General features: G+C 43.4%; 1 protein-coding gene and 1 long non-coding RNA gene across 2 annotated transcripts; both read right to left on the reverse strand.

Annotated features, from left to right (window-relative positions):
• Positions 1 to 34572: 34572 nt before the first annotated feature.
• Positions 34573 to 56057, reverse strand: LOC115474070. Its single transcript, XR_003942804.1, has 3 exons — positions 56046 to 56057; positions 51911 to 51915; positions 34573 to 34653 (listed from the first exon to the last, which is right to left on the reverse strand). It is a non-coding gene; the product is annotated as an uncharacterized LOC115474070 (long non-coding RNA).
• On the reverse strand, positions 34649 to 89937 carry ACKR3 (atypical chemokine receptor 3). The gene is made up of 2 exons (XM_030209379.1): positions 89853 to 89937; positions 34649 to 36830 (listed from the first exon to the last, which is right to left on the reverse strand). The coding sequence occupies exon 2, from the start codon at positions 36798 to 36800 to the stop codon at positions 35703 to 35705; it is 1098 nt and encodes a 365-aa protein (XP_030065239.1). The 5' UTR covers positions 36801 to 36830; positions 89853 to 89937; the 3' UTR covers positions 34649 to 35702.
• Between the last annotated feature and the right edge of the window lie 54242 nt (positions 89938 to 144179).

Below are 144179 nucleotides of genomic sequence, written 5' to 3' on the forward strand. Positions count from 1 at the left end.
AAAAGAGGAGGAGGAGGGACGCAGCGCGCCGGTGAGAGACCGAGTAGCCCCGGGCGGGTGGAACTGGGCATGGGCATGGCGCTCAGGTGATGGTGAGCCGGCAGCACTGCAAAGAAGAGAGAGGACTGGAGTCAGTCGACTGGTCTACTCTCAGACAGTGGCATAGCCAGACCTGACATTTTGGGTGGGCCTGGAGCTAATATGGGTGGGCAATATGTATATGTGTAGCACTTAATGATGGATTTCTAAGTAGTCTGCCCAACAGCTGCCCTGCATCAATATAAACCACATATATACTTAATAGAAAAACAGATATTTGTAATACAGTTACATTATCCCATATCTTAAACTTGACCAGACATAAGTCTGCAATAATGGCAAACATCTCAATACACATGACAGGATCCTGCAATACAATTACAGCAATAGCATAGATCCTTCAAACTTTGCTTTATAACAAATGCCTGATTAAGTAAACTTTGAATTCTTTTTCACTTCCTCTAGCTCTACTCTATCTCCCTTCTGATGCTGACAAAATAAAATGACCACGGTTTGGTACATATCCTTCAACTTTAAATTATAATAAATATGCATGCCTTATTAAGCTGTATTAATCAAACATTTAAAATTTGGTAAATATACCTTTGAAGACTTCTTCCATTTCTACCTACTATGGAATTTGTCGCATATAGAGGACATAGCTAGAATGTTTCCTCTTATAGCTTTCCATAGGAAAAATGTATTTAAATTCGGGTAGCACCTCAATAATAACAACACAAAATCCCTTCACCTCCAGGCAGGGGCGTATCTGCGTGGGGCCACAGGGGCCTGGGCCCCCGCAGATTTTGCCCTGGCCCCCCTCCCGCCTCCAGCCCTCCCCCGCTGCCGTTTCTTACTTTTGCGCCGAGGTCCGCTTCCTCCTGCGCCTTTAAAAATATTTCTTCAGCTGGCGAGGGACCCCAACTCCCGCCAGCCAACCCGAGGTGACGTCTTTCAAGTTCTTCATCCGCCATGGCCGACGTGCTGGAGTTGAGTGGCGTGCTGGAGTTGAGCGGCTGAATCCAGTTCGGAGTCTGACGTCGCGACGTCAGACTCCGAACTGGATTCAGCCGCTCAACTCCAGCACGTCGGCCACTGCGGACGAAGAACTTGAAAGATGTCACCTCGGGTTGGCTGGCGGGGGTTGGGGTCCCCCGCCAGCTGAAGAAATATTTTTAAAGGCGCAGGAGGAAGAGGACCTCGGCGCAAAAGTAAGAAACGGTAGCGGGGGAGGGCTGGCGGCGGGAGGGGGGTGGAGAGAGTCGTTGGTGGCGGTGGGGGGGTCCAGTAATGGCGGCCGGGGGGAGGGGGTCGGTGGCGGGGGGGGGGGCTAAAATGTGCCCCTTCCCTCTGGCTCTGGCCCCCCCTACCGCCGGAGGCCAGATATGCCTCTGCCTCAAGGTACTTTGTGAAGTAACAGAAAATCCTGCAAATAAGCTTCTTGAGTCTATGTTGCAAACCTTCAGTGGCGTAGCAGGGGGGGCTGCCACCCGGGGCGGGGCGGTTCGCCGTTGCACCCCCCCCGGGTGCAGCACGATGACACCCCTCCCCCCGACCAGCTCCCGCACCCTACCTTTAAAAAGAATATCAGGAGGCGAGGCGCAGCGCCTCGCGCCTGCCCTGCACGTAAAAGAAATGTGGACCGTCGGGCCTTCTCTCGCTCTATCTGTCCCGCCCTTGCGGAAATAGGAAGTTGCGTCAGTGGAGGGCGGGTCAGATAGAGCGAGAGAAGGCCCGATGGTCCACATTTCTTTTACGTGCAGGGCAGGCGCGAGGCGCTGCGCCTCGCCTCCCGATATTCTTTTTAAAGGTAGGGTGCGGGAGCTGGTCGGGGGGGGGGGTGTCGATTCACCGAGGGGGGGGGGGGAGCTGGCAGGGAGCACCCCCCCTGAGCTGACACCCGGGGCGGACCGCCCCTCCCGCCCCCCCCTTGCTACGCCACTGCAAACCTTAACCAATTCTGAATACAAATGCCAATAACAGTACCTTTAAAAAGGCAGCAGTGAATACACACAACAGCAATACACATCTCATTGGAAAGGCCAGACAAGTCAGACTCCTAGATCCCCCACATAAACTACATGCCAGCAAAATCTCTCACCTGCTGGTTCACATGCAAAACACAGACCAACCCTCATCAATTATAGAATTAAGGACCAAAAATCAGAAATTATCTTGTGGCCTGGCATCAGTCCTTCCCTTCCTTACCCCCCTATCCATCCTTGTAGCTTGGCATCGGCCTTTCCCTTCCCTTTCCCACCATCCAGCCCTTCCCTTCTCTACTCTACCCCCACTATCCATTCCCATAGCCCAGCATCAGTCCTTCCCTTCCCCACCATCCATCTGATTGGTAGGCATCTGCCCCAGCCCTCCCTGCACGCAGCCTAGCATTAGCCCTATCCTACCCCCTTACCCATAACTCCCTAGTACGGCATCCCCTCACCCCACCCAGAAACCTGCCCACATTAAATATAAAGCTTTTAAATAATAATATTATTATTATTTTAACCTGGGCACTGCAGAGGACGCACTGAGAGGGAAACGACGCAAGAGGAGACGAACCTGCCTGCGTGAGCACTGCTGCGCTGCCTTCACTTCCAGTTCACCGTGACTTGGAGAGGAGAGAGGAGGGAGGGGGAGGGAGGGAGGCGACATGCTGGACATGGAGGGGAGAGAGAATTGCTGGACATGGAGGGGAGAGCAGGAGAGAGAGGAGAATTGTGACTTCGGGTAAAAGATTTTGGAGCGCGGGAGCAGGAACGGAAGGGAGCGGGCAAGTGAGCCGGACCTCAGGAAAAAGGTGCCGGTACGCTGTACAGGCACAAAGAAAAGCACTGTATGTATCCCTCATTGATAAGTCTCTGACTCTAAAGTTTAGCAATTTCATTAAAGCAAAATGTATTTTCACATATCACAAACTCTTCCTATCCGAGAATGTTTTATATAAAAACAAACACAAAAAAAGCAATCAGATTTTCACTTACCAGCTCTGTCAACACCACGTCAGCTAAACTTCCTCTTTGAACCTACTGTTAGAACCATCAGCCAATGAAATGGCTTTTAGCTGTAGCTATCCCAGGTTACCTGATAATTATGCACACATCATTGCAGTCATGCCCTCCTCTCGGTGTACATGCTCAGAAAAAAAACAAAAACTTTGAACCATTTAAAGATTTTAACAATTACACTATTTATTTTTTATTTCTCCCCAGTCTCACTTGCATACCTCCCTCCAAACCTGTTCTCTTTAATTTGAATGTTGTTCACTTCAAGCTCACCCCGAATGAGAAGTTCTTCCCATACCAAAGACATATATAGCACTGGTTGTATTTTTTTAAGCGGTTTCAGCAGAGCATGCCTGCCTGAGTGAGCATTGCTGCACTGCCTTCACTTCCAGTTCGCCAGGACGACTTGGGTAGGGGAGAGAGGAAAATCACAACTTCAGGTAAAAGATTTTACATAGTAACATAGTAGATGATGGCAGAAAAAGACCTGCATGGTCCATCCAGTCTGCCCAACAAGACAACTCATGTGTGCTACTTTTGTGTATACCCTACTTTGATTTGTACCTGTGCTCTTCAGGGCACAGACCGTATAAGTCTGCCCAGCACTAGCCCCGCCTCCCAACCACCGGCTCTGGCATAGACCGTATAAGTCTGCCCAGCACTATCCCCGCCTCCCACCACCGGCTCTGGCACAGACCGTATAAGTCTGCCCAGCGCTATCCCTGCCTCCCAACCTCCAGTCCCGCCTCCCACCACTGGCTCTGGCACAGACCGTATAAGTCTGCCCCGCACTATCCCCGCCTCCCAACCTCCAGCCCCGCCTCCCACTACCGGCTCTGCTATCCAATCTTGGTTAAGCTCCTGAGGATCCTTTCCTTCTGAACAGGATTCCTTTATGTTTATCCCACGCATGTTTGAATTCCGTTACCGTTTTCCTCTCCACCACCTCCCGCGGGAGGGCATTCCAAGCATCCACCACTCTCTCCGTGAAGAAATACTTCCTGACATTTTTTTTGAGTCTGCCCCCCTTCAATCTCATTTCATGTCCTCTCGTTCTACCGCCTTCGTATCTCCGGAAAAGGTTCGTTTGCGGATTAATACCTTTCAAATATTTGAACGTCTGTATCATATCACCCCTGTTTCTCCTTTCCTCCAGGGTATACATGTTCAGGTCAGCAAGTCTCTCCTCATACGTCTTGTTACGCAAATCCCATACCATTCTCGTAGCTTTTTTTTGCACCGCTTCGATTCTTTTTACATCCTTAGCAAGATACGGCCTCCAAAACTGAACACAATACTCTAGATGGGGCCTCACCAACGACTTATACAGAGGCATCAACACCCCCTTTCTTCTGCTGGTCACACCTCTCTCTATACAGCCCAACAACCTTCTAGATACAGCCACCGCCTTGTCACACTGTTTCGTCACCTTCAAATCCTCAGATACTATCACCCCAAGGTCCCTCTCCCCGTCTGAACCTATCAGACTCTCGCCACCTAACACATACGTCTCCCGTGGATTTCTATTCCCTAAGTGCATCACTTTGCATTTCTTCGCATTGAATTTCAATTGCCAGACCTTAGACCATTGTTCTAGCTTAAATTTGCAAGTGAGCGGACCTCAGCCTCCCCGAGCCTCTTATACCGGGCGCCTATGATTGTAGTTCAGTTTTGACTGATGAGGCTGGTTCTGTTGTGAAGGTTGCTAAACAAGTGCCTGGTTGAATTGGTAGCCTGTTCAATACATTGAGAGAAATATTGTTTTCTGGCTGCTGTTAAGGCTTGGCAGTAATCCGTCATGTGTTTCCTACAATTTAACCAGTCCTCATAGAGACATGTGGGTTTCTAAAATGGCATACATACATGTCTATGAGATGGTATTTACATGTGTATGCTCTGAAATACTGATAAACACATGTAAGTGCCAGTATTTAGATGTATATATTGCTTCTTGGTCCTTTTGATATTTTAGATATTGATACTTATAAAATATATGCTACTTCCACATGTAGCCAGTGTATGTACATCCATTCCTACATGTATTTTAGAAAAGACTCTACATCTGCAGATCCTTTTCTAAAATACTAGCAGAACTTAACATGTCCAGACCTAGTCATCTCAATTCTTGTTTCTACATTCTGTCTAAAATGGGGCTTCACATTTATACATCTCCCACCAAATTCTATATAATCACGCCTTAATTTTCATGTGGACATTGGAGTATATTCTATAACAATGCATGTAACTTAATAGTTAACTAGCTAATCAGCGCTGTCATTTTGATGTTAACAATCAATTATCAGCACTAAATGACATTAAGAATTACATGCACAACTTGCTAAGTGTATTCTGTAACGTGGTGTTTATATATTCTAAATTGCATAGTTGAAAATGGGGCATGGTTATGAGTGTGGAATGGGCAAGATGTGGGTGCTCCTAAAATCTATGTGCATTATTATAAAATACACCCATCTCTCTGTGCCTAATTTAGGTGTCGGGATTTACACCAAATAAAACATGGTCTAAATGTAGGGGACTAAATTTGGTCGCACAGAGAGGCACTTGGCATATTCTATATACCAAGTGGAAATTTAAGCCTATTCTATAAAATTTAGGCAAACTTTAGAGAATATGCCTAGGCATTTTTGTTTTTACTGTGCAGATTTTTCAGGCACCATGTATAGAATCTAACCCTTCAGGTACGTCACTATAAAGAAATAAATATAAAGTGAGGAATTAACTTTATTTTTTAGACATATGCATGTTATAGATTTTTACTTTATAGAATATTTTTGAAGAAATCTTCAAGCAATATATGTAGATATAGATATAAGTATTTAGTGTGAGATTGAATTTATGGACTCCTGATGCAGGCAGAAACTGAAGCATTACCATTTTAATGTTAATCTAATAAAAAAGGAATTTTTAAAAACCTGTATAAATTTTTCCTGTTTCCTTTATGTTCTTTGTTTCTATGTGGGACTTTCCTCTCTTTGTAATTGTGTGGATTGATGTCCAAGCATGCCATTGATTTGGAAAGAAATAATAAAAATGAAACCAGTATTGTTTGAGAGATTAGGTTTACCCTACTGATATCAAACCATTAGATGCTACTATCAACAGATTTCAAAAGAAGGGATTTTACAAGGTTCTACTATCCTTAAGTAAAAGGTATTTCTGTGCTTCTCTACCATTAGTTGATAGTACCCGTAATAGCCAGTAACTAACTGCATGATTCAGTCACAGGTAGGGCAATTCTGTAACTGGGAGCTTGTAGTTATAGGCACTTTACATGCATAAATGGCACAGTTGTAAGTTCTAATTAATGTAAGTGCACTAAGTGCTATTCTATACGGAATTGTATACGTGCTAAGGCACATAACTGCAAGAAGACATATACATGGGTGGAGCATGGGCAGGACACGGGCATGTCTCCTACTTACTCACCTCACACAGCTTATAGAATACTATAAATTGTGTACACACTGCATGGTATACTTAGGCATGCCAACGTACAACAACCATAGACATGGCATAAATGGGCACACCTAAATATAGGTGCATTGATTAAAATTTACACTAGTATTCTGTAACAGAATCTTTGCACAAAGATAATGCTATAGAATTGGCACTCAGCATGTGGCATCAAGGTGCCTAACTGGAGGCACCAAATTATAAAATTGCTCACTATTGGGGGGGGGGGAGGGGGGTCTATATATGGCACCTAAAAAATCAGCAAAGAAAACATTTCTGCCTAAGTGTATTCTATAAGTAGTGCCTAGATTTAGGCACGGTATATAGAATATGTTTAATTGATAATCCCAGTGCCTAAAAATACATGCAACCATTTCTACCAATGAAAACATGGCATAAATCCCGCCACGTAGATTTAGCTGCACTGGACCGTAATCTATAAGTACACATGTACATTTCAGAATGCCCATGAAATGCCAATTTCCCCACCCATAACCATACCCCTTTTTGCCTGCATGCATTAGAAGTTAGGCGCGCTGCACTACAGAATACATTTAGTGAGTTGTGTGTGTAAATTCTAATTATTGCCAATTAGTGCTCATTATTACTTATTAAATGCTGTTATCAATGCTAATTAGCTTGTTAAGCCAATTAAATTACATGCATTATTATAGAATACACCTGGATTTTGGTGCGGATCTCTAGGCATGCTACATTGAATCTGGGGGTACGTGTCACCATGCATAGCAATCATTAAGAAAGCTATACAGTTCCTGCACTGGATTTCACAGTAGAATTTACAAACAAGAAAATGAATTATACATCTTATCCACTAAGAGCCAACCCAGCAGGGATAGAGCTGTGGCAGCACTTGGTGGGAAGTACATGGTAGGAAAAGCAAGTGAAGCATGCTCCATGGAATTATTTCCAATCCCTCTGGAAAAGAGAGTGTCTCTGTGCATGTGTGTGTGTGTATTTTGTTTGTATGTTTTGAATTTCTCTGTCTCTGTGCTTATGTCAGCATTTTGTTTTTGTATGTGTGTTGTGTGTGGCTGTCTCTGTTTTGTTCATGTGATTTAATATGTGTCTCTATGTTTATGCATGTGTGTTTATATCTATCTATACATCTATATCTAGCTATGTTCTGTATGCTACAGATTCCACAGTAGGTACAAACAAATCTTGATGTTGACAGCGATTTTTCTTATTTCATTAGTTAGAAATCTGGGGCTTTGTTTCATACAGTTTTTGATGTGTTGAAGAGTAGACAAAGGTTAACCATTCTGAAAAATGTAAGTTTATTAACTGGGGTAAATTAATTGATGTTGAAATAAAAGTAAATTCTGTTAAGAGGACTTTATATTTCCCTCATGTCTTATTTTTAACAACATAAATAATATTTGGGCTCTTTTTTTTGTTGTGTCACAGACTGCAGCGTTCAGTGTTTTACCTACCAGAACATTATAGTTGAGAATAGCTGATGTAGATTTTGAAGGTGGGGGTGCTAAGCTTTAGTAAAAGGGCCACTTTATTATGCTTCTGCTACTTACCTATATACCTATATACACAATGCCCACCCATATTAGCTCTGGGCCCACCCAAAATGTCAGGTCTGGCTACGCCACTGGTTCCACGTCTCAGGAGAAGGCATAGATCGTTTTCCCCAGGGGGCTGGAGGCAGGATAAAATCTACAATTCCCAGCAGCCCGTGAGGAGGTCTTACAACAGAATCAAAGACTTCCTATCCCAGAAGCCCCAAGTGGAGCCCAAGGGAAAGGCAGGTAAAGGTGAAACCCAAGACATGGTCGGGAGGCCAGGAATGGAGGGGGAGCCTCTAAGCAGAACTAATCAGGGGGAGGAGGATCAGCTGGAGAATGGATGGGGCGAGGAGCCCATGGAATGGAAGGAGGAAGAAAAGGAGGAAGAAGTGAGGCAAGAGGAGTCAATGGATATTGTAGCTCTGGCAAGATCCAAAGGTGGAAAGTTCAATCAGCAGACAACCTCAATGCAAAGGAGGAAGGGATGTGACCCACACTGAGGCAGGCTTGGAAAGCTCCCAGAAACAGACTAGAAAGAAGAGAGCGGAGGTGCTCCTTGTATTATGCCTGTAGAGTGGGAAGGGTTCCCCAGGGGTAATGAAGCCTGGAGAGGGGGAAGGAATCCTCAGGGCCAGTGTAGCCTGGAAAGGGGGAAGGGTTCCTCAGGGGCAGTGAAGCCTAGAAGATGAGAGAAAATGGGTCACTTCACCTGGAGTATTGAGGACCCCAACGAATATGCCAAGCCTAGCCTGAGTGCCATACTGAGATAGAGAGAGAGCGCCAAGGCTTGGAATGGAGATGTTATGCTATCATTGCAGCAAGGTACTATGAGTTGTTTCACTGGCAAGGTTTAATTTGGAACATTGTGTAAAGGAAAAAGGGAACTGGAAGCGCTGGTTTGGGTCCCTGCATAAGGATGGAGGAGGGTTCCCAAATGTCAGAAGGAATAGGGTGAAGCCTTCCTCTCCTGCTCTTGTAAAAGCCCTGCAGGAGAAGAGGTTTGCATGGGGCATGGCAGCCATTCAAAGAAGAAAAACCTGGAGATGAGAAAATGTGTGCTAGTTTGTTGAATGTGATGCCCCCATGGAAAAGGACTTGCCTGTTGTGTAGAAGGCGGCTATACCAGCCCTGATAGCATGAGGGTGCCAGGGAAAAGACCTACAGGGACCTATTAATACAGCCCTGACTAGGATACTGCAGTCAACTCAGCTGACCAAGATAACACTGTGTTCTGTTTGCAAAATTATAATAAACTAGTAAAAAAAGGCCCGTTTCTGACACAAATGAAACAGGTGCTAGTAAGGTTTTCCTCGGAGTGTGTATGTTTGAGAGAGTGTGTGTGAGAGTGACTGTGTGAGAGAGTGAATGTGTGAGTGTGTGTGTGTGACAGAGAGAGAGAGAGAGTGAGTGTGGGTGCGAGTGTGTCTGTGAGTGAGTGTGTGTGAGACAGATAGAGTGTGAGAGTATGTGTGCGATACACAGACTCTCTGGGAGACCGAGAGAGTGTATGAGATTGAGAGAGTGTTTGAGAGTGACTGTGTGACACATAGAGTGAATGTGATACAGTGTGAGAAAGACACTGACTGTGAGAGACAGAGAGAGAGAGAGTGTGTGTGACAGAGATACCTCACCCCTCCCCCTCTGGTCTCAGGACCCCCTCCCCCCTCCCTCTCCCCCTCCTCCCCCTCCACTCTGGTCTCAGGACCACCCCTCCCCTCTGGTCTCTGGACCCCCCTCCCTCCCCCTCTCTGGTCTCAGGACCCCCTCCACCCCCCTTTCTCTGGTCTCAGGACCCCCTCCCCCTCTCTGGTCTCAGGACCCCCTCCCAATGTCTCCCTTCTTTCTTTCTGCATCCTTCCATCCAGTGTCTCCTTTTTTTCCATACCCTTCCACCCAGCATCTTCCCTCTTTCTCTCCCCATCCTTCCACCCATCTACCCTCTCTCCTGATCCTTCCATCTAATGTCTCTCCCCCTCCTTCTATCCAGTGTCTATCTCTCTACCCTTTTCTGTTCAGTGTCCCTTCTCTCTCCACATCCTTCCAGTCTCTCCCCTTTCTCTCTCCACATCCATTCATCTATCTCCCCATCCTTCCATCGTGTCTTTCTCTCCCCATCCTTCCATCTGTTTTCCCTCTTTCTCTCCCCATCCTTCCGTCTACCCCCCTCTCCCGATTCTTCCATCCAGACTTGTCTCTCTCTCTATCCCCTTCTTTCCATCCAGGCCCGCCATGCCTCCCCTCCCGAGGTCGCCACCGCTCACCCCCCCCCCCCCCCCCCCCCGAGGTCGCCACCACTCCCCCTCCACCCCCCCAAGGTCACCGCAGCCACTGCTCCCCCTCCACCCCCACGTTGCCATCTCTTCCCCCTCTCCGTCCGCCCAGCCACAGGCCCGCCCACCCAACAGACCTGCCAAGTCTCCCGTGAAACACGCTGCGCCAGCTCCCATTTCCGGCCACTGCTGCTTCTCCTGTTGAGCAGCAGCGGCCGCTACAAAAACAAAAACAGCTGTTTTTAGGAAGCAAGCGCAGCACCACCGGCAGCCATCAGGCATTGGCTGTCAGCTCTGCAGCCGCTCCTCTCGCCTCTCACCTCTCACGTCGCTGCGCTCCTCTGGGGTCTGCTCCAGGGGCAGTGACGTGAGAGGCGAGAGGAGCGGCTGCAGAGCCGACAGCCAATGCCTGATGTCTGCCTGCGGTGACATGCTTGCTTCCTAAAAATAGCTGTTTTTGTTTTTATAGCGGCCGCTGCTGCTCAACGGGAGAAGCAGCAGTGGCCGGAAATGGGAGGTAGCGCCGCATGTTTCATGGGAGACTTGGCAGGTCTGTGTTGGGTGGGGGGGCCTGGGCGGCGACCTCGAGGGGGTGGAGGGGGGCAGCGGTGGCGACCTTGGGGGGGGTGGAGGGGTGAGCGGCGGAGGTGGCAACCTTTGGGGAGGGGCGTGGCAGCGAGGGCGGAGCCTCATGCTGCTGTCGTGTGGTTGGTCAGTGCTGCGTGTGACATCAGCCTGGGCTTCAAAGCCTAGCAGACCAACTGTGAAGAAAGCCACAGACACAAGCAGCCAGACGCGTAGAACGTTGGAGGTGAGAATTATTATATAGGATGTTGTCTGGCACATGAGAAAGGATCGTTTCATTGAACACATGTTGGGGGACGTCGGGAGCACCAGCAACCGAGTCATCTACCCCCACCCCCCCCACCCCCCCCCCCCCCCCCCCCCCCCCCCCCCCCCCCCCCCCCCCCCCCCCCCCCCCCCCACCGGCTAGTATCATTATTCTTTATACTATGAGCTGATCTTGTTTGGCAGACTGGATGGACCATACAGGTTTATGTTTATTAGCATGGTCGGTCTTAGCAATTGAGGGGCCCTGTGCAAACCACTTCAGTGGGTCCCTCCTCCCCTGCCCACTACCGCCCTGCTCTGCCCCCCCCCCCCCCCCACATAGCCTCTCCCTTATTTAGTACCGCTCCTGTTAACAAGGTTTTTTAAAATTTATTTTAAAATCTAAAATCCACTCACTCCATACCTAAACATGCATCCACTACGTTTCAGTAGAGAGCGGCAGGCAGCTTCAACGATTTTCATATCCCATCAGCCGCTGAGCCCAGAGCCTCCTCGCTGCTGTGTCAGAGCAGCTTTCATACACGCAAAGAAGCTACATGTATGAAAGCCATGTAAAACCTTTTTTTTCTTTGAAAACTGCAGGGCCAAAGCAGCATACATAGCATCAGAGCATGAGAATTGTTGTGCACAAGGCAGGAAATCACTGAAAACTTCCTTCTCTGAACACAGGCTCAGTTGCTATCAGAAGTGTCTGCTTACCTACAAATCACAGCACATTTAGCTGGAATGGCTTAAGCAGGGAACTCCAGGGGTGGGGAGGGGGATTTGTATGAGAGCCACGCAAACCTTTTTTTTTTTTTTTACTGCTGTGCTTCCACCAGGGCTGAAGCAGCCGGGCATGAGAACTGTTCCATTAAAGAGAAATGCTGTGATGTAGACAGATGGAATGCAGGAAATCACTCTCTACCAGGCATTTTTATCTCTCCAGGTCACACACTTCACTGCCTTCCCTGCACTGTCGTGTCTCCTCTCTCCCCTAGGATCCTTCTCCTCCTGCAGGAGTGGCAAAGGTAGGTGTGGAGTACTTCCAACATGAAGAACTGTCAGGACAGACAGCTCCAGACCTCCCATTAAAATTTCAGCGTGGAAGGTAGGGGTTGGGTTGGAAAATGGCTGTGCATCACTTTGCATGCACATTTGTATAGTAATTAGTACATTACAATAGCTTTAAATTCCATTTTAGTTAGCTGCTACTGTGATTGGAAAATAGCTCAGAGAGCCCTTTTATGCATGTCTCGTTTTACTCCTTGCTCGCTAAACCGGCTAAAACTGGCTTGTTAGGTTTAGTGGATCTGGGCCTTAATTCACCACTGAGAATAATGAACCTTGTGTTTTCTAAAGTGTATTAAGTTGCATTAGCATGCTTTAACATATTAACAAATATTAGTATATGAAAACCTTAGTATTCTAAGATTATAGATTAGATATGTGTGGTCCTGAGAATGATTAAAGCACTTCATGTGAGCTTGGGTTTCTGTGGCCACTGCCTGCCTGCTATACATATTCGAAGAGGACCTAAATTAATTTTTTGACTTACTTGGTTCTAAAAACTTGGATACACCATATAGCTCTTTATCCATGGGTTATGTGATAGTATTAGACTTCTCTGGCACATACTCCTGCAAATTTTCATGAATACATGTATATACAGATAAGTAACTAATTTTAAAACTCTATGTTACAAAGTAGTTTATGGTTTAGTTTTGTTTACAGCATAAAAACATTTCCACTGGAGGCTTATAAGTTCAAATTTCTGAGCACGGGCAAGTCACTTTTGACCTGATATTCAAAGTGATTTAACTAAGCAGAAGAGGCTCCTGTTCAGTTAATTCAGTTGTTGCCACCTAACTAGTGATATTCAGTGACAGTTAACCAGACAGTGCTGCTGAATATCACCACTAACCACCCCTGCGTTATCCAGTTAATGCTGGGAGGAGTCAGTAACCAGTAAGTGGCAATATTCAGATCGCTAACCAGTTAAGTAAGTGGCTACAGTTATGATAGCAAAAAGGCTGACCTAGCTTTAGCCATGGAGCTAACCGGTACCAGTCTGAATATTGGCTGGTGCCCAGTTAATTTCCAGGTAGCGGCAAAGGGAGAATCAGGTATCCCCATCCTGATCCCCCTCCCAACCCCAGAAGTAAATGATCAGCTAAGCCTTAGTCCTCACCCCCTCATCCCTGTAGGCTCCCTCAGGCCTACCTTGAATTCCCTGGTGGTCTAGGGTCTAGGTTGGTGTCAATAGTAATTCCAAGGATCTTCAGTTTGTCCGATATTGGGAGAGTATGTTCCGGAGTTTTTATGGATGATGGGAGGTTTGTTTTGTGGTGAGAAGAGAGAATAAGGCAGTGAGTTTTTTTCCTTGTTGAGTTTGAATGCCGATGCCCAGGCATCCATTAAGCTTAAACTAGTCTTTATTGCAATAGTGATTTCTGTTGGATTAGAGTTGAACGATATATAAATGGTGACATCATCCACATACAGAAAAGGATTAAGATTATGCTTGTATAGGGCATGAGCAAGGGGGATCATCATCAGATTAAATAATGTGGGTGAGAGAGGTGAACCCTGGGGTACTCCGCAATCGGTACTCCATGTTGGTGATATCTTTGAGTTTGCTTTTACTTAAGATCTCGTGGTTAGGAAACCCTTGATCCATTTGAGTATATTCCCTCCTATGCCTATCTTGTCGAGTATTCTTAATAGTATATAGTGGTCAACCATATCGAATGCACTTGACAAGTCGAATTGCAAGAGAAGTATGTTTTTACCTAATGCGATTTCCTTTTTGAATTTGGCTAGCAGAATTACCAGGATGGTTTCCGTACTGTGGAGTGATCTGTGTTGGAATGTAATTGTATTTTACATGCATTGCCTGTCACCTATTATTTCTCTGTGATTACTCTGTGACCTCTGATGTGAATTACTTAGAGAGGTCACACAGCTATGTAACTTCCTGTGGGGGTTAGATGCAGCAGACACAGCACATGCAGCACATGGAGCACATGGAGCTCATGATCTCTCCTAACCTGAGAGGATCTATGGTGGTGTGAGCATCCATTACCATCTAAGCACATGGAAGGAGCTGATAATACAAATGTATAGTAATATGTATATATAAGCCTGTCTGATTATAATCTAACTACAAACTGTGAGTAAACAGATGTTTTGTTACTTCAACTTTAAAGTGACTCAGCAGTGAATTATTCAGGGGTGAATGAGAGAGAGATGAAGAAAGAAATTAACATTTCTAAAGCTGAAGCTGTGTATACTAAAATCTGCTAATTATTTACTACAAATAATCCAACAAAAGGGTTATGGGCCCAGGGCCCAGGAATTGAAAAAGAAGAGAAATATTACCAGGCAGAAAAAAGGGCCACATTTTTCTCTTAAGTTTTAAAGGAAAGATTCAGTCTGTCTCTCTCTCCCCCCACACAGCAGACAGAAGGCTAAGAAAATGGCTGAGGGAAGAAATTCACCATTTTTCTATTCTCTCAAGGTGCCTAAATTAACTGAGTTTAATTATCAGCAGTGGGAACTAAGATTCATATGTCTCCTTCGAGCAAAAGGATTATATATATGCTTAGATCAAGACAGAACAGCTGAAAATATGGCTGAATGGGACAATGCAAACTATTATGTGAAGTGCATGCTTTTGGAAGCTCTCTCAGAGAAACAAGCCATATTAGTGGAGGGAAAAGATACACCAAAGGACATTTTATATAAACTGAGAACTATGTATGCAACTACATATGCAAAGCAGCAACCAATTTGGTTGGCAGAGTTGAATGAAACCAAATTAAGGGATAAAAGTAAATGTAATGATCACATTATGTATCTTATGTCTTCATTTCAAAAGCTAGAACTTTCTGGAATTCCCATGAGTGATGCATTGAAAAGAGCATTTCTTTTTACCTCACTATCAAAGAAGTTTGATGTTTTTAGGTCTGTAAATGAGGCCATTGAAGGGCAATCTTTTGAACAGACAACATCAAAACTAAGGCAGGAATGCATAATAAATGATTCTGAGGAGATGTGTTCTCAAAGCAAGTCAGAGAGAAATGAAACAAATTTCTTGGCAAAGAACAGAGGAAGGCGGAGCTATGGGAAAACTCCACCCAAGGGCAAGCTGATTTGCTACTCATGTGGAAAGGAGGGACATGTATCTAAATGGTGTAAGGAAACACAAAACACTCCCTCTAGCTCACCTAAGCCAATGGAACTAAAGAATTTTCAAACCAGGAAATGTATGAAGGACAAAGATAAACACAAGGGCTTTCTAATGGCAGAAAAATCTTTGACTATGGTAAATAATAATTCAAATGAAAGTACTTGGATTTTGGATTCAGGGAGCACATGCCATTTAACCAATTGTAAGAATTTCTTTCAGGAAATGTGTCCAGAAGAAGGTATTCTTAAAACTGCAAACGCAGGGACTGCTAAGATCCAAGCAAAAGGTATTGGATTCTTAAAATGCAAAGTGTCTAATGAAGTTAAAGAAATTCCTGTAAGTGATGTCTTGTATATTCCCCAAGCAGTTTGCAATATGCTTAGTGTATCTACATTAGATAAGAAGGGATTTGCGATTCATTTTGAAAACAGTAAGTGCACAATCTCTAAAAATGATGAAGTGTATGCTGAAGCTTTTATGCATAATGATGTTTATAAACTGAGCATTTCAGGTGAAGCCTCACATATGGCGCAAGTAAGGAAGAATGATGGTAAATGTAGTCTGGAAATCTGGCACCGCCGCCTGGGACATCGTGATTCTAAGGTGATCCAGGATCTTTACAGTAAGCAACTGGCCACTGGCATTCAGATAAGTGCAGATGCTGGTAAAATGGAGAAATGCATAGACTGTGTTACTCAAAAAGGTGTGAGACCCTCATTTCCTGCATACACAGGAAATAGGAGTAATAAAGTACTGGACTTAATACACAGTGACTTATGTGGACCGTTTAATATCCCATCATTGGGAAATAACAGATTTGTGCTAATATTCTTGGATGATTTCTCTAGATATTGTGTGGCCTATTTGCTGAAAGAAAAAAGTCAAGTCACAGACATGCTGAAGAAATACGTAGCCATGGTGAGCAACAAATTTGAAAGAAAACCAAAGGTTCTTCAGACCGACAATGGTGGTGAGTTCACTTCACAAAGCATGCGCACATTTCTAGAACAAGAAGGCATTCAGCATATCACAACAGTAGCTTATACACCAGAACAAAATTCTGTTGCAGAGAGAAAATTTAGGTCACTTGTGGAAATGACCAGATGTATGCTGTCAGATAGCAATCTCCCTAAAAGACTATGGGGGGAAGCCATTCTCACAGCAGTGTACCTACAAAACAGAATGCCAACTAAAGGCGCTGAGCGCACACCACATGAGACATGGCATGGTAGGAAGCCAAACCTGTCACACATAAGAACATTTGGAAGTACAGCATATGCTCATGTACCAAAGCAAAGAAGGCATAAGCTGGATTCCACAACAGAAAGGGGCATTTTAGTTGGCTATGCTCCAGGACACAAAGGATATAGAATTTTGAATCTGAAAACTGGCATTGTTGGCATAAGACATGTTACATATTTTGATGAAAACAAAAGGGTTGATAAAGGCTGGATTATCCCAGATGAGCCTTATCATCCAGAATATGAAACTAGAACCATAATAGACATGCCAGTGTATATAAATGCCATACCAAGGCAGATGTCTGAAAGCAACTCACCTGTATCTAACGAGGAACAGGCAGAGGAAGCAGACACAGAAAGGATCATTGAAGAAGACAGTACAGTTGGAGAAGGGGAATCAATTGGAGAAGGACTCTCAGATATAGAGGATGCAGAAAGGTCGGACCAACCTGTAGTCAGACGCTCATCCAGGGAAAACAAAGGTGTTCCAACCCCAAGACTGTCTTACCTAACAAAGTCAGCAGAAGCTCAAGAGCCCTTAACATGGGATGAGATTGAGAAAATGCCAGCAGAAGAAGCTGCTGAATGGCATAAAGCTGCACAAGAAGAAATTGATGCATTGGATAAAAATAATACTTGGATTCTTACAAAATTACCTCCTGGCAAGAAAGCTATAGGATGCAAATGGGTATTCAAGTTAAAAAGGAATGCACAAGGAAAAGTGGAAAGGTATAAAGCCAGATTAGTGGCAAAGGGATATCTTCAAAAATATGGAGAAGATTTTGATGAAGTGTTTGCACCTGTAGTGAAAAACACGACAATTAGAACACTTCTGAGCATTGCAGTCTCAAAAGGCATGCAAGTCAACCACGTTGATGTGAAAACAGCGTTTCTTCACGGAGATATAACTGAAGACTTGTACATGGAACAGCCAACAGGTTTCATAAATACAAAACAAAGACAGCTAGTGTGTAAATTAAACAAAGGTCTTTATGGATTAAAGCAAAGTGCAAAATGTTGGAATGAAAAATTGCATGAAATATTGACAAATTTAGGATTTAAGCAAGGTGAAGCAGATAAATGCTTGTACACTAGGTGCACAAATGGACAATATGCATACATTTTAGCTTTTGTTGATGATCTGCTCATTGCAAGCAAAAGTGAGCAAGAGTACAAGGACATTGTAAAGTGTTTAAACCTCAATGTTGAGATAAAAGAACTTGGAAATGTGTCATACTATCTTGGTATAGAAATTGAGAAACAAAATGATGGTTCTTATCTTCTAAGCCAGAAGCAGAAAATAAATGAGCTTATTGAAAGTTTAGGTATGCAAGATGCCCAAGTTGTAAGCACTCCCATGATCACTGATTTTTCTGAAGGATGAAACAGTAAGAGAACCTTTACCAGATAACATCCAATATAGATCAGCCATAGGTAAGCTTTTATATCTAGCTACCACATACAGGGCTGATATAGCAAATGCAGTAGGAATTTTGAGCAGAAGGGTCAGCTCACCTACCAAATCAGATTGGACTGCAGTTAAAAGGATGGTAAGGTATTTAAAGGGTACCATTGATTGTAAATTAAAGATTTCAGCCAATAGTAATCCAAAACTAATATGTTACTGTGATTCAGATTGGGCAGGGGATCATTCTGATTATAAATCCACAAGTGGATATGTGTTTATGTATGGAAATGTACAAATTTCATGGGCCAGTCATAAACAAAGTATTGTGAGTTTGTCTTCTACAGAAGCTGAATACGTGGCCGTATCGGAAGCGTGCAGAGAACTGATGTGGATTGAAAAACTTTTGCTGGATTTTGGAATAGCTGAAAAGAGACCAATCCAGATAATGGAAGATAATCAGAGCTGCATCCGACTGTCACAGAATGACAAGGTTCAGTCACGCACCAAGCACATCGCAACGAAATACCACAACGTGCGAGAGTTGGCAAAAGAAGGGGTCATCAGTCTACACTATTGTCACACCAGTGAGATGACAGCTGACATCATGACCAAACCGTTACCCAGAGAACATTTTGTGAATCTGCGTATAAAGCTTGGACTTTGTATGAATAAATAATTGCATGACAGTTATGCATGAGAAGGGGTTTGTTGGAATGTAATTGTATTTTACATGCATTGCCTGTCACCTATTATTTCTCTGTGATTACTCTGTGACCTCTGATGTGAATTACTTAGAGAGGTCACACAGCTATGTAACTTCCTGTGGGGGTTAGATGCAGCAGACACAGCACATGCAGCACATGGAGCACATGGAGCTCATGATCTCTCCTAACCTGAGAGGATCTATGGTGGTGTGAGCATCCATTACCATCTAAGCACATGGAAGGAGCTGATAATACAAATGTATAGTAATATGTATATATAAGCCTGTCTGATTATAATCTAACTACAAACTGTGAGTAAACAGATGTTTTGTTACTTCAACTTTAAAGTGACTCAGCAGTGAATTATTCAGGGGTGAATGAGAGAGAGATGAAGAAAGAAATTAACATTTCTAAAGCTGAAGCTGTGTATACTAAAATCTGCTAATTATTTACTACAAATAATCCAACAATCTGAAGCCTAACTGTGATTGTTGATGTATTCAGTAAGTTGTTTAGATACCATGCATTCCATCAGTTTGGTTGTAAGTGGGATGGATGCCACAGGTTGGTAGTTGGTGATATTGTTAGTTTTCTTTTTGGTGTCTTTTAGTAATGGTGTGAGTAGTATATTACCTTTGTCTTTGGGGAATATGCCATGCTGGAACAAGAAGTAGAGGTGGGAGGTAAGTTCAGTGATGAATCGAGCGGGGGGGGGGGGGGGGGTCATTAGACAATTAGGGCAGGTGTCCAATTGAGAGTAGGCTGTAGAGATAGATCTTATTGGTTGCTAGTGCTATTGTTTCTTGTATGATCTGGGCGAAATTTGTCCAAGTTCGGTTGGCTGGGTATTCTTCTGAGCGTGGGTCTAGCTCATTAAGGAAGGTATCAAGGTTGGGATAGTCCTGTGACATATTTTTGCATAGATCGACAATTTTGCCTTTGAAGTAGTTAGCAAGATCGTCTGCTGTTGGAATTCCTGATTTTGTTGAGGACACTGGTTTTGTGTCTAGTAATTTATTCAGTAGCTTGTATATATTTATTTATTTGTTACATTTGTACCCCACATTTTCCCACCTTTTTGCAGGCTCAATGTGGCTTACATATTACTGTTACTGACGTTAGCCGATTTCAGTCTGAACAAATGCATGGTTTGAATGAATACAAAGTGATATTGTGATAGAATGAGGTTACATGTATGGTATGTACAATTGGGGGAACTTAGAGAGGGAGAGGGGAGGAAGAGTCAGGTAATATGTGGATTCCGTTTGTGCTGTCCAATCGTTGTTGTATATCTGTTGCCAGAAAATATCCGGGTTTATTTGGCCTCTCGTGGTGTGAGTTGTGTGTTCTCTTATGTGGACAGAACCCCTTTTTCACCATTTTAGGGATTTAGTTTGTAATGGTCGGTCCATGGTGTTTCTGTCCATCTAGTTTGTGTTATGGTTAGGTTCTGATCAGTGGACAGTTTGTATGAGATGAGGTCGAGTGTATGACCCTTCGCGTGGGTTGTTTGCATGTGTGGCCATGTAAGATCACATAGATGAAGGAAGTCCTTGCCTTCTCGTACATTGGTTGAGTTTGGGTCTTCAAGGTGAAGGTTAATGTCTCCTAATACTAGTGTATTGGAGTTGGATACACATATATTTGACACGAAGTCCATAAAGTCCGCCTGGCTTTCATTCCAGTTACATGGTGGTCTGTAGAATAGGACGCAATTTAGGTGGTCGAACAGGGTATTATGGTGAATTCTGATTGAGGCTATTTCGAGGTGGGTTGTTATAGATTCCACGGTGGTTTCGATCGTGAGATGAGATTGGTATATAACTGTCACTCTGGTGAGGATAAGTGAGCCCTTGGGCCACTGCCGAGGAGCGGCAGCGGCAAGCAAATCACCCAAACAGGAGGCAAGGCAGACCACAGACAGACGGGCACAGGCCGGATTGGAGCAGCTGGACTGGAACAGAAGCACTAAGCAGAAGCAGGAGAATAGTCCATGAATCAAGCAGAGTCCTACCGGCAGGCAGCAATCAGTAGAATAAACCAGGAAACAAGCAGAGTCTTGGGCAGGCAGCAGACAGTAGAATAAACCAGGAAACCAGCAGGACCAAAGGCAGGCAAAGCAAGCTTTCAAGGCAGGAACCGCAACAGACCAACATGGACAAGAACACAACTGAAGACCTCTGTTGCCAAGGTCAAGTCTGAAAGTTCCCAGGTGCTTAATAAAGGCCACATACAAGGGAGTTTATCAGGTAAGGGTGCTGTTCCAAAAATCCCAAGCCAGTCTGGAAGATCCGGACCGGACCGGCATGACTTCTGGAACATGGGAAACAGCAAACAGACAGTCCATCGCAGCCACTAGATCTGACCACCAGGTGGCGAGATGAATGAGAGCATGAAACAGGGGCACAACCATGACAATAAGCGCTATGCCCCCTCCTCTTTTTTTTTTCTGGTCCAGTGGGTGATTTTATATCCTGGAGGATATAGGTTTAAGATGATAGGGTCCTTCTGATCATGGATCCAGGTTTTAGTGATGAAGAGTAGATCAAGTTTCTCTGACATGATCCAGTCTGTTATTATTGTTGTTTTGTTTACTACGGATCTGGTACTGACGTAACCTAATTGAATTTTTTGGTATGGGTCTTCTGCATTCGGTGTTATGTACACTTTTGTTAGTTGTCGTTTTTTGGTTTGTGTGGATTTTTTATGACCTTTCTTTTCATTTTGTTGAGGTTGTACGCTTGTTGGTTCTCTTCGTTTTGTGTAATGTTGGTTTGGTATGATGTGGTGTGTCTGGTCAGTATTCGGTTATTGAATAGTATGGGTATGTTGTTGATTTCTGCGAATGGGGTGGTCATTGTTAGGTGGATCAGGGATATGGTATGATGCGAATTTATGGGTTAGCAGGTAAAGTGTGTGGCCTTTTCTGTAGGTGGTATTCGGATGTGGCCATTCGAAATCCCATAGTTGGAAGAATTCCTTACAATCTTGGACACCAGTTGAGTTTGGGTCTTCTAAATGAAGGTTTGTGTCCCCAGTGACTAGTATCTTTGAGTTAGTTGTACAAGTGGCCGATATGAAATCCATTAGGGTTATATATGCTTCACTCCAAGTGCCTGGTGATCTGTAGAATAGGACACAATTTAGATTGCCGGCTACACTTTTATGTTGCAATCTGATTGAGGCAATTTCTAGTTGAGGTGTGATGATTCAGCAGTGGTTTCTAAAGTGAGATGGGATCTGTAGATTATGGTAATGCCTCCGCCTCTTTTACCTATTCTGGTCCAGTGTGTAATGTTGTATCCCGGAGGGCAAAGGTCCAGTATTATGGGATCTTTTTGGTCATGGATCCAGGGTTCGCTGATGAAGAGTAAATCTAAGCTTTCCAATGTGATTCAATCTTATAATTTCTGTTTTGTTTACTGTTGATCTGGCATTGATGTAACCTATTTGAATTGTAAGGTATGGATCTTCCGTAACGGTGAAAGTGGGAACCTTTAATAGTTGTCATTTGTATGTTGATTTGGATTTATTAGAGCTTTTTTGTGTTGGTTGTGCAGTTTGTTTGTGGCATAATGATTTGCTATTGTAAGTTCTGTTGCTAGTTTGGTTGAGGTTGATGTGTCTGGTAATCCTGAATCGGCTGTGTAGTATTGGTATGGTGTTATAATCATCAAGAGGTGTGGCTAACAGTATTTGGACCAATGTTAAGGAGTAGATTCCTAGGAGTAATTTCATTATGTTCATTCTAGCTCCTTTGTGTAATAGCGAGTGCTTTCAGTTTTGCACTTTCTCAGGGGATCTGAGTAAACAAGCAATTCACATCTACCCGTTCCACTCCACTCAGTATTTTATAGACCTTTATTTATTTATTACATTTGTACCCCGCGCTTTCCCACTCAAAGCAGGTTCACTGCGGCTTACATAGTAATTGGGATTACAAAGTATTGGTGGAGAGAAATAAGTTGAGTATTATTGAAGTAATAAAAGAAATAAGAATGTAGAAATTTAGGGATGAGGGGAGTAGGAGAAGCAAGAAGCCGACAAAAGAATAGGTTGGACCACTAGATGACTGACGGGTAAAAGGGGCACTCAGGGAAGACAAGGCCATAGCAGAGAGATTAAATTAATTCTTTGCTTCTGTCTTCACCGAGGAAGATTTGGGAGAGATACCAGTGCCAGAAATGGTATTCAATGCTGACGAGTCTGAGAAACTGAATTAAATCTCTGTAAACTTGGAAGATATAATGGGGTAATCTGACAAATTGAAAAGTACCAAATCACCAGGACCAGATGGCATACATCCCAGAGTATTGATAGAATTGAAAATTGAACTTGCATAACTATTAGTAATATGTAATTTATCTTTAAAATCAAGCATGGTACTGGAAGATTGGAGGGTGGCCAATGTAACGCTTATTTTTAAAAAGGGTTCCAGAGGAGATCTGGAAAATTACAGTGAGCCTGACGTAGGTGCCGGGTAAAATGGTAGAGACTATTGTAAAAAACAAAGTTAGAGAATATTCAAAAGCATGGATTTAGTGAAGGGAAATCTTGCCTTACCAGTCCATTACATTTCTTTGAAGGGGTGAATGAACACGTGGATAAAGGGGGCCCCCACCCCACCACACCATCAGTCAGGAAACTGTCACAGGGGCGTAGCCAGCAGCCCATGAGTGGGGAGACTGGGGCCAACCATTCCTTTCTGCTCTCTCCCTGACTCCATTCCACCCTTCCACCTATTAAAAATGTTATCTTTGCTGGCAGGAATGTCCATGCCCCACCACCCAAATAGCTCCGTGGCCTGAACTTCCCCTGGTGTGAGGAAGTAACATAATAAATGATGGCAGATAAAGACCTGTATGGTCGATCCAGTCTGCCCAACAAGATAAACTCATTTTACATGGTATGCGATACTTTAAATGTATACCTGAGTTTGATTTGTCCTTTCTCAGGGCACAGACCGTAGAAGTCTGCCCAGCACTGTTCTTGTACTAAAAGGTCTGAAGCTAACGTCGAAGCCCCTTAAAATTTACACTCTAGCCCACTCACATGTATTCAGTCACAATCAGGGCATAGACCATAAAAGTCAGCAGCATGCTTGTAACCACCGCCAGCACTCCTCGCATATGCTGTTCATACACGCGAAATGAGCATTTGCGGAGTGCCAGCGTTGGCGGGGTTTGGGCATTCCCACCAGCCATTCAAGATACTGCAGTTGGGTGGGCCTGAGCGCAAAGTCGAGGGTCCCAAGCCCGCCATGCTACTGCATCAGCCAGGTCCCCCTTTGAGGCCAGGCCTGGGGAATCTTGCCCCCCCCCCCCTCTCAGTGGGCTTAATAGTCGCTTTAGCCTTTCCTCATAGGGAAGTTGTCCCTGTTGGAATGTAATTGTATTTTACATGCATTGCCTGTCACCTATTATTTCTCTGTGATTACTCTGTGACCTCTGATGTGAATTACTTAGAGAGGTCACACAGCTATGCAACTTCCTGTGGGGGTTAGATGCAGCACATGGAGCACATGGAGCTCATGATCTCTCCTAACCTGAGAGGATCTATGGTGGTGTGAGCATCCATTACCATCTAAGCACATGGAAGGAGCTGATAAGACAAATGTATAGTAATATGTAAATATAAGCCTGTCTGATTATAATCTAACTACAAACTGTGAGTAAACAGATGTTTTGTTACTTCAACTTTAAAGTGACTCAGCAGTGAATTATTCAGGGGTGAATGAGAGAGAGATGAAGAAAGAAATTAACATTTCTAAAGCTGAAGCTGTGTGTACTAAAATCTGCTAATTATTTACTACAAATAATCCAACAAAAGGGTTATGGGCCCAGGGCCAGGAATTGAAAAAGAAGAGAAATATTACCAGGCAGAAAAAAAGGCCACATTTTTCTCTTAAGTTTTAAAGGAAAGATTCAGTCTGTCTCTCTCTCCCCCCACACAGCAGACAGAAGGCTAAGAAAATGGCTGAGGGAGGAAATTCACCATTTTCTATTCTCTCAAGGTGCCTAGATTAACTGAGTTTAATTATCAGCAGTGGGAATTAAGATTCATATGTCTCCTTCGAGCAAAAAGATTAAATATATGCTTAGACCAAGACAGAACAGCTGAAAATATGGCTGAATGGGACAATGCAAACTATTATGTGAAGTGCATGCTTTTGGAAGCTCTCTCAGAGAAACAAGCCATATTAGTGGAGGGAAAAGATACACCAAAGGACATTTTATATAAACTGAGAACTATGTATGCAACTACATATGCAAAGCAGCAACCAATTTGGCTGGCAGAGTTGAATGAAACCAAATTAAGGGATAAAAGTAAATGTAATGATCACATTATGCATCTTATGTCTTCATTTCAAAAGCTAGAACTTTCTGGAATTCCCATGTGTGATGCATTGAAAAGAGCATTTCTTTTTACCTCACTATCAAAGAAGTTTGATGTTTTTAGGTCTGTAAATGAGGCCATTGAAGGGCAATCTTTTGAACAGGCAACATCAAAACTAAGGCAGGAATGCATAATAAATGATTCTGAGGAGATGTGTTCTCAAAGCAAGTCAGAGAGAAATGAAACAAATTTCTTGGCAAAGAACAGAGGAAGGCGGAGCTATGGGAAAACTCCACCCAAGGGCAAGCTGATTTGCTACTCATGTGGAAAGGAGGGACATGTATCTAAATGGTGTAAGGAAACACAAAACACTCCCTCTAGCTCACCTAAGCCAATGGAACTAAAGAATTTTCAAACCAGGAAATGTATGAAGGACAAAGATAAACACAAGGGCTTTCTAATGGCAGAAAAATCTTTGACTATGGTAAATAATAATTCAAATGAAAGTACTTGGATTTTGGATTCGGGGAGCACATGCCATTTAACCAATTGTAAGGATTTCTTTCAGGAAATGTGTCCAGAAGAAGGTATTCTTAAAACTGCAAACGCAGGGACTGCTAAGATCCAAGCAAAAGGTATTGGATTCTTAAAATGCAAAGTGTCTAATGAAGTTAAAGAAATTCCTGTAAGTGATGTCTTGTATATTCCCCAAGCAGTTTGCAATATGCTTAGTGTATCTACATTAGATAAGAAGGGATTTGCGATTCATTTTGAAAACAGTAAGTGCACAATCTCTAAAAATGATGAAGTGTATGCTGAAGCTTTTATGCATAATGATGTTTATAAACTGAGCATTTCAGGTGAAGCCTCACATATGGCGCAAGTAAGGAAGAATGATGGTAAATGTAGTCTGGAAATCTGGCACCGCCGCCTGGGACATCGTGATTCTAAGGTGATCCAGGATCTTTACAGTAAGCAACTGGCCACCGGCATTCAGATAAGTGCAGATGCTGGTAAAATGGAGAAATGCATAGACTGTGTTACTCAAAAAGGTGTGAGACCCTCATTTCCTGCATACACAGGAAATAGGAGTAATAAAGTGCTGGACTTAATACACAGTGACTTATGTGGACCGTTTAATATCCCATCATTGGGAAATAACAGATTTGTGCTAATATTCTTGGATGATTTCTCTAGATATTGTGTGGCCTATTTGCTGAAAGAAAAAAGTCAAGTCACAGACATGCTGAAGAAATACGTAGCCATGGTGAGCAATAAATTTGAAAGAAAACCAAAGGTTCTTCAGACCGACAATGGTGGTGAGTTCACTTCACAAAGCATGCGCACATTTCTAGAACAAGAAGGCATTCAGCATATCACAACAGTAGCTTATACACCAGAGCAAAATTCTGTTGCAGAGAGAAAATTTAGGTCACTTGTGGAAATGACCAGATGTATGCTGTCAGATAGCAATCTCCCTAAAAGACTATGGGGGGAAGCCATTCTCACAGCAGTGTACCTACAAAACAGAATGCCAACTAAAGGCGCTGAGCGCACACCACATGAGACATGGCATGGTAGGAAGCCAAACCTGTCACACATAAGAACATTTGGAAGTACAGCATATGCTCATGTACCAAAACAAAGAAGGCATAAGCTGGATTCCACAACAGAAAGGGGCATTTTAGTTGGCTATGCTCCAGGACACAAAGGATATAGAATTTTGAATCTGAAAACTGGCATTGTTGGCATAAGACATGTTACATATTTTGATGAAAACAAAAGGGTTGATAAAGGCTGGATTATCCCAGATGAGCCTTATCATCCAGAATATGAAACTAGAACAATAATAGACATGCCAGTGTATATAAATGCCATACCAAGGCAGATGTCTGAAAGCAACTCACCTGTATCTAACGAGGAACAGGCAGAGGAAGCAGACACAGAAAGGATCATTGAAGAAGACAGTACAGTTGGAGAAGGGGAATCAATTGGAGAAGGACTCTCAGATTTAGAGGATGCGGAAAGGTCGGACCAACCTGTTGTCAGACGCTCATCCAGGGAAAACAAAGGTGTTCCACCCCCAAGACTGTCTTACCTAACAAAGTCAGCAGAAGCTCAAGAGCCCTTAACATGGGATGAGATTGAGAAAATGCCAGCAGAAGAAGCTGCTGAATGGCGTAAAGCTGCACAAGAAGAAATTGATGCATTGGATAAAAATAATACTTGGATTCTTACAAAATTACCTCCTGGCAAGAAAGCTATAGGATGCAAATGGGTATTCAAGTTAAAAAGGAATGCACAAGGAAAAGTGGAAAGGTATAAAGCAAGATTAGTCGCAAAGGGATATCTTCAAAAATATGGAGAAGATTTTGATGAAGTGTTTGCACCTGTAGTGAAACACACGACAATAAGAACACTTCTGAGCATTGCAGTCTCAAAAGGCATGCAAGTCAACCACATTGATGTGAAAACAGCGTTTCTTCACGGAGATATAACTGAAGACTTGTACATGGAACAACCAACAGGTTTCATAAATACAAAACAAAGACAGCTAGTGTGTAAATTAAACAAAGGTCTTTATGGATTAAAGCAAAGTGCAAAATGTTGGAATGAAAAATTGCATGAAATATTGACAAATTTAGGTTTTAAGCAAGGTGAAGCAGATAAATGCTTGTACACTAGGTGCACAAATGGACAATATGCATACATTTTAGCTTTTGTTGATGATCTGCTCATTGCAAGCGAAAGTGAGCAAGAGTACAAGGACATTGTAAAGTGTTTAAACCAGAATGTTGAGATAAAAGAACTGGGTAATGTGTCATACTATCTTGGTATAGAAATTGAGAAACAAAATGATGGTTCTTATCTTCTAAGCCAGAAGCAGAAAATAAATGAGCTTATTGAAAGTTTAGGTATGCAAGATGCCCAAGTTGTAAGCACTCCCATGATCACTGATTTTCTGAAGGATGAAACAGTAAGAGAACCTTTACCAGATAACATCCAATATAGATCAGCCATAGGTAAGCTTTTATATCTAGCTACCACATACAGGGCTGATATAGCAAATGCAGTAGGAATTTTGAGCAGAAGGGTCAGCTCACCTACCAAATCAGATTGGACTGCAGTTAAAAGGATGGTAAGGTATTTAAAGGGTACCATTGATTGTAAATTAAAGATTTCAGCCAATAGTAATCCAAAACTAATATGTTACTGTGATTCAGATTGGGCAGGGGATCATTCTAATTATAAATCCACAAGTGGATATGTGTTTATGTATGGAAATGTACAAATTTCATGGGCCAGTCATAAACAAAGTATTGTGAGTTTGTCTTCTACAGAAGCTGAATATGTGGCTGTATCGGAAGCGTGCAGAGAACTGATGTGGATTGAAAAACTTTTGCTGGATTTTGGAATAGCTGAAAAGAGACCAATCCAGATAATGGAAGATAATCAGAGCTGCATCCGACTGTCACAGAATGACAAGGTTCAGTCACGCACCAAGCACATCGCAACGAAATACCACAACATGCGAGAGTTGGCGAAAGAAGGGGTCATCAGTCTACACTATTGTCACACCAGTGAGATGACAGCTGACATCATGACCAAACCGTTACCCAGAGAACATTTTGTGAATCTGCGTATAAAGCTTGGACTTTGTATGAATAAATAATTGCATGACAGTTATGCATGAGAAGGGGTTTGTTGGAATGTAATTGTATTTTACATGCATTGCCTGTCACCTATTATTTCTCTGTGATTACTCTGTGACCTCTGATGTGAATTACTTAGAGAGGTCACACAGCTATGCAACTTCCTGTGGGGGTTAGATGCAGCACATGCAGCACATGGAGCACATGGAGCTCATGATCTCTCCTAACCTGAGAGGATCTATGGTGGTGTGAGCATCCATTACCATCTAAGCACATGGAAGGAGCTGATAAGACAAATGTATAGTAATATGTAAATATAAGCCTGTCTGATTATAATCTAACTACAAACTGTGAGTAAACAGATGTTTTGTTACTTCAACTTTAAAGTGACTCAGCAGTGAATTATTCAGGGGTGAATGAGAGAGAGATGAAGAAAGAAATTAACATTTCTAAAGCTGAAGCTGTGTGTACTAAAATCTGCTAATTATTTACTACAAATAATCCAACAGTCCCATCCCCTTTATCATTTTCATCGCCCTTCTCTGTACCTTTCCTAATTCCACTATATCTTTTTAAAGATGTTTTGACCAGAATTGCACACAGTATTCGAGATGCAGTTGCACCATGGAGTGATACAAAGGCATAATAACATTCTCATTTTTGTTTTCCACGTCGATATCACTGGAAAGTCCTCCACTGAGAACTGCTACACCATGGGCAGGAAATGCAAGTTTTACTCACACAGTACCCCACTACACAATAAATAGTTACTATACCAGTTTAATTCACTAATAGAGTGGAGGGGCTAAACTTATTTCAGTGTTGGGCCAGGCTGGAAAAATTAGACTTGGGGCCAACTAGAGATGAGGGTCCACATGAAAAAATTCTGCTTCTTCCACATCTCCTCCTGCCACTTTCTCTAGGTTCCTCACTGTTGTCCCCAAAATAGCCTCACTGTTTCCAAAAGTTATCTGTCACAATAAGGGATGATGGTATCTGTCTTTATGTAAAGCACAGACCTATAGATAACCATGCTCCAGGGCATTTTGGGTGTGCATTTCACTTGCTTGGCATCTCTATTTCAGTCTTGTCTGATTATTTCTCTGCAATTCCTCCCTCTTCCATCCTTTTCTCATCAACCCTGCTTGGCCAGCCCAAGGATATATGACACCCTAAATGAATCTTTAGCCATATGTTCCTCCCACCAATGTCCAGCATCTCCCCTTCTCTTTCCTACCTTTCTATAATCCAACATATCTCACCTTCTCAACCCCCTGATATCCAGCATCTTTCCCCTTCCCTATCCTAACCCCCCCATGCTACTATCTTCTGATCACTCCCCTTCTGTGGTGTCCAGCATCTCTACTTCCTTTTGCCCACCCTCACCTCACCCCATCTCTCCCCCCCCCCCCGGTATCCAGCATATCTCCCCTCCCCACAGAGTTCAGCTTCTTTCATACCCTTCATTCCCTACTCGGGGTGTTCAGCATCTCACTCCTGTCCTCTTCCCCTGCAAGGTATTTAGCAGTTTCCATCCTTTCCCTACTCTCTTTGGGCAGCACCAACACAGCAGTCAACATGTATGTAGAAGACTAACTGCAGCTGGTTCAGGACCAGGTCCTGCCCCCATGAACTTCAGGTTTCAGAGGGGTTGGAAACTGACAGGCCTTGAACATGACCCCTAAATTTAGTGGTTGGGCATGCCCTGTATCTTGATACTTTCTTATCTGAAACCAGAGGCACTAACTCCTGCACTGCACCACCATAATACACTGGGGATGTCCCCACCACAACTTCAAATTGTAGAACCTCCAGCCATTGCCCAGCCTACTGCATACCCCTCTATCCAATTGGGAAGAAAGGAGGGTGGGGCTCAAGTTTAACCTGCCGCCCAGGAATTCCCGACGGTCAGCCCGCTCATACCTCAATCTCCACTACCCGGCTCCTTGTGGTCTCAAATATAAGACCGTCTATGGTTCCTCTTTCCCTTATCTCAGCACTCAATTGTGGAACGGGCTGCCTCGAGAGGTTAAATTCACTCCTGATCACCCGACCTTTAAGAAGCAGCTCAAGACCTTCCTTTTTGGCAGAGCATATGCTGTGGGCCCTTCTGGTGCCATGTCCTTTTAACCCACGGCTCTCTCTGTGATAATTTATCACCTCCCCTCTCTTCCTTTCCTCCTCAGTTATTTCTTTCTCCCTCTTGTGACCTTGTGTTTTGTACTATTGTCTGCATATTAACTATTGTACGCCACATTGAGCCTGCCCTTGGGTGGGAATATTGTGGGATATAAATGTCATAAATAAATAAATAGTGTAAATAAAATGATGGCTGTAGTTTTCAAGCTCCATTAAAAGAGCCAGTCTGGCTGACTGGTTTCAGCTGGGGTTCTTCAAAGTGGGAAGCAGCAGCAGAAGTTTGAAGAGCTCTGTCCCATAGCATATTCTGTCTTCCAGGACAGTGCTCAATAGTCTGGATATAGAAACTTGATAAGCGTTGTCCAAGTCCTGGGCCATGTGCTCGAAACCCTTGTACCAATATGTCACTTGTGACGAATGACTGGAGTGAATGAACTGAATCCACTTAGTTTCTTTGATATTAATAACTCTGGTCAAACATTTTTGTTTGAGTTATTTTACACAAAAACAAGGGTAGTACCACAGATTTAGTATTGTGATATATGTCTATATTTAGAATATTTTAAAGTTTATGTTCTAAACACAGTACAAAAAAGAAATAAACAGCAGGAAGTGATTGAAGATATAGTATTTCCAGCATAGGAGATTATACATACTCTCACACACAAATATACATACGCACAGTTTCCTACTAATTTTTACTATGACTGGTCTTCTGTTTTCTTGTGGAACAATCTAAAACTCAAAATCAATATCAAAATGCTTTTTTCTAAGATTTAGGCTTAAGGGTATACATAACAACAAAATATATAGTACTTCAACTTGTAATAAAATATATATTTAACTTTCAAATATGAAGTATAGGAACATCAACAACATGTAAATTAAGCCTTAACCTTTAAATAAAATATACTATATAAAATATACAGTTAAGTCAAAACAAGTATATTTACAAACTCACATTAGCACCACAATGCAAGTTGAATGAAAAAAATGTAATGGAATATTTTGAAACATATCACACTGTGGTCAAGGGTTATTGTTTAAGGAGTTGTGGGTATGCTTGATATATCACAATATCAGACTAATTCATCGCCACTGAACTGGGATAGCATCTTCCTAACACTAATGCTGTATCTAAGCAACTTTTGAACTTAAAGCATAGAGGTCTACAGCCTGGGTCCCCAAACTGGTCTTAAGGTTTTCAGGATTTCCACGAGTATACATTAGATTTGTGTGCATAGCCTTCACTGTATGCAAATAGATCTCATGTACATGAACAGAACAATCACCCTCAGAACAATCACCCAGCTAGTTCCCAAATGGGTATGGTTTTGGTTTTTTTTTTAGTTTTGGTGGTTATTTTTATTTAAAATATTTCCCTTGAAGAACTGTGCCCCAAATCACTACTAATACCGGAATGCAAAAAAAAAAAAAAAGCTGTGAAAAGGAGTGTGGATTGAGGGCATATTGCTCCTATTAAAAGGATACATTTTGAAAAGTATTAAACTATTCCTTGCCCCCTCCTAATGGAAATGGGTTCTACTTTGGAAATAGATGCCTTTTATTGCAGTTCACTTTTACACTTTTAGGGACATATTTACTAAAGGCCCCTTTTACATAGATGCAGTAAAAGGGGCTTTGTGGTACGTCTTTGCATGATTTACCACGCGCTGAGGACCTCTTTTACCACAGCAACTTCCTGGGGGAGCCCTTACTGACACCTATTTAGGAGACGGAAAGGGCTCCTGTGCTAACTTGGCAGTAACTGGGAAGCATGGTGCTGCCCAATTACCGCCGGATAAGCCCCTGGCACTAAAAAAATAAAAATATTTTTTAAGCGCTGGAAATGGGGTGTGGTGGGGGTGGGAACTACTGCCAGGCTCCTATCATAGCCCAATTGTAGTGCCAAAGCCTGCGGTAGGCATGCTGCATCTTTGTAAAATGGCCCCAAAGAGAGGCAGTTACAAGGTGCAGTAAATTATTGCAACAAAATGTACCATGGGTAACTCATTACCACAGGTTAGTGATTGCTGTGGTAAGTTGCAATAAATTTCAGTTTGCACTGCTGCAGGCAGACCCAAGCTGGGCTCACAATCTGCTGTTAAACAGCAAAAGTCCAATGTTATTGCCTTCACACACTTTAGTAAGTACTCCCCTAAACTGTGCTATCAATATGCATACACCTTAAACCCGTGCTATTCACTAAACATTTCTGGAAGATGAAAGCTTATGGTATATTACCTGATTGTGGCTGTATATTTTTAAATTATGCAAACAAGGGCATAATAAACTCATTATCACCTTATTTACTAAACCCAGTACCGCTCTCTTTTTTTTACTAAAATCTCTTCTTCCTCCCCTTGTACAATCCATCAATGACAAAATTCTTCTGAGTCTGCTGCCAGCAGAAGAGTCCCCTACCTGCTGCCAGCTCCCCATCCTGCAATGGAATGGTATTGCTAAGTGCTGTATCAGCTCTGACACACATGTAACCAGTTAGGGAGCAATTATACAACTAGGTATTTCCAATTAGACAGCTAGAGAGCTCACTGTGGGAGCCTATTCTATAACGGAACCTAAATGCCTAGGTTCCACTACAGAATACTAGCTTTACCAGCTATCAATACACCTAAAATTTAGGCACTTGCACTTACTCCAGACATTGTGTGCCTAAGTGTATGTGCCCAAGTGCGCAGGGGTGTGGCCCAAAACAGTTTCAGCTCTGCCCCCCCACCCCCAGTCTGACATCTTCCCCCTTCCTTCCTGGAATTTACCTTCTTTCCTAGCTTTCCAAAAGTCAGGGCAGCAGCGGTTCCCATACACTGCCCTGCTGCCACCAGCCTCGGCCCCTTCTCTTTACTGCAACTTGCCGCAACTCAGAGGAAACAGGAAGTTCCTCAGGTGAACTGTAAGAGAAAAGGGGTCAGTGGCAGGACAGCGTATGGGAGTCGCTGCTGCCCTGTTGTCTGGAAAGAAAGAAAATAAGGTAAATTTGGGGAAGGAAAGGTGGGGGTGATGCCAGAGAGTGGCAGGCATGGGGATGGTTGCCGCTCCCAAAGAGTGCTGCCTGAGGCCCCCACCACAGGTGGCCTGATAAGACCGGCCGCCACTGTTTAAGTGCGGCAAGAATGCAAGTAACTTACAGTATTCTGTAAGTTATGCGCTTAAATGGGAGCTTGCCTATGTCCCTTATGTATGCCCCCCTTGGAAATACACACTATCAGGCATATTTTCAAAGCACTTAGCCTTCCAAAGTTCCATAGAAACCTATGGAACTTTGGAAGGCTAAGTGCTTTGAAAATATGCCTCCATGTAAGTTAGAGACATGGTTTTCAAAGTGACATTGAGTTGTGTTATTTTACTGTTAACCCCAATTCTTAATAAGTAGGTCTCATTCCATAAAATAGGACCCGAGCTAAAAAAGCACAAGTTTGTGGTAACATATCTTAACAGTAGCCCACACTGATAACTATGCCTCTAAGCTTCTTAATGACCAAAACAGTGCTATGGCAGTCATACCTGCCAATTCCAAGGGAATTTATTTTGAAGAAAACGTTAAGATAGTAGAAAGAAATTAAATTATACATTTTACAAATGAAATAAATGGAACAAATTAGTAAATTTTACCTAAATTAAACAAAATTCCTGATTGTTTTCTTGTCTGGAGTTTTGACTAGTGGGGCTCAAGGTTTTTGAGTTGTTTTACTGTTGGACAATAGATTGTAAACTACTTTGGTGTGGGTTTTTGAATAGCAGTATATCAAATTTAAAATAAATAAATACAATTTAAAATTCTGCATAAATGACCAAATATTTGAAGCTCCAAGGATAGAATCTGATGTCATGAATCTTCATTTGCAGGAATCTGGGAATCATTCCTTTAATTTTGTCCCCTTTCAACTTACTTTGGTCCAGTCATTGCAGAAACTGTCCTTAGACAGGGGCTATGCCTCAGCATCTCAAATGTTATAATCCCAGGCCCTAAATCTGGTCACCAGGTGTCAAGACTGCATGATGACTGTGAATTCTCCCACCCCCTCTCTCCCACTCATCTCAGGGGCTGTGAACACTGCCTCTGCAGAATCTCCATTCCCAGCCTCATTCACTAAAGGAAGAGCAAGACTTGATCCGGTAAACAGAACCCAAGTCCCTCCACCTGACAGTGCACAACACTACAACCAAGCAACTAGGCCTGCCTTGTTACATTTTTCTCTCATGCTATACTCAGAAGGCAGTGAACTAGTGTTGCCAACAGGATCCAGATTCAGTCAACAGGGTTGATCCAATCCTGGGCTTACATGATGCATTCAGGGACCTGTAGCCTTGCTTTTCTTAGGAAATCCAATGTGGTTCTGATTTCCCTGCAAGCAATGGGGAAAGCCAAGGACTGGATCAACCATGTTGGGCGAACCTGGATCCTGTTGGCAATCCTACATTGAACACTGTCCCATGGAAGCTTACTCAGATGTATAATTCTTTGAACATCTCTGAAAAATGCAGAATAGAGAGACCATTGTAAAAGTGCATTGTTAAAAGACATATAGAGAGGGCACTAAACTTTTCTTTCAAAAAAAAAAAGCCTGCTTTCTATGAGGGAAATAGCATCAGTGACAACCAATGATTTTGTTGTTACAGTTTTACATTATTGCACAATGCTTGTTTCTTTAGCTTCTTGAGACTCAAAAATATTTGGATATATAGCCAGTAGTAAAACAAAAACACAAAAACTCAGTGAAAGCTAATTAGTTTGGTGCTACATTTATCCTGTGCTGCTTACAGGATATGGCCTCTTTGTTAGTGGCTGTTTAGTGTCCTGATGAGGACAAGCATTAGAAAGTCTGAGAAACGTCCATGGCAAGGAGCAGTATATCATTTAGTATTTTGGTCCACCACAGTGTATTCTGTCTCTGACACTTTGGAGGCATCAATGAGTTTTGTGAGACCAGTCTTGGCAGAGTATTTGAAAATGAAGGCCTTCATGAGCTCATATCTGTAATTTCTGTTAATGAAACTGTAGAGTAATGGATTTATGCAGCAGTGGATCAGGGAGAAACACTGAGTGATGTGAAGAGCTGCGTACAAGAATGATTCCATATGACAACTGAAAGACATGAACAGGGCTGAGAAGATGTCCAGTAGTACCACTCCATGGTACGGCAGCCAACAGACAAGGAAGACAATAACATAGGAGAAAATAATCTTACTGCTAACATTTCTTTCTTGGTCATTTGTAGCAGATAAGGTCTTTGCCAGGAGACAATAGAAGACTGCAATGATTGGAAAAGGGATGATAAATCCTAAGGCAACAGAGACCAATTCCATACCAATCATCCATTCTTTAAAAGTGTCTTCTGGGTACATAGGGCGACAGATGGTTTCATTGGTTGCTGGCAAGAAGACTGTCTTCAGGAAATAGGTGTCAGGAAGGGAGACACAGAAAGCAAGAAGCCATACAAAGAAGCAGATGAGCTGACGTATGATCTTTCTTTTACAAGTACTGGAGGCAGGAAACAAAATGACAGAAAGGTAGCGGTCCACACTCATACAGGTGAGAAAAAAAATGCTACCAAAAAGGTTAATGGAGAAGATAAAATGTGTGATCTTACATATAAACTCTCCCATAGTCCACTGATCGTGCTGGATCATGGAAACAACCCAGAATGGAAGGGTGAGGACCACACACAAGTCAGCAATAGCCAAATTGAAGATATAGAGGTGAGTTTCATAACCTGTAATTTTGGCCTGAAGACTCAACCAGATAACCACAGAGTTGGCCAGAAGACCAATCACAAAGATGAAGATGTAAAATATAGCTAATATATATGTTAAAATGGTTTTGTTTAGCATGTTAGGACAGGAAATTGACTCCAAAATAATACAGTCTTCATTGGTGCATGTCACATTGAAATCAGTGGCATTGGGTCCTTCCATGAAATCGGAACTGAAATTCACATCAATCACATTCATGATGACCAGTTAACTTGGGAGTCAAAGGACCTACAAGAAAAGAGAGAAAATTAAAACATTGTAGTTAGATCATACCAAACGGTTTGCATTATTGAAATCAAATGCTCACTTGATCACATCTGTGAACCATTTTGTGAATAGGATGCTTTATCTAAACTAGTATCATTATAAATTACACTGAATGAAAACATAGAAAGCAAATTGGGACTGCTATGAAAACACATTAAATCTTCATTTGTGCTAAGGAAAGGGAGAGAACATTGGCTTTTTGTGTTACTTCTATTACCATATATGCATGACATCATCTACTTGGCTCTAGTTGCTAGGTATGGGAGAGATCAACAAAGTGTATGGAGGCCAAATAAATGTCAGATTATAGTAAAACCATCTGTCATATAAATAATGATGCTAGTGCTCTCTCATAGTGGAATCCTTTAGCTATATTAAATGCCTATTTTCAAACACTGGGAAATTATTTTGCTGTAATCTACTTTGGTCTTTTTCTTTTCTTTTAGCAAAAGTGGAATGAGCTGTTAAAGAAATAACCATTTTATATATCTGGTCAAGTACTAGGTTTATGTGCACATATTAGCTACTCTGAAAACTGAACCTGCAAGTCTTATGTTTAAGAAACACTAAACTAAGATAAACATTTAGGAAATTAGCCATCATATTTCAATGGAACGATTCTCCATACCCCAGTTCAAGCATATTTACATAGAAAGATTCCAGCACATAAAGGAATCACTCTCTCTATCTCTAGTATAAATCTTTAGCTAGAATGGGACTTGCTATAGGTATAGGAATGAAATGTGGTGGTCAATACTTAATAAAGGCTACAGGTATGCCTCTAACCACATCATCTCTTGCTTTCATTTCCATTTGTTCTCACCTCTTTGACACACACCCTTCATCTCTCACTCCCCCTTCAGCTCTTGCTCTCACCTCCCTCAACAGCAAAATTATATCAGCAACAGTGGGAGGAAGTACTGCTGAGAATGCTGCTGCTTCTCCTGCAGTCAACTACCCTTTTGTTTAGAATGACCTAATCAACCACAGAAGGAGGGGAACAGTGGCTTAGCTAGGAATGTGAATGGGTCCTTGGCAAAAAAATTAACATGGGCCCCTTATAATCAAGTTATAGGGGCCCGTGTTATATAGATGTAAGAGATCTGCCTGTACCGGAAACGGATTTCAAGGGTGATGATGCGGAGGAACTTAAAGAAATCTCGGTGAACCTGGAAGATGTACTGAGCCAAACTGACAAATTAAAGAGTAGTAAATCACCTGGACCGGATGGCAAACATCCAGGGGTACTCAAGCATGAAATTGCTGAACTGCTGCTAGTAATATGTAACCTGTCGTTAAAATCGTCTGTAGTACCTGAAGATTGGAGGGTGGCCAACGTGACTCTGATTTTTAAAAAGGGTTCTAGGGGTGATCCGGGAAATTATAGACCGGTAAGCCTGACATCAGTGCTGGGCAAAATTGTAGAAACTACTATAAAGAATAAAATTATAGAACACGTAGACAAACATGGTTTAATGGGACAGAGTCAGCACGGGTTCAGCCAAGGGTAGTCTTGCCTCACCAATTTGCTTCATTTCTTTGAAGGCGTGAATAAACATGTGGATAAAGGTGAGCCGGTTGATGTAGTGTATCTAGATTTTCAGAAAGCTTTTGATAAAGCTCCTCATGAGAGACTCCTGAGAAAATTAAAGAGTCATGAGATAGAAAACAAGGTTCTGGTGTGGATTAGGAATTGGTTATTGGACAGAAAAAAGAGAGTAGGGTTAAATGGTCATGTCTCTCAATGGAGGAAAGTGAACAGTGGAGTGCCGTAGGGATCTGTACTGGGACAGGTACTATTTAACATATTTATAAATGATATGGAAATCGGAACGATGAGTGAGGTGATCAAATTTGCAGATGATACAAACTATTCAAGGTTCTTAAAACATGTGCAGGCTGTGAAATATTAGGAAATTAGAAGACTGGGCGTCCAAATGGTAGATTAAATTTAATGTGGACAAATGCAAGATGATGCACATTGGAAAGAATAATCTGAATCACAGTTACATGATGCTAGGGTCCACCTTGGGGATCAGCGCTCAAGAAAAAGATCTGGGTGTTGTTGTAGATAATGCGCTGAAATCTTCTGCTCAGTGGGCGGTGGTGGCCAAAAAAGCAAACAAGATGCTGGGACTTATTAGGAAAGGGATGGTGAGTAAGACCGAAAATACTATAATACTATAATGAACTCCTCTCATATGAGGAAAGGCTAAAGAGGTTAGGATCAGCTTGGAAAAGAGACGGCTGAGGGAAGATATGGTTGAGGTCTACAAAATTCAGAGTGGTGTAGAACGAGTAAAAGTAAATCGATTTTTTACTTGTTCCAAAATACAAAGACTAGGGGACACTTGAGGAAGTTACATAGAAATACTTTAAAAACAAATAAGAGGAAATATTTTTTCACTCAACAAATAGTTAAGCTCTGGAACTCTTTGCTGGAGGAGGTGGTACCAGCAGTTTGCATATCTGGGTTTAAAAAAGGTTTGGACAAATTCCTGGAGGAAAAATCCATAATCTGCTATTGAGAGACAGACATGGGAAGCAACTGCTTGCCCTGGGATTTGTAGTATGGAGTGTTGCCACTATTTGGGTTTCTGCCAGGTACTTGTAACCTGGCTTCACCACTGTTTGGAAAACAGAATACTGAGCTAGATGGACCATTGGTCTGATCCAGTATGGCTACTCTTATGTTCTATGTAAGTTTCAAGGTTACTAAAGATTTTCCATCCCATCTATCAAAAGTATGTCTAGATGGCTTACAATCTAATAGGAAAAGAAAACCTCCCCACAAAAAGTATACATAATACCAGAGCGGACATATTAACAGAAAAGGGGCAGGGGAGGAACTACAATATCTTATAGGAAAGAAAGAGAGAGAGAGAGAGAGAGAGAGAGAGAGAGAGAGAGAGAGAGAGAGAGAGAGAGAGAGAGACTCTCTTCCAAAGTAGAGAGACCATGGTGGGGGAGGAGGGAGAGAGAAGGAATTCCTTCAGATCTCCAGTGTACAAACAAAAAAGTAAACATATTTGAGCCCTATATAAGAAACCTGTCATAGTAATAGAAATAGAAACTGAAATGCAAGACATAAGAGATGCACATTTCCCAAAGCTGACATATTACAATTAATACATTAAAAAAAGAATACTTTTTTCTACCTTTGAGGGCCTTCTGTCCTTTTGAAATTTGTTCTCTTTTCATTCCCACTATCCATCTTTCCTCTGTATCCCTTCTATTCCAGCATCTACCCTCTGTGTCCCTGTCCTCCCATGTTCAACACCTGCCCTCTCAGTGTCCCTATCCTTCCCTGTATCCGTCTCTTCTATGTGTCCCTGTCTCTACAATCCCACCATACCGAGCATTTTTCTGTGTCCTTTTCTCTCCATTTATCCAGCTTGTCGCCTCTTCTTCCCCTCTTTTCACAACCCCCCACCCCAGGCCCAGCACCTCTCCCTCTTCTCCCCCCTATCACACAGTCCAGCTTCACTCTCTCTCTCCATTGGTCCGGTGTATAGGATTCAGTCTCTATTTTCCTTCCACTTACCCCAGGATCCAGCATCTCCCCCTCTCCCCCTTTCCACTCAGCCCCTTGGGTCCAGCATTCTCTCACCTTTTTTCCCAGGTTTCTCTCTCCTCCTTCTGCCTCGATTCCCTCTCCCTCCACACAGGTCCTGGTATCCATCCTCTTCTCTCCCCCCAACCCCCATGAGGTCCTGATATTCCTCTGCACCCATTCCCCTGTGGTCTGATATATCTCTAACCCCTTATCTCTCTGCCCCCCACCACAGTCCCAGAATGTCCCCTCTTCTACCCCCCCCCCCCCCGCGAGTAGGTCCCAGCATTTCTCCTCCTCTTTCCCCCTCCCATCACAGATCCAATATCGCCTCTCCTCATGGGAACCTACATCTCTCTAACCCCCTTCTCTCCTCCCCCCATGGCCACTGAAACCTATGTGTGAGTGGCAAGCAGAGGCAGTAGCAGCAAGGTAGACAGACTGCCTTCAGCAGAGAGGCAGGATGTGGCATTGGAAAGGCCCTAGCAGCGCCAGCCAGAGGTAGTCTGTTCACCTTGCTGCCTATGTTAGCTGCCCACCATGGATTCTGAGGGTCACAGGGGGGGGGGGGGAGAAATGCTATTGGTTTTCTAGTGGAAATTTTTTTCTACCTTTTTCATACTAGATATCAATGCATTTAACCTCACCTCTTCCTCCATTCAAGCATAGCTCTATGTATAAACCAGCAAGATTTCTCCACATCCTTCAATTCTAAAGTTATGAATAGGGTTTCTGAGAAATACTGGTTTCGAAATGGGGTGGGGGTGCTCCAATCAGGCCATGGCCATGGCTCCACCAAAATATTCCTCATGCATTGGCTCCCCACCCCTTGAGGTCTGGCATCTCTCTCCCTCCCTCCCTCCCTCCCTTCCCTTTCCTCCCTCTCTCTATCAGACCATCATCTCTCCCGCTGGTAGTGGCAATGCTAAAGACATAGGACTTTCCCTCTGTTGTGTACTTACTAACCCAGAGCTTTCTTCCGCTGTGTACTGCCTCCACTGATGCATTTTCCTGTTTCTTGAGGGGTGGGACACAGCAGAAGGAAGACTCCTGGCCAGCTGGGGACAGTGTGTCCTGAGCACTGCTGCCAGCATCAAAAACAAGTTTCTGTTTTTTTAATTTTATTTATTCAGTTTAATCAAATTTACAAGAACTTTCTTGATTGGAAAAGCTTCATAAAATTAAAATATATCATAACATGGAAAATGAATAATCCATAAGGCAAACTTTAGCACTCAAGTCCATAAATTGGAAATCTAAGAATTAGGAATATTAGGAGACAAATAATAATACAGAAAATTATTTAGGCTTTCAACAAAAACTATTGAGATGAGTTACTTATTTCATTAGCGCTTATCCTTTTTTGCCGAGGTTATAAGAGCTGACACATGTGAAGGTTCTGTAAATACATATTTCTTCTCGTCAAGTCTAATTATGCACTTGCAGGGGTATCTTAAGAAAAAGGTGCCCCCCAAGTGCAACACTTCAGGCTTAAGGACCAAGAATGTTTCATCCGCCTCCTTGTCTCCTTGGAGACATCAGGAATAATAATATTTTATAACCCAAAAGGGTTTTTCCTTATTTCGGGAAAATAGGCGGAAAATCCAACTCTTGTCAGGTAATAGTGCAACGGTCGCAACCAAAGTCGCAGCCGTTGCAAGTTCAGAATCAGAGGTTTTCAAGCAAAGAGATACATCTAATGGAGTTTCTGATATTTGATTCAGTTCCTTCCTGGGACATAATAAGCAAGAGGTAAATGGTGGTAAATTCTGATCTGGTATGTTCAAAATATCCCGCAAATAACGCTTTAGCATTTCAAGAGGAGGAACAATCTTTATCCTAGGAAAATTAACAAATCTTAGGCTATAAGTTTTTGTATAGTTACGAATATCTCCATTTTTTCCTAAGATTGTCAAATCATTGTCATCAAAGGTTGAAATGTTTCCAATTTAATAATTCTTTGGTCCATCTTTTCAGTCTTATCCTCCGTTACTTTAATCTTTTCCTCTCTTCTTTTTAAGTCATTCTCTAGTAAATTTACTCTAGGAACAAGTTCATTAGTCTGTTTCAAGAAAGTTGACCCAAAGTGGAAACTAAATCCCATAATGGGTCCAAAGTAACCTCCTTTGGTTTAACCACAAGTTCCTTTGGAATTTCAAACCTCTCAGAAGTCTTCACAGGGATCCCACTCTGGCCCTCGGCACCTCTCCCCGCATTCCACGGCGGGCAGCGTCTCTCCCTTCTCTGATGGAAGCGAGTCCTCCACTCGACGCTCTTCCGGGTCCATACCGCCTTCACTGGGGGACCCCGTCGAGTCAACGTAAAAGGAGCTTGCGCCTACCGGCTGGGGAGGCAGAGTTCGCATATCGGGACTCAAGGTGGTATCAAAGCCAGGGGAGACCGATTCTCCTATATCGCCGGAACTCCCTACTGGCAGCATTCCGATATCCGAAGAAGCTCCCTGCGGTCTCAGAAAACGGTCAATAGGGCCAGGTAAGGAGGGAGTTGGTAGCGAGGCTCTGGCTGCCAATCTCCCTCGACGTTTAGGCATTGCATCAACTAAAGGACAAGACTCGCAGCGTCTCAATAGGATGCGGCCATCTTGGATCCCCCAAAAACAAGTTTCAAGGACAACATGGGGGAAAGTAGGAAGGAGAAAAGCTGAACCTGCAGGCTGGGGGTGTGTGTGTGGGGGGGGGGGGAGGGTATAGGAGAGAGGGAAGCATGAAGACATTTGTTGTTTCCCCAGCAAGGAGGGTAGTAAGAAAGGAGGCAGAGATGTTGGTCTGAGGGAGGAACAAAAAGAAAAAAGGATTCACACACCTTCCACAAAGGAAATCAAAGGAAACCAGAAAGGGTGGAAGTGGGATTCAGAATGACCAAAGCAAACAGCTGAGTAAAAGCATTCAAAAGTCTTTGCCAAAGGTAGACTGAACCAAGGAGACCTAACACGTGTTTCGACTAAAAAGCCTTCCTCAGGGGTCATGTAAGTTTGCAGAGTTCTCTTAAAATAGTAGTAAACCTGCACTAACAGGGCTTAGTTGTAAAAAGTGACGTGATGCAAAACAATCCTGGTGGTAAAATATATGCTTTCAATGCTTCATTCCTGGATAAAGAATCTGTACATTCCAGTCTTTTATCTGGCATTGCAGCCGAGACCAACATGGGGAAAAATCACACAGCAATGTCCTCCTGAATAAGCTGATCACATCGTTTGCTGTCTTCTTTCAAAACAGTAACTCCGTAGTGACAAGAGACCAGCATGAAGAACTCCAGAATGTTTCAGTACTAAACCCTATCCCGTTCTTCAGCTCCAGCTTTCGAATTGTGTTCCAATCCTAATTCAACTGGTTAAACTTCATTATGCCTATAAAATTCAGTTAAGGAAAAAAAACATCTCAGCACTCAGCTACCTCCTGCCTCGGCTGAGATGTTTTATTTCTTTAACTGAATTTTATAGGCATAATGGAGTTTAACCAGTTCATGATTCAAAAGAAAAGAGATTCGAACTAACCCGATTAGAAAAATAAAATGCAAAACAAAGGTAAAAAAAACAGAAAACATATTTAAAATTTTTAGGGTCTGGAATGTGTCAGCTTTGGGAAATGTATATTTTTTCTAATTTTGTATTTTGCAGAATACACAAAAAAAATGCAACTATTTTCTGTTTCTCATTCCAGTAGTTCACTGCTTACAGAGTCTAGTTTTCTTGGGGATTTTCATTTCAGTTTTTGTTTGCATGCTTCTGCTTCTAATTGTGGTCCCCTATTTTGTATTAGGTGAGAGTCTGTCAATGTTCTTCATTTGTGACAAAACATGGATTCTGCTAGTAAAGTGTTCTTCACTGCAAGGCCTAGGGGGCCAGTGGAGACCCCCACTGATCCTTGGTGTGGTTCTCTAACTCTCTTTTCTCTCTTTTATTGATTTATTGAATACTTTCAACTTGTCCAGAGGCTTATTGCTGGCACTGTCTCCAGAACAACTGTTCTGTTTTCCTTCAGGTCTGTATGGTTTTGAGGGGCCGATGCACAAACGTTCCCAGCACAAACGTTCCCAGAGGAAACCTCTTGCTATTTCCACCTTGGTAAAAGTTACTGAGATGGAAATAGTGAGCAATTCCCAATGAAAATCACATGCAAATAAGCTGCTCACAAAAAAAGTGAGCAGCACGGTAGAGGGAAGCGCATGCATATGCATACAACATCCACTCCCCCAGAGCAGCTACACATGGCTTTCATATATTTATTTATTTTAATATATTTAACCATCTCTCTGACCTCATATGCAACTTTCTTTAAACCAATCACCTTACTTTCTAACTCTTCCTACTTTCTTACCTACTTATATGTTACTTCTTTGCTTTATCCTTCACTATCAATTATAATGCACTATTACTTATTGTGTTGACATTGTAAGTAGTATACCATGCCATACTTTGTATTGTTTTTGAATATTTTTACTGCTGTAATTGCCTAATGCTCACGTTTGATCTATTCTTACTGTAGACCGTCTTGAGTGAATTCCTTCAAAAAGGCGATAAATAAATCCTAATAAATAAATATATGCATGCAAGCAGCATGTATGAAAGCCGAGTGTAGCATTTTTTTTTCCTTTTGCAAAAGGTACTCTGAGAATCTTTCTCTCCCCTACTCTGACCAGGTTTGATTTCCTCATGCCAGCAGCCCTCCCTCTCATCTCTCCAATCCTGATGTTCAGCTCCATGAATATAGGGGGCTGCTGCCAGCTGCCACTGTTGTGTGCCAAGGATGTAGAGGGACAGGGGCAGGGGCTGCTGCTGCTGTGGAGGGCAGGAGGCAGGAGAGCAGCAAGGGCAGGAAGAGGAGCGGATCAAAGGGTCGCACAAGTGCCAGGACAAGAGTTTTGTCGGCCTTTACTTGATGTCCCCGCTTGCACTCACGGCTTGTACCCCTGGGTCAGGAGCAGGCATAATCTCTCTCTCTCTCTCTCTCTTCTGCACAGCTTTTACAGCCCGATGCTCTTACATCCTCTGCCTCTACTTCAGCTTACCATTGTGGACAGGCACGGCTGGAACAGGATAGACAGTACCAGTCCTGGCTCCACTTTTCCAGCTGCGCCAGACCTTCTGTTAAAACGTCTCTGGAAAAGGAAGGCAGGCCTTTCTGTGCATCACTCGTAAATGTCTATGCATCCCTTGGAATGCACATTTGAATGATTATCAGCTTAGTTACACAGATTAGCATAGGATTTCCATTGTCTGCTGCCTCACACAGTAAACAGCCATTCTCCACCCATGATGTGCCTACAGGGGTGGCCCAAGGCAATCTGCTGCCCGAGGCAGGGATGAGATGCCGCAAACCCCCACACTCGATCTAGCATCTCCTCCCTTCCCTCCTCTACCCACTTCCCCACGTTTACCTTATTTTGTTTTCCAAAAGGTGGCAGCATTCCCATAGGCTGCCCTTCTGCCGGCACCTTCGCTACTGTGTCCAGCCTCTGAGGAAACAGGAAGTTAAGTCAAGAGGTGGGCCGCAGTGGGAGAAGAGGCCGGTGCCAGCGACAGAGCAGCCTGTGGGAATCATTGCCACTGCCGCCTTTTGGAAAAGAAACAAAATAAGGTAAAAGGGCCACAGATATCCCATCCACAAACGGACTTGCTAAATACTTTAAAGACAAAATTGTAAATTTACGCAACACGCTACCACAGAACACCACCGACATAAAGAAATTCATCGACTGCCTGGACCCAACTCTCGATGAATACCCAGTGGATCGAACTTTCGCTCTCCTCACCCCCGAAACAGTCACCCAGGCGTTTAATAATTCGCCAAGACTCTCTGCAAATTGGACACCTGTCCCAGATACCTAATAAAATCCGCTCCTCAATGCTTCATATTAGCTCTTACATCCCATCTTAATTACTTACTTCAACAAGGACTCTTCCCCAAGGAAAATGGCAACATCCTACTCACCCCTATACCAAAAGATACAAAGAAAAAAAAACAAATGAAATCACCAACTACCGGCCGGTAGCATCTATCCCACTGGTAGTCAAACTGATGGAAAGCATGGTACCAACACAACTCACCAACTACCTAAACAAATTCTCAATACTACACAAATCACAATTGGGATTTCGTTCCAACCACTGCACAGAAACAGTACTAATTACTCTCCTAACCAAATTCAAACAAGAAATTGCAGCAGGCAAAAGCTTACTTCTCCTACAATTTGACATGTCTAGCGCGCTTGACATGGTTAACCATAAAATATTACTAACATCCTCGAATACTTCGGGATTGGCGGCAATGTACTTAGTTGGAATAAGGGCTTCCTAAACACTAGAACCTATCAAGTTAAATCAAATTCAAATATATCATCACCATGGGTTACAAACTGCGGGTTACCCCAAGGATCACCACTATCACCGATCCTCTTCAACCTACCCCACTAGCCACATCCTTATCCAACCAAGGACTTAACCCTACATATATGAAGATGATGTCATGATATACATCCCCTTCAAACACGACCCAACAGAAAATCTCCAACGAAACCAAACTCAGCCTGCAAATCATGAACTCATGGGCGGATGCATTCCAACTAAAACTAAACACAGAAAAAACACACTACACTGTCTCATCCTCGCATCGCAATATAACACGAATAAAAACAATAATATAAATCACCCCAGACTACACCATCCCTGTTTCTGAAAGCCTAAAAATTTTCGGAGTTACCATCGATCAAAACCTCACACTTGAAACCCAAGCGAAAATCACAACAAGGAAAATGTTACAATCAATGTGGAAACTCAAACGAATAAAACCTTTCTTCCTGAGAGCAACATTCCGCAACCTGTTACAATCAATGGTACTAAGTCACCTGGACTATTGTAATGCAATCTACGTGGGATGCAAGGAACAAATCATAAAGAAACTCCAAAATGCTCAAAACACCACTGCCAGACTTACTTTTGGAAAAACAAGATACGAAAGCGCCAAACCCCTACGCGAAAAACTACACTGCCTCCCGATCAAAGAACTTATTGCCTTCAAAATCTGCACTCTAGTTCATAAAATCATCTACGGCGAGGTCCTGGGATACATGATAGACCTCATCAACTACCAGCCAGAAACACTACAAGATCAACACGTACATACTTAAACCTCCATCACCCAAACTGCAAAAGACTCAAATATAAATCAATCTATGCATCCAGCTTCTCCTTCATAAGCACGCAATTATGGAACCCATGAAAACAACACATGATCTACTAAAATTTCGGAAATCACTAAAAACTAATCTATTCAAAAAGGCATACCCCAATGACCCAACCTAAATGCCTTGATCCTGCAACACAAGGAAACTACTACCTGACCTGGACAAAATTAACCCTTCCTCCCTATTCCCTAATGTGTCTATCACACATGAACCTTCTCACTTTGTATCTGTTATACCAGAACTGGCGATAGCCACCACAGTACTATGTAAGCCACATTGAGCCTGCAAATAGGTGGGAAAATGTGGGATACAAATGCAAGTAAAAATAAATAAAGAGGGACGCAAGAATGCCACTCCTGGAGCGTGTCACCTGATGTCCCTGCCTCAGGTGGTCTAATGGTAGGGCTGTCACTGTGTGCCTAGTTCTCACCCCCTAACATTACATGCAGCTAATGCATGAATTAGCATGTGCTGTCATGTCATTGTGGTGGCAGTTACAGTGCTTGTGCAGGAACAGATAACGTGCTAATTTGTGCAAAAAGGGCCACATTCAGTAGATGTGCCCATAGTTAGGTGCTGTTAAAATCCACATTAAGTGCCAATTCTATAATTCTTAGTGCTAAGCAACCTTTATACAATAGCACTTAGCACTTAGCACATGCTCAACTTTGGGCACAGGGACTTATGCCTGCCAAAAGCTGGTGTAAATCCTGGTACCCAACTCCTAAAATAAGGAGCATAAAAAGTGGGTTGGCAACAGGGACAGATTAAGGCACAGAGAGAAATCTTAGGAGCTAACCACTGATTTTCTGCACTAGCCCCTGGATTCTATATAGCGTGCCTAGAGAATCTAAGCGTATTCCATAACACGCATGTAACATAATTGGCTTAACAAGCCAATCAGCATTAACAGCACTTAACAAGCAATAAGGAGCACTAATTGGCTACAATTACAATTTACACGCATAACTCGCTAAGTGTATTCTGTAATGAACTGCGCCTAAATTCATGGTCGGTCATATAAACAGGCCATCCTTTTGGCAAAAAAAAAAAAAAACTATATCATTAAAATCTCCTAAGCTTCCAACACAGAGATTCTTTACAAAATCCTTAAGACTTTAACCACATACCATAAAACTTCTTGCCACACTGAGGATTCTTTACCCCAAGCCCAACTACTCACCAGAGTCTAAAATTACTACCCTTCTTGAACATTTTAATGCCGATATTGACTCTGCTTCACTGCTACTCCCTACTGTCTCATTACCCAACTCTCCCCTTAGTCTTTCTATTAGCACTTTATCTAACTTCCAGATTCCTTCTCTTACTGAACTCTCTCAAACTGTGTCCCAAATATGATGTACTTCTACTCCCTTGCACCCTTTTACCTGCCACCATAATTAAAAAACACCATTCTGTTCTTCTCCCATTTCTTCATTCTATGATCTCACTGTCACTCTTCACTGGAGAGATGCCTCATGACTGGAAAAAGGCTATTATTTATCCCAAAATCAAGGACACTAAAAATCTCTTCTAGTGACCCTTCCAATTACAGACCTATAGCTAATCTTCCTTTCCTAGTCAAACTCATGAAAACAAGTTCACTCTCAACTAACTGCTTTCATTGCTACGATTAATGTATTACACCCTAATCAGACAGGATCTCACAAACATCATAGTATTGAAACATCCTTACTAGGTCTTACAAATACTATTCGCTACTTTCTCTCTAGATCTTTCTGCTGCCTTTGACCTTATCAGCCATTCTGTGTTATTATCTCATTTACAGTCTATAGGAATCATTGCTACTGTTCATCATTGGTTTACCTCCTACCTGGACAAAAGGCAATGTACAGTTCATTCTAAAGATACTCAATTCATTCTAAAGATACTCAATCCAACACTTGTCATCTCTCAGTAGGTGTCCCCCAAGGGTCTATCCTTTCTCCTTTGCTTTTCAATATTTTTTTGACACCCCTTCTCACACTGGTTCAGTCTTTTGACCTGACAATATTCGTATGTGCTGATGACATTCAAATTCTCTGTCCTATAGATCTTACCAGTCAACAAGCCATCTTGTCTCTGAATTCCCATTTGGAACAAATTACGTCATGGCTTACAGAAAACAAGTTGGTTCTTAACCTGGAAAAATCTAAGGCTTTACTATTCTCACATACCTCAAATAAGCTACCACTGTCATACCCTATTTTTCTCAGTGGTTTCCCTGTCTCTCAAGTCCACATCCACGTGTATTCTCGGATTCATTCTCCTCATTTACCCTTACTGAACAAATCTCTAAAATTGTCCTTCTATAAACTAGGCCTCATCAGATCAGTCCAACCTTTATTACACACTTCCGCTCTTAACATCCTCATCCACTCTCTGGTTATTACCAGAGTAATTGTAGACTACTGCAATTCCCTCTCTCTTGGGTTGCATGTAAAAGACCATCATCATTTACAGTTGGTTCCAAATACCGCCATCAATAGGCAACCAGTGGGAGGCTTTGAGGTATGGGGTTGTGTGGTCGTATTTCCTAAGATGATAAAGAAGAATCATCTTAGGAAATACGACCACACAACCCCATAACCCCATACCTCAAAGCCTCCACTGGTTGCCTATCCCCCATCGCATCACTTACAAGATCCTATCATTAAAACTCTCATCTCTTCCTAACCACCCTACCTCTCCCGATACCTTATTCCCTATTCTCAAACATGCATACTCTGATCTACACAACTTAATCTTCTTTTGACCCCTAGCCACAGAGAAATTTTCCATGTGCTCTTTCCAAGGTCACAAGCTATGGAATTCTTTGCCCTCTCATCTTAGACAGATTACATCTTTACCTATTTTCAAATCTGAACTTAAACATTTCTCTTTCAGGATGCCTTTTCCTAAAGCTTCTGATGAGGCCATAGACATCTAACAAATTTTATCCCCTCCCTTCTGTTCTTTACATTGTAGTTCTTACCTACCCTTTTGTTGCATGTTTGTCTCTTGTTCTTTCCCCATCTTTTTAGATTGTAAGCTGCCCAGATGGTTGTTCTGTTGGGCGGGATAGTAAATTATCAGTAAACTTGAAAGGAAGGGGAAATGAGCATTCTTAAGTTTGCACACGCTGTTATAGAATATGGCCCAACCCCTGTAAATCTACACGCAGGATTTACACCATGTTTTCATCGGTGTAAATGATTGTGTGTAATTTAGGCACTAGGGTATCAACTAAGCGTATTCTATATACCATGTCTAAATCTTATAGAATATGATTAGGCAAAAATGATTTCCACACAGATTTCTAGGCGCCATATACAGAATCTCCCCCCTAGGCTCGTAAATTAGGCTCATAATTTAGGCATAGGAATGGCAGTGGTGTTTAATAAACCTATCTTCATATCAATAAGGGCTAAAAAAATAACTAGGTCATAAAATTTAGTAAACATGTCTAGATCACTAAAAAATCATAACAGCTATAAAATTAATTTAATAAAGAACATACAGTAGCTATTCTATCCCTCCTTTCTCGCTACATCATGTTGCTGGGAGTAATGAAAATATCCAGGCACTAGGGATGGGCATTCATTTGCAATGATATGGTGTCACGACTGCGGCCGTGCTCCATGCCCCAGTTCACCTTCCACCATTGGTGGGTGTTGGGGCTAGATCCCACGCTTTCCCTGGGGCTCTGAAATGCTTCCTCAGCACAGTGGGACACCAACACTGCCACCTCCAGTGCTCCTGGTCTCCCCGCCAGTCACGTGGTCTGCTCCCTCCTCGGTGCCTCTGGCGCTGGCTCTCCTAGGCACATGCACGCGCTGTGGACCACAATTTAAGGGACCCATGGCGGGAAATCAACAGGACGTCCGATGATGACATCATGAGCAAGGGGTCTTATAGAGATCTTGGGACTCTTCTATACTGCCTTTGCAATGTGTCTCCAAGCTTCTGCTTGGTGTGAGTTGCTACATTTAGTTCATGTTCCTCTCTGTTGTTCCAGCCTTTGCCCTTGTTCCAGCCTGCCTTGTTCTTGCTCCCTTCCTTGGATTGACCCCTTGGCTTTGACCCCGGCATGGCATCTCCGTTCCTCTGGACCTCTGCCTGCCTTGATTCCAGTTTGCCTGACCATGCCTTGATCACAGCCAGCCTGACCTTTGGTATTGCTTAGATTCTTCTAGTCCTCTACCCTGAAAGTGTTACCTGGACTTTCTTGGGCCTTATCAGTACCACCGCTGGCATCCAGTCCAGCTCACCTGCTGTTGACCTCTGTTACAAAACTCTCTACTACCTATCCTGATAACTACGACGTGGGAGCCTCAGCCAACTGCAACCAACTCATCCCTGGACCTCATTCTGCGAAGCATGCACTACTCCTGGGCTGTTTCTAGTCATCCTTACATTCACACATTCTGCATACCCTTCAGGTGAATCTCAAGACTTGGCCAACCTTGATCCTAGCCTGGGTCTGACTCACCTGCCACCAGTCGGGGCCTACCTAGCTTTTGGGTTAGTTAGGCAACGAAACTCGGCTGCAGCCCAAGGACTCACTCTCCCAGCTTTGTGACATATGGGTGATATATGGGAAATGTCAGTGACATATCCCATGTCACTGCATGTCGTTATCAAGTGAAAACAAGCAGAAAAAAACCACAAGAATTTGTGTTTTATCTTTGCCATAATAATGTATACTCTTTCAAGACAGACAACTTTTGCAAAGAGGGTGCCCATTATGCATATGTGAACCACTGTGCATGCACGTATAGAACTAGATTCTATATGTCATGCCTACAAATTTGGCATCCAAAATGAAATTCACAAGCGTATTCTCAATTTAGGTGTACTTTATAGAATAAGCCTAAACTTCTGCACGGTTTATTGACTATGCCGAGAACTGATCCAGGACGCCTAAATTTAGTCATGGTCAATTATGCCACATAACCTGGTGTAAATCCCAATGCGTGTAAATTCTAATTAATGCCAATTAGTGCTGATCATGGTTGTTAACAACTCACAAGGAAACTCCAGACGGCACAAAACACAGCAGCCAGATTGATATTTGGTAAGATACGATTCCAAACGCCCCACCACTCTGTGAGAAACTGCACTGGCTTCCTATCAAGGAACGTATCTCTTTCAAATCAAGGTAAGGTATACACATGAGTCATCTTGTTGGGCAGACTGGATGGACCGTGCAGGTCTTTTTCTGCCGTCATCTACTATGTTACTATGTTACTATGTTTTCAAAATCTGCACCTTAGTCCATAAGATTATCTACGGTGCATCCCCAGGTTACATGATTGACCTAATCAATCTCCCAATCAGAAATAGTACCAGTTCATCACGGTCTTATGTGAATCTCCACTACCCTAATTACAAAGACTAAAATACAAGACAACCCATGCGTCCAACTTCTCTTACATAAGCACGCGCCTGTTGACGCACTGCCACAAGTGGTGAAAACACTTATGATCACCTAAAATTCAGAAATTATTAAAGACTCACCTATTCGGAAAGGCATATCCGAATGACCAACTTAGGTGACTCAAACCTGCAACACTTCACTATCAAAGATCGTACTGAACATTGACAAACCTTTTACCTCAAACCCAACTTGATTGAATCTTATCTTCCTATCCCACTATAACATTTTATACTATTCCCATACCGGACTTGGCAATGCCTTCACGGGTATTATGTAAGCCACATTGAGCCTGCAAATGTGTGGGAAAATGTGGGATACAAATGTAACAAATAAATAAAATAGCAAGATGTAGAGGAGAGACTTGATGACCTGAGCATGTATACTCTGGAGAGAAGGAGAACTGGGGTGATATGATACAGATGTTCAAATATTTGAAAGGTATAAATCCGAAGACAAACATTTTTCAGAGATGGGAAGGGAATGAATAGAGGTTCAAAGGGGGGTCAAAACAGGAATAATGTCAGGAAGTATTTTTTCCCTGAGAGGGTACCTGGAATGCCCTTCCGCGGGAGGTGGTGGAAATGCAAACTGTAAAGGAATTCAAATATGCATGGGATAAAACACAAAGGAATCCTGTTTGGAAGGAATGGATCCAAAGAAGCTTAGTGGAGATAAGGTAGCAACACTGCTAATCAGAAAGCAAAGTCAGTGCTGGGCAAGACTTCTACGGTCTGTGCCCTGATCACAGCTCAATAGAATTGGATGGGCTGCAGTAGAGTTTTCAGGATCTTCGTCAACTTCAGAAATTTAGAACAAGGTCAGTGCCGGGCAGACTTCTATGGTCTGTGCCATGAAAATGGCAAGGACAAATCAAGATCAGGTGTACATATGAAGTATCATATCATACCACATGTAATGAGTTTATCTTGTTGGGCAGACTGGATGAACCGTACAGGTCTTTATCTGTGTCATCTACTATGTTACAATGTATAAGACATACCTGTAATTTGAGCTTCATTCCTTTTATTCCAAAGTATAAAATATTAGAAATAAAGGAGTCAAAATTCAGCCAGCAGAAGTTAGTGTATTTTTAGCCACCGCCAGAAATATCCCCGGATTTTCAATGCTGGGCCATGTCTGGGCACCAGCATTAAATATCTGGTTATACAGGAATTTGCAATGCAAGACGTACGAGGAGAGACTTACCTGAACATGTATACCCTGGAGGAAAGGAGAAACAGGAGTGATATGATACAGACGTTCAAATATTTGAAAGGTATTAATAAACAAAACTTTTCCAGAGACGGAAGGTGGTAGAACTAGGTGGCATGAAATTGAAGTTGCGGGGGGGGGGGGGGGGGGGGGAGGAGTTGTCAGGAAGTACTTTTTCAGGGAGAGGGTGGTAGATACCTGGAATGCACTCCCTCGGGAAGTGCTGGAGATAAAACGGCAATGAAATTCAAAAACGCATGAGATAAACACAAAGTAATCCTGTATAGAGGGTGCGGAACCAAACAAACTTAACAGTGATTAGATGGCAACTCCAGTAATTGGGAAGTGAAGCCAATGTTGGGCAGACTTCTACGTCTATGCCCTGATTGTGGCTGGACAGATTCAGCTTCCATAACTGAAGAACAAGGCCAGTGCGAGGCAGAGGTCTGTGCCCTGAAAATGGCCAGGACAAATCAAAGATCAGTGTATGTATCATACCATATACTATGAGTTTATCTTGTTGGGCAGACTGGATGGGACCATATAGGTCTTATCTGCTATCATTTACTAGGTTATAGATAACACTTATCCAGTTAGTGCAATATTCAGAACTTACCTAGATACATTACACTGGATAAAGATAGGACTATATTTTATGAGGTCCAATTTATCCAGTTAACTTCTGCCTCCAGTCCCAATCACCCACAAAATAGGCACTAACCCCCAATTCATAAAAATTGCACATGCAAATTTGGGCTTGTGCCAATTTGTGAATGCATTTTAATTGCACGAGTCAATTAGTGCCAATAATTGGCTTTTTAACAAATTAGATTAATTAGAACTTACGTGAATAATTTACACGTGGCTCAAAAAGGGGGTGTGAAAATGGAGGGTCATGGGATATGCACAACATCTTTAGGCATAGTTATGCACATAATTTGCATGGCGGTGCCCAACTTTATGCACGACCCCTGTGCTAAGCACAATTCTATAAACCGTGCCTAACTTTAAGAGTGATTTATAGAATAGCACTGATTATTTTGGCGCCTATATAAAATCTAGCCCTAACAGTATATTCGGCAGCCGATTAAGGACTAGATTCTATATATATGCCTAAAAAATCAGCACCCAAAAATACGCCTATGCGTATTCTATAAAGTACACCTAAATTAGGCGTACTTTATAGAATATGCCTAAATTTCCACGGTTTATAGAATACGCCAAGCGCCCATCCACATGACGAAATTTAGTCACGGGCAGTTATGCCAAGTAAAACTTGGTGTAAGGCTGTTGCCTAAATTAGGTGTGGACTGGGTTTATTCTATAACAATGTGCATAGATTTTAGAAACGCCCATGACCCTCGCCCCATTCCACACTTGTGGCCACACCTCTTTTCACTACGCGACTTAGAATTTATGCACATCATGTTACAGAATACGCTTAGACAGTTGTGCGTGTAAATTCTAATTAATGCCAATTAGTGTCAATAATTGCTTAAGTGGCAATTATTGGCACTGATTAGCTTGTTAACTAATTTAGCTGCGCGCGGTAAATCCAGAATACAACCGGATTTGCATGTGCAACTTAAGTCACGCTATATAGAATCCAAGGCAAGTGCCGCTGAATATACCCAGTTAGCCCTGGACAAGCAATTTAAACAGCCAGGAGCCTCTTCTGGACATTAAATCACTTGAATGTCGATCCTAAAATGTCTTCTTAGAAAATAAATGAAACCTATAGTAAGAAAGAGGTCAAGGGAGGAAGAACGGTCAAAGGATCACAAAGAACTCAGCTGCTGCAGGGGAGTGGTACTAACCAAAAAATGTTTTAAATCATTGTGCAGTTCATTCATTTTTCAAGCACCATTTTGGTGAAAAGTAGCAAATGAAAATGAATATTAGATGCCACAAAAAAAGTCCATTTGAAGGTTATTAAGGGCTGACAAATGGATATTTACCATGGCTTCAAAAGCCTAGTGACAGCATAGCCATTACATTAACACCCACAAAAGATTATTCATCAACCATAGTTATGTGAATTTCATTACTTAGAGACCTTACCCTGAATCAAAGGGCATTCCCTCTATGCTCTATAGGAGAAAATCTGCAACAATTATTTTCTCTTCCTCCCATGGAAAATCATGGGAACTGGCCCATGCCACCCTTTATCTTTTTACTCTTTCGTATCCAATTCTCACAGAAATATGAAAGAAGTGTGTCAAAAGGCCTCAAAGGCTCCCATTTCAGCAGCCTTCGTTAATGCTTTATTAAAAGATTGTACTTCTTTGCCTTTCAGAAGGGCCTAAGTGGGGGAAGGGGGAGGGAGCACAGCCAACTTGACCAGAATCAGAGTCATAGGGGGCTCAGCCCAGGCTGCAACTCTCATATATCATTGGAAAAACAAAACTAAGTGCTAAATAGAGGTCTTGATTGAGGATTTCTCAAAAAGGTATGCAGTCTAAGATTTCTAGAGTTGACCAAAAACAGACAAGCAACATTAATTCACTTTTGCTGACTGTTCCAAAATCATTTAGAAATCTAGGGGGTAAATAAAAATCTGAACAGCAAATTGTTGGCCAGCCAAGGGACCTTCTACAGATCACAAAAAGGCCCTTTTTAGATAGATGTAGACATCAGAACTAAGACGTCGAAGATGAGAGGTACACAATTCAGGTGGTATTTTAGAAAAGGATCTGGCAAGGTAAAGTCTTCCAAAAATTCTGCATGAGTACCAGGGGCCCCTGGGCAGTAAAAGTCATTGGGGGGGGCCCCCCCTGGCCACTGCAACATCGCCCCACCCGCTGCACAGCCACCCCCTCCGCACACTACAGCCCCCCCAATCTCCACAGTTGCCGCCCCCCTCCCCACACTACAGACCTCTGAGCCAAAGTGAGCCCTCCCTGGTCCTACCCTGAAGGGCCCAGGGGGTCTAGTGGCTTCTTCAAGGGCAGAAAATACCCTGCCATGATTTCAAAATGGCTGCCAAGACTTCCCATAGCAGTCTTGTGGTCTTGGTAGTCTTAGCAGCCATTTTTAAAACATGGTGGCACTTCCAAGCAGAGTAGCGACAAGCAGGCAGGAAAGAGTGGGATTCTTTCCTGCCCCTGCAGAGGCCACTGGACACCAGAGCCCTTCAAGGTAGGACCGGGGAGGACCCACCGAGGCTGGGGGTGGGGCTGTGTAGCAGCAGGCAACTGGGCAGAGCCTCTGGGAACTGCCTGAATGATGTATTTGCCAGCATGTGCAGCACAAGCAGCCAGTTTACAAAAATTTATGTGTAAGCAGTATGCTGCATCTTACACATGTAAGTTCTGGCATTTACACATATAGGTTCATCCACTTCACAAACCTACATGTGCATGTGTCACCAATTAAATTATGAGGCCACTATTCTAATGATTTCATTTCAGATAGAGGTTGAAAACTACTTGGGATTAGGAAGATTGACTCCCTTAACCCTGTGTAAAGACCTGGCTGACACAATCACTTGTCGTTGGGCAGCTATAAAAGCAATATGCATGTGTAATGCCACTATTTACACACAGAAATTAAGAATAGGATGTTAAAAAAATGAGGATAAAATGTGCATGTATAGTTAAATTTTAGGACTTACATTGTGAGAAATTTATGCTTCTCTATAAGGAATTCTCTCTCATATAGCTAAAACATCTGAGAGTCTCTTGTTAACAGAGCTGGCATTGAGTGGGATGTGGATGACAAAGAAACCAGAGCAATTGCCTAGGCACCGTGTGGCACAGAGAACCCTAATCCTGAGTAAAGTACAATGAGGCCAATATTCAGACCATGGGAGGGAGTCCGGCTAACTCCGGCAGTCAGCCTGGATATTGAATGCCTGGCCATTTCCGGTGACCGGCATTATCTGGTTTATTTTTAGCCAGTTTACAGTTAATCGGCTACATTGATATTCAAAGACAGCCGGTTAACGTTAAACTGTCTAAAGATATATCAGCCATATAAGTGGCCCAATATGGCCACTTACATTAGCTGGATAAGAATTGAATATTCGGGGATAGTCGGCTATATTGCATGATATAGCCAGTTATCTTCTAGGTGCTAACCGGGAATATTCAGCATGGGTTAACCAGCTATCCCCTGCTGAATACTGCTGGATAGCCTGTTAAGTGGCATTTAACCAGGCAGGTGCCGTTCCTGGCAGGTTAAATGGTTTTGAATACCGGGGAGTATATAACCAGGTAGAGACACTGATTCCCAATCCCAAGGGATAGTGAAAACCATTAATGTTATTATTACTACTACTTATCATTCTATAGTGCTACTAGTGTTGCTGGTAGGAATTACAAGCTCCAGTGTGAATGAGTTGGGCCCTAATGGTCTACACATTGAACAGAGAAGAACTGAAACAAGAATTGAAGAGCATGTTTCCAAAACTCAGTCACTCTAAGAGCAGTTTTGAGCTATGCAATTAATTTTGTTCATCAAGGCAAGATTCATTTACTGTAGCTTATTTCTGTGCCAAAAACTCATGGTCTTATTGAGTTCCTGTCAAAGCAATAGACTACAGTAAGTGAATCTTGCCTTGATGAACAAATTAGTTGCATAGCTCAAACTGCTCTTCAATTGGTAATAGATAGTACCTGGAAAGAAAGAACATTCTCTTAACACCACACTCCCACACTCACACACCATACCTGCTATAAATACACAAGTACAGAAATACATAAGCATCACTGTGCTGGGTTAGACCAAAGGTCCCAGCCTAGCAGCCTGTTTCTGTGGCCAATCTGCCTCACAAATACCTGGTAATCTCAACAGAGTAAAATAAATAAACTGGGAATTTTCTCAAGTTTGCCTTAATAATGGTTTATGGACTTTCTTTCAGAAAACTTGTCCAAAGCATTTACTGCGTTTATCGCATTCTCTTGCAATCAGTTCCCGAGCTTAATTACCGTTGATGAAGAAATATTGTTTCTGATTTGTTCTAAATGTGTTCTAGTAGCGCTATAGAAATAAGTAGTAGTAGCAGCAGTACTACTACTTAGTAACTTCCTTGCCTGCCCCCTAATCCTTGTATGTTTTGAAATAGTAAACAAGCAATCTACTCCTTCCATGCCACTCCTGATTTTCAGACCTTTATCAATCTCTTCTCAGTCATCTCTTCTCCAAGCTGAAGAGCCCTAGCCTCTTTAGCCTTTCCTCACAGAGAAGTGTTCCATCCCCTTATCATTTTGGTCGCCCCTTCTCTGTCTGTACCTTTTCTAATTTCACTAGGCTGCTTTGAAAATGAGCCTCTGTGTCCTTCTTTGAGATGTGATGTCCAGAATCTGAACAATATCAAGGTGCAGTTGCACCATGGAGCGAAACAATGGCAAAATATTCTCCACTGAATCTCCATTCCTTTCCTAATAATTCATAAATTTGTATTTGCTTCTTGGCTGCTTTCCTTTTTCTAGGTGGTGACTCCTAATGTGGTACTTGCATCATGTAGCTATAGTTTGGGTTGCTCTTCCCTACATGCATCACTTTGCATTTGCTTAAATTTTATTTTCCATTTGAATGCTCAATCGCCCAGTCGCAAAGGCTCTCTTGTAATTTCTCACAATCCTCTTGTGATTTAACAACTTTGAAAAAACATTGTGTCATTAGCAAATTTGATCACCTCACTCATTATTCCTGTTTCCAGGTCACTTATAAATATGTAACAAAGGAGTGGGCCCAGCACAGATCCCTGGGGAACTCCACTAACCCTACTCTCTACTTTTTTATCTTTTAACCAGTTCTAATCCACAGTAGGATCAGGCAGCAAGAATACAAGGAAGTAAAAAAGAAATAAAAGAAGTAAAGGACACTAATCAATCCTCCAGTTTTTCAAAATATATAAGGCCTTTCTATAGTCTGATTTAGACAATACTATTAGGCATATGCAGAAGCCACACATTTTGGTTTGTTTGGCTTTTGTTTCCGGTTTTCCAATTTTTATCAGTTACTTTCACACATTCATTTGTGGTAGTTGCAAATTTATGCAGCACCTGATGGGGTGGGGAGGACTGTACTTTTCATACATTGTCCTCGTATTTTTTTTTTACTTCACATGTCAGTTCCCACTAACTTATGCAATGAGCTCCACAGTGAGTCTCTGCAAATGGCAGCTCATTCCTCCACATCTCATACTGGCATCTCTGACCACCACTTTACTACGTGCTAACTGGTTAATGTACATTTAATTCGGGACCACTTACCACCTACTACTACTACTTAGCATTTCATAGCGCTGCCAGGGTTACGCAGCGCTGTACAAGTTTGACAAGGGGAAGGACAGTCCCTGCTCAAGACACAACCTCCAAAATAGGAGGCGCTAAGTGCTTCCATGTTACTGCTGGCAGGGTACCACGTGCCAATGAGAACACTAATGCGGGATGTAAATAGGAAAATGCTGGTTGCTCAATGCTAGGTCTGACTCTAGTGGGTTGCTGATCAGAAAGGGGTTCCTAAGGAGAACACATGGTTAAGACAGAAGAGGGTTCACATGGAGCAATGGTAGCTGGATTGCCAAAGTAGACCTCAACAAGCAGCATGAATAGAGGTTGAGGAGAAGCAGCAGCAACTCAGGGTTAGTAAGGGAGAAGCAACTCAGGGTTAATAGGCAGCTAAAGAGCAGAAGGGAGTTGCAGGTGAAAGGTTCTTCAGAAGCGGTATGTAGGGATAGGCAAATCTTTAGGTCTGAGGGCTGCATTGAGAGCCATGACTAGGTTGGGGAGATCCGGCAGGCTCTGCGATCTGTAGTCTGAGAAGGTCCCTGACCCCAGCTTAAGTCTAAGGCTAGATACTGGATTTGTTTTTTGTGGTTGCAAGTCACAACATGTGGGTGAAACGTTTAATAAATCTTGATGGCAGAAAAAGATCGTATAGTTTATCCAGTCTGCTCATCCAAATCAACAGCCTCTATAACCCTCTTTTCTCACTCAGAGATTCTTGGTGATTGAACCATATTTTCTTGAATTCTGATGCTGTCCTCATGTCTACCACATCTACACATTCAAATATTTCTTTACATTTCCTATAAAGAAATATTTCCTTATACTACTCCTGAGTTTTCCCCATTTTACCCTAATGCAATGACCTCTTGTACCAGAGCCTCATTTCAACTGAAAAAAGTCTGGCTCCTGTGTTCCTTGAAGAGATTTTAAAATGTCTTTTCTTCTGCCTCTCCTCCAGCAGGATGCAGAATGGCCTTCCTATTTAGTAACAGAAGGAACATTCTGGATCCCTGCTCCAGCGTATTGTCAGTCAAACTAATGAAGGGATGGTCTACTCTGGGACAAAAGCCCAGTACTTCTATAAGAGGAAGGAAGTACAAAACTTGTAGAACAGAGGAGTAGCCTAGTGTTTAGTGCAGTGGCCTGTAAACCAAGGGACACAGGTTCAAACCCCATTATAACTCTCTAATTAATTGCCAGAGGATGTGGTAAAAGCAGTTAGCATATCTGGGCTTAAAAAAGACTTGACAAGTTCCTGGAGGAAAATTCATAGTCTACTATTGAGATAGACATGGGGAAGCCACTGCCTGCCCTGGGATTGGTAGAATGGAATCTTGAACAATTTCCTGTGACTTGGATTAGCCACTGTTGGAAACAGGATACGGGCTGAATGGACCATTGGTCTGAGCCAGTATGGCTGTTCTTATGTTCTGGTTATACGGCATTGTCCAAGGCTTCTTCCTTTCACCAGAAGAAAGTCACTGAGCCAAAATGTAGTATGAAGAGTGATAGATTTCTCACCCAAGGGCTCATCAGGACCTTGGTCCTCTAGCTAAGAATCTAAGGTTAAAGAAGAGAAAGGCTAGGAGTGGGCCTGGTTCCTATAAAGAGAAAGGTTGAAGTCTGAAAACAAGCTGAAGCCAAAGCCCACCTACAGACTATTCTATAAGCAGAACAATTCTATAACAGAGCACCAAGAGGGCACCTGGTAAGAGCCTATTCTTTAAAAGAATGTAGACACTTACTTTCCTTTACAGAATACTAGCCTAACAGCTGAAATATATGCCCAGAATTTAGACACAAGCACTTAGATGTGGAAATACACACATAACTTACAGCATTCCATAAGTTACGCATATAAGTAGGAGTCCCACCCATGTTCTGCTCAGGCTCTACCCATGTGTATACTCCCTTTACAAATATGTGCTATGTAAGTTAAACATGTATTTACAGAATGGTGCTTTAGCAGAATTTTGACATTTACATGCATATGTGCACACCTACATGTGTAAATGCCATTAGTAACCAATGTTATAGAATTACCCTCAAAGTGCCTGAAGCAGAAAGAAAAGAAGGATCATCGGGGAGATGTCCTATCCTCAATGAGAAATTAAAAAAGGAAAAACTTGGCAACCACTTCCACATCCCCAAGTCCTCAAGAGGAGGGTGGTAAGTGCAGCTACACTATTGGCTATCCAACAGCATGGCCACTGTCTTGTTCTGGGTCACCGGATTCTATAGGATAATTACCAGAATATACTGCCGCAGCAGCACACTCTCTCAAAACATTTCCCCTGAACCCTTGCACATCGGATCTCCCTGACATCTTCCTTATTCCCACTCCCCCGTATTGCTCAATCCCAACATTATGTACTCCCTGACACAACTAAACTCTGCCCCCTTCTTGAAAACCCAGCCCCCCACACATATCCCCCATCTCGAGCTCTACTCTACCCCATCATCCTGATCACACACGACACACCCACCCCAGGAAACTACCCGGGGCCATCAGTAGTGATGAAGTGGGTCCTGGGTGGCAGTGATCCCCCTCTGCTGCTGCCTGGGTTGGCGCCAGTCCCCAAAATGGCACTGGTAACCCCAAGTGATAGTGTCACAGGGATTGCTACACAATGAAGACCATCAAGCATATTAGTATACTCCCTCTGGACTGACTCCATCCAGTTTTTGTCTTTTTGAAGGTGCAGTCTCCAGATGATGGTAGCACAGTAAGCATGGTGGATGTGTTATCAGGATAGAGGTGGTTAAAAAACACTTGGTGATTTGGAACAAGCCAAAAGGAAAAAACAAAAAGAGCAACTACAGACCATATTTGGCTCATGGGCTGTAGTTTGCCAACCCCTACAATAGTGACTAAGGGAAGGATTGCCTTGAGGACCAACTTAACAGCAATGGTTGGAAATATGGTGTATAACAGTATCAGAGAGTATTGTGGGGATGGGGGAATATGCACACAGCAGCTCCGAGGCTATTGGAGAAAACAGCATTTTGATGGCACTAAAAGTACTATATATTGGGACAGATCTTGGCAGTCAGTATTGTGATTCAGAGCCAAGAAAACAAAGGCCCTAATATTCAAAAGCAATTATGTGGTCAGCAGCAGATGTCAACCAAGTAACTGCTTTAAAATAAATCTGTCAACATTTATATGGATAACATTTGGTCATGTGGAGGGGCATAATCGAAAGGGATGCCCAGGTTTTGCTGAGGACGTCCTCGCAAAATGTCCCGGTGGAGGGGTGTGGAAACCCATATTATCAAAACAAAATGGACGTTCATCTTTCGTTTTGATAATACGGTCCGGGACGCCCAAATCTTGACTTGACTCCCTAGACTTGGTCGTTTCTGATTTTTGGCAATAATGGAAACCAAGGATGCCCATCTCAGAAACGACCAAATGCAAGCCCTTTGGTCATGGGAGGAGCCAGCATTCGTAGTGCACTGGTCCCCCTGACATGCTAGGACACCAACCGGGCACCCTAGGGGGCACTGCAGTGGACTTCATAAAAAGCTTCCAGGTACATAGCTCCATTACCTTGTGTGCTGAGCCCCCTAAAACCCACTACCTACAACTGTACACCACTACCATAGCCCTTACGGGTGAAGGGGGGCACCTAGATGTGGGTACAGTAGGTTTCTGGTGGGTTTTGGAGGGCTCACATTTACCACCACAAGTGAGGGATGGGCCTGGGTCCGCCTGCCTGACGTGCACTGCACCCACTAAAACTGCTCCAGGGACCTACATAGTGCTGTGATTGACCTGAGTATGACATTTGAGGCTGGCACAAAATATTTTTAAAGATATTTTTTGAGGGTGGGAGGGGGTTAGTGACCACTGGGGGAGTAAGGGGAGGTGATCCCCGATTCTTTCCGGTGGTCATCTGGTCAGTTCGGGCACTTTTTTGTGGCTTGGTCTTATGAAAAACAGGACCAGGTAAAGTCGTCCAAGTGCTAGTCAGGGATGCCCTTTTTTTTCCATTATGGGTCGAGGACGCCCATGTGTTAGGCACACCCAAGTCCTGCTTTCGCTACACCTCCGGCATGCCCCCTTGAACTTTGGTCGTCCCCACGATGGAAAGCAGTTGGGGACGCCCAAAATCGGAAAATCTGCTTTTGATTATGCCGATTTGTGCGACCCTGTGCGAAGGACGCCCATCTTCCGATTTGTGTTGAAAGATGGGCGTCCTTCTCTTTTGAAAATGAGCCTGATAAGTTACTATACGGCTATAAGTTATGTGGTTAAAGTGGGACAGGATTTTTGGGTGAGTCAGGAACAGAGAGCTTAGTTTTACAGAGTGCTGTGAAGCTAGGCCAGCATTTTCAGTGTTCATGCTTTAACACAAGGCCTAGCTGAAAAACTCTCTCACAGAATATTAGTCTCAAGCTAGCAAATTATTTTGTTGGAAACCCACCCAGTCAAAACACATACACAAAAAAACTTGCAACTTATAAGGAAACTAGCAGTCTTCCCCTTTCAAACAAAATTTAAAAGGACTTTTAAACAATTTCTTCCATAGTCCATTTCCCCAGTTGCACCCTTACGAAGTAGCTCTAGGTAAGAGAGCTCCTTAATATACTTTAGCCAAAAAGAGAGTAAGCGATTCTAGAGACATTAAAAACCTTGGAGTATGTAAATAACTTTTCCCTAAAAGGTATTTTTTCCTGCTTAGTGCTGTAAAGGAGAGCCCTGTAGCAAACTGAAAACACTGTTGTAACACAGAAGGAATACTGTATTACTGTTCTCACCACATGTGGAGCACAGAGAAGCCAGCTCTAGATCTTCCTCTCTCTACAAACTTCTAATTCACTCTTCAGTTCCAAAGCTCCTTTGACAGAATAAAAAGGGGAAAATGCAAACAAAACAGCTACATCTGTTTCTCAATGGAGCCAGAAATTAGCATTGCTAAGGGAAAACTTGTATAGAGCAGGCTCTGAAGAAATGTCACCCAGAACCTTCAAAGGGCTGTAAAGTCTTCAATCAGGCATTCTCTTCCTTTCTCAAACTTAATTGTTCTGCTTTTAACAATTAAATAAAACCAAATTTTACACCTACTTATTAACCCTAAAGGTTACAAACAAATATGTATCCCTTTAGTTAAGAAAGGGGAGGGGGCAGAGGTGAAAGTAGTAACTGAAACATCCAGTGATGTTATACCCTGCCAAACATCAGAAAATTTTGACAAAGTTTAAGTGCAGAGGGTCATGGCAATAGCACCAAACTACTACTACTTATCATTTCTATAGCACTACTAGACGTACGCAGCGCTGTACACTTGAACATGAATAGACAGTCCCTGCTCAACAGAGCTTACAATCTAATTAGGAAGCAGAAAGTACTGTTACACTATAGCAAGACAGGGGGTATTGTAACCTAACCTTTTGCCTTCCTTCCCTCCAACTCCCCCAGAAAATTACCTTTTGCAGTTAATAGTATATATTATATAGATAACAACTCAGCATTTATGAAAATTCACTTTTCCTATAAAGGAATAACATGATTCTGACTGTATCATAGTAACAAAGTAGAAGATAACAAATATACACAGTGCTTCATCCTGTTTGCGCAGTTATTCTGGTCCACCTATCACCAGCCATTAGTCACAGTCACCTGACCACTTGTAGGATATTGCTTTTTATCCATCTCGCTTTTTAGAAATCTTCCTCTTTGTTCCCAAAAAATACACATACAAGTTCCCACATCCAACCCAAGAGTATCAGCTCTCCCTCTCAATCCACTGAGCCCAGCAACAATCAAAGCAATCACCAAACAAGTGAGTCCATTGCCAGAACATTTGTCACCTAGGTCCCCATGGTCTTGCTGGATGGTAACTAGCCCAACTGCTAGCACAGATCTGATGAGTTGTGCTATGTTCATAACCAGCCTGGCTATCCCTTGAACTGTGGCTTCCTTGCCTGCCCTATAAGTATCACTTTTCTTGACAGTACCTTGTGTAGCCGTGGGGGTGGGGGGCTCAGGGGCCCAGCCCCCCCCCCCTAGTGTCCATGCCATATGCTTACCTGGTATTCCACCACCACACAACCTGCAGTCTGGTACCTCGCTCCCTTCCCTCCTCCTTGCAGTCCTCCGAACTTCAGCAACATCAGCTCTCAAAGGCCAGGCTTCGCCTTGTCTCTTGCTGGCCCTGGAAGCTTTCTTTCTGCAGCATCCGCCTACGTGGGAACAGGAAGATGTGCAGAGAGAAAGTTTCCGGAGCCGGCAAGGAGCGAGGCTGCCTTGAGAGCTGACACTTTGGCAGAAGGTCTGAAAACTAAAGCACGAAGGAGGGGGGCAGGGAGGAAGTGAAAAGGTATGGAAAAGATACTTAGCAAAACAGTAAAAGTAGAGGCTGACAATGCGCAACCAATAGGGCGATGATATAAAAAACAGTTATTCAGAATATTCATGTCAAGATACTGTTAATGCAATCATCTGAGCCCTGGCATGCAGGAGCAGAAGAGAAACAGAACCGAAAGCAGGCAGGACAGGATGAAGCTTGCAGGCACCGCCCCTCCCCCCTTAGAGGCCAGACCCGGGGAATTCCCCCCCCCCTAGAAGCCTTGTCGGGGAAAGGGATATTGAGGGGGTAGGTCTGGAGGGGGATCTGCCATTATAGGGCAGTTGGGAGGGAGAATGGACAATTGGACATTGTGGGAGGGGGCGGAAGGACTGGAATTCTTGGTGAGGGGAAGGAATGGGCTTTGGTCTTGCAGGTGGTGAGGGGGTTGGGATCAGTGATATAGGTATGGGGCTGTGGCTGGGGCAGGTAATGCCCTATGCCAGTGATTTCGAACCTTTCAGAGACCGAGTGCTCAAACAGCAACCCAAAATCTAATTACTCATCGCGAAGTGCCGGTACTCATTATGGGCGGGGTCACCACATGACTCCACTCTATGATAGCCACACCCCCTTACACCAGCCATGGCGTATATAACAGACATCATTGAAATATTATACTAGTATAGGAGAAAACAATAACATGATTTTCTTTCATTATAAATCATTTCTCTAAGTATTACAGCTCCAGTATACCCAGGGCAAAATAAGACAGCAGATGTAAATTCTCAAATTGGACATATTCCAAACACTAAAATGAAATAAAATGATTTTTTTTTTCTACCTTTGTTGTCTGGTGATTTTGTTTTTCTATCCATATTGGTCCTAGTCGCTGATTCTGCTGCTATCTGTTCTCTTAACTCTGTTTCCAGGGCTTCCTTTCCATTTATTTCTTTACTTTCCTCCTTTCTTCTTCATTTCTTGCCCTCCACCAATGTCCAGCAGCCCTCCTCTCCCCTCCAGCCACAAATGTCCAGCCACCCTCCTCTCCCCTCCAGCCGCCCATGTCCAGCTACCCTCCTCTCTCCCCTACCCTCCCCTCCAGCCACCCTCCTCTCCCCCCTGCCCTCCCAGCGGCAGGCCTCCCTCCCACCCAGCACCAGGCCACCCAGCACCAAGCCTCCCTCCCTCCCACCCAGCACCAGGCCATGCACCCACCCAGCACTCCCACCCAAGCACCAGGCCTCCCACCCAAGCACCAGGCCACCCAAGCACCCAAGCCTCCCTCCCTCCCACCCACCCAGCACCAGGCCATCCACCCACCCAGCACTCCCACCCAAGCACCAGGCCTCCCACCCACCCAAGCACCAGGCAGGCCTCCCTCCCATCCAAGCACCAGGCCATGCACCCACCCACCCAGCACTCCCACCCAAGCACCAGGCCTCCCACCCAGCACCAGGCTACCCACCCAGCACCAGGCCTGCCACCCAGCACCAGGCCTGCCTCCCTCCCACCCAAGCACCAGGCCATGCACTCACCCAGCACTCCCACCCAAGCACCAGGCCTCCCACCCAAGCACCAGGCCACCCAAGCACCCAAGCCTCCCTCCCTCCCACCCAGCACCAGGCCATCCACCCACCCAGCACTCCCACCAAAGCACAAGGCAGCCCACCCACCCAAGCACCAGGCAGGCCGCGCACCCAAGCACCAGGCAGGCAGGCCACCCACCCAAGCACCAGGCAGGCCGGCCACCCTCCCACCCACCCAGCACTCCCACCCAAGCACCAGGCCTCGCTCCCTCCCTCCCACCCGGCATGCACCAGGGCACCCTCCCACCCACCCGGCGTCAAGCATTCCTCCCTCCCTCCCACCCAGCACCAGCCCGCCATCCCTCCCTTCCTCCGAACCCGAAGAAATTTAAAAGTCTTCCCTTGTCCGAGTAGGCGGCGTCAGCATCAGCAGTAGCAGCGAAAAGCGTGCTGCTGGTTCGTCGGGTCTTCAACCTTCCGCCTCTCAAGCTCTCTGGTCCCGCCCTAACAGGAAATGAAGGCGGGACCAGAGAGCTTGAGAGGCGGAAGGCTGAAGACCCGACGAACCAGCAGCACGCTTTTCGCTGCTACTGCTGATGCTGACGCCGCCTACTCGGACAAGGGAAGACTTTTAAATTTCTTTGGGTTCGGAGGGAGGGATGGAGGCCGGGCGGGCTGGTGCCGGGTGGGAGGAAGGGAGGAATACTTGACACCGGGTGGGTGGGAGGGCTAAGTTTCAGGTGAGGCGACCGGCGGCGCGCGTGCAAACAGAGAAGGCTCCGCGTGCCCTCTCTGGCATGCGTGCCATAGGTTCGCCATCACCACCCTATGCAGTACATGCAGGACAGATGCTGGGCACACTCCCTATATGTATCTCACAGGCTTTACACTTACCGTGTGTTATGTTTTGTTGGCAACACAAGGTGAGTACAAAAAGTTACAGCTCCTGTAAAAAGGGCCCCCTGGGGAAATGCCCTTTTTCTGCTTTATATAAGAACATAAGAAAAGCCATACTGGGGCAAGACCAATAGTCCATTTAGCCAGTATTCTGTTTCCAACAGTGGTTCAGGTCACAAGTACCTAGAAGAATCCCAACCAGTAACAGGATTCCATGCTGCCAACCTCAAGGATAAGTAGTGGCTTTCTCATGTCCACCTTAATAGCAGTTTATGGACTTCTCCAGGAACTTGTCCAAATCTTTTTTAAACCCAGATATGCTAATTGCTGTTACCACATTCTCTGGCAACAAGTTCCAGAACTCAAGTTAACAGCTTGATGGTCCAGTGTGTAATGTTAGCGGTAGGTATTTTTTTATATTAGCTCTCATCCTATTTGTGCATCTTTTTACATCAGCTCTCATCCTATTTGTGCAGGTCACACCGTGATATCTCCAATCTAATTTCTGTTCCTCTCCTCCCCCCTTCTTCACTGCCTTTCTCTTGTGCTCTGAGGAATGCCCGCTCTGTCTGTAACAAACTTTCCTACATCCATGACCTCTTTATCTCTCGTACTCTCCATCTGCTTGCCCCAACTGAAACGTGGCTTTACCCTGAAGACTCTGCTTCAGTCGCGGCCCTATGCCATGGAGGTTATCTTTTTTCCCATACACATCCGGTTGGCCGTGGAGGTAGTGTCGGGCTACTACTTTCACCCTTTTGTAGATTTCAACCTCTTCTTCCAACTCAGTCTCACTGCTTTTCTTCCTTCGAAGTCCACTCCATCCATTTATTCACTCCTCTGCCTCTCCGAGCAGCAGTCATTTATCGACCCCCTGATAAGTCCCTTTCTTCCTTTCTCACTGACTTTGATGCCTGGCTTTCCTTCTTTCTTGAACCTTCATCTCCTTCCCTCATTCTTGGGGATTTTAACATTCATGCTAATGATCCCTCCGACTCATGCTTCTCAGTTTCTTGCTTTAACATCCTTTCAATCTTCAACTGTGTTCCACTGCTCCCACTCACCAGAATGGCCACTGTCTTGATCTTATCCTCTTCTCAAACTGCTCACTCTCCAGTTTCTGTGCCTCAACTCTTCCCCTCTCTGACCATCGTCCGATAACTTTCACACTTAAACACCCTCCTCCCCAGTCCCGTCCAATCTTAACCCTCCTCCCCAATCCCGTCCAATCTTAACATATTTAGAAATATTCAGGCTATTGACCCTTCTACTCTATCCTCCAGTGTTTCAAATCTCTTCTCTACCACTATGTTATCCAAGTCTGTCAATGAGGCTGTCTCTTCCTATAATACTATTCTCTCCTCTGCTCTGGATACTCTCGCTCCTCCCATTCCCCGTTCTGTAAAACGTACCAAACCCCAGCCTTGGCTGACCTCTAGAATCCACTACCTACGTTCCTGTGCCCGCTCTGCCGAACGCCTTTGGCTGAAATCCCATGCCCATGCTGACTTCATACATTTCAAATTCTTGCTGACCTCCTCTCCTCAAAGTGCCTTCACCTCCAACTCCCCCTTCACTTTCTCCCCAGACTCTGGCTGAGTACTTTCATGATAAAGTTCACAAGATTAAACTTGAATTCTCAACCAGGTCATCTCCACCTCTCCTTCCCTTAGTCCATTCTCTTAACCCTCTAACCCCTGCCTCCTTTTCTGAAATCACTGAAGAAGAAACTACACATCTTCTTTCCTACTCAAAACTACTACCTGTTCCTCTGATCCTATTCCCACCCATCTACTTAATGCTATCTCTCCTACTGTCATCCCTTTTATCTGTCATATCCTCAATCTTTCACTTTCCACTGCAACTGTTCCTGATGCCTTCAAACATGCCGTAGTCGCACCACTCCTTAAAAAACCTTCATTGGACCCTACCTGTCCTTCCAACTATCGCCCCATCTCCCTCCTCCCTTTCCTATCCAAGATACTTGAACATGCTGCTCACCGTCGTTGCCTTGACTTTCTTTCATCTCAAGCTATTCTTGATCCACTTCAATCTGGCTTTCGCCTCCTTCATTCAACCGAAATAGCGCTTGCTAAAGTCTCCAATGACCTGTTCCTGGCCAGATCCAAAGGGCTCTATTCTATCCTCATCCTTCTTGATCTATTTGCTGCTTTTGACACTGTTGATCACAGCCTACTCCTGGATACGCTGTCCTCACTTGGATTTCAGGGCTCTGTTCTTTCCTGGTTTTCTTCTTATCTCTCCCAGCGCACTTTTAGTGTATGCTCTGGTGGATCCTCCTCTCTTTTATCCCACTGTCAGTTGGTGTACCTCAGGGATCTGTCCTGGGACCTCTTCTTTTCGCCATCTATACTTCTTCCCTTGGTACTCTGATCTCATCCCATGGTTTTCAGTATCATCTTTATGCTGACGACTCCCAGATCTACCTCTCCACACCAGAAATCTCAGCAGGACTCCAGGCCAAAGTATCAGCCTGTCTGTCTGACATTGCTGCCTGGATGTCTCACCGCCATCTGAAACTAAACATGACCAAGACTGAGTTTCTTATCTTTCCACATAAACCAACCTCTCCTCTTCCCCCATGCTCTATTTCTGTGGATAAGACTCTCATTCTTCCTGTCCCATCAGCTTGTAACCTTGGGGTCATCTTCGACTCCTCCCTCTCCTTCTCTGCACATATTCAGCAGACTGCTAAAACCTGTCGTTTCTTTCTCTATAATATCAGCAAAATTTGCCCTTTCCTTTCTGAGCACACTACCAGAACCCTCATCCACACTCTTATCACCTCTTGCTTAGACTATTGCAACTTGCTTCTCACAGGTCTCCCATTTAGCCATCTCTCTCCTCTTCAATCTGTTCAAAATTCTGCTGCACGACTAATATTCCGCCAATGTCGCTATGCTCATATTAGCCCTCTCCTCAAGTAACGTCACTGGCTCCCAATCCGTTTCTGCATACAGTTCAAACTCCTCTTATTGACTTATAAGTGCATGCACTCTGCAGCTCCTTAGTACCTCTCCACTCTCATCTCTCCCTACACTCCTCCACGGGAACTCCGTTCACTGGGTAAATCTCTCTTATCCGCACCCTTCTCCTCCACTGCTAACTCCAGACTCCGTTTCTTTTATCTTGCTGCACCATATGCCTGGAATAGACTTCCTGAGCCAGTACGTCAAGCTCCATCTCTGGCCGTCTTTAAATCTCAGCTAAAAGCCCACCTTTTTGATGCTGCTTTTAACTCCTAACCCATATTCACTTGTTCAGAACCCTTATTTTATCATCTTCACTTTAATATTCCCTTATCTCATATTTGTCCTATTTGTCTGTCCTAATTAGATTGTAAGCTCTGTCAAGCAGGGACTGTCTCTTCATGTTCAAGTGTACAGCGCTGCGTACGTCTAGTAGCGCTATAGAAATGATAAGTAGTAGTAGTAGTAGTATATTGAGATATTAGATTTACTGGCTACATAATTAAACTGCTCCTTCAAAGGTATTTACCTATTTTATTAATATAGCTTTAAAATAAATCTATATTTGTTATAAAGCAATGAATATGTGCCATTTTGGTAATTATTTTACAGGATACTGCGATATGTGTCGAGATGTTGACCAGAGACAAGTCTACTACAATGGCAAATTTTATTATGGGATAATGCTACTGGCCCCGATATTTAGACCACGGGAAATAGCTGGGCTGTCCCCGCGGTCCGTGCTGAAGCTGGATATTCAATGCCAGGCAGTTTCTGGTAGCCAGTGTTGAATATCCGGGGGGTTTTCGGCCGATTTGAAGATAACCGGCTATGTCGATATTCAGACATAGCCAGTTATCTTTAAACTGGCCAAAGATATGCCAGGGTTTGATGCTGACAAATATAACTGCAAAACCCGGTTTAAAAATCAGTAGATAGTCGGTTATATCGTGTGATATAACTGATTATCCGCCAGCTACTAACTGTGGATATTCAGTAGAGGATAGCCAGTCAAGCGCTATTTAACCAATCATCCATTCTAACCGGTTAAATAGCACTAAATATCGATTGGACTATATGTAAAAATGTCAGTGATTTCCAAAATGTCCGTAAGCATATATGGAGTTTATGTTGATGCAGGACAGACTGTTTACTTAGAAATCCATCATCAAGTGCACTGCATGGCATCAAAAACTACTCTCACATATATGCCTAGTGCCCCCCCCCCCCCCCCCCCCCAAAATAAATAAATAAATAAATAAAATGTCAGGTCTGGCTACACCACTGCTTAGCCCTACCCCTTTTGATTTCTGGGGAGTTGGAGCCTGCTGGCTGCTCCATGGCCTGCTGTATTTACTCATCCTCTCAACCCTGTTCCTTAGATAATTTACCCACATGTACCCAGATTCCATTACACATACTTTGCCCTGCTCAGATTATAAAATCTTTCCAAACCCTTGACAGAACAAAGAAAGTTATTGGCTCAGTTGTGCACCCAAATCAAAGTTGTAACATACCTCACAGATGCATTTTTGATCATTTATTTTGTTTCCTGTATTTGTTATGAGGTTTAATTAAAGTAAACAGAGGTTTGAGATCTACTTTTTCAGTACAGAGAGGGATCTGTCAAAGCTGCTGTCTCTCTTGGGAATGTTATTTTGCTATCTATTGAACCTTTTACTCTGTAAGCTAAGGAAACATCTCTGTGTAATCCAGGAGTCTTTGAAGGTATCATATTCTGATGTTACACTGTTAGAATCTTTATATGCTTTTGTTTTTAACAGAAAGGAGCATTTTTAATATGGCATCTAAATCCGAATTGGGACATTTTGCCGTAAATGTCTCAATCCAACATCTAGCACACAGCCATAACTGAACCAGAAAAATGTCTACACTTCTGGCTTGATTATGGCTTTGAGGTAGACATTTTCAGGCTGAACAAGTCCATTTGTGCCATTTTTGGAAAAAAAAAAAAAAAACAACCCATCTCAGGGGAAGAAAAACAAGCCATAGGGACATCTGTCTGGCAGCACTCCTAGTGAACGGGTCACACAAACATCCCAGCAGTGCAGAGGGGCAGCCTAGTGGTCAGTGAAGTGGACTTCACATAAAGGGCCCCAGGTACAAATCACACATAAATCTCTTCCTATTGAATGGTGAATCCTCCAGAAACCGAGAAAACCTACTGTACCTAAAGGTCCACCACTACAATAAACCTCAGGTTTGTAGGTCACTTATATATTTAGGTGCAGGAGGTATTTTAATAAAAGATTTAAAGTGGGAATTGAACCTGAGTCCCATTGTTCACTGTCCACTGCACTGACCACTGGGCTACTCCATCCACTTGCTTTCTGCAGTGCTACAGCTTTGTATGATTTACTGATGTATGATATATACTTTTTGGTTGAAACTGCTCCGACACGCTAGTATTGATGGTATATCAAATTAATAAATCCAATCTAATCCAATATCTGGAGCTGTTAGAGGCTGGTATTCACTGTTACATCTTGGGAGGAGGGAGGGGGGGAAGTCATGCTTTCATCCCTCCAGTGGTCAGCTTGTTAGTTAGGTCACATTTTTCAGACATAGTCGTGACTGAAACAGGTCTATATAAAAACATACTTCTTTTCTGTTCCAGTATGACAGAAAAAATGTCTAGATTGTAAGCCTGTCCAAGTCCCGCCCAAAACACACCTCCAACATGACCCCTTGCTATTTGGATGAACTCAGTGAAAAACATCCCAATTCTGCCTTTGTGCTGCTTTTGAGATATTTTTCTCTTTTGAAAATGGAGCACCAGATTATGAGGACATCTCTGAAAATATGGGAAGCCCACATAAACCTGCATACCCTGTAGCTTAGACCAGTTCTTCATATCTTGATTTATCCCAATTGATTTTGTACTACTCATTTTGTCTATATATCTGTAATTGGCCAATGGATATATAGTAAGATGTTTCATTGTATCTTAGGAATAGCATCGGCATCATATCTATGTTATTTGAATGTTCTAATGTGTGCTTATTAGGTGTTTCATTGGTATTATGCTGACAACGTATTCTATTTTTCTCTGTCCTCTGCTTTATATTATAGATGAATTTGGCATTGGAGTTTACTGTTATGCCAACAATATGTTACTGGTAAGTCCAGTGTCTTTTTTTACATTGGATATAGGTCCTTTTGAGAGTTGCTTGGATGCTGTTGCGTGTTGGCTGAGGGACAATGGTTTAATTTTAAATATGGAAAAAATGACAGCATGTTGGTTGATCGGCCCTCTTGCTTGTCTGGCAATTTTGCCTAAGTTAGGAGGTCATTTGATTCCTGTATTGGACCAACTTAAATATTTAATTTGATAGAAGACTTGTTTGAAGAACAAATTTCTAGCATGGTGCGAAAGGTTTTGCTGTGTTGTGTCAGCTATGTGCTGTTAGATATGTGCTGGACGACGCGAGACTCCACACACTTGTTCACACTTCATTGATTTCCAGATTTCATTAAAGTAACTTGGTTTATGCCGGTGTGTCAGCCTCTAATGGGAAACAACTACAAATATTGCAAAATGCGGCAATTCCTTTTTAGGGACTAGGAGAAAGTTCAATCATGTGATGCTCCTTTATGTACATTATCATTGGTGAGAGAGGCAGTAACCTTCAGGTGGAAAGGCATAGGATTATTCCTGTGTGTCCTGGGCTGGAGGAGGGGTGTAGCTGATCACAGAAGTGCTGTATGACAGCCCTGTTGAAGTGGAACCTAGTCAGGTGTTCCTGGTCAGTGAGGTCCAGAAAGCAGGTGAAGGGCCTGAAGACTCTCTGATAGGGCTATCTCCTCCAGGGCCTCCCCTTTAAACCCTCATCCACCTCCAGCAAAGCATGAGTCATCAAAGCATTCAGCACATCCATGATTGGCTTGCAGGTGTCCCACCACCACAGGTGCAACCCACTAACTCCAGAAACTCTACTGTGCACACCTCCAACTATGTGAGACCTGGCACCAGCACACAGTTGTGAGACATACACCAGGTACCCAAAATACTCACTCTCCCACCAACAAATAATCCTGACACATATAGCTGCAGCACTAAACAGTCCTCACACACACAGTAGCAGCACAAAGCACTCACTCTCCCAGGAACAGCATACAACTTTCACACAAATAGCAGCAGCACATGCACAGTGACAAACTGGGAGTGGACAAACAGAGCAACAATGATAGATAGAAGACAAGCAGGTAGGGATGTAGAATGGGAGGTGTGGTGTTTTGGGGACTGAGGGTTTGGATGAGAGAAAGTGGTGAGATACAGAGGAAGGAATAGGTGTGGCTGGGAGGCTAGCAGGTGTGGCCAGAGACTTGAGGAGATGAGAAACAGATAAGGCAAGTCAGGAAATCTAAAGGTCAAAAGTTTCAGACTGGGACAAACAGAAAAAAGAAACAAAGCACTCAGCAAATATCCACTCTTTCTCACAAACAACCACTTCCACCTCTCCACTCTCCAACTCAGCAAAATCACAAATGGACTAAAGACAGATTTGGCCTTACCCTAAATACTTTTAAAGTGAGTCTAATTCCGGATGTTTTTCTTCCTGCCCCTAGAAAGTCACTTTGCTATCCATTATGGGCAGAAAACATTCACCACGTTACGACGCCCATGTCACACCCACAGAACGCCCCCTCTGAGAACATTTTCTTTTAAGCGACTAGCAGACTTGAACAATTAAGACGTTTTTCTGTGAGAAAACCGTATATCTGCGTGGTATGCCATTTTTTAAATGTTTTTCTGTTTTGAAAATGTGACCCTTAATGTACACCGCCAAGATTTTTTTGTTTGTTTTTTACTAGGCGGTATAGCAAAGTTGAATAAACTATAAACTATATAGTTATGTTATTCAAATGTTCTTCGATGCTGTATATTATGATATTTTTATCATATTTCTGTTATATGATTGTTCTAAAGTGCTATATATTTCTGATACTGTTTCATGTTAGTCCTATTACTAGGTTTCTTTAATTCACTGTTTCCAAGTTTAGTTCCGGAGACGGGAAGGCCATAGAACTAGAGGACATAAATTGAAGTTGAAGGAAGGCAGACTCAGGAATAATGTCAGAAAGTATTTTTTCACGAAGAGGGTGGTAGATACTTGGAATGTGGTGCTGCTGGTGGTGGTGGAGATGAAAACAGTAATGGAATTCAAAAATGTGTGGGATAAACACAAAGGAATCCTATTTAGAGGGAATGGATCCACAGAAGCTTAGTGGAGATTGGGTGGCAACACCGGTAATTGGGAAGCAAAGTTAGTGCTGGGCAGACTTCTGCGGTCTGTACCCTAAAAATGGCAAGGACAAATCAAGGTGAGGTATACATGTGAAGTATCACATACTATGTGTAATGAGTTTACCTTGTTGGGCAGACTAGATGGACCGTACAGGTCGTTATCTGCCGTCATCTACTATGTTACTATGTTTGTACGTTTGGGAAGCTTGCCAGGTGCCCTTAGCCTGGATTGGCCGCTGTCGTGGACAAGATGCTGGGCTCGATGGACCCTTGGTCTTTTCCCAGTATGGCATTACTTATGTACTTATGTATTTATACTTATATTTGGTCATTTTACTATTGTTATGCTGTTAACAAAATTGTAAATTTTATATTAAACTGTACCTGCTGTACACTGCCTTAGGTGCTGTACACTGCCTTGGGTGAATCTCTTCATAAAGATGGTTAATAAATCGAAATACTGGCTTCCTCCATTTCTGATGGTAGGCTATTCCAGGTTTTGTAATTCTCTTCTTTGATTCTTATAGTTCTATATTTAATTCAACATTCAGCCCTCTTCTAGTTCTTACCACCAAGTTTTGCAACATTCATATGGTCACCAAAAATAGCAAGGACACTATCCAAAAGCATCTTCCCTCTCAATGCTCATAGATGCCTGGATTTGGACTATGGCAGCAGTTCCCAAAATGTGTATTGTGGCAACCACTCTCAGGGGTAATGCGGCATATTTTCACTACCTCTCTCCCACCGACACCAAGCTGCTACTGCTGCTTCTCTAGGTAAGAAGCTGCAGCGCCAAAACAAGCTGAAGCCACCACGGGACTAGACTCTCCATATACACAGCTGATGGTCCTGCCACCTCGGATGTCACTTCCTGTTCCAGGGCACAGCCTGCAGCCATGTAAATGAAAAGTTCTGCCTCGCAGTAGTTGTCAGTTGCTTTGCTACTGGAAGCAGCAGTGGCAGAGATGGGTATGTGTGGGGGAAGGGGAGACAGAGAGGAGGCAGATGCTGGATTTGGGGAGCAATAGAAAGGGGACAGAGGCTGAATGGTAGTGGGAGAGAGAGAAGGCTGAGGCTGGATGAAAGTGTGGAGAGAGAGGGCAGACGCTGGATGGAAAGGGGGAACAGAAGGGCAGACGCTGGATGGAAAGGGGGAAGAGGAGGGCATGCACGGGAAAGCAGGCATCGGAGGCTGAAGCATGCCACCAATTTGCTTGCTGATCAAGCACCATGGAGCTCAGGCTTTGGGCAGTGGACCTCTTCAGCTGACTTCTTCGGCCAGCAAAGGTAGGACTCTTCCATCAAAAGGAGGGGGGGGGGGGGGAACCTAAAAGGAAATGTGTATCCTAGGGGTGCCGTGACCCAAGAAACATTGGGAAACACTGGACTATGGTCTTTCTTTGCAGGTTTCCCCTGCCTGCTCTGGAAGCCTGATACAGCTGTACCACCACTATTGGGGTTGTTGAAACCATTGCTCTGTGGATATACACCAGCCTTCTTGGAAATCTGAAGCAACAGAATCATTACTGTTAGAGCTGTAATCATGGCAGGTTACCCCAGGCAGTAAAGGTTTAATCATTGTAGTCTATTACAGCCACATCACTACTCTTAATATTTAACAAGACTAATGCAGATGTACCCCCATTCTCTCACCACTGGCCTTTGTTTTCCCCTCTTTATGTCTCCACATGTCATAATATGCCTGAGCAAATATTCTAAACCTCTTTCACCTGCATTCCTAATTTCCACCTCTCCTCCTCCCCCTCTCCCCAATCTTTATTATCCATTATTTGCTCATACTCCTACTAAGTACTAAGCATGATTAAATTGTGTCAAGGTTTTGTTTGCTACCACAGAAGCCAATTTTTCAAAATGATAGGAGATGCTATACTCAACATAAATTAGTCCTCCCTAGATACAATGAAAGAGTTTGCTCCATAATAGGGAGGCTCAAGCACCCACAGAGCTGACACCTATAGTTGACACTACCCCTGCTGTTAGGGTATTCCAAGAATTCATCATCCTTTCAGTAAAGAACTTTTTTCTAATGCTTACTTTGATCCTTCTTCCCTGCAAATTCATGTCATGAAACCTTGTCTTTGAGTTACTGTTTTTATGGAAAATTTCAACTTCCCATACTTTATTAAAGCTTGTCAAATATTTGAATATTTCTATTATGACCCCCTATTATAAAAACAGTGTTCTTTACTGTCAAGCCCAGGATTCATTGGTAAATCCCATTAATCCTAACTGTGGCTTCCTGAAACTCTTCTTCCAATACACACTTTCCTCTACATTGTCTGCAAGCCTGCAGCTGTTGATGCCTCCAAACAGTTCTATTTTCTTCTGACACTGTATGACTCTCGGGGATTGAATCATAAACCCATAGAAAACCAGTAGACCCACATTAAGCTCATGGTGGAAGCTGCACACATGTCCATGGCTGTGTGCAGCTTCCACCATGAGCTTAATGAGAAAGTATTCCACAGAGAAGAAGTAAGCTAATGAAATGCAAATTCAAAGTGTGCAGAAGTTGTGCACTAATCAGGAAAAGCGTGCCAGACCACATGGACACAATGGTTCAGTGATAAGAGTGCTTCACTGTGTGCATGTCTGAAAAGAAACTAAAGTGCCAGCACGCATCTTGCGAGACTAATATTTTTGTGCAGAACAAAATTTTGGTTCCTGCGCAGGCATCTGCTGGTACTTTCACTTTCTTCGAATATGCACAAAGAGCTGTTATCTCCCACCATTTAGTTGTTTTTAACTTGTAGGTACTTGATATAGTCACAGGAAACATAAAACTGGCAATAAATCCAAGAAACTGGCATTAAATCGTCTACACTGCCTCAGACCTGGCAGTGAATTTCTCCACTACCTTCCAGGTAAAATCACCTTCTCCACCCCCTACATTTGGAATAATCACCTTCCCTGCCCCTCACAGCCAACCTTAACCATCTATTCCACCCAGGCATAATCACTTTCATCCTCCCTATTCTCCTCCCCCAGTGCAATTAAGTTTAAAATTGTTTATTCCAATTTACATAAACATCAAAGCAGTTTGCAATGATTGAAAAATAAGTTCACAGGAAAATACCCCCCTAAATTAAGGGGTAGATATTCTGCCAGAAGCGCTCAGTATTTTGCTGACTGCCACCAGCTTTATATAACTCAATATTCAATGCTGGGCCATGTCCTGGCTCTGGCACTGAATATTCGGGCAAATACAGTCGGACAAAACATAGCTGATTTCAGTGGCTATGATGAACCACATAAAGATAGGACTTGGTTCTATGTGGTCCTATTGGAGGAATGGGACTTGATATACTGCCTTTCTGTGGTTTTTGAAACTACATTTAAAGCGGTTTACATGGTATATACAAATACTTATTTGTACCTGGGGCAATGGAGGGTTAAAAGTCTTGCCCAGAGTCACAAGGAGCTGTAGTGGAAATTGAACCCAGTTCCCTGGGATCAAGGTCTGCTACACTAACTACTGGGCTACTCCTCCACTCCTGTTAGCTAACCGCTTAAGTCCCTGATAGCGAACCTATGACACGTGTGTCAGCACTGACACGCGTAGCCATTTTGGATGACACGCGGGTTGAAAGCCGGCAGGAAATAGAACCCAGCCTACCTGCTCTTACTGCCAGGGCCGGTCTTAGGCAGGGGCGACAGGGGCGTTGGTGGTCTTATTGCAGCTTCAGAACCCCCCTCCGAGTCAGAACCCCCCTGCTCCGCCCCACCTCGCAGCCTTGGTAACCAGCAGTCCTCTTCATCAGAATCATCCAATTAGGAGTGCCCTTTTAGGCGCCAGACAGGCTCCCTAAAACCAATCACAGCTCACTGCAGTTGTAGCTCAGCCAGGTGAAAAAACTGCCTGAGGCTCGAGGCAATTGTGATTAAATGTCGAACATGAGTGCTGAGTTGCGAGTAACCCAGGCAGCTGCTGCTCTTTTCAGACAAATAAAGTCGGTCAGCGGCCGCTTTCTTCCTCTCTGTGATCCTGTTGCAGCCTTAGCTCAGCTGTGCTTGGGCAATGACTGCTGCTCCTGCTCCACACTTGTTTGGGAAGTTCCTAAAAATTCTGGTCCAGCTAAGAAATCACTTTTCATTGCTTTTATAATGCTCCTTTCACTACTTGTTTGTAGCAATTCGTTATGAGAGAGGGAAAACAAAAAGGGAGAATAAATCATGGGTGCCGTTTCCCGCCATTAGAAATAGCGGCAGGTAAGTTAAATAATTAGTTTTTGGTTTATTAAATACAGTTATATATTACAATTATACATTTTTGTTATTTAAACTATAAATATCGCAAAATTATGTTTTTTTCCTCGAAGTGACACACCACCCGAGTTATGCTCGTTTTTTTGGCGAATTTTGACAAACCAAGCTCAAAAGGTTACCCATCACTGGCCTAAGTGCTGAATATCAGCACATAACCAGCTGCGTGCAGATGCTGCACCAGGAATGCCCACAAAATAGCTGGTTTCGGTTTAGGCACTAACTGGGCGTTTTCAGCAGCAGTGTCTGGTTAAGTGCCGCTGAATATGCCCAGTCAGCCCAGACAATTTAAATGGCCAGAAGCCTTTTCTGGTCGTTTAAATAACTCTGAATATCTAATCCTAAGAATAATGTAAACAACAAAAAGGTTACAATAGATTAATTAAAAGAAAATGAAAGAACAATATAAGAACCAGGGAAGATGAACAAGTCACAGAAAGTTAAGCTTACACAGAGGGGCGTTTTGCTAAAAACATCCAAAATTCAAGTGAGAAATATAGCCATTTTCAAAACAGAAAAATGTCTCTTTTTTTTTTAATGGCTATTTGCTAGATGTTTTGTGCTCTGTGCATTTATCTTTTTGGTTCATTTTTGAAAAAAAAAATGTCCAAGTGAAAAACGCACAAAATCAAGCCATTGGAATGTAGGAGGAGCCAGCATTCTTAGTAGACTGGCCACACAGATATCCCAGCAGAGCAGCGGGGCACCCTAGGGGGGTACTATAGTGAACTTCAAATAAATGCTCCCAGATGCACATCTCACCATTGCACCCTTACCTTGACTGCTGAGCCCCCCAAAACCCACTACCCCAAACCTGACACTACTACAATTGCCCTTATGGGTGAAATAGACACCTATATGTGGATATAGTGGCTTTCCTGTGAGTTTTGTAGGGCTCACAGTTTCCTACCACAAATGTAACAGGGTATGGGGGGGCTTGGGTCCACCTGTCTGCAGTGCACTATACCCATCATTAGACTACTCCAGGGACCTGCATGTTGCTTTCATGCACCTGGAGTACAACATCTGAGGCTGGTAAGTAATGTTTTAAATCACATTTTTGGGGGGTAGGAGGAGGTTAGGGATCACTGGGGGAATAAGGGGAGGTCATCTCTGATTCCCTCCAGTGGTCATCTGGTCATTTAGGGCACTTTATTGTGGCTTATTCATTATAAAAACAGGTCTAGCTCAAAATGTCTTAGTTTTAGTCCTGGACAGTTCTGTTTTGTACCATTATGGCTGAAAAACATCCAAGTGTTAGGAACGCCCTTAACAGCCAGCCCCTTGTGATCTGAGCACACTTCTGACGGACTTCATAGAAAAACGTCTAAAACTGGTTTCGAAAATACCAACTTAGATGTTTTTTGTGAGAAAAAACCCCAAATGCAGATTTATGCATTTTCTCTTTTGAAAATAAGCCCAATAGTACCTGTGAAGGAGAACGGAAAACAACACAAGCAAACATAAAAATAAAACCAACCCCCCTCCAAAAATACATAATCAACACTGGCTGATATTCAAAGTTATTTATCCAGGTAGCATGTGCTGCTACCCAGATAAGTAGTGCTGACCGTAGCCATCCCTGGATTTTCAGCAGTATTATCAGAATAATTCTACTGAAAATTATTACAGATTGCCTCAGTGCTATCCAGATAGCACCAGGGTAGTCTATGGGCAGAGCAAGGGCAGTCTAATATCTTGTTAGTGCCAATATTGAAATCACAGATGCTAAACACCTAGATAAAGCTAGGACATCTAAAAAGCTGTCCAAAATTTAACTGGTTAGTGATATGGATATAGGACCAAATATCAATATGCCGACAGTGCTGGCAGTCAGCGCTGAATACAGATATTCAGCACCAACCAATATCCTGATCATAAAAAAAAGTGGTATGCAAGTGCCAAGCTGCGTACAACTTACAGAGGCTGCTGCTTGGGGGAAGAGGGGGGAGATTGGGGCATGCACTGCCCCAGCACCAGCAACAGCATGCAATGCTATCAGACTGTCAGTAACACAGCTGTACTTATCTCCTCATCAGGTGGTGGTAAGTTCAGCTGCACTATCGGCAATCGATGGACCCATGCGTTATCTGTCATAGCCAGCCACACCTCTGCGCACCCATAACAAGCCCAGATCCCACCCACTCCTCCATTAGGTCTCACGCACTGCCATAACTCTGAAAGCATCAATATCCCAGCCATGACAACATTTTCTACTGCGGGAAGCAGCGCCCCAACTTCGAAACTACCGCAGGGCACCTGTGCTACCCGAGGTAGTGCCAATTTGGAGCACGCTACCCACGCCTTAGCCCCACCACAGCTTAGCAAAAGGACCCCTTAAGAACAATTCTATAATATTCATGCCTAAATTCTATAGGGCATTACTGCGAAAGGGGGTGGACATGAGAGGGGCATGGGTAGGGTAAGGGCATGCCAAGCACTTACATGCTAACCTTTTAGAATACTCCCAGTTATGTGGGAGCATTTACACCAGCTTTTGACATGGTCATGCCTACATTTAAGCACGTAAATGCCAGCTTTGTTTAGTTGTTTTTAATGCTATTATGTTACTCCCATTGTGGTTCAAATGTTAAAGTTCTATCTTCTGTGGGTTTTTGGTTTTTTTTTTACTCAATTAAAAAAAAAAATCAGGCATAATTTCAGAGCATGAAGGACCAGAATAGGAAAACTGAAACTTTCTTTTGTTTTAATAAACTTGGTGTAACAGCAAAGTGCACCGGTGTACAGTCTGATGTCATATTCCCTAGCTATCAGGTTTTTCATGGCTTAATCATTTTAGGAAAATGGTTCTGGGCAGAGTGGGACCCTGGGGAGGCTGTGTATCTGACATACTGCTGCTTTCTCTGTGAGACAAGCTGAGATTTCAGGTGTTCACATTCGTTACACCACACGCAGCTGTTGCCCTAAATGTCGCCTTCGTCAGCTCTACAACAAAGAGACACCATGTATGTGTGTGTGTGTGTGTATAACCATGTTGGCTTTAACCACTGATAAATACTGAAATCCTGGTTGGTTTATTAACATGCGATCTCAAATGCAACCAATATCCCCCAGAAAGTCTTGCAGCACCTGGCCCAGAATTCTTCATGCCCTTTAAAAAAAACAAAAAAACAGGAAACTAACCCAAACAACATCTGAGTGGTCATGATAGTTTTTTTGACTGAATTTCTGGCACATTGTGAGAAAATTTATTAGACAAATCTTAAGAATTATCCAAAAATATTGATGCACAGGAATTTTACAGAACATATATCCAAATAAGGAGTCTGTGGTCTAGAAAGCTACTGTACAACATCTTTGGATGATTTTAAATCAGTTCAAATAAAAGCTATCAAAACATGTACAACTTAGGGGTTTTGTTTTTTTTTACTAAGGTACACTGACGTTTTTAGCTCGATCCAGAAATCAGTTGGCGCTAAATGCTGAGACAACTATTATATTCCTATGGGTCAGTGTTTAGTGCCAGATGATTTCTAGTGCGAGCTGAAAACACAGCACACCTTAGTAAAAGACCCCCTTTAGTTTTCTCTAAGACCAACAGGACTAATTGAGCTCTTCATTTTTAGAAAGAATGAAGACATTTGTCTGTCTATTTCATTCTTTGTCCAAATGTCTCTGTTTAGTTTTCAGCTTGATAATCTGCTTATGAAATCATCTCTAAACAAAAAAACAATATAAGCATATAAAATACCTATAAAACAATATGGGGTAATTTTATAAAGTGAATTTTGTGGCTATATGCCACTTTACTGTGTATAATGCCTCTTATACAACTATTCCAATGCGTAAAAGTAAGCATGACAGCAAGATCACATGTACATTTGGTCTTGTCAGATTCTGAAGCCGAATTTGGACAAGGGCTGAGTCACAATTTACACATATATTTTATAAAGTACACATAATTACAGGTCTAAATATATGAAAGTGCATTTTACTTGCAACTGCTACAGGATTTGTGCTAGTATTTTATAAAGCCACACAGACGTCTATAAATTTTTATAACATAGGTTGCAAATAGGTGCTTTTGCTCTCTCAATCCAGGTGGCCAGTTATACAATCATCTCCTAAAATAATAAAACAATCATCCATTTACAAACAGGGGTTGTTTTCTAAACTTTAACTTGAGTTATCTGCAGCAGGGCCCATTTTATTACTATGGGCCCTGCTGCAGATAACTCGAGCTAAACTTTGGTAAACAACCCCCTAAATAACATCCATTAAACCCCTTACTTAGCTGAATGCTAACTAACACTTCTTTATTTCTTTATCTAATCTCCTAAACATCTTGGGTGAATAGTCTAGGATTCTTCAGCCCAAACCTATTTGGTAGGCCACAAAACTATAAAGGCAAACAGCCTAGCTTTCCGCTCTGTATAGGTTCTAGAATGGGTAAAACGTTTTTGATGCTAACAGTAATGCTTAGTATTAATTTGCCTACCTTTCAATCCCATATTGAAAAATTATTTGATATAGTAAGCAGAGATGAAAACTTCATTGAGAAAAAGTAAACCTTGTTAAGTTTAATTTTCACAATAGTTTATAAACCAAATAACTAAAGGGCCTTTTACTAAGTCGAGCTAAAATGTGGCCGGTGCTTCTGTCAGCACATGGGTTTACCGCATGCTGCGGCCACTTTTAGAACGGCAGTAAAATGGGCGCATTTGCTATATCCCCTATTAATGGCCACGTGCTAATTTCCCAATAACATGTGGCATTACCGCGGGAGCCCTTACCGCCACCAATTTACTTTCCTTAAGTGGGATTGTCTCGGGGGGGTGGGGGGGGGGGGGGGGGGGGAACTGTCCAGTGGAACCTCGCCTGATACTGCTCAGCATGGCCCACGGTAGTACTTATAGACCGCTTTCAATAACAAGCGTCAAAGCGGTTGGCAATATATAACTGGAAACAGAAAGGAACTACAAAATAAATAGTGCAGAAGAGATACAAAAACAAAACCGAAAATAGGAAAGTTCTGACCGTATATCAAGAGGAAAGGAATTCCAGAGAATAGGGTCCAAAGGAAAAAAAAGCCGAATGGCGCATGGCTTTAAATCTAGTCAGATACAAAGGAGTGGTGACAAATTAATGTCCAGAAGAAGAGCAGAGAGATGGGCGGGTCTATAGGGAGTTATAAAGCAGGTTAGGTAGAGGGGTGTACCTAGGTGAAGAGTCTTAAAAGCCAACACAAGGATCTTTTTAACTATGCAATACTTATAGGTAGCCAGTGTTGTTGTTTAAGAAGTGGGGACACAAGGTGGGCATAGGCAGGGCAGCCCAAGGCAAGATGCCGACTGAGGCAGGGCTGAGATGCCATCCCCCTCTGGGCCGAGATTCCCCTCCCCCAGGCCAGTTCTGGCATCCCCCTCCCCACCATTCCTTTCTCCACCCTGTTCCCCGAGTTTACCATCTTTCTTCATGTTCCAAAGCCAGCAGTGGAAGTGATTCCCAAACCACTGACCTGCCGCTGGCACCGGCCGCCTCTGAAGAAATAGAAAGTTACATCAGAGAGGCAGCCGCAGTAAAGAGAAGAGGCGGGTGCCGGCAGTGGGGCAGCGTATGGGATACGTACCTGCCACCACTGGCTTTTGGAACATGAAGAAAGAAGTAAACTCAGGGAACAGGGTGGAGGAAGGAAGGAGGAGATACCACCCCAAAAGAGTGCTGGCTGAAACCTTGCCTTAGGCGGCATAATGTTCGCTCCTAGGCATGGGTTAGTAAGCGAACAGAAGTATGCTGAACCGTTTGGAGTATATTAAGGGAGGAGGAGGAAAGGCCAGCATATACAACATTGCAATAGTCTTGCTTGGACTAACAGTGCATACAGAAGAGTTGCTGGTCTTCAAGGTAAGGGTAAAATAGAACAAATTAGCTGAAGTGCGTGAAAACAAGATATAGTCACTGCGGAAATTTGTGATCGAAAAGTAAGCGCAGAGTCAGTGTGAATCCCTAGATACTTAAGGGTAACAACCAACTGGATAGGAGATACTTGCAAAGAAGGAGTATAGGGGGAAAAGACTGATGTGCAGTAACCCAAAGGGCCACCGTTTTAGCGTGCAGTAGCCATGTACCAGTGCTACCACGGCTTAGTACAAAGCCCCTGTTTTATATTTACAAACACTTTTTTATTTCTCTTGCATCATTTCTAATAGTGAAATATTTAGGTTATCTTTATTTTTTCTGCTGTGAATGTCAGTATCCAGTGTGTCACACACACGAACATTGTCTCTTAGGTGTGTTGCAGCAGAAGAAAGGTTGAGAACACTGTTTAGACTAGAGTGAGAGAAATGCAGTACAATTCTCCTAAATAACTTGGTCCCATCCCTTAGAACACACAGCGACAGATGCTCAAAGGTTTGCAGTATAGTCTTCACTGTACCAGAAATTTATGCACAAAAATTGGTGTGACACGCTCAAAGTAATCTGCATACAAATTTATGCACTAAAATCACAGCAGTAATTTGCAGTTCAGCGCAAAATGTCAACTTTCCTGTCCTAAGCGGTGACTGGCTCTGGAACTGACAGGAAAGTTGACATTAAAAAAAAAAAATCACACAAAATACAAACACTGCAGAATGCATCAACCCCTTACCCCCAACCAGACACCTCTTCCTGCCCAGCCCAAACATATCATTAGTGTCTTGCAACTCCCACCACCCCAACCTGATCCCCTGCTGCCCCTGTAGCTTGAAGCAGGCAGAATCCATGCCCACTCGTTCCTGCCTCTGGGCACTGCCTTACATGGTAGACAGGCACCACCCAGTGCTTATCAGGATGCACCAGGAGGGCGGGGCACTGCCAAGTGCAGATAGTGGAACCTGGAGGCAGGTGCAAGTGAGTGGACATCATTCTGCCTCCTTTGAGGTACAGGGGCCGGGGGGGGGGGGGGCTAGGCTTGGAGTGGGGTCTCACTAGATTGCCAGGGAGTTTGGGGGGGGAGTAGAGGGCTGCAAGAGAGGGGGGGCAGGGGGTCCACTACACCAGCGGAGTGTTTTATTTAACATTGGGAAGATGCCGTGAGGAGGCCAGGGGTCCATTACACCATAAGGGGAGGTTTTGCATGTTTGTGGGGAAAGGGGGGGTCATCTAACTCTGCAGCTGCTTTCAGCTGCATCCCCACCCCCACACACCCCTACTCTATCGATCACCTAGACTTGCCTAATGGTTGATCTGGCCCTGAATCAGTTTCATCCACCTTGAATCTTCCTTTGCATAAATCTGGGGAAAGATATGTTAAAATAAAAAACGGTTGATTCAGATCAATAGACTTGAGATCTTCATACATGTAATGAACATAATTTATATGACTTCTATTTTCCTCAGTTCTCTATTTTCAGAAAAGAAACTTTTGATCTGCATTCCCAAAGGCCCTGTAAGGAACATTTTAAAAGCAGCATATGATCCTGATAAGTACGGTCTAGCAAAGTCCAAGAAGAAGCAACACAAAGTTTCATCCGAGGACCCACTGTCACGGATCACTGCATGAAATTAGCAGCAACAAGCACTGGCTATGATAGTTTACATACGGAAACCAGAATAGAAAAGCCAGACGTGCTAAGAGCTAGGAAAAGCCAAAAAGATCGACGCAAACTGCATTCAGGCAGTTCTACCCATCTTAAAAAGGGAAAGAGATCTTATTCCTTTGAAAAAGGTAAGAAATATGCCCGGGGTAAAAATGCACATTTAACGGAACCCTTCTACTTTTATCGAGAAGCCATTCTCCATTTCAGAACTCCCCACTGATACTTTGGGAAAGTGAGATTAGCATTTCGAATACTTTACTCTGCCACGCTACAAAACGAATAAACTAGTCCACACGGTTTTAATCATAATTGTCAAAGAGGCATGCCTTTCTTTTCTGTAGCCTACTCCGGAGCAGCGAAATGAAGGAGTTCACATCACTCAGCACTTGGATTTGACCTGGTTTCTTACTCAATACTGCATCAGTGATGGCAATAGTTAAGAGGATTTTTGATTGTTAAGTGTTTTTTTTTAAACTATTATTTTAAGTAGCATTTCCCACACAATCCCCCCACTTCTCCCAGCAACAGAAGCATTACCACTGATTGTTCCTTACCTTACAGAGGTTTACTGCCACGTTCAGTAACTCAACCTTAGCCCTCCCGACTCGTGTGAGCTCTGCCTTTCCCTTTGCTGCTTGCTTGCCTGCTTCTCGGTGGTTATATAAGGCCTGCACTGAGGATCCTCTAGGTGGCAGCTATGTGAACCAATCCTTGGCCAAAAACACATAGAAGAGGCAAGAGGAGTTTGTTTTTCTGCCCAGTGTAATTCCGTGCTCACCTCCTCCCCAGGAAACCTGAGCCTCTGATTTACAAACGGAGACGGCAGAAAGGGGCTGAGCTTGGCACACAGACTGACTCGCTCTCAGCCAGACTGTAGGAATTACTCAAAAGTGAGCGCTGTGTATTTCTGAGCTGTATCAACAATTTATATTGGCAACTGTGTCTGTATATATACTGTGTTTATCTCTTTATTGCATACAACTTTTTTTTTTTTTTGCAAAAATCATTTTAAGTCGACAGGTTTGTGTGGTTTCATTTGTATTCCAGTTTAGCGGTTTCTCCCTCCTATGTGACTACAAAAAATTCCCAAAATGCCAACTTATTAGTGTGAGGCTTTCAGAGCAGGCAACTAATGTAAATAGATTATTTTATAACATTGGTAACTAGAGGGCCTGTTTACTAAAAGGTTTCTCCTATGTTGTGTTATTGGAAAAGGATTAGTAAAATAATATGCAGCCAGCTACTGCTGCTCCTAAAATGCAAGTCTGAATTACTTTTGACACACATAGTGAGATATACAGGAACATATGCAATGCCATCAGATAAGGAACATTTGGACCACCCAGTCTCCAGTTGCTCCTATGCACTGTGTCACCACAGACTATACCCAGTCTCTGTTCATTTTCTTTCGTTAGGCAACTTCCAAGCATACAAAATTCTGTCACTGTTTAGTTTACTGAATAGAACACAAATTATGTATAAAATCTTATGATACAGAAATTAATACAACCTGACAGGTTTTTCTTTTCTGTTGAAGACCTTCACTTAATAGAAGTTAGCTCAGTGAATCAGAGAATAAATAGTTCATAGATTTATTTGTTATCATCATCTGTTCAGTATTGTAGGAACAACAAATATGATGTCCACAAATTGCCAAACTGTGGAAATTAATACTAATAAAAATTGCATCAACAAATAAACATATTTTCAAGAAAACCATATTGCTTCACACAATTTGTAACTATAGTAGACACACTTTGCAGTTTGTACTGATGCCAAAAGCACTGAGTGAGAGGAAAAGCAGCAGGATCAGTGAGTGGTATCAGCAAACTCATTTGTCATGCACGTAAGTTTGACCATGTTTCTCCCTCTTATAAAAATTCCATTGGCTTCCTTTTGAACAGCTTTTTATCTTTAAGCTGCTCACTGTCACTTTTAAAGCCCACAGAATTGGTCTCCAGACTACCTTGCCACACTGACTATTCCTTATTCTCCTTCCTGTCTTCTTCCCCTCAATTAATGATCACCGTCTGGTTCTTCCAAATCCCAAATCTGCTCAGCTAAAATTTACACGTTACTATGCTTTCTTTTTCGCTGCTCCTTTAACTCCCTTGTGCTCTTCGACTGAATGTCATTTAAAACTTCAAAACAGCGTTAAAAACTTGGCTTTTTAAACACTCTTTTTCACTAGAATGAACAAGTAGAAATTTTGGTCAATGTCATTATTCCCTGTCCAACACCCCCCCCCCCCCCCCCTTGTCTACCCGTCCTTCAGCTTCCCTCTCCCCACTCCCTTTCTACTTTTGACCTTTTGTGATTGACCTGGTATGAGTGTTCCACTCCTTTCCTGTCAATAAGGTAGTTCCTTTCCATACTCTTTTCTTTGTTTTTTAGACTGTACTGCTCAGTTCTGCCAGTCAGCTGGGCAGTATAGCAAGTTTTAAACAAATTCTAAACATTCTAAGATACCAGATTCTGTGAGGATTTACAGACAGCTATTCTTTTTATACTGCCAGCAAATGGGGCCCACCAACATTTGTGGGCCTCTATGAAGAACTATGAAAAAAAAAAAAAAAGACAAGGACGTAATATTCTGCTTACAGGTCTAAGAGGAAAATATTATGGGCCTCGGTGCATGTTTAAAACATGCGCTGATGCCAGCGCGGCCCTCCTTTGCCACAGCTGTAAAAGGGAAGTCTCATCTCCTAAAGGAAGATGGCCGGGGTGGCACTTGCCACGTGGCCATTCTGGGGCGGAGCCTTACTGCCACCCATTGATGGTGGCGGTAACAGCTCCCACGACACTGCCCGATTACCACCGGGTACACTCCGGTGCTACAAAAATACATTTGACAGTGCGCTAGGGGTGGGAAGTACCACCGGGCTGCAGGGCTTAGAACCATGCATTCAGCCATCAGTGAACAGCTTAACATAAGCTTTCTGCATCAGCCCCTGAATAAGGGCCAAGTCAGTCAGAATGGAAGCAGAAATACCCTGCCTATTTTCCTGTATGTTTTTATCAGATCCCACAGCAGTTGCCATCCTTGAACCAATGGCGTAGCCAAGGGTGGGCCCGGGTGGTCTGAGGCCACCCACTTTGGGCTCAGGCCCACCCAGTAGCAACATACCTATGATGTGGCTGGCAGGCATCCCCAAGCCCCACCAGCTGAAAACTCCCAACAATTGTCAATAGCAGATCTTCGCCTGCAGCGACTGATACATACTGCTCGCGCTGGCCCCACAGCCTTCCCTCTGATGTATTCCTGGAAACGAAGTTGCATCAGAGGTAAGGTTGTGAGGTCAACATGAGTAGGAGTTGCTTCTCACTGCCAGTGAAAATCTGCTATTTAAAATCTATGCAGGAGAGGGGGGATGTTTGAGAGACCATATGGCATGCAGGCGAGAGAGGGAGAGACCAAATCACTTGTGGGACAAGGTAGAGTTCTGCCCACCCACCTTGGGCCCAGGCCCACCCAAAATTGGGTGTCTGGCTACGCCCCTGCCTTGAACTCCAGCCCAAGGGTTGCAGAATTAGAAGTATTAATAACTCACGATACAGTGAAAGGCAAGGCAGCAGGAGTAGTGGTAAAACCACTCCAAGGCAGCAGAAAAACCCAGTACCAAATTCCTACCCATCTACTGCATGGGGGAAATGTGGTGTTCAGACAACTACTTTCCTGGCTTTGTTTAGGGGCCAACTCATTTTGGTGGAGGTTCTGAAGGAGGGCTGTCAGCAAATGTATGTCTTTTTGTGTATGATATCAAAATATGCAACAGTGTAGCTTCCCAGGAAGGTATATATTTAAAAGAAAAAGGATTTAATAATGCTTGATAAATAGTCTAAATTTGGCAACTAAAATTTAATGCTGAAAAATTCAGGTCAATTTGGGCAGCAGGAACCCAAGAGTGGAATTCAGGAGTGATCATATTTGATATCAAGTGGCCAAAAAGGTAGATAGAACAAGACCAAAAGGGATACATTGGGAGAGGAATAGCCAACAGGGAAAAAAAAAATGTTATCTCTACAAACGTCTCATTTGGTGTACTGCATTCAATTCTGGAGAATGCATCTTCAAATGATTATAAATTGTATGGAGTCAGTTCTGAAGACAGTTACAAAAATGGTCAAGTATCATCATCATGAAGCTTATGAGGACAGACCTAAAGATCTAAATATGTACACACTGGAGGAAAGACAGGGTAGGGGAATATAATAGAGACATTTAAATATCACCAAGGTATAAAGCATAGAAGGTAGGCCTCTTTCAACTCAAATGAAGCTGTGGAATGAAAAACTAACAGATGAGAGTGAAAGAGATTAGACTCATGAGTAATCTAAAGGAATGTGTTTTTTTAAGAAAGGGTAGTGGATATATGGACCCACTTTCCCCAAGACTGCCCTCTACAAATCTACTAGGCAGACTGCTTTCTTCTTTCTATCATCTCATATATGGAACAGTCTCCCACTTCCCCTTTGTAGTGAACCATGTGGGAAAGAGGAACCCGAATTATAGCTACGTCATGCAAGTTTCCACGTTAGGAGTCACGGACCAAGAAAGGTGTCATCATTGATGATACGTTGAAACCTTCTGCTCAGTGCGCTGCTGCGGCTAAGAAAGCAAATAGAATGTTAAGTATTATTAGGAAAGGAATGGAAAACAAAAATGAGGATGTTATAGTGCCTTTGTATTGCTCCATGGTGCGACCGCACCTCGAATATTGTGTTCAATTCTGGTCGCCATGTGTCAAAAAAGATATAGTGGAATTAGAAAAGGTGCAGAGAAGGGCGACGAAAATAATAAAGGGGATGGGACAACTTCCCTATGAGGAAAGGCTAAAGCGGCTAGGGCTCTTCAGCTTGGAGAAAAGGCGGCTGAGGGGAGATATGATAGAGGTCTATAAAATAATGAGTGGATTTGAATGGGTAGGTGTGAAGCTTCTTTTCACACTTTCCAAAAATACTAGGACTAGGGGGCATGCGATGAAGCTACAAAGTAGTAAATTTAAAACAAATTGGAGAAAATATTTCTTCACTCAACATGTAATTAACTCTGGAATTCGTTGCCAGAGAATGTGGTAAAGGCGGTTAGCTTAGCGGAGTTTAAAAAAGGTTTGGACGGCTTCCTAAAGGAAAAGTCCATAGACCGTTATTAAATGGACTTGGGGAAAATCCACTATTTCTGGGATAAGCAATATAAAATGTTTTGTACTTTTTTGGGATCTTGCCAGGTATTTGTGATTTGGATTGGCTACTGTTGGAAACAGGATGCTGGGCTTGATGGACCTTTGGTATTTCCCAGTATGGCAATACTTATGTACTTATATCCTTTAAAACTTTCAAGGCCAACCTGAAGGCCTGGCTTTTTAGGCACACTTTGAGAGAAGAAGATTGATTAGATGACATGAGCTTCACCCGCTAGAGGTCTTCTCTTACTGTTCTCCTTGCTTGTCTGTCTGAAGAGTGTGATGTGAATGCTGACCTTTACTATTTTTAATTGGAGTTCCTTTCCTGTTTCAATTTTATAGTCTGTATACTTCTCTGTACTGCTTTAGCAGCTAAAGCAGTCTAGAAAATCAAACTAAACTATAAACTATCTGAATTCAAGAAAGCATTGAATAAGCACAGAAGATCTCTGAGGAAGAGGAACAGATTGTAGAACTGAGCAGTAGACTAGGTAGTCTGTATAAACCATATGATCTTTTTTCCTGACACCATGTTCTGTTTCTGTTCCTATGGATTATGTTAGACTGGCAGTGGTCCTTTTAAAGTTGGATTGTTTGGGAATGCTGCCTAAAATGGGTGATATACTCCATCTAAGGCTAAATGTAAGACAAGGCCAATTTGTTTAGAAGTTTGAAGAGTTCAAGAAGGCAATAAATCGTTAGAAATAAATGGGTGAATTATGTACACTCTGTCTAGATGGTATGATAGCATTTTTTGATAATAGTCATAAAAAATGGTGCCACCTCTGTCTTCAACTACTTCATCACCAAGGGTGCACAAACATCAACTTTACAAAAGTTGTCATTAAGTCGAGAAAATATCCTACCCATAGACTCACTCGTAACCACTTGAAACACCTGCCATTGATCACACTCATCCTTCTCTCTGGGCTGATCAATTAACAACTCTGAAGGCTCAAACTGGTCAACAATCTTACTTTCTCAACAAAGCCAGGAGCAAATTTGGTACTTGATATTTGGGAATCCAACCAGAAGACTTTCCAGGATTCCGAACCAGAGTAGGCAAAATGGAAAACAACTCTTTAGAGCTAGGTGGAGCCTTACCTATTAACTCATAATAAAAACATTTGGTGGTTTGTTCTGTCTGTTTATACTATTCCAACTGGGAAAGATAACTTTCTTGCATAACCCTTGAAGAGAATTTTCTCCATTCCCTTTCAACCCTATGCAGACTCTGCTTTAATAGACACCATTCCTCAGAGAACCAGGGCACCTCATGTACTCTAACACTATTCTTATCAAATACAGGAGCTACCTCATCTAATGCTCCCCTCAAACATACATTCCATTTATCCAACACTAAATCCATCCTCTATTATGATATCCCCCTCATCTAGTTTGGAGATTAAAGCTTTTCTTAAATCCTTAATCTCAAACGGCTTGTGACATGTATAACTTCTGGACACCCTACCCCGACCACTTTTCCAACTAGTCTGACACTAAAATAAAGTACAAAAATGATCTGTCCATGGAACCAGAGCAATATTATCCATCCTAAAGGACCCTAAAAGCATCTCCTGAGCAATAATAATTAAGTCTACTGTGTGACCTCCAATATGGGTCACCCATTTCACCCTCTGATTCCAACCAAAGACTTCCATAGTCATCAAGAAATTCCAAACTATTTCATGAGAGTTGGCAGTATCAATTCTCATATTGAAATCTCTCGACAAAATTGTCTTAGATAAAGGTAACTTCAAATCTACTAATTATTCATTCAAAGGTGAATAATTTTGATAGAGTACTCCTGGAGCAGCATAACAGTTACTAAGTTCAGCACAGAAGAAACCAATACCAAAATTTCAACACCCTGCAGCTGGATACATTCCATTTTAGTAAAGCAAATTTATTGTTAAAAATCACCAACCCCCTCCCCCCCAACCCCTCTCCTTCCCTCTCTCGCTTGGAATAGTGCAGAGTACAACACAGGTCACAACTGATTCACTACTACTACTACTTAACATTTCTAGAGCGCTACTAGGGTTATGCAGCGCTGTACAGTTTAACACAAAAAGACAGTCCCTGCTCAAAGGAGCTTACAATCTAAAGGACGAAATGTCAAGTTGGGGCAGTCTAGATTTCATGAATAGAGGTATAGTGGTTAGGTGCCACAACATCCTCCTCACATAACCATGTTTCTGTAATACAACAAACGTCAATCTTCTCATCCCTTATCAGATCAAACAACACAGATACTTTATTGCAGACTGACCTAACATTCATTAATACAAACTTTCCACTTAAACTAAGTGAAGACTTCAAATACGGTTCAACAGGGACAGAAATCAAAGCAGGAACTCGTGTCAACTTCCTAGAATTTCCCCTTAAATCCCCATACCTACCCCTTTAGCAAAACACATTGCAGAAACCTCGATCCAACCCATCCTATATAAACACCCAAACACTCACACTGCCACACCCAACAACTTGTCCATGCCTAAACAACCCCCAAAATATACCATTTAAACAGACCCAACCCACTAATATAACTCCCAATGAAACAAGCTTTAATGCCCAGCTCCACTGCCCAGCTCCACTCAACCTCTAATGTTGCCCACAAAGGTGCACACTAAGGCACATAACACGCCTCTTAAGCATAGGGCTCTCTGTTAAAGTCCCACCAACTGAAGGTGTCAGAATGCTGATGATGCCACCAGTGGGGGGGGGGGGGGGGACTTCACACCACACTACCAAAGATACAAACTGCTGCAGTAATGGTACCAAAGAAAACCTTCTTCAGCAGCCAGCAGATGCTCATTATAGTTGAAAAGACAACTCAGATGTTTCAGACAGAGCTCTCTTGTTAAAGGGGTCACTAAGCCCCTCTTGTTGCTTTTCATTGGAGTGGGAGGTGTTAGATTGAGCTCACCAAAACCCTCTTCATTTTTTTGCTGGAGTAGGGAGGTATGGAGGTATGGGGCTGCTGATCCCCTCTTCAGAGCTGCCAAGGGGTCCCAATTTTTTAGAGGGAGATTTCAGTAGAAGCCCCCCACCCCTGCCCCACTTTGCATTGGCTCCACCCACTCTACATGGCTCCACCCCCTGGCACACCTCAAACCCACAGCCATTTCAGAATATATTTTATTTAATAGCCTAATACCCTTTTCAATTAGCTTTCACAGGCCAAAACCTCCTGCCTCAGGTCAGTATAATGCTGTTGTGGTATCCTCTCCTGACCTGAGAAAGGAAGTGTTGGTCTCTGAAAGCTAATCAAAAATGTTTTAAAATCAGTGAAGGTATCACCTTATTTTCTATTTTGTGTTGTATTTGCATTTATTAAACTTTATTAACACAGCTACCACATTACTTTATCCTAAATTAAAAAAAAATTATTTTCTTTACCTTTGTTGTCTGGCCATTTACTTTTTCTAATTGTGTTGGTCCCAGTCTCTTGATTCTGCTTTCCTTCGTCTTCTCTTAACTCTCTTGCCAGGGTTTCTTGTCCATTTGTCATTTATCTCTCCTTTTTCTTTGTTTTCTTCAATATTTTTCTGCCTCTCTCTCTGTCCAGATTTAATTCATTCTTACTATCCATTCTTTAATTTCCTTCTTTTTACTTCATCTACCTATGGCTTTTCATCTTTTCCTCACCCTTATTCTCTCTTTGCCCGCTCCTCTTATTCTCCAGTCTTTCACTACTCTGTCCTCTCTCCCTTTCCATCCAGTGTCTCCCCTCTTTCTCTCCCCATCCTTCCAGTGTCTCCCCTCTTTCTTTCTGCATCCTTCCATCCAACGTCTCCTCTCTTTTTCTCCCTACCCTTCCATCCAAAATCTTCCCTCTTTCTCTCCCCATCCTTCCACCTATCTGCCCTCTCTCCTGATCTTTCCATCTAGTGTCTCTCTCTCTTCTCCCCTTCTATCCAGTGTCTCTCTATCTCTCTACCCTTTTCTGTTCAGTGTCCCCTCTCTCTCTCCACATCCTTCCAGTCTCTCCCCTCTGCATCCTTTCATCCATCTCCCCTCTTTCTCTCCCTATCCTTCTATCCAGCATCTTCCCTCTTTCTCATCCTTCCATCCAGCATCTTTCTCTGCCCGTTTCCCCTCTTTTTCTCCCCATCCTTCCATCCATCTTCCCTCTTTCTCTCCTTATCCTTCCATCTGTCTACCCCTTCTCCGATCCTTCCATCCATCTACCCACCCCTCTCCCGATCCTTCCATCCAGTGTCTCTCTCTCTACCCTTTTCCATTCATCATGTCCTCCCTCTCTCCACATCCTTCAATGTCTATCCTGTTTCTCTCCCTACCCTTCCTTCCAGCGTCTTCCCTCTTTCTGCTGTCAGCCAGAACCCCCCTCCTTTCTCCCCATCCTTATCTTCAGCAGCTTCTCTCTTTCTCCAGCTCTTCTCCATATCCCCTCTTTCTCTCCCCATCTTCCCACTTTCTCTATTCTACCTCCTGCCTCCCGCTGCCCCTTCCACCCGATATTCATTTCCTGGCCACTGCTGCTTCTCCCATTGAGCAGCAGCGGCCGCAACAACAAAAAACGAAAAGAAAAGCTAAATAACAAAAAAAAAAAAGCGTGGGGCCGCAGCAGCCTTCAGGCATGGGCTGTCGGCTCTGCAGCCACTCCTCTCTCCTCCTCTCTCTGTCCTTGGAGCGGAGCAGAAAGTAGATGTCAACTTCTAGCTCCTCCAGGTCCAGGGGCAGAGAGAGGAGAAAGGAATGACTGCAGAGCCGACAGCCCATGCCTGTTGTGGCCCTGCGCTTGCTTTTTGGGGTCTTTTTGGTCGCGGCAGCTGCTGCGGAACAGGAGAAACAGCAATGGCCAGGAAATGAATACCGGGTGGAAGGGGGAGCTGCCGACGGTTTCTCAGTGGGAGAGTTTCCCATATTGGCGGAAGTGCGGGAGATGACCCACCAAAACGGGAGTCTTTCGCTGAATGTGGGAGACTTCGCAGGTCTGCCTCTTTTTTTTTGTTGTTGTTTTGTTTTGTTTTACATTTAAAAGTTTAATTTAAATTAAAAATACCTACCAGGGGTGTCCTCTGTTCCAACAGGATCATTGGTGGCCAGTGGGAGTCCTTTCCTTGTGGTCCAGGGACTTCAGGGACAGTAGCTGGGCTGTTTGCTGCCTTCTCCATGGCTGCCTGGCCCAGGAAATAAGATTCTGTGGGCAGACGCTATAGGAAAATGGCCTGCTTGAGGCCTAGAAGAGGATCCAGCTGGCTCCATGGCTCCAGGAAATAGGCCCAAAGTGAAGCCAGGACCTCAATTTCTGAGCTACCCAGCCGGAGATCCATGGATTTCACATTATTTTGTCGCTAGCGCTGGGATTCTTTCCGAAGGGGGTCTGAAATTTTGAAGGACCAATTACAGGTCTGGGGACCTAGGTAAAAAGTTCTATGGGGCTAGTTTTAAGTTTTTAAAAATTTTTATGGGCTCTTTTTGAAGTTGTGGAGCTCGGACTCCAAAGTTAATTTTAACAAATTATTTTTGGGGGTAGTCAACAGTTTGGGGGTCCCTAAGAGGTGGGTTAGGTATATTAGAAGTTTGGATGGGATTATTTTGGGGCTAAATAGCAGAGTTTTGGGTGTGGAGGTCCTGTGCACTAAAAATGTGCACTTTTGATAGCCACTGGTTATGGCCGTGAGGGGGGATTTTTATTAGTTGGCTAATGGGATTATTTGGGAATTTTGGGACATTTTAAGTAGTTTTATTTTAGAAAATATGAGACATCTTTTAAAAATGACTACTTTTGAAATGTAAAACCATTAAACTGTTGGTCTTCCTGTCTTATCAGCTTGTAACCTTGGGGTCATCTTCGACTCCTCCCTCTCCTTCTCTGCACATACTCAACAGACTGCTAAAACCTGTCATTTCTTTCTCTATAATATCAGCAAAATTTGCCCTTTCCTTTCTCAGCACACTACCAGAACCCTCATCCACACTCTTATCACCTCTCGCTTAGACTATTGCAACTTGCTTCTCACAGGTCTCCCACTTAGCCATCTCTCTCCTCTTCAATCTGTTCAAAATTCTGCTGCACGACTAATATTCCACCAGTGTCGTTATGCTCATATTAGCCCTCTCCTGAAGTCACTTCACTGGCTTCCTATCCGTTTCCGCATACAGTTCAAACTCCTCTTATTGACCTATAAGTGCATTCACTCTGCAGCTCCTCAGTACCTCTCCACTCTCATCTCTCCCTACATTCCTCCCCGGGAACGCCATTCACTGGGTAAAACTCTCTTATCTGCACCCTTCTCCTCCACTGCTAACTCCAGACTCCGTTCCTTTTATCTTGCTGCACCATATGCCTGGAATAGACTTCCTGAGCCAGTACATCAAGCTCCATCTCTGGCCGTCTTCAAATCTAAGCTAAAAGCCCACCTTTTTGATGCTGCTTTTAACTCCTAACCCTTATTCACTTGTTCAGAACCCTTATGTTATCATCCTCACTTTAATATTCCCTTATCTCTTATTTGTCCTGTTTGTCTGTCCTAATTAGATTGTAAGCTCTGTCAAGCAGGGACTGTCTCTTCTTGTTCAAGTGTACAGCGCTGCGCACGTCTAGTAGCGCTATAGAAATGATTAGTAGTAGTAGTGGTATAGTAGTGCTTATTTAACCTGTTTTTGTTGAAAATTGGTATTTATTTTCCCATAAAAATATGCAAAAATGTAAATTTCCCACTATTTCCTATGGGAAAACTTTAAAACAAAATGGAGATTCAGTTTGAGTAGAAAGGATTCTAAGAGAAAGAGAGAGAGAAAAAAAATAAAGGTTCTAAACTGACATTTTGATTGGCTAGGAGCAGGGCCGGTTCTAGTGTTTCTGGTGCCCTCCTGCAGCCTATTAATCGGCGCCCCCTACTCATCCAGGGGCAGGGGCAGTGTTTGGTGAATTTTCGAAAGAGAAGGGCGCTCATCTTCCAACACAAATCGGGAGATGGGCGTCCTTCTCGCAAGGTTGCCCAAATCGACCTAATGAAAAGCCGATTTTGGGCGCCCCCAACTGCTTTCCATCACGGGGACAACCAAAGTTCACGGGGGCATGTTGGCAGTCTAGCGAAGGCGGGACTGGGGCGTGCTTAGGAGATGGGCACCCTCGGCTGATAATGGTAAAAAGAAGGGCGTCCCTGACGAACACTTGGGTGACTTTACTTGGTCCTTTTATTTCATGACCAAGCATCAAAAAGGTGCCCTAACTGACCAGATGACCACCGGAGGGAATCGTGGATGACCTCCCCTTACTCCCCCAGTAGTCACTAACCCCCTCCCACCATAAAAAAAAGTTTTAAAATACTTTTTTGCCAGCCTCTATTCCAGCCTCAAATGCCATACTCAGGTCCATCGCAGTATGCAGGTACCTGGAGCAGTTGTAGTGGGTGCAGTGTACTTCAGGCAGGTGGACCCAGGCCCATCCCCCCCCCCCCCCCCCACCTGTTACACTTCTGGTGGTAAATGTGAGCCATCCAAAACCCACCACAAACCCACTGTACCCACATGTAGGTGCCCCCCTTCATCCCTAAGGGCTATGGTAGTGGTGTACAGTTGTGTGTGTGTTTTTTTTTTTTTTGGGGGGGGGGGTTGGGGTGCTCAGCACCCAAGGTAAGGGAGCTATGCACCTGGGGCCTTTTTCTGAAGTCCACTGCAGTGCCCCCTAGGGTGCCCGGTTGGTGTTCTGGCATGTCAGGGGGACCAGTGCACTAGGAATGCTGGCTCCTCCCATGACCAAATGGCCTGGATTTGGTCGCTTTTGAGATGGGTGTCCTCGGTTTCCATTATCGCCGAAAACCAGGGACGACCATCTCAAAAACAACCTAAGTAAGACCATCTCTAAGGTCGACCTAAATTTCATGATTTGGGTGTCCCCGACCGTATTATCGAAACGAAAGATGGACACCCATCTTGTTTCGATAATATGGGTTGCCCCGCCCCTTTACGGGGCCATCCTGCAAGGACGCCCTCATGAAAATTTGGGCGCCCCATTCGATTATGCCCCTCCACAGCTCCGTCCCTACAGTAGCCACACCCCACAGTAGCCACACCCCTTTTACTAGCTACGGCGCATATAAACAGGTATCATTGAAAATATTACACCAGTAAAGAAGAAAAATAACTTGTTTTTTTTTTCATTATAATTAATTTCTGTAAGCTGTTACAGCTCCAGTATACCCAAAATGACACAAACCAAATTAGCATACAGACCAGGCATTAGGAGAACAGTCTTGCCAAACCTGAAACAATATGTTATCAAAATCTCAGAACTTAACAAACAGATCCCTATTCAGACTGTAACCAGGTACCTCTAAGTGCAGCCAAGGATAGAACAATCTCCTCCAGCCACAGGCTCCCAGTACAGTCAAGAAATAAATGTCCACCAGCAACTTCAATCTTAAGGACTTTATTCCATGCAGGTTTCTAGTAGACCTGATACACAGTGCCAACAGCAGCATTCACCTTCAATCTTAAGCACATATAAGCCACCTGAAAGTGTGTGGCACATAGTCCCCTTTAAGCAGCAGGCTATCAGCACATACCAGGATTCAATACAGGCTCACAGTTAGCTCCAGTCTGGGCTCTTTATCCAGGGCACAGTAACAGTAGTTCAATTTCAAATAAAAGCAGTTCATTCAGTTCATCATCACAGTTAAACCACAAAGCAGCAGTTTCTATCCTCTACTCTCTTTACCTTCATAATGAGTTCCATACTTTAGGGACTTCTCAAACCCAAGGGATTCCACCCTGCATCTGCTTCACTGGTAGATTCAATACTTTAGGGACCTCTCTTACCCAAGGGTTTTCAGCCTGCATCTGCTGCACTCTACTCTCTTCTCTCCCCTCTCTCTTGGGACTCCTTCCCACCTGCCTAATCAATTCCTGGCTTCTGCTCTCACAACCAATCACTCTCCTTCCATTAGCTTCCCCCACACCCATACCAGCTGAGTTAAGCATTGGACTAATGAGGAGCTCCTGCACACAAGGTTTCCTATCTCTCTTTCCCCCTAGTGGCAGCCAATCTACACGTCCTACCAGCTTACACCCATGTCTTCCCCTGTTGCAGCTAAGAGTCCAGTCCGGGTTCTTCATCTCACCCCCTGGCTCCTTGCCTGCAATGCCTTCTGGGTCTTGTATTTCAGACTGAAACTGCCTTAACCCAACTATCCTGCATGTGACTATCACAAGAAACTTAGCCTTGCCAACACACATGCAGAACAGAGATAGCCCCTCTTTAAATTTTAACCTGAAATCCTAAGAAGCTAGATTCTGAATGCAGCACAATACCAGAAAAACAGAAAGAAACACATTGCTATACATTGCAAAATAAGTCAGCAGATGTAAATGCTCAAATTGGACATATTCCATACAGTACAATGAAAATAAAATGATGTTTTCTACCTTTGTTGTCTGGTGACTTTGTTTTTTTTGATCATGTTGGTCCCAGTCTCTGATTCTGCTGCTCTCTATCTGTTTTCTTAACTCTGTTTCCATGGCTTCCTTTCTATTTATTTCTTTACTCTCCTCCTTTCTTCTTCATTTCTTGCCCTACATCCATAGGTAAAAGCTGGGTCCTCCGCAGACTTGACTGGAGGAGGTATAGAGTGGATCCAGCTTTTGCCTATTTTCTCCATCCATGTGTAGTTTTTCTCCTTTTTTTCCCTTTCCTTCATCTCCGTTCAGTATGCATCTCCTTCCTCTTTCTTCCCTCTCCTCCATCCATGTCCAGCATTTTCCTCTCTCTCCTGCCCTTCATCCATATTCATCTCCTCCTCTGTTTTCCCTTCCCTCCATCCATGTCCAGCATTTCTCCTCTCTCCCCTTCCCTCCATCCATGTGCATCTCCTTCCTCTGTATTTCCTCCCCTTCATGTCCAGCATTTCTCCTCTCTTCCCTCCATCCATGTGTATCTCCTCCACAGTCTTCTATTCCCTCCATCCATGCCCAGCATTTCTCCTCTCTCCTCCATCAATGTGCATCTACTTCCTCTGTCTTCCCTCTTCCATCCATGTCCAGCGATTGCCTCCCCTCCTATCCATGTCCAGTGACTCACCCCAGTCCCCACCTTCCCCCTTTTCAGCCCCCATTCCAGTTCCAACCCCAGCCCTCACCTGCCCACCCTCTTCTTCCACAACAGCCCTCCTTCCCTTTCTGCTGCCCAGCATTTAAAACTTATTTTACCTCAAGTCGTGGCAGCAGCAGTGAAAGCAGCAGGCTCGCCTCCAGCTTTCACTTACCTCTCAGTGTCCCGCCATTGCGGAAATAGGAAATTATGTCAGAGGAGGGAGGGACACTGAGAGGGAAGGGAAGGCTGGAGGCGAGCCTGCTGCTTTCACTGCTGCCGCCGCGACTTGAGGTAAAATAAAAGTTTTAAATGCAGGATGGCAGGAAGGAAAGGAGGGCTGTTGTGGGACGCTGAGGGCGGGTAGGTGAGGACCTTGAGAACCGAGAGCTGCCTGCAGGAACTGTGAGTCTCCCGGCGATGGTAAGCATGACTTGTGGCGCCCTCCAGAGGTCGGTGCCCCCCTGCCATGCTTACCACACTTACCGGGTTGGGCTGGCCCTGGCTAGGAGATGTTAGTTGACCAAGCTAGGTTTGTGTTTCCTTAGAAACAGCTCTCTTGACTGTTGCTAGAAGATCAGTGACAGCCAAAGTGTGTGGATGTGTGGTGGTGGTTGGGTGTGCTAGTGTTTAAATGTATTGATTGAAAGTTGGTAAAAAGAGTTTTTTATTTAGGCAGTAAGACTGAGGTGGAGTCCTGAGTGTGTTCTATTGGTATGACTGGATATTGGATGTCACAGGCACTGCTGTGGCTCAGAGGTGTTAGTCTAGTTTTAAAAAATGCGCTTGTAAGTGACTGCATCAGAGAATAAGAAAGAAAATGTGAGGGAGATAAATTTACTATAGCTCTGGTTTGTTTCAGAATCTGTTTTAGAGTGATTCTGAGTGAAGTTGCTGTGATTGGCACTGAAGGCTCTTCTTAGCGTTAGGGAAAGTAAAGTAAATAGCAAGGCCTGGAAGACAGGGTACATTGTTATTGCTTATTTTTACACTTAGCAAGGCCACAGCTTGTGGACTAAATGCCACTAATTATAAATTAATTATATTTGTATAAGGAGACAGGGTGTTGCCACCCATTTTATTTAAGTTTAACCTGGTTTAGGTGACAGAAAAAAAGAGAGAAAAGATAAACAGCAGAGGATGTCTCAGAGAATCACATGGAAAACCAAAGGTCCGCACGCAAGAAAGAATAAAGAGTTCCTGACACAAGAGAGAAATCTACAGCTAAGTAATTTTGCACCTAAACATTGTATGAAAGGAGACTTTAGAGAGAAAGTTAATAAATATACTTGCCTGGGCTGGGTCTGAGCAGAATTTCATTGGGTAAGTCCTGAAATTATAAAACAACAGCACAAAGAATCATATTACTACTACTACTACTACTATTTAACATTTCTAAAGCGCTACCAGGGTTACGCAGCGCTGTACAATTCAAACATAGAAGGACAGTCCCTGCTCAAGGAGCTTACAATCTAAAAGACAGGTGTACAATCTATAGACAAGTGTCCAGTCAAAGACAAGTGTAGAGTCCGAATAATAGGGCATACTATATTTCACGGACGGTTAGGTGCCGAAAGCAGCATTGAAGAGGTGAGCTTTAAGCAGAGATTTGAAGATGGGTAGGGAGGGGGCTTGGCGTAGGGGTTGAGGAAGATTGTTCCAGGCATAGGGTGAGGCAAGGCAGAATGAAAGGAGCCTGGAGTTGGCAGTGGTGGAGAAGGGAACTGAAAGGAGGGATTTGTCGTGGGAGCGGAGGTTACGGGCGGGAACATAGGGGGAGATGAGGGTAGAGAGGTAGTGAGGACCAGTAGACCGGAGTTCGTGTGGTGTGCACAGATAGGAAAGGGCGAATTTTGCTGATGTTGAAGAGGAAGAAGCGACAGGTCTTGGCAGTCTGTTGGATATGGGCAGAGAAGGAGAGGGAGGAGTCGAAGTTGACTCCGAGGTGGCGGGCAGATGGGACGGGGAGGATGAGGGTGTTATCAACTGAGATAGAGAGTGGAGGAAGAGGAGAGGTGGGTTTGGGTGGAAAGACGAGGAGCTCGGTTTTGGCCATGTTTAGCTTCAGGTGGCGGTTGGACATCCAGGCAGCAATGTCAGATAAGCAGGCCAATACCTTGGCCTGGGTCTCCGTGGTGATGTCTGGTGTGGAGAGATATAGCTGGGTGTCATCAGCATAAAGATGATACTGAAAACCATGAGATGAGATCAGTGAGCCTAGGGAGGAAGTGTAGATTGAGAAGAGAAGGGGTTCAAGGACAGATCCCTGGGGAACTCCAACAGATAGTGGGATGAGAGTGGAGGAGGATCCATGAGAGTGTACTCTGAAGGTGCGGTGGGAGAGATAAGAGGAGAACCAGGAGAGGACAGAGCCTTGGAACCCAAAAGAGGACAATGTGGCAAGAAGTAAGTCATGATTGACAGTGTCAAACGCAGCGGATAGATCGAGGAGGATGAGGATGGAATAGTGGCCTCTGGATTTGGCGAGGAGCAGGTTGTTGCAGACTTTAGAGAGAGCTGTTTCTGTTGAGTGTAGGGGGCGAAAGCCTGATTGAAGTGGATCTAGGATGGCATGAGAGGAGAGAAAATCAAAGCAGCGACTGTGGATGGCGCGTTCAAGTATTTTGGAGAGGAAGGGGAGGAGAGAGATGGGGCGGTAGTTGGAGGGGCAGGTAGGGTCAAGTGATGGTTTTTTTAGGAGAGGTGTGACTACGGCGTGCTTGAAGGTGTCAGGGACAGTTGCAGTGGAGAGAGAAAGGTTGAGGATGCGACAGATTGAGGGGGTGACAGTATGGGAGATGGTGTTAAGTAGGTTGGTGGGGATGGGATCGGAGGAGCAAGTGGTGCATTTTGAGGAGGAAAGAAGGCGGGAGGTTTCATCCTCGGTGATCTCAGGAAAGGAGGAGAAGGAGGCCTGGGTTGGTTGGTTGAGGGAGAGGGTTAATGGGTGGAGAGGGGGGGGTGGGGGGTGATGGCTTGGTAGTGAACTCAAGGTTGATTTTTTGCACTTTATCGTGGAAGTAATCAGCCAGTGATTGAGGAGAGAGTGAGGGGGGAGTGGGGGGGATCTTGAGGAGGGAGTTAAGGGTGGCGAAGAGACGACGAGGGTTGGAGCTGAGAGAACTGGTCAATTGGGTGTAATAGTCCTGTTTTGCAAGGAATAAGGAAGAGTGGAAGGAGGAAAGCATGAATTTAAAGTGAAGGAAGTCTGAATGAGTACGAGATTTCCTCCAGAGGCGTTCAGCAGATCGTGCGCAGGAGCGAAGGTAACGGATGCAAGGGGTCAGCCAGGGCTGGGGATTAGTACGTTTTGTGGGACGGGAGGTGGAAGGAGCGAGGGTGTCCAGAGCAGAGGAGAGAGCGGCATTGTAAGTGGAGACCACTTTGTCGACAGTCTCGGAGGATATGATGGATGGGAGGAGATTAGAGATACTAGCGGATAAGGTGAGGGGGTCAATGGCCTGGAGATTTCTAGAGGTAGTGGTTAGGGTTGGGCGGGGCGGAGGGGGGGTGACGAAGTGTGAATGTGATCAGATGGTGATCAGAGAGAGGAAGAGTTGAAGCTTGGAAATTGGAGGGTGAGCCAGAATAGGAGAGGACGAGGTCAAGGCAATGGCCGTCACGGTGAGTAGGGGTGGTAGAGCACAGCTGGAGGTTGAAGGAGGATGTGAGGGTGAGGAACTTAGAAGCGTGATGGTCGGATGGGTCATCAGCATGTATATTGAAGTCTCCGAGAATGAGAGACGGAGATGAGGGTTCAAGAAAAACAGAGAGCCAGGCATCGAAGTCGGTAAGGAAGGAAGAGAAGGATTTATCAGGGGGGCGGTAGATGACAGCCACTCTGAGTGGTAGCGGGTTGAATAGTCGGATGGAGTGGGCTTCAAAGGATGAGAAACAGTGAGACTGCGGTAGGAGGAGGGGTTGGAAACTACAGGAGGGTGAGAGTAGTAACCCAACACCTCTTTATTGAATATAAAGTGTTTAAGTTAATTTAAAGGAAACTTTACACTAATAGTGTTATTTAAACATCAATATTTATCTGTTAGTTCCTATATTTCTTGGTACTACGAATATTTTTGTTAAAAGAAATAAAATGGGCAGAAAATAAGTATAGCTAAATTGACACACATCTATGTCTGAAGTGATATAATATTGTTCAGTTAAAGAGAAACTGTTAAATATTTTCAATTTTCCTAACTTGTAATAAAATATGAAGTTAGTTTTATTTGTACCCTCCTTTTTTTTTCAGAGGTGTGGCTCAAGGTATTAGACATGACTACTAACATCAGGTACCTTAAATCACATACACACAGTGGCTTAGGAAGGGGGGGCGGTGGGGCGGTCCGCCCCGGGTGCACGCCGCTGGGGGGGTGTCGGCTCCACTGGTTACCTGCTCCCTCTGCCCCGGAACAGGTTCGTTCCGGGGCAGAGAGAGCAGGGAACCAACGGAGCCGACGCAGCTCCCAGCGACGTGCACTCTGGGCGGATCGGCGTTCCCACCCGCCCCCGCTTTCGTATGGCAGTAAGAATGCACTCCGGGGGGGGTTGCGCACCAAGGGGGGGTGCACCGTGCTGCACCCGGGGGGGGGTGCGCAGCAGTGACCCGCCACGGGTGTCAGCCGCCCTCGCTATGGCACTGCATACATATGCTCTGAAACAGAGAGGGGTAACAATAGGAATCTAGGTAAGTTACCCCCAGAGTCTGGAGGATATGAGCACTAGTTTTGTAGACAGTACCATCTGTCATCACTATGTATGTTTTATGGAACATACCATTTGTTGTATGCTAGTATGAGCAATGGCTGGGGTCCACTATTGTGGATGATGGCCAAAGGTTTGAGGAAACAATGTAGAAGCAAGAGCTGGATATAGAGGACATCCATGCACTGCCTACAGCTAGCATTAAACCTCCAGTATACAAACTCAAATATCCAATATTGGTTAGGCCAAATGTGAGGTACACAGTTGTCATTATGGTAGTAGAGGAAACATCATATTCTAAAACAGCCACATAGTTGTTCATGTGGAGGCAAAGCCTAAGGACTGAGCAGTGGTTCATGAGTAGCACAGAGAACCAAGGAATTTCTGTTGACAATCCCACTGTAGTTTGGAATGATAAATCAGAAACTATTTTTTATTTTATACCTCCTGGTACACTAAAATCCCTATCATGATTCAGTGAACACCACTTCAATAGCCTTAACGCTTGCTGATTTCTTTAGCATTAGGGAACAGTAGGTTGTATTTAATCCCATGCAGGAACCACTGAAAAACAAAAGAGGTAAAAAATGGCACTTGAGCCTGCTGCTTTCTGTATTGGTTCCTTATCAACTGCTTTAACCATTAGAGTATGGTAACATATGTTTAGGTATGAAGATATTTATTATTTCCATTTTGTTCACACCTTTTTCAGTAGTAGCTCAAGGTGAGCTACATTCAAGTACACTGGATATTTCTCTGTCCTAGGAGAGCTCACAATCTAAGTTTGTACCTGAGGCAATGGAAGGTTAAGTGACTTGCCCAAGATCACAAGGAGCAGCAGTGGGATTTGAACTGGCCACCTCTGGATTGTAAGACTGGTGCTCTAGCCACTAGGCCACTCCTCCACAAAGGTATGGTTGTTTATTTGCTGCCACACAGACATGTATGTCCTTAGTTTTGCCCCAGTCATAGTTTGGATTTTTTATGTGGTAAAATGGACTTATTCATGCTGGATGGAGTGGAAGGGTAGCCTAATGGTAAGCACATAAGGATGTAAGTGTTGCCATAGTGGGACAGACCGAAGGTACAACAAGCCCAGCATCCTGTTTCCAACAATGGCCAATCCAGTGTACAAGTACCTGACAAGATCCCAAAACAATAAAATAAATTTTATGCTGTTTATCCTACAAATAAGCAGTGGATTTTCCCCAAGCTCATCTTAATAATGGCTTATGGATTTTTCCTTTAGGAAGTTATCCAAACCTTTTTTAACCCTGCTAAACTAACTGCTTTTACCACATTCTCTGGCTATGAATTCCACAGTTTAATTACACGTTGAGTGAAGAAATATTTTCTCCGCTTTGTTTAAAATGTACTACTTAATAGCTTCACTGCGTGCCCCCTAGTCCTAGTATTTTTGGAAAGAGCAAACAAGCGATCACAACTACCTGTTCCACTCAGCTTAATTGTATACTAGATTTTTAATTTGTATTGATTTATTATGTAGTCTATCTTGATTGCTGTGCTTTCCTGTCACGAATGGAATTCCTATGTTTGTTTATTTGTATATACCAATTTTTTTATATATATGTAAACCGTTCTGTTTTGCAGTTGCAACAAGACACGGTATATAAATCAACATAAATAAAATAAATAAATAAATAAATAAAATCTCCCCTCAGCCGACTCTTCTCCAAGCTGAAGAACCCTAGCTGCTTTAGCCTTTCCTCATAGGGAAGTCGTTCCAGCCCCTTTATCATTTTCATCGCCCTTCTCTGTACCTTTCCTAATTCCACTATATCTTTTTTGAGATGCAGTGACCAGAATTGCACACAATATTTGAGGTGCAGTCGCACCATAGAGCGATACAAAGGCAATATAACATTCTCATTTTTGCTTTCCATTCCTTTCCTAATATTATCTAACATTCTATTTGCTTTCTTATCCGCCACTGCACACTGAGCAGACAGTTCCAAAGTGTCATCAACGATGACACCTAGATCCTTTTCCTGGTTGGTGACTCCTAATCTGGAACTTTGCTTCATGTAGCCATAGTTTGAGTTCCTCTTTCCCACATGCATCATTTTGCACTTGCTCACATTAAATGTCATCTGCCATTTGGATGTCCAGTCTCCCAGTCTCGTAAAGTCCTCTTGCAATTTTTCACAACTGTCTTGCTATTTAACAGCTTTGAATAACTTTCAGGTTCATTTTCAAAAGAGAAAAACGTCCAAAAAGTGACACAAGTCTGCATTTGGATGTTTTTCTCACAAAAACGTCCAAATCGAAATTTTTGAAAACTATTTTGAGATGTTTTTCTCTGAAGTCCGTCAGAAATGCATCTAAATCTCAAGGGGGTGTGCCAAGGACGTGTTCAACGTGGGACTTGGGTATTTCTAAGACTTCTACTACTACTACAAATTATTTCTATAGCGCTACCAGTCATACAACTTGGATGTTTTTCAGTCATAATGGAACAAAACAAAAATGTCCAGGACTAAAACTTGACGTATTGAGCTAGACCTGTTTTTATAACAAATAGCTTCAGTGGGAACTGAACCACTACCCCAGGATCAAAGTCCAATGCACTAACCACTAGGCTACTCCTCTAATCCACACAAAAAGGTGCCCTTACTCCCCAATGGTCACTAAACCCCTCGCACCCCAAAAATGTGATTAAAAATATTACTTGCCACCCTCTGATGTTATACTCAGGTCCATTAGAATAGCATGCAGGTCCCTGGAGTAGTCTAGTAGTGGTGCAGTGCACTGCAGACAGGTGGGCCCAGGCTTCTACCTCCCCCTACCTGTTACACTTGTGGAGGAAACTGTGAGTCCTCCAAAACCTACCAGAAACCCACTGTACCCACATATTGGTGCTCCCTTCACCTGTAAGGGCTATGGTAGTGGTGTACAGTTGGGGGCAGTGGGTTTTGGGGGGCTCAGCAGACAAAGTAAGGGAGCAGTGGTGAGATGCATACCTGGGGGCATTTTATAAAGTCCACTGCAGTGCCCCCAAAGATGCCCTATTGCTTTCCTGGGATGTCACTTTTCCACTATTTTACCTGATGCCAATCTTTCTAATTTTTTTTTATAACATCTGAGTCTTGTGTTTATTGTTTATCAGTAGATTTGGGCTTTGAATTCAGATCTATAGATAAAAAGGAGGTCTCATTATATATATATATATATATATATATATATATATATATATATATATATATATATATATATATATATATATATATAAATACCAGAGTGCTATTTTTCCATACTTGATAGCAAGAGTGTACATCCCCTAATTACCTGTCCCAATACAACTGAAGCTTTTACCTCCTCAGTGCATGTAAATGGTTTCATCCCTGTGTGGATTCTCTGATGCCCTGTGAGGCTTTTTTTTTCCAACCAAAGCTTTTACCACACTCAGGACATGTAAATAGTTTCACTCCTGTGTGTATTCTCTAGTGCATTGTGAGGTTTACCTTCAGACCAAAGCTTTTACCAGACTTTATACATGCAAATGGTTTCTCTCCTATGTGGGCTTTCTGATGGGCTTTGAGTTTACATTACAACCAAAGCTTTTACCACACTTAGAACATGTGAATGGTTTCACTCTATTGTGGCTTTTCTTGTGTATTTTGTATGTTTTGCATTTGGACGGTTTTTGTTTGAAAATGGTCCAAACAATAAAACGTCCAAATCACAAAATGTTTTTCCAAACAGCATTTTCAAAAGGAAAATATAGATTTTTTTTTAACATGTTTTGAGATATATATATGTACTTGTTTGGTTCTATTTTTTAAAAATATCTTTAATAATATTATTTTAAAAATATCTTTAATATTTTATTATTTAACATGATTTTTAATATATAAAAGTGCTCTTAATATTGTTGTTTGTCTACATAAAGTTACTACGACATTTTGTATATACATAATTTATAGTGATGTTTCTTTATTATAGATTTTCTATTATATTATGTTTTTAGTACCATTATATTGGTTTATCAAATTAATATCTCTTAATTAGCTAATCAATTTTCATGGTGATTTATATGTTTTTATATGTTTTGTTGTTAGACCCCTGAGGCAGGCGTTGTTTGACACCAAAACATGGCCCATGTCGGGTCATTTGTCAATAAAATACTCCTGTTGTCTCAGTCTTGAAGGCCCAGTGTTGCTTTTTTTGTTTATACTTAGGTCCATCGCAGCAATATGCAGGTCCCTGGAGCAGTTTTAGTGGGTGCAATGCACTTCAGGCAGGTGGACCCAGGTCCATCCCCCCCTACCTGTTACACTTGTGGTAGCAAAAGTGAGCCCTCCAAAACCCACCACAAATCCACTGTACCCACATCTAGGTGCCCCCTTCACCCATAAGGGCTATGGTAGTGGTGTACAGTTGTGGGTAGTGGGGTTTGGGGGGGGGTTGGGGGGCTCAGCACACCAGGTAAGGGACCTATGTACCTGGGAGTTTTTTCTGAAGTACACTGCAGTGCCCTCTAGGGTGCCTGGTTGGTGTCCTGGCATGTCAGAGAGACCAGTGCACTACGAATGCTGGCTCCTCCCACGACCAAAGGGCTTGCATTTGGTTGTTTCTGAGATGGGCGTCCTTAGTTTCCATTATCGCCGAAAATCAGAAACGACCAAGTCTAAGGTCGACCATCTCTAGGGACGACCTAAATGTCAAGATTTGGGCGTCCCCGACTGTAGTATCGAAATGAAAGATGGACGCTCATCTTGTTTCGATAATACAGGTTTCCCTGCCCCTTCACCAGGACGTCCTGCAAGGACGTCTTCAGGAAAACTTGTGCGCCCCTTTCAATTATACCCCTCCACGTCTCATTAATCCACGCTTATGTATATTCTCTTTAATTTTGTTCTTTATAATAGTCTCTACCATTTTGCCCTACACTGCCATCAGGCTCACCGCTCTACAATTTCCCGGATCACCTCTGGAACTCTTTTTAAAAACTGGTGTTACATTGGCCTGCAAACTAGGGGAACTAGTTTCAATTCTCATTGCAGCTCCTTGTGATTCTGGGTAAGTCACTTAATCCTCCAGTGCCCCAGGTACTAAATATGTACTTGTATATCCTATATAATAAAACGCGCCTCCAACATTCTGAAGCTGACTGCATGGCTGAGGCATTCCTGCTCTCTGTATCCATCTCCTGAATTGACATCACGTATTTCTGAGTTCGTCACAAGCAGAAGTGACCAACCACACGAGGTTTCTCGGCTTCAGAATGTTGGAGTTGCATTCTATTAAATAGGATCGGTCAGTTCCTTGAAGCACAGCCAGAGCTCAGCGTCCTGCACAGTAATGCTCAGACACCAGAGAGAGAGGGGGGGGGGGCTGACACCAGAGAGGGGGGAAGGTATCTCTGTCACACACACTCTCACTCTCTCACACACACTCTCTCTCTCTCACAGTCAATGTCTTTCTCTCTCTCACTCTCACACACTGCCTCTCACACACTCTATGTCTCACACTGTATCACATTCACTCTCTATGTGTCACACAGTCACTCACACACTCTCTTGGTCTCATACACTCACAGAGAGTCTGTCCAGCTTATTTTCGAAAGTGATCGCCGGCCATTTCCCGACATAAATCGGGAGATGGCCGGCGACGAATCTGAGGATTTGAAGGCGACGAAACAGTGTGACAAGGCGGTGGCCCTAGCTAGAAGGTTGTTAGGCTGTATAGAGAGAGGTATGACCAGCAGAAGAAAGGGGGTGTTGATGCCCCTGTATAAGTAGTTGGTGAGGCCCCACCTGGAGTATTGTGTTCAGTTCTGGAGGCCGTATCTTGTTAAGGATGTAAAAAGAATTGAAGCGGTGCAAAGAAAAGCTACGAGAATGGTATGGGATTTGCGTTACAAGACGTATGAGGAGAGACTTGCGGACCTGAACATGTATACTCTGGAGGAGAGACTTGCAGACCTGAACATGTATACTCTGGAGGAAAGGAGAAACAGGGATGATATGATACAGACGTTCAAATATTTGAAAGGTATTAATCTGCAAACTAACCTTTTCCGGAGATGCGAAGGCAGTAGAACGAGAGGACATGAAATGAGATTGAAGGGGGGCAGACTCAAGAAAAATGTCAGCAAGTATTTTTTCATGGAGAGAGTAGTGGATGCTTGGAATGCCTTCCCGCGAGAGGTGGTGGAAACGAAAACGGTAACGGAATTCAAACATGCGTGGGATAAACATAAAGGAATCCTGCTCAGAAGGAATGGATCCTAAAGAGCTTAGACGAGATTGGGTGGCAAAGCTGGTGGCGGGAGACGGAGATGGTGCTGGGCAGACTTATACGGTCTGTGCCAGAGCCGGTGGTAGGAGGCGGGACTGTTGGTTTGGAGGCGGGGATAGTGCTGGGCAGACTTATACGGTCTGTGCCAGAACCGGTGGTGGGAGGCGGGGCTGGTGGTTGGAAAAAAAAACAGCGTTAAGCAGTATTTCGCCGGCTTTACTTGGTCCTTTTATTTTCACGACCAAGCCTCAAAAAGGTGCCCCAACTGACCAAATGACCACTGGAGGGAATCGGGGATGACCTCCCCATACTCCCCCAGTGGTCACCAACCCCCTTCCAAACTAAAAAAATAAAACTAAAAACCTTTTTTGCCAGCCTGTATGCCAGCCTCAAATGCCGTACCCACCTCCATGACAGCATAATGTGTTGTATCCTCGGACAGCCTTTCCCTGGTTGTGATGTGGCTCTCGGGTGAGTGTGACACCTTTTCTGTTAGGTGCCCTGCAGAGTCACATTACCAATGCATTGTGTTGGGTGTAGGGTACTGGGCTCTACTCCCATGGTGCTTTTCCCCCCTGCAACCAGGTCAGAGTGTGCCCTGTTTTGTTTCCTGTTGTAGTCCATGTGGTAGTGGCCATTTTTGTAAGCCAGTTTTAGTTCCCTTTCCTGTGTTACTCACGTTAGAGAACGTAGTTCTTACCTTGCATGGTGCTGAAAGAGGGCATTGTACACCATTGTGCCAGCTCTGACCTACTGCTAATCTTAGTACCAGGGGACTCTTTGCCAGTGGGGCACAACCTCTGATCTGCAGTTAACTGTGAGTAAACGTGCTTATTTCAAGAAAGGACTTTTTCAGAGAGATTATTCTTCAGGTGTGAACTGGTGTGCCAAAGTTATACAGCAGCAATAAGTCCTAGAGGCTGTATGCAGGTCCCTGGAGCAATTTTAGTGGGTGCAGTACATTTGTGGGTAGTGGGTTTGGGGGAGGGTTGGGGGGCTCAACTCCCAAAGTAAGGGATCTATGCACGAGGGAGCTTTTCTGAAGTCCACCGCAGTGACCCCTAGGGTGGCTGGTTGGTATCCTGGCATGTCGGGGGGGGGGGGCAGTGCACTAAAAATGCTGGCTCCTCCCACGGCCAAATGCCTTGAATTTGGCCGGGGTTTGAGATGGCCGACATAACTTTCCATTATCGCTAAAAAACGAAGCCAGCCATCTCAAACCCCGGCCAAATCCAAGGCATTTGGCTGGCCGGAACCGTATTGTCGAAACAAAAGATGGCCGGCCATCTTTTTTGAAAATACGGGTCTGGCCAGCTGTTTGCGGTGCCGCCAAAATACATCGCCGGCCATGTATTTCTCCGGCGCTGTTCGATTATGCCCCTCTGTGTCTCACACACACTCTCTCTCTTGCACACACTGTATCTGTGTGAAACACACTCTCTCTCACACTGTCTCACATACGCACTTGCACACACTCTCATTCTCACACACACACTCTCTCTCTCACAGACACACTCGCACCCAGACTCACTCTCTCTCTCTCACACACACACACACACACTTGCACATTCACTCTCTCTTTCACACACAGTCTCTCTCACATACACTCTCTCAAACATACACACGCCAAGGAAAACCTTGCTAGCGCCCATTTCATTTGTGTCAGAAACGGGCCTTTTTTACTAGTAATATATAAACTGCTTTGACTGTAACCACAGAAAGGTAGTATACCAAATCCCCTTCCCTTTCACTTTCCCTCTCAGATGTCCATGTGTTAGGTATTTATAAACAGGCTATTTGTTGGAAGATTAGTTTTGGAAATGCATGAAAAATGCAGTTTCATGTGCTAAAGAGGTCCAACATGAACATCCATTGTAGAAAGTGACCCATCCAAGTAAAGGAGGGGCCCGAAAGGAGGAATATGGGCAGCTATACAGCAGCAGAGGAACATGCATGCTATAAAAATAGCCACAGGGAGATATAGCATAATGGCTCAGATACCTGTGGCACTGTGGTTTTAATTTTGTGAAATATTTATTATTAGGATTTATTTACCGCCTTTTTGAAGGTATTCCCTCAAGGTGGATATGTCATAAGACATATTTTTAGGTATGGTGAGCCCAACTGTTCACTACGATCTCTAGTGTACCTCAATGAACACCACTTTTATTTTTAATATTTTTATTTATGGGTACCAACACCTTTTTTGTGTGTTGTAACACTATTTTTTCGCTCACAGGTCTGATCACATTATTCTCAATTCACACTAGCTCTTTTTGTGGGATGTTTTTCCTTATATGTTTCAGCTTACTGGGTATGTCCCTGTGTACCTTTTTCTGTTTCACTTTTTTTTCAAGTTCTTTTACACTTCCCTGATACTCCATTTCACTAGATGATCCTGGTGACTAGTGCATTGTTTTCTCCTGTTTAATGTGATATCTTCAGTTTTGCAGCCTATACGATTATGCCATAAATTGGTAATTTTATCCTCTGGTGCATCGGATTTCATTTCACTAACGCATAACTGTCTCACGTGTTCACATTTGGCTTCACATATGTATCTTTGGCTCATCTTAACCTTTTTTGCCTTTTACATTTGCTCATTGACACAGCAATCCAACATTGTTTGCTGCTTGTATGCCTAGACTTCATTGTCTCAAGGCATTCTCATCTCAGCAAGCTTTTGACCACCACACTTGACAGGTTTGTCTTTGTTTTCTTGTCACATAGGTATTTTTGTTCACATAGCACCATGGTTTACTTCATATATTCTGTTTGTGATACGCATTTTTATGTTGATTTGCTTAATATATTGATGACATCAACTCCTCTGCTTTTCTCTAATGATTATCACACATACTCTCTAATGTTGTTTTATAAGCGATGTTGACTACATGATTACATTGTATATGCATTTCTTGTAGTTGTTTTATTTAGGACCTTTTGCAATAGCTCCTTTATTTTACCACCTGTATGGTGTAGTCTGACCTCGTTTGTTTGTATACATCATGTCTTTTGCCATGTTTTTATATAGTAGATTATATGATCTTTAACTAATAAATTCTTTTTAGTTTATGTGTTTTTGTATTTTACTTTGTATAATTTTTACAAGTATAGTGCTCCTTTTACAAAGTGGTGCTACCATTTAGTGTATGCTGAATGAGAAGAAGCCCATGGGAACTGAATTGGCTTTTTTGAATTCAATGCACCGCTAATTAGTAATGCCGCTTTGTAAAAGGAGCCCATAGAGATTACAACCCCTGAGACAGGCAGCCATTCCGTTGAAACACAGTCCATGTCGGGTCATCCAGGAGTGTATATGATGCTTTTGTAATTAAAACTTTGGATGAACTTTTTGTTTGTGAAGGATTATTATCCATCCCTATTCTTTTCTTCTTCTTGCTGGATTCTTGAACATGTGGGTGCAATAGTTTGTTTTACATTCCATGGAGGCCTCACGACTCCTCCCCCCCCCCTCCAAAAAAAAAGAAATTGGTAAAAAGTAGGACTCAAGCCTGCAATCTTAGGGCCTCTGCCTTAGTTTCTAGCTACCTGCTTTAACCATCAGTATGTGGCTTCATTTGGTTCACTGTATGGCTTTTTTATAATATGGATGTTCTTGTGCTGCCACACAGACATCCATGTCCCTTTGGTTCTGGTCTGTTCAAATTAGGATGTGTCACTTTCTACAAAGGATGTTCATGTTGGACATTTTCTGCAAGTACATTTCTCAAGTATCTCATAACAAGATCTGCCAACATATGTCCTGTTCAACATCTATAAAACATAGGCGTCCAAGTTCTAGCTGCAACCCGCATGAACATGCATTGAACAAAAGGAAAGATCCAAACTATGAACAGGGCAACATAAAGAATCTGGATGTGTGTGTGGGAGCAGAAAAACATTCCTAGCATAAAATAGGTACACTGAGAGTCACGTGAAAGAGTAGCCTAATAGAACAGGCTGCCAAGAAAGGAGGAGAGGGGGTGGGGGATTGGAGGTTAAAGTCTCACTACAAATCATCTTAATTTACTTTTTTTTGCAGTGTGTGCCTTCCAGGGATGGAAACATACCTACAATGACTTCCTTTACTGCATTCATTGGAGAACTGCTCAACTGCAGCACCTTTCTGTAACCTGGACATGCCAAGTACCAGGCCTGCATACAGATAGTTTCCTGTCCAAACCATGCTGAGACCAAGTTCCCTTGCCATAAGGATGCACAGCAGTTGCATTTTTCCATATTCTGGCTTTGTGACATCAGGATTTGAATGTCCATGCAATATGGACAAGTAAATGACATTTTTCAGATGGCCGAAATAGGAATAGACTAAAGTTAACTGGTTGACCCTCAGATTGCAGGCCTTCACCACCTTACACAATGGGTGGCAGTAAGTGTTCACGCAGTCATACAGATATAATAGCAACATCAGTGCATGGGCATAAAAACAATGAATTGGAAAAAATATAAAATTGTTACATACGTGGTTGAAATGGCTTGGGCACATGAAGGGCCCATTTCCCCCTGGATTTATAAAAGGGCCCCAAATTTTGGGAGCATGACTCCTTGCAGTATTGGGCCCAAAATTAAACAAAAGATGATTATGGGAGAATGAAATGGGAGATTGGATTCTGATGTACTGCCTTTCTGGGATTACAATCAAAGCACTTCATTTGTTTGCTAACTCATTGTATTTTGCCATTTTTTGCTTTTGTCTCACTCCAGGCTGCCATCTCCGACTTCTTGCATCACTTTCCCTGTCCACCAGACCCAACCTAAGGTGGCATCACTTCCTACTCTTTTAGGTTTTGGCCTGCATTTCCACTGCACACACCGCTGATGTGTGTCTAGGTACTCAGTGTGCTCTTTTGTGCAGCTCCCTTTGAATCTAAGCTACCTTATTTTTTCCTTAATTTTTGTATCCTTGTTGCTTTATTTGCCATGCAGATACCATCTCACTGGGGACACAAGCCCACACCATTACTCCACCATCTCTTCGTCTAAATCTTTTATCCCTCCTACCTTCAGAACGCCAAATTTTCAAAGAACTAACCATTCCTCACTTCGTATAGGATTTCTCATTACTCAGTCACTACATTCCAAAACCCATCTGATTAGAGATTTTATTTCTTCTTCGCAACTAGACATCTTTTGCCTGATAGAAACCTGGCTTAGTGATGCTGACACTGCCTGCCTTCTTGATTCTAGTCACCCTGGCTATGACTTCTATTTTAATAGGCAAACAAAAAAGGGTGGTGAACTAGCTGTAATTTTCTCTACTCACTCACCATTTCTTCTATGTACCTTAAAACATGTGCAACTCTTGAACTATTATCATTTAGAGTTCAAGGCTCACCCATTTTAGATGTCTTTCTTCTTTATCAACCTCCTCCAGTTACCCTGGCCTCTGTGCTCACACTTTATGACATACTCTACTCAGTATCTCTCTCTGGCCTCCCCTTCTACCTACTAGGTGATCTCAACATTCACTTTGATGATCTAACTGACACTGTGAGTCACAGTTCTTCTATATTCCTTCATGAATAGGTACTTAGGAGCCTTCCAATGCATCCCAGGATGCACCGGGGAGGGGCTGGACACCGCCATTTTGACGATAGTGGGCCCAGAAGCAAGAGGGATTAGGCATTCCTCCTGCCTCCGACAAAGGTATATAGGGGGGGTCTGGGGGGCAGGTGGACATTCACTACCACCAGGGCCAGTGTTCACTAGCAGGTTAAGCTTGGTCCAGCCCAGCCCGGGGCCCACCTGGGTATTTTATTTTGGGGGGGGGGGGGGTCAGGAGGTCAGGTCAGTGGGCCTGCTAGACAACCAGGGTATTTTTTGTGGTCTTGGTCTGCCTTAACTCATTTCTTTCCCACTCATTCTTCCTAACACTCAACTATCTGCCATTAGAGATGTGTCCACTCTACATATTCCACGGTCAGATCAAATTGCTATTACCTTCCAATATACCATTGCATGTAGTATCCCTAATAAACCCCTGACTCAGTCTACTATTTATCGAGACCTCACTCAATTTACTCTTGAAAACTTTGTGAAATGCAATAAATCTTTTCCTGATAATTTTTCATCCCTATCTCTAAACAAGCAAGCTTCTCTTTCGGATAATGCTCTTTGTTCCGCCTTAGATAAGGTGGCCCCAGTAAAGCATCTCTCTTCTCATTGTTCAAATAAAAAGAACCCTGGTATCACTATGGTCTAGTTGTCTTAAAAAAAAAAACAAGTGAGAAAGGCTGAAAGACATTGACATTTTGCATGCACAAGGGCTGCCCTTATCTTATTTAAAGAGCAGTCTTGTTTCTATAGATGAAAACTTAATAGGGATATCAGTATTCAATATTCTCTTAATATATGTCTAGACATGAGTCCAAAACAGCTGCACATTCGTAGATCAGATGTTCCAGAGTACCTGGCTGCATGGCACATGTCCAGTATTTATTAGATAAAGTTGGATCTAGTCTTTGCAGTTAACTGGTGTCCATACCAATCTGTATCCAAGAAGGCAAAGAGATTGTGTAATTGATGCCGATAAAGTGCATCTAATGTGGTGGGACCAGAAGTATGACCATTGTCCAGGCGTAATATTCATGCCAACTTCCTTCAACCATATCTCCCCAAAGTGCAACAAACTGTTATAATCTGACTTGTCTGTGAGAAGTTTACACCAATTTGATGCTTCATTCTTCAAGGTACATACCATAGAACAGAGAGAATAAAAGTGTGGGAATGTCATCCTTTATATTGTGGATGCGCACAACATATTTTAGGACATGTCTTAATTGTATCCATTTAGAACATGCATTAAAAAAGAAGGTATATTTTGAATGGCGCTCTGAAAAATACAGAAGTTTACCATTGGACCTAACATCTTTAACAGAGTATATGCCTTTGGCTATCCAATCTTCCCATATAATAGGGGAATTGTTGAGTCTGCTGAAAAGGTTGTTCCAAAGAGGAGCATAGGTGGTATAGTTGATTGGTATATTAGCAGTACAGGAGTGGAGGAGTGGCCTAGTGGTTAGGGTGGTGTACTCTGGTCCTGGAGAACTGAGTTTGATTCCCACTTCAGGCACAGGCAGCTCCTTGTGACTCTGGGCAAGTCACTTAACCCTACAAATAAGTACCTGTATATGTAAGCCGCAGTGAGCCTGCCATGAGTGGGAAAGCGTGGGGTACAAATGTGACAAAAAAAAACATGTGAGAGTATCTTCCAAGTTGAATGGGAGTATTGGGTTTGCCATCAAGTGTTTCCCCAGTGTAGAAGATATAAGAGACTCAACTGTGTATAGATGTACAAGCTTCTTTTCCAAAAGCAACCATGGAGGAGCCAATGAGCTGCTATGACTTTTATGCCATAACATGCCCTGACACAGAATAAATGCTTTATGATATTAAAAAAAGTTAGGTAGGTTAACTCCTCCCTTGTCCGTAGGAGTTTGGAGCTTATGTAAGGCTATTCTGGAGGGTTCATTACACCTCAAGAATTTAGATTTACTTCTATTCATTGATCTATAGAAGGAGTTAGAGAAGAGCATAGGAATCAAACTTATTTTATAAAATACAGTTGGTGCTATTGACACCTTAATGGTTACAATACGATCCCACTAGGAAATATGTTTCTGGGTCCACCTGTCACATAAGTCGTTAATAGTTTTCAGAATTCTTGTTTCATGCATGTGCACAGTGTCATGCAAATCATAATATAAGTGTATACCGAGATAATTAAGTCCTGATGTTATCCATGGGAAATCATAATTACTGATGAGACCTTTCTGGCTATAGACATTGAGGGGCATTATTTCAGATTTCAACCAGTCTATTAATTGCATAAGATAGGCAAGAAATTTTTCTGGATCTGTAATATATAGCAATATGTCATCAGCATATGCCATTAATTTATATTCATGATCTTTATATATAATGCCTTTTATATTGGTTCAAGGACCACATCAAACAGTAACGGTGATAGGGGGCATCCTTGCCTCAAGCCTCTGTATAGCGAGAATGGTGAGGACAATAAACCATTAACATATAACTTTGCCATAGGCACAGTGTACTACATTTGAATCATATGCACAAAGTGAACCCCACATCCAAACCAGCTAAGGGCTGCAAACATATAATTCCATTCAACTCGATCAAAGGCCTTCTCAGCATCTAAAGACACTGAGAAGGCCAGATGTCAAGCATTTTGGCCAAATATATTAATTATAAACATAATCTAGTATTATGAGAGGAATGACAGCCCATTATAAAACCCATTTGAGTCATAAGGATTATGGGGTCCATGACCAAGGAGAGGCACAGTGTGAGAACTTTTGCATATATTTTTGCATCTACATATATTAAGGATCAGTGGCGTTCTTATGTCGGCTGCCACCTGGGGCGGATCACTGCTGTGCACCCCTGATGCATCAGCCCCCTGGGGGCATCACCTCCCAGCGCAACCTCCTGGGGGCATCACCCTGCTGGGCACCCCCCCAGGTGTAGCACCCCTCCCAGTGCATCACCTCCACCCCCGGTGCATCACCTCCTGGGGGTGCAGGGAGCAGCCACATGACTGTCAGCTCTGCCAGTTCCCTGCCCCAGAACAGGAAGTAATATCAGAGGGAGCAGGGAACCGGTGGAGCCGACAGCCACATGGCTGTTCCCTGCACCCCCTTGCAGCGTTCACCTGGGGCGGACCGCCCCCACCACCCCACCCTTGGTACGCCACTTTTAAGGATAGAGGTCTGTAATTGGATACTAATATAGCATCATGGTCTGGTTTGAGGAGTACAATCATGATGGCTTCAGCAAGTGTTGAGCTTAGCCCAAACTGTCCTGTTACCATATCTTGATTACTGTAACTTCTTATATAGGGGACTTACACTGAAGCTTTTACGCAGCTTCTTCAGAACACAGCTGCCAGTCTGATTTTTAGAGTCAATAAAATAAATTTGAAAGAATGACTCCTCTTCTTAAAAAATTGCACTGGCTTCCAGTTCATTCACGTATTCAGTTTAAATGAGCTTGTATGGTTTTTAAAACTTTAATGGGACAAAATTCAGTCTATCTAAATATTTAATTATATTGTCTGCAGGGTGAGCTTTTCATTCTGTACATTCTAATATTCTCCTGTTTCCAAATTTTCAAGGAGTTAGGTTTAAAAGTTTTTTGAGTAATTCTTTTCAATATTTGGCTGTAAAACTTTGGAATGACATTCATAGTAGATGATGACGGCAGAAAAAGACCTACACGGTCCATCCAGTCTGCCCAACAAGATAACTCATATGTGCTACTTTTTGTGTATACCTTACCTTGATTTGTATCTGTCTTTTTCAGGGCACAGACCATATAAGTCTGCCCAGCACTAGCCCCGCCTCCCAACCACCAGCCCCTTGATTTGTACCTGTCTTTTTTCAGGGCACAGACCGTATAAGTCTGCCCAGCACTAACCCCGCCTCCCAACCACCAGCCCCGCCTTATCAGATTAGATCTATCCTGCCCTATTTCTTATTTAGAAAAGAGTTAAAGGCTTTTTTATTTTCAGATATAGATTCAGCTTAATTTAGTCTGTTCTATTTCTGGGAGTTGTTTTGTAATTCCATCTGATTGCGATGTCTCTTTTTATGTAATCCGCAATGAATCCTGTGGAGATGTGGAGGGGCATAATCGAACGTCGCCGGCCAAATAGATCGCCGGCGATCTATGTTGGCGGCAGCGCTACAGCTGGCCGGAACCGTATTATCGAAAAAAATGGCCGGCCATCTTTTCCGATAATACGGTTTAGCCCGGCCAAATGCCTTGGAGTTCGCCAGTTTTGAGATGGCCGGGTTTGTTTTTCAGCGATAATGGAAAAAAAGCCGGCCATCTCCAACCCGGCGAAAACCAAGGCATTTGGTCGTGGGAGGAGCCAGCATTTGTAGCGCACTGGTCCCCCTGACATACCAGGGCACCAACTGGGCACCCTAGGGGTCAGTGCGGTGGACTTCAGAAAGACCTCCCATATGCATAGCTCCCTTACTTTGGGTGCTGAGCCCCCCAACCCCCCCCCCCCAGAACCCACTACCCACAAATGTACAACACTACCAAAGCTCTTAGGGGTGAAGAGGGCAACTACATGTGGGTACAGTGGATTTTGGAGGGCTTCCATTACCAGCACAAGTGTTACAGGTAGCGGGGGATGGGCCTGGGTCCGCCTGCCTTAAGTGCACTGTGGTACCCACTAAACATGCTCCAGAGACCTGCATAATCGAAGGCCTCTAGGACTTGTTGCTGCTGTATAACATTGGCACACCAGTTGACACCTGAAGACTAATCTCTTTGAAAAAGTCTTTTATTTGAATAAGCACGTTTACTCACAGTTAACTGCAGATCAGAGGTTGTGCCCCACTGGCAAAGAGTCTCCCTGGTACTGAGATTAGCAGTAAATCAGAGCTGGCAGAATGGTGTACAATGCCCTCTTTCAGCACCATTCAAGGTAATAACGTTCTCTAACGTGGGTAACACATGAAAGGGATCTAAAACTGGCTTTAAAAAATGGCCACTACCTCATGGACTACCGGAAACAAAACAGGGCACACTCTGACCCAGTTAGCAGGGGGGGAAAGCACCATGGGAGTAGAGCCCTGTACCCTACACCCAGGACAATGCATTGCTAATGTGACTCTGCAGGGCACCTAACAGAAAAGGTGTCACACTCACCCGAGAGCCACATCGCAACCAGGGAAAGGCTGTCGGAGGATACAACACATTCTGCTGTCATGGAGGTGGGTACGGCATTTGAGGCTGGCATACAGGCTGGCAAAAAAGTTTTTAGTTTTATTTTTTTAGTTTGGAAGGGGTTTGGTGACCACTGGGGGAGTATGGGGAGGTCATCCCCCATTCCCTCCAGTGGTCATCTGGTCATTTGGTGCACCTTTTTGAGGCTTGGTCGTGAAAATAAAAGGACCAAGTAAACCCGGCGATATACTGCTTATCGCCGTTTTCTTTTTCATTATCACCGAAAGCCAGCCATCTGGTAGCCACGCCCATGCTCTCCCATGTCCCACCTTCACTTCACTGCTGACACGCCCCTTTGAACTTTGGCCGGCGATGCGACGGGAAAGCTGCGAAGTTGCCAAAAAAGCGGCTTTCGATTATACCGATTTGGCCGCTTTTCCAAGATCGCCGGCCATCTCCCGATTTATGTCGGAAAATGGCCGGCGATCACTTTCGAAAATGAGCTGGCTAGGGTAATATAAGCTGTGTATAGAATAGAATAGCAAGAGCCACACTGAACATGTGAAGTAACTTGGGAGCTAGAAAAGTGTAGAAATATTTGAAGCATTCAGCAGTATAACCGTCTCCACCAGGAGTTTTGTTACAGTTAAGCAATTTAATAGCTTTAATCATCTCTGAACTAGATATTTCTTTTTCTAATGACTTAGATCTTGCTCTGTGAGTTTTGGACCTTGAAGGGTATGAAGAAAATTGATCATAACTGTTGGGTCTGACACTGCAGAGGCATATAATCTGATATAAAACTGCATAAATTACGTGGCTATGTCCTTGTTTACTGTAAAGGTTTTACCACTTTCATCTTTTATTGCTGCAATTTGGTTGCTAAGTTTCCTGCCTTTGAGATAAGCAACTAAGATTTTGCCAGTCTTATTAGCAGATGTATAATAATGTGCCTGTTGTAAAATGATATCTTTCCTAGCTTTATTGCTTAGGAGTTGATTATAATGTATTTAAGGCTAAGGGGTTTCTGTAAGGTTGCAGTAGTACATGTCTGAATAAACTCTGACTCTAGTTTCTTAATTTCAGATTCATTGGCTCTCCTCTAGATTCTGCTGCTTGTTCAATTTTTTTGAGTATCCCACTGACAGCTTTCTTATGCTGCTTTGACCTTTCTTCTTCCTTAAACCTTACCTACACTATTTCAACACTGAAACCTTCTTCTCCACACACTGATCCTATCCCAGCTCCTCTACTGAAGTGCTTCTTTACCCCACTTTTATCTTTTATTTATAGCATGGTGACTGGAAGTCTATCCTCCGGTGTCTTCTCAAAGGTCTGGAAAACAACTATTATAAATCCATGACACAAAGACCCTAGAGGTGATCCATATTTCCCTTCAAATTATCACCCCATATTTAACCTTCTCTTTCTTTCAAAGGTGATGAAGAAGCTAGTAGCCCAACAACTCACACAATACCTTGAGAAAATTAATGCTCTTCACCTTCATCAAACCAGCTTTCGTTCCCATCATTCTACTGAACACTCGCTCTTGGGCCTTTAACTTAATTAAGTTCATCTTAAACAGTGGTAGACATGCTCTTTTAATTGTGCTCGATTTGTCAGCTGCATTCAATTTGGTGAATCATTTCCTCCTTCTTAGACATTTAGCTGGTTATAACATCTTTGGTACAGCTCTGCTGTGGTTTCAACCCTATCTGAACAACAGACTTTTCATGGTTTACCATGCTCCTCACCTCTCATATCCTAAAACAATTCTGTCTGGGGTACCTCATGGCTTAGTTCTTGGTCCCATTCTATTTTACATTTTCCTTTCTTCTCTTGCCCTTCTGATTCAGTTCTTGGGCCTTTCTTTTTACATTTATACAGACGGCATACAGATTGTTTCCCCTCTAGAAAATCTCAACACTATCTCTATGTCTTTAATCTCCTCCAAATAGCTGACTGGCTATCAAAAAGCCATCTGAAACTCAAAGCCAATAAATCTGAGGTGATAATCTTCTCTTTCAGTGCACTCACCTTTCCCCCTGCACCACTCCACATTCATAGGGTAGCTGTTCCATTTAAAGACTCCATTAAAGTCCTTGGTATTCATTTGGACAGTGCCCTGACACTTGAAAAGCAGATTTCCTCTGTCATTCAACATAGGCATTATTTTTTTTAACCTTACATCAAATTTGATCTATTCGTTAAATGTTCAACATTTCTTCCCTCAGGATTCTTCTCCTTGCCCTTATCATTCTAAGTTCGACTACTGTAATTCTTTATATTACTACTACTACTACTACTATTAAACATTTCTATAGCCCTACTAGACTTACGCAGCGCTGTACAAATTAACATGAAAAGACAGTCCCTGCTCAACAGAGCTTACACAGTTTTCCAATATCTCAAATTCACTGTCTACAGCTTGTTCAGAACACTGTTATTAAATTATTGTATGGCAAGGGAAGACATGATCACGTTACACATTTATCCATTCTGGAACACTGGCTTCCAATCTCTTTTCATATTCACTTTAAATATCTGACATAAGACCTCTGGCCTTCCTTCTTTTCTGTCAGAACTTCTCATCCCTTTTTCACCTCAACATATGCTATGTTCATCTCAACAGCATATACTCACTGTACCCAGTTTTCACCATATTTGGCTTGACATTATGGAACATCTATTTCAGTGTCATTCCACCCACTCCTTGGAACGCCCTCTCCCTAACCCAATGCACAAGCAGTGCTGGCAAGTACATAGCCATTTAAACAACGTTATATGTTGGGATAAGACATTGGATTAGACACTGTTTGATGATGAGTTTGCACATAGAGGGGAATAATCGAAAGGGGTGCCCAAGTTTTCCTGAGGACATCCTCGCAGGACGTCCTGGCGAAGGGGTGGGGAAACCCGTATTATCGAAACAAGATGGGCGTCCATCTTTCATTTCGATAATATGGTCAGGGACGCCCAAATTGCGAAATTTAGGTCGACCTTAGAGATGGTCATTCTTAGAGATGGTTGTCCCCGATTTTCGGCGATAATGGAAACCGAGGATGCCCATCTCAGAAACGACCAAATGCAAGCCCTTTGGTTGTGGGAGGAGCCAGAATTCATAGTGCACTGGTCCCCCTGACATGCCAAGACACCAACCGGGCATCCTAGGGGGCACTGCAGTGAACTTCACAAATTGCTCCCAGGTGCATAGCTCCCTTACCTTGTGTGCTGTCACATATATTGTTTGTTTTAGATGAGATCCAGGACACCTTGAAAAAGCCACGGGCGAAACTCTGGTTACTGTCAGTGGGGTCAATGAGCATTTACAGCACATTGTCTTGAAAGCTAAGTTTCTTTGATTTTTTGTTGATAAATCAGTCTCAGTTTGAGAGGGTACTAGTGGACTTTATCCATACAGAGTTTTAATGATTCAGTTTTTTTTTTTTTTTTATCATTTACATAATTCACCCATGAAATCCTGTCACCTATGACCAAACAGGTGAAGGTGGGGTCCTGAGGCTTCCTAACCCCTGTTCCTATCATATTCTATGGTAGGTAGCTCAATTTCATTAAAATGAGAATGCACGCGATGTGAGGGGAAGAGTAGGGCAAGCAATGTGACGGAGAGCAGTGCTGAACAAACGCTTCAGCTGGAGAGGGTCCTCAACGCTGCCAGCCAAACCAGGGGCCCCATAGCCAATTTGGAGGGCCCAGACCCCTGGCTCCCCCCCCCCCCCCCCCCCCCCCGTAGCTACACCACTGCTTTCTTCTGCAGTTCCTGCTTCCAGAAACAAGAGGTAGCATCAGAGGAAGTGGGAGCAGAAAGGCCCCTGCATTGGCCAGAAGCAGCGTCTATTCAGTGTAACTAGCAGTGGCCTCAAGCAAATTCAGCAGACTACAGGAGCCAGGCAAGTAGAAGACATAAGCTGGGCTACTGGGGAGCAGGGGAAGGAAAAGAGTGAGAGGAAAGGATGCCAAGATGGTAATGGGGGGGGGGGGGAGGGAGGAAGAGATGTCAGGATGGTGGTGGTGGTAAGGAGAAAGAGATGCCAAGATGGTGGGGAGGGGAGGCAAGAGAGAAAGAGATGCTAGGGTATGGGGGAGGGGTGAGAGAGAGAAAGATGCCAGGATGTGGGGGAAGGGGGAGAAAGAGAAAGAAATGCTACAGTGTGGGAGGGAGAAGAGAGAGAGAAAGAGATGCCAGGAGAGTGGGGAAAGAAGGAACAGGGAGAGGTGCTAGATCTCCAAAGGAGACATGGAACAGGAGTGAGGGAAGAGAGAGGAACACTTGCTGGACCCCTGGTTGGGGGTGGGGGGGACAGGAGGAAAGAGAGGGAGAGATGCTGGCCTGATGAAGGACAGGAGGGAGAGATGCTGGTATGTTTAGGGGTGGGCATAGGGACACAGAAGATTTATGTTTGACAGGGCAAGAATAGGGACACAGAGGAGGGAAATGCACAACATGGTGGCAAGATAGGGACAAGGACACAGAAGTGATGCCGGGTAGGGTTGATAGGGATACTAAGAGAACATGGATGGGGGACATGGAGAGAAAAATAAGTGCCAAATGGACGAGACCCTGGCAAGGCAGTTAAGAGAAAACAGAGGAAAGCAGAAACCAAAGACTGGGCCCAACACGATTAGAAAAGTAAAATTACCAGACAACACAGGTAGAAAAAATGTATTTTATTTTCTATTTATTGAATGATTACAATATGTCAGCTTTTGGAATGTATATATGCTAGAGCTGGTTAAAGAAATGGCAGGAGCCCACAAGAGAAATTTCATTCATTGGCTTTAAATTTCCAGCATTGTGGTAATAAATCTTCAGCTTTGGGATGGGCCACTCTCTGAAGTACCCAGAGATGGATAAATATCCAGACTATATGACAGCTAAAACTCTCAAATGAGCTGTAAAAGGTTCAGAACTAACCTTTCAGTGCCCCGTCCATGTCTGGACTTTGGTACAGAGTTATTGAAAAACAATTAGAGCATGTTTACACAGAGTAAAAAGGCGCCACTCACCATGTAAGGTACCTGAAAACTGAAGCAAAATATCAACAGTGCATTTCACATTTATGACTAGATTGTTGCAGGTTGATTTCCCATGTAAAGATTTATATTTCTTGAATTGAGCTATTTAGTTCATTGCTGTGATGAACATTAGAACTGTCAAAAGTTCAGAATAAATTCATAAAACAGACTTACTAAAGCTGATATTACCTTAGCCCTCAGTCCTTGAGCAAGTTGAAAAGTGCTCATATATAATATGAGTCACACAAAGGAGGGGTTTCCCTTCATCCTTTCACACATTCAGGAATGTCCTTGATGAAGAAGACATGGTAAAGTGTCTCAAGAAAGTGGCAGTAACAATGTAAGTGGGTAGGTGTACTTAAGCAGTGTGTTTGCTGACTGATGGTTAGGGATGTACATTTGCTTTCAAATGAATGGTGAAACTCAGTGAATGAGAGTACGGCAGGCAGAGGCAGACAACAGGTCTTCTGTTACAGCTTAGCATTTCTAATACACTACCAGACACACCCCTCCACCCCCCTGAAAATGTCTATGCTTAAAGGGTGGGAGAAAGGATTTTCAGGGTGGTCACTAAGGAGACACAGCTGCTATAGGAAATCAGGATAAAGCCAAGCCCCGGAGGTCAGGACAGGAGAAATAATAAGAGGTTGTTTGGAAACAATTCTGGTCTTTGGTAGCCCACCTCCTTCGAGACCCATAGCACTGAGGGGGAAGTCCTGGTTACCAAAGCAGGAGAAGTTTGCAAGTGTGGTGATTGGAAACCTCTGCATAAAGCAGAAGTGTTCCCGACTTGGGAACAGAGAGAGAAGTGCTTCTGGTAGGACTTGCATTGCATGAGTGAATGGACCCTGTTCCGGGATGGGACAGAGGAGAATGAAAATAATGTGAGTGGATTGCGGCTCACCCACGTGCTATTCCTGCTGCTTGTAAGTCCCAAGAGTCTAAGTGAACTGAAGAACTAGGGACAAGAGAAGGATTAAGGTCTAAGGGGGACATGGCGTGGATGGTTACCCCACTCCATCTCTCCAAGCCATGATCAGAGGAGTGTAAAAGCTGATGATCTCAACAAATGTAGGGCCAGCAGTAGCACTAGTGAAGAGGAACAGAGAGACCCAATTTCCTGTAGTCTACTAGCCAAACTAAAGTGAGTTTTCTTTAGCTGTCCAATGAAATATAAAATAAAGAATAGTCTGCTCTTATTTCCCAAGAGTTATATGTAAGCAAATCAGTGTGACGGAGATGGGGTGACATCCAGTATCACTGCCTCTGGACAAGAGGCTGTCAGCATCAAAGATAATAATATGATGCATGAGAAAAATATTTGGCCTGGAGGACCACTTCTGCAGGTTGCTGAGAATGTGGACAGTCCTGCATCTCTTAGGTCCCAATTTCCAAGTGGCCTCCAGGGCAAATTTTAATAGGCAGGTGAGCCCTAGCCTCTATAATCAGGACTATGTTCTGCTAAAGCATAGCTGGCCAAGGCAAAGGGTAGTACAGTATATTTTATTAGTGCCATCTAGACCATTCAAAACACTACACATGCCTGCTTCTCTTTGATAGTACACTGATGCAGTTGGATGAGGCAGTGGCAGGTATAGTGCTGTGCACCCAGGTGAAAGATGATAGCCATATCTTGGCCTGTATTGTGGCAGAAATAAGGGCAATGATGGAAGGCTGGCAGCTAGAGTGGAGAGAGACAATTGTGGTACCAGATTTAAGGAAAAACATGGTTAAAACAGTGGCGTAACCAGACCTGACATTTTGGGTGGGCCCATAGTCAATATGGGTGAGCACTGTGAATATAGATATGAGTAGTGTTACTTGGGATACTACAAAATAATGCCTTAGAATGCACTTGATGAGGATTTCTAAGTAGTCTGCCCAACAGCTGCCCTGCATCAACATAAACCACATATGGTATCTCGGCATCAGCCCTTCCCTATCCTTCCTTAACCCCCACCCCCAATCCATCCCCAAAGCCCAGCATCAACCCTTCCCTTCCCCACCATCCATCCCGTAGCTAGACATCAGCTCCACCCTATCTCTCCACCCTTCCATGTAGCCTAGTGTCAGCCCTGTCCTATCCCCTAGCCATCCCCCCCATAGTATGGCATCTCCATTCCCTCCCCCAAAGCACACCAGCATTAAATACAAAACCTTTTGGTCTGTTTATGTCCTGGGTACTGCAGAGCCCACTCCCACTCAGAAACCTGCCTACATTAAAAATAAAACTTTTCTTTTTATTTTAACCTGGGTATTGCATAGACTGCCTCCACCAACATTTAAATACAAAACTTTGTATTATTATTATTATTATTATTATTATTTTAAGCTGGGCACTGAACTCACCCCCCAACCAGAAAGAAATCCACCAGAATTACATTAAATATATCTTTTTTCCCCTAGGCAGTGAAGAGCCCACCCCTACCCATAAGCCCACCAGCATTACACATAACTAAAATTACAACATTTGTTTTTACCTGAGTTTGAGTATTGAGTTTCCCAAAAGACTGCAGTTATACACACTATGCAGTTAGTGTGCACCTGGAGCACAGCACTGACTGTGCTTGCTCCTATGCCTGTTTGTGGCCTTGGAGGAGTGCTGAGGCTTGGGACTGAACTGAAAGGGCCCAACTTCTTCAGCTGACACTCATGGAGTTCTCAAATTGGTTCTTATTTCTCCTGCTCTGTCCCATATTAATGCATTTATGTTTAGGTTATTTTGGTCATAGGGATGGGGGGGGGGGGTGTCTGAGAGAAAAACAGATGGGTAAGGATGGGATTAGATGCAAAATGGGGAAGGCTATGTATTTGGCAGGGTATGTGGAGCTTGAAAGAGTATGTGTGGGGATGAGCTAGTTGGTATATTTTATTTTGTGCTTGATTGATAATTGTTGTGGGGGTAGGGGGGTTGAGGAGATCTTGGGATGGGAGGGTATGGGGCGCTTCCTTTTGCTCTATACATGCCTTCATTTGTGGAGAGCCCATAGCAACCTTCACCCACTGGGGACTCTGGTGGGAGGTTCCTGGGTCGAACTGCAGTACATTACTTTACATTAAAACTCTTATAACCACACATACCACAAATTAGTTCAGTGCAGCTGACAAAAAGAGTAGGGCATACCCAAGAATTAACATAGTTACAGAAACATAACACTAATCATAATAATTCAACACAACAAAAACTTTTGGAATAACCAGGTTTTTAACAATTTACAAAAGACCTTATAATTAATTTCATGACATATAAACTTTGGTAACATGTTCCACTATTTTGCTTCCTGGTAAGAAAGAGTTAAAGATAATTCCATCTTATAAGTTAAACATAAAGGAGAGGGATACTGAAGAGTCAGATAATGTCTACAAGTAATATCATAGTTTTTGTTAAACATGCAAACAAGATTAATCATGTATGGTGATGCTTAGCCATATGGATAAGATAAACATAACAACATAACTTAAAAACTGAGTGTGCCTCTAAGAAAAGTCAATGGAGCCTACAGAGCAATGGCACAGCACTTTCAAATTTGGAAGATTCACATATTAATCAGGCGGCTGTGTTCTGTAATGTTTGAAGTCCATGACAGACTGATAAATGACACCTTACGTAAACAAAGTTACAATAATCTAAATGTGCTAATATCAATAAGGGGAATAATCGAACGGCGCCAGCAAAATAGATTGCCGGCAATCTATTTTGGCGGCGCCGCAAACAGCTGGTCGGAACCGTATTATCGAAAAAGATGGCCGGCCATCTTTTTTTTCGATAATACGGTTTAGCCCGGCCAAATGCCGTGGAGTTCGCCGGGTTTGAAATGGCCGGGTTTGTTTTTCAGCGATAATGGAAAGTTATGTCGGCCATCTCAAACCCCGGCCAAATTCAAGGCATTTGGCCATGGGAGGAGCCAGCATTTTTAGTGCACTGGCCCCCCTGACATGCCAGGACACCAACCAGCCACCCTAAGGGTCACTGTGGTGGACTTCAGAAAAGCTCCCACGTGCATAGCTCCCTTACTTTGGGAGCTGAGCCCCCCAACCCCCCACCCAAACCCACTATCCACAAATGTATTGCACCCACTAAAACTGCTCCAGGGACCTGCATACAGCCTCTAGGACTTATTGCTGCTGTATAACTTTGGCACACCAGTTCACACCTGAAGACTAATCTCTCTGAAAAAGTCCTTTCTTGAAATAACCATGTTTACTCACAGTTAACTGCAGATCAGAGGTTGTGCCCCACTGGCAAAGAGTCCCCTGGTACTAAGATTAGCAGTAGGTCAGAGCTGGCACAATGGTGTACAATGCCCTCTTTCAGCACCATGCAAGGTAAGAACTACGTTCTCTAACGTGAGTAACACAGGAAAGGGAACTAAAACTGGCTTACAAAAATGGCCACTACCTCATGGACTACAACAGGAAACAAAACAGGGCACACTCTGACCCAGTTAGCAGGGGGGGGTGGAAAGCACCAGGGGAGTAGAGCCCAGTACCCTACACCCACCACAATGCATTGCTAATGTGACTCTGCAGGGCACCTAACAGAAAAGGTGTCACACTAACCCAAGAGCCACATCGCAACCAGGGAAAGGCTGTCGGAGGATACAACACATTCTGCTGTCATGGAGGTGGGTATGGCATTTGAGGCTGGCATATAGGCTGGCAAAAAAGTTTTTAGTTTTATTTTTTTAGTTTGGAAGGGGATTGGTACATAAGTACATAAGTAATGCCATACTGGGAAAAGACCAAGGGTCCATCGAGCCCAGCATCCTGTCCACGACAGCGGCCAATCCAGGCCAAGGGCACCTGGCAAGCTTCCCAAACGTACAAACATTCTATACATGTTATTCCTGGAATTTTGGATTTTTCCAAGTCCGTTTAGTAGCGGTTTATGGACTTGTCCTTTAGGAAACCGTCCAACCCCTTTTTAAACTCTGCTAAGCTAACCGCCTTCACCACTTTCTCCGGCAACGAATTCCAGAGTTTAATTACACGTTGGGTGAAGAAAAATTTTCTCCGATTTGTTTTAAATTTACTACACTGTAGTTTCATCGCATGCCCCCTAGTCCTAGTATTTTTGGAAAGCATGAACAGACGCTTCACATCCACCTGTTCCACTCCACTCATTATTTTATATACCTCTATCATGTCTCCCCTCAGCCGTCTCTTCTCCAAGCTGTATAGCCCTAGCCTCCTTAGTCTTTCTTCATAGGGAAGTCGTCCCATCCCCGCTATCATTTTAGTCGCCCTTCGCTGCACCTTTTCCAATTCTACTATATCTTTCTTGAGATGCGGCGACCAGAATTGAACACAATACTCAAGGTGCGGTCGCACCATGGAGCGATACAACGGCATTATAACATCCTCACACCTGTTTTCCATACCTTCCTAATAATACCCAACATTCTATTCGCTTTCTTAGCCGCAGCAGCACACTGAGCAGAAGGTTTCAGTGTGTTATCGACGACGACACCCAGATCCCTTTCTTGGTCCGTAACTCCTAACGTGGAACCTTGCATGACGTAGCTATAATTCGGGTTCTTTTTTCCCACATGCATCACCTTGCACTTGCTCACATTAAACATCATCTGCCATTTAGCCGCCCAGTCTCCCAGTCTCGTAAGGTCCTCTTGTAATTTTTCACAATCCTGTCGTGATTTAACGACTTTGAATAACTTTGTGTCATCAGCAAATTTAATTACCTCGCTAGTTACTCCCATCTCTAGATCATTTATAAATATATTAAAAAGCAGCGGTCCTAGCACGGACCCCTGAGGAACCCCACTAACTACCCTTCTCCATTGTGAATACTGCCCATTTAACCCCACTCTCTGTTTCCTATCCTTCAACCAGTTTTTAATCCACAATAGGACATTTCCTCCTATCCCATGACCCTCCAATTTCCTCTGTAGCCTTTCATGAGGTACCTTGTCAAATGCCTTTTGAAAATCCAGATACACAATATCAACTGACTCCCCTTTGTCCACATGTTTGTTCACTCCTTCAAAGAATTGAAGTAAATTGGTCAGGCAAGATTTCCCCACACAAAAGCCATGCTGACTTGGTCTCAGTAATCCATGTTCTCGGATGTGCTCTGTAATTTTGTTTTTAATAATAGCCTCTACCATTTTCCCAGGCACCGACGTTAGACTCACCGGTCTATAATTTCCCGGATCTCCCCTGGAGCCTTTTTTTAAAATGGGCGTTACATTGGCCACCCTCCAATCTTCCGGTACCACGCTCGATTTTAAGGATAAGTTGTATATCACTAGCAGTAGCTCCGCAAGCTCGTTTTTCAGTTCTATCAGTACTCTAGGATGAATACCATCCGGTCCAGGAGATTTGCTACTCTTCAGTTTGCCGAACTGCCCCATTACGTCCTCCAGGTTTACCGTGAAGTCAGTAAGTTTCTCCGACTCGTCCGCTTGAAATACCATTTCCGACACCGGTATCCCACCCAAATCTTCCTCGGTGAAGACCGAAGCAAAGAATTTGTTCAGTCTCTCCGCTACGTCTTTGTCTTCCTTGATCGCCCCTTTTACCCCTCGGTCATCCAGCGGCCCAACCGATTCTTTTGCCGGCTTCCTGCTTTTAATATACCGAAAAAAATTTTTACTATGTTTTTTTGCCTCTAATGCTATCTTTTTTTCATACTCCCTCTTGGCCTTCTTAATCTGCGCCTTGCATTGCTTTGACACTCCTTATGCTGTTTCTTGTTATTTCAGACGGTTCCTTCTTCCATTTTCTGAAGGCGTTTCTTTTAGCCCTAATAGCTTCCTTCACCTCACTTTTCAACCAGGCCGGGTGTCTTTTGGACTTCCGTCTTTCTTTTCTAATTCGCGGAATATGTATGGCCTGGGCCTCCAGGATGGTATTTTTGAACAGCGTCCCCATTCCCTCCAGTGGCCATCTGGTCAGTTGGGGAACCTTTTTGAGGCTTGGTCATGAAAATAAAAGGACCAAGTAAAGCCGGCGAAATACTGCTTAACGCCGTTTTTTTTTTCATTATCGTCGAAAGCCAGCCATCTGGTAGCCACGCCCATGTCCTGCCTTCGCTTATCTAACGATACGCCCCCTTGAACTTTCGCCAGCGAAGCGACGGGAAAGCGGTGATGCAGTCAAAAATGCCACTTTCGATTATACCGATTTCGCCGTTTTTAAAAAATCGCCGGCCATCTCCCGATTTGTGTCAGAAGATGGCCGGCGATCACTTTCGATTATGAGCTAGAATGTCTGTACTAGAAGTTGAAATACCCTAGGCTCAAAACAAGTTCTAATTTGTCTGAGTTTACATAACAATTTAAACACCTTTGTCGTGACTAATTGAACATGAGATTCAAAAGTAAGAAAATGATCTAAAATCACTCCTAAAACTTTTAGTTGCGATTCCATCAAGAACAAAATATTTTATTAAACATACTTTGTAAGGATGACTTATTAATAAGAACTTAGTCTCATCAGTTTTCAGCTTTAATTTAAAGGTCATAGCCCAAGACTAAAGGCTATTTATCCCTTGCCTAATTTTGGGTAAGATATCTTGAATCTCACCACAGAATGGAATGTAAAGAAACGAATAAAGGCCCAATGCGAATGCCTCCAACTTTATGCCCAAAGGAGCCATAAGCATCTATATATATAAAACTCACCCTCTATGTTCTGAAGACAGTGACGTCAGTGAAGCCAAGCCCTGATTTCCCTCAAAAAGGTTCGAAGGTTCGTGGTGGTGAAGCCACCAAAATTGCTCCTGGCCCCTCCCTCGAGGGCGGAGCAATGGCAGAACAACGAAGGGGTTGGCAGGGAGGGAGGCAGGGAGGCGGGGTGGGTGGGAAATCGCTACGGGCCCCGCCCTTGAGGGCGGAGCAAGGGCAGAACAATGAAGGGGTTGGCAGGGAGGGAGGGAGGCGGGGGGGTGGGAAATCGCTACGGGCCCCGCCCTCGCGTCAAACGTCATGACATTGAGGGCGGAACAATGCCACAACAACGAAGGGGTTGGCAGGGGGGGTGTTGCCGACGAAAACCTTGCTAGCGCCCGTTTCATTTGCTCAGAAACGGGCCTCTTTTACTAGTGTTAAATAAAATTGGAGACATTGGGAAGCCCTGAGGTACTCCGTAATTAGGTATCCATTCCAAAGATAATTCACCTGACATTTTCTCTTGATAACATCTCTTAGGGGGTCTTTTACTAAAGCTTAACTCGAGTTATGTGAAGCAAGGCCCATAAGAATAAAATGGGCCCTGCTGCAGATAACTCAAGCTGAGCTTTAGTAAAAGACCCCCTTAGTGAGAAAACCTTTAAACCAGTGCAATATTGTTCCTGTTACACACACAAAAAAAAGCTTATCAATTAGATATTTCGGCTGCTTTTGATACCGTAAGTCATGTTATTCTTTTAAAGCAACTGCAATCGATTGGTATCTCCAGTCAAGTTTTAAGCTGGTTTATGTGATTTTTAACAGATACAAAATTTTGTGTAAATATTGGTCAAAGTAGATTAGAGGGTTTTGAATGTTGTACAGGAGTACCTCAGGGTTCAGTGCTTTCAGCGGTATTGTTTAATGTTTTTTTTTTGCTTCCACTGTGTAAATTGTTAAGAAGCTTAGATGTTTATTTTCAAATATATGCTGATGACATTCAGTTCTTATTGGGAATTTAGTTACTGCAATATTTGAGAATTTACATTTATAATTGAATATCATTAATCAGTGCTAGACGGGGAATCATTGGAAGCTCAACATGTCAAATACTCAGATTTTATTGTTATTTGATCATACTTGGTCCATTCCTCATTCCTCCATTTTTTTAATGGATGATATAAAAATTGAGGTTGTTCATAAGATGCGTAATTTAGAGGTTATTCTTGATACTTGACTAACTATGAAATATCAAGTTGCTAAATTAATTGGTGTGTAAGGCGATTGGGGGATTTTTTAAGCCCTTTTAGTTTTGGGATGATGGTACAAAGTTTGTTTTTTCCTTGCTTTGATTACTGCAACAGTTTGTTGCTGGGTCTTCCAAAGAATTGCCTTAAAGCATTGCAACTGGCACCCCAGTTCTGGCTGGGGTGCCTAGGTATACCCATATTACACCTATTTTAAAGAGTCTACATTGGTTACCAATTGAGCAAAGAGTAAAGTTTAAGATTATTTGTTTAGTTTTTAAGGCACTTCATAAATTGATTTCACCTACTCTTGCCTTGAGCTTGCATCTTTATCAGCCTGTCAGAGATTTATATCTAATTAGATTGGATATGCATAGGAGATCTATGTTTAGAGTAATGGGTCCCAAGCTATGGAATGAGCTACTAGTTTTATATCGTAAGGTTACCTCTTTTTCTCATCTTAAGAAGGAGCTTAAGACAGTGCTATTTGAAGAAGCATATGATAACGACCAGTACGAGTATGAGATCAGTATGGATTCATGGTCTGGTTGTTAATTTATAAATAAACCTGATATAGCCCTGGATATTATAGTTAGTACTTTTGTATGTGAGTAGGAAAATGGAATGATTTGTTTTGCAGTTTTGAATTATTATGTATGTGTGGGAGAAAATGAAATGATTTATTCAGTAATTTATTGTTTAATTATTGTATATGCTTTTTGTGACCCGCCCAGAACGTTGGATAAATAAATAAAATTCAATAGTATATTGTGCTCTACCAAGTCATATGCACTCGACATGCCAAACTGTAGCATGTGATAACCCCGGGTCCCGGGCTTTTTTAGCTCCCTTGGGCTGTTACATACCGTTCCCAGCCTTGTAGCTCCCCACCACTTCAGGTCAAGGTCGTAAAGTGATCCAGTCCAGGTTTTCTTCTTTTATTCAAGCCAAGCAGTATCCCAACAATTCCAGCAAACATAAGAAGCAAAAATCCACAACAGAATGCAACAAACAGAATTCAGTATTCACAGTATTTGAACCTTGCACTGTCTCTTCGCCCCCACTCCCCTCCCCCAAGGGTTGCTCAGTTCAGCTTCCAAACAAACAGTTTTCAGCAGTCTGCCCATGTCACTACTGGCATCTTACCTTCCAGTTCATAGCTCTGCTCTCTCTGTGTCCTCCCACAGTTACCTTTTCAGTATCTTGAATTATCCCTCAGCAAGCTTCCCTTTCCATCTCACCTACTTCTGCTCAGGGTCGCAGAGAGGGGGGCAAACTTCCCCGGGCCCAGGACTCCAAGGAGGGCCCAGCGACGGTCTCTCGCACTCTTCTGCTCCCAGGCTGCCAGCACCACAGTCCCCAGTCTCCACCTACTTACCCTCAGCTCCCTTCTGTCTGCCATCCGACCACCTTCATTAAAAAAAAAATCTCAAAATCGGCAGCGCAGCGCCTTCTGTGTGAAAGCGGCAGATCGCCTCGGGCAGGCCTTCCCTCACTGTGTCCCGCCCTCCTCTGATGTAACTTCCTATTTCCACAAGGGCGGGACACAGTGAGGGAAGGCCCGCCCGAGGCGATCTGCCGCTTTCACACAGAAGGCACTGAGCTGCCAATTTCTAGATTTTTTTTTTGCTTTTTAAATGAAGGTGGTCGGATGGCAGACAGAAGGGAACTGAGGGTAAGTAGGTGGAGACTGGGGACTGCAGCGCCGGCGGCCTGGGAGCAGGAGAGGGAGGCGACAGCAGTAGCGATGGGGGGAGGGCAGGGCGGAGGCGGTGTCGGCGGCGATCCTTGGGGGGGGGGGCTGGAGGGGCAGCCTTGCCCCGGGCCCGGCTCAGTCTCTCGGTGGCCGTGCTTCTGCTTCACTGGTAGAGATAGTGGGGCCTGCCTCCATATAGTCCATAGCCTCAGTGTTTTAGAGAGAACTTCCTGCTTCCTTCTAGGTTCTCTGCCACTCTTGCTCAAACACCTCTGCTTTCAGCTGGGCTGGGAAAAGCTCCTCCCCTTGGCTCTCCCTGAGAGGAGGCACCACATAGTCCCCAATATTCAAAACCATTTAACTGGCCAGGAACAGCACCTGTAGTGCCAGTGTGTACCTGGCGGTAATCAGGCAGTGCAGAATGCTGCCAAGATACTACCCGGTTAGCATGGGATCCCTTACCGCCACCTCAATGGGTGGCAGTAAAGGATTCCCCCCCCCCCCACCCCCCAAATATGGCCACATGGCCATTTCCTGAAGAAAAGAAAGACCTACCTTTTACCTGCTGTGGTAAAATGAGACCTTGGCGTGTGTCAAAAACACGCACCGACACCAGCTCAAGCCCCCTTTTGCTGCAGCTTGGTAAAAGGGGCCCTTAGGCTCTAACCTTGAAGGAATAACCCTATTCTCTTGTCCCTGAGGATATCCTCGATCTTCCTTCCCACTCTTAGACCTATTCCTGGGGCTTCATCCCGAGTGGTTGTTTTATCAGGAACTTGCCTCCTAGAAGGGCTGACTAACTCACTTTCCCAAACTGATTTCCCTTCTAATTTCAGAAGTTAGCATGCCAAATACTGTTTCCGTACTAAAGCTGCTCCTAAAACCCGATTGAGAATTATGAAGAATATTATGTCTAAATATTCAACTAACTGAGTAGCAGCTATGCCTTCCATAACTTTTGTTTAAAGGAGTATAAATGTCACAGGTCTATAATCTATAAGTTAAATACAGGTTACATTCGGGTTTTTGGTATGGGTGTTAACCTTATTTTATCATCTTCCTTGGAGAATTCTGCAACAGTAAAAATCTCAAGAATTTTTGTCAAGTAGCCCACAATTTTTGAAGATGCTGTTTTCATCACATAAGAACAATCATTAAGTGTACAGTAAGATGAAGAATATTTCCTTAGATGAGCATACACTGAGTGTTGGTGGCGTAAAAAAGGACCAAATTTTATCTGACGCAACAACTTCCCCCATATCATCCAAATAACTATCAAGACCTATTTTATCAATAGGTTGTGATATTACCAGAATTTGTAATAACCTCTAAACGAGGAAGTGAGCAACCTGTGAGTAGTCTTTTTAAATGTAGACAGGCTACACTCACTGGTGAAAAGGACCAGAGTACTGCAGTCAATATGCAGAGAAGGTGCAGGTATAGAATTTATGCAGGAGAAGTATCTTGCGAGGGGTGGGAGGTGAGCATATTCCATTAAAGAAACACTGGGTTGGCGATATATTTTCTCCCGCAAATAGTGGGAGGCAGAGAGGTGCGGTGATTTTAGTTGACAAAAAACACCTCACGTAGTATTTCAGGACCCTGATAATCACTATTTAATAGTCGCTGTGGAGTTATGTGGACAGAAAATTTTACTTTGGAATGTGTATGCTCCAAACATATGTACTCATAGATTTTTCTGCAGGCTAGCTGCTAAACTCATGGAATTTGATGCTCATCAGTTAGTGGTAGCAGGAGAATTTAATATCATCAGTGATCCTACTATTGATAGGAACCCCCCCCCCCCTCCCCCAGAGCTGCTTCCTCTGGCATTAATTTCTTGATGGGAGAGCTTTCCCTGGTAGATACTTGGAGACACCAACATCCTGATGAGGCACATTTTACTTTTTATTCTTGCCCTCATGGAGCTCATGCATGACTAGACTATCTTTTAGTTGCCTGAGTGCTGCTACACAATATCACTAACACCCATATAGGAGTAGCTGTAGTCTCAGACCATGCACCCATTCGAATAGACCTACAGTGGGGAGAGGGGAGAGGACCATTACCTGGAAAATGAATCCTACATTGTATTTAGATAATTGTCATCTTTATCTGCACAGGGTGTGGCAGTCTTTTGCGTCTGAAAATGATGACTTGGACCCTCAGACATACCGAAAGCTGTCTGAAGGGGAAAAATTAAAGGCCTATTCTATGGGGGTGAAGAAGAAAAGGAAAGCAGAAATTACTGCCCTGGCGCAGGTATTGTCAGATACTAGTAAGGTCTTTACTAGGCATAATGATGATGCTACTAGTCAGAATTATTTGCAGGCTCACAAGAGA

Source organism: Microcaecilia unicolor, chromosome 7 (genome assembly GCF_901765095.1).
Source record: "Microcaecilia unicolor chromosome 7, aMicUni1.1, whole genome shotgun sequence".
Lineage (NCBI taxonomy): Eukaryota > Metazoa > Chordata > Amphibia > Gymnophiona > Siphonopidae > Microcaecilia > Microcaecilia unicolor.

What these genes read in the sequence shown, in the direction of transcription:
- ACKR3 (XM_030209379.1), bottom strand. Translation starts at nt 36,800, where the DNA reads ATGAATGTGATTGATGTGAATTTCAGTTCCGATTTCATGGAAGGACCC.